Source organism: Mytilus edulis, chromosome 14 (assembly GCF_963676685.1).
Source record: "Mytilus edulis chromosome 14, xbMytEdul2.2, whole genome shotgun sequence".
Classification (NCBI taxonomy): Eukaryota; Metazoa; Mollusca; class Bivalvia; order Mytilida; family Mytilidae; genus Mytilus; species Mytilus edulis.
This window is the reverse complement of record NC_092357.1, coordinates 5,927,032-6,056,237: the sequence shown is the minus strand read 5'-3', so window position 1 is coordinate 6,056,237 and position 129,206 is coordinate 5,927,032. Positions and strand designations below refer to the sequence as shown.

The 129,206-nt window shown below is 32.5% G+C and overlaps 4 protein-coding genes and 2 long non-coding RNA genes across 9 annotated transcripts; 2 read left to right on the top strand and 4 right to left on the bottom strand.

The window, feature by feature from the left end:
• Positions 1–9,067: 9,067 nt before the first annotated feature.
• Positions 9,068–56,464, bottom strand: LOC139503907 (cys-loop ligand-gated ion channel-like). Of its 3 annotated transcripts, XR_011659220.1 has the most exons (10): positions 44,804–44,938; positions 43,781–43,945; positions 22,847–22,975; positions 21,655–21,849; positions 19,931–20,188; positions 18,439–18,594; positions 15,336–15,509; positions 14,620–14,667; positions 9,661–10,096; positions 9,068–9,465 (listed from the first exon to the last, which is right to left on the bottom strand). XR_011659220.1 is itself a non-coding variant. In XM_071293917.1 (9 exons), exons 1-8 carry the CDS (start codon positions 55,456–55,458, stop codon positions 12,852–12,854), a joined length of 1,296 nt encoding a protein of 431 aa, XP_071150018.1. In that variant the 5' UTR covers positions 55,459–56,464; the 3' UTR covers positions 9,874–10,096; positions 12,818–12,851. The 3 variants fall into 3 exon arrangements, 1 of the variants encoding a protein (XP_071150018.1); XR_011659219.1 differs by lacking the exons at positions 43,781–43,945; positions 44,804–44,938 and adding an exon at positions 55,144–56,461; XM_071293917.1 differs by lacking the exons at positions 9,068–9,465; positions 43,781–43,945; positions 44,804–44,938 and adding exons at positions 12,818–12,872; positions 55,144–56,464 and having other exon boundaries at positions 9,874–10,096.
• A 10,973-nt stretch (positions 56,465–67,437) lies between these two features.
• LOC139503905 (uncharacterized) lies at positions 67,438–108,840 on the top strand. 2 transcript variants are annotated; one of them, XM_071293913.1, is made up of 22 exons: positions 67,438–67,784; positions 70,177–70,385; positions 73,511–73,600; positions 77,547–77,682; positions 83,754–83,862; positions 84,674–84,752; positions 85,553–85,630; positions 87,881–88,038; positions 89,037–89,074; positions 89,741–89,846; positions 91,242–91,406; positions 94,940–95,081; positions 96,522–96,635; positions 97,587–97,638; positions 97,949–98,098; positions 98,962–99,078; positions 99,458–99,586; positions 101,273–102,025; positions 102,686–102,792; positions 105,532–105,641; positions 106,603–107,393; positions 108,590–108,777. In XM_071293913.1, the coding sequence occupies exons 1-22, from the start codon at positions 67,673–67,675 to the stop codon at positions 108,631–108,633; spliced, it is 3,789 nt and encodes a 1,262-aa protein (XP_071150014.1). In that variant the 5' UTR covers positions 67,438–67,672; the 3' UTR covers positions 108,634–108,777. The 2 variants fall into 2 exon arrangements, with proteins under 2 accessions (XP_071150014.1, XP_071150015.1); XM_071293914.1 differs by lacking the exon at positions 99,458–99,586 and having other exon boundaries at positions 67,440–67,784; positions 108,590–108,840.
• On the bottom strand, positions 77,341–80,119 carry LOC139503906 (uncharacterized). Its single transcript, XM_071293915.1, has one exon. It carries the CDS (start codon positions 79,989–79,991, stop codon positions 79,128–79,130), a length of 864 nt encoding a protein of 287 aa, XP_071150016.1. The 5' UTR covers positions 79,992–80,119; the 3' UTR covers positions 77,341–79,127.
• Positions 108,841–110,313: 1,473 nt separating the features above from the next.
• On the bottom strand, positions 110,314–118,781 carry LOC139503904 (perlucin-like). Its single transcript, XM_071293912.1, has 5 exons — positions 118,642–118,781; positions 117,667–117,773; positions 116,447–116,534; positions 115,754–115,970; positions 110,314–110,428 (listed from the first exon to the last, which is right to left on the bottom strand). The coding sequence occupies exons 1-5, from the start codon at positions 118,679–118,681 to the stop codon at positions 110,401–110,403; spliced, it is 480 nt and encodes a 159-aa protein (XP_071150013.1). The 5' UTR covers positions 118,682–118,781; the 3' UTR covers positions 110,314–110,400.
• A 2,212-nt stretch (positions 118,782–120,993) lies between these two features.
• On the top strand, positions 120,994–124,160 carry LOC139503903 (uncharacterized). Its single transcript, XR_011659218.1, has 2 exons — positions 120,994–121,097; positions 123,306–124,160. It is a non-coding gene; the product is annotated as an uncharacterized lncRNA (long non-coding RNA).
• Positions 124,161–124,832: 672 nt separating this feature from the next.
• LOC139503902 (uncharacterized) lies at positions 124,833–128,414 on the bottom strand. Its single transcript, XR_011659217.1, has 2 exons — positions 126,047–128,414; positions 124,833–125,974 (listed from the first exon to the last, which is right to left on the bottom strand). It is a non-coding gene; the product is annotated as an uncharacterized lncRNA (long non-coding RNA).
• Between the last annotated feature and the right edge of the window lie 792 nt (positions 128,415–129,206).

Genomic DNA, 129,206 nt, shown 5'->3' with positions numbered 1-129,206 from the left:
TATTTATACTTTTTCCTGCAGGGGCTTCGACAGTGTCAACAATGTATTACTAGTAGTTTGTGATTAGGTCTAGTTGATGCGGAATCGCTAGTGGTCGGTAACTGATATTTGGTATGCAGCTGTACATGTATAAGCATTTGCATATCTAATTTTCATGGAGATTATTTGGCCCCACCCCTGAGTCATGTCATAGTTTATTGAGTTTGAAACTTTTTCTTTTTTTGTGACATACATAAGTTTGTGATTTAGGCCAGTTTAAGATGATTCACTAATGTTAAGTCAATGATAGTTGTGATGTATGAGCATTTGCATGGCGATTATATAACCACTACATCTTCTTTATGGGTCATTGACTTTGAAACCTTTACATAGTTTACAAGTTAATATTTGTGTTAAGGTTTGTTCAAATGGAAGACTAATGAGATTTTAATGGTATTTGGTATATGTGTTACATATAAAAAAGAAGCCATTGTATGACTGAAAATGAGATATAGTATTGGTACATATCATTTCTATGTAGATTGTTTAGCTCTGTACCTGAAGTCAGGGCTCGCTGACTTTGAATATTTGCCTAACTAACATATCAAAGTATTGCTATTGTAATTTCAAATAAAGGCAACAGTAGTATACCGCTGTTCAAAACTCGTAAATCCATGGACAAAAAACAAAATCGGGGTAACAAATTAAAACTTCCTTAAGGGAAACGCATTAAATATTAGAGGGGAACAACGCCACAACATTAAAATGTAACACACACAGAAACGGACTAAGCATTAGACAAAATCCTATGAGAATAACAAATATAACATCAAAACCAAATACATGAATTTGGGATAGATAAGAACCGTGACACGTCTTATAGTAATGAGAATTCAACATTTGCATAATCAAATTAACAAATAAGAGAGACATCTCAGTTTGTTAAGTATGTTTCGGGATTATTTTGATACAGATAATTTTTTTGTTGACATTGTACATACCTGCAGTATGGCAATCTAATTAAAAACCGATCTCTTATCGCTCCTGTTTCTGATATGTCGCGTGGGAGATCTAACGAAACCGGCTTTGAGGTCACATGTGAGTGAACTAAAAGTTATGAATTTATAAAGATATGCAAATGAGTTCACGACCTATTAATAAGCCAATCAAAAAAGTTTATGAATTATTTTGACTGACGATTTCGTCGTAAATAAAATGAGTTACATCCCTTTGCCTTACGTTAACCTTCCAAGATCGTGGAAGACTCAATTTCATTGGTCGAAAAAGACACACCTACGAGGTCACTCACATGTGACATCAAAGCGGGTTTCGTTAAATCTCCCACGCGACATATCAGAAACAGGAGCGATGAGAGATCGGTTTTTAATTAGATTGGCAGTATGGTGATGTCGGCTGCCATGTAATTTTTCTAGTCTTGCGAACTAAGTAATTGTCAGCAAAATTTAGTCACACATAATGCAACCAGGCCATTTGAGACTTGCTCCATTTTTGTCTCTCCTGAGACTTTTGTCACAGGAAGAGAGACACATGAATAGTGAACCAGCGGCGGTGGCTTAAATTAATATTTACTTTAAAAATTAATATTTCAGAAGGTAGAAGCCTAGATGGTTCATACTTTGTATGAATAGATGCCTTATGTTATGAAGTTTCCGTCTGTTATGTGTCCATTGTCTTAGACTTTGACCTCATCCACTGCTTGAAAGAAAAAATTGTGTATGCGTGTGTGTGTGTACGTTGGAAGGTCCTGTCTGTCAGATAAATTTGACATATAGCCCTCAATTCATGGACCAGTTAGAATGATTAAGTTTTCATGGTCAAGTCCATATTTCAGATAACACAAAATAGGAAACTAAAAACTGAGCAACACGAATGCCACCAAAACATGGGGGTGCTCTTTGGTGCCCCAGAGGGTAAGCCGACCATGCTCCACAGCAATAGTTCTGATTTATTTGGTGTAATGATTATGAGGTGTACATATTTTACCAGCAGGTGTCATCTGTCATTGACATCTTTTTCATGGTTCATTGGACAATGTTTAATTTTTGTGGTTTGTCTATTAAGCAGATATTATAAGCAATTAGCAGGCGCGTAGCTACGTTTACGTCAAAACGCCCGGGCGTACACTTGAATTTTGATTAAAAAAAAAAAAATCTAAAGAAAATAAAAAGAACTTGTTAGAAGCACGTCAGCTTTATAATTCTATCTTCATTAGCTTGTCATTGCGAAAATTTACTTTTCAGCTGAATGGTATCATATATCATATTTGTTCATTTTCTGTCAAGTCTGAATCTATACTGCGAGTTCTGTAATGACTTCTCTTTTGTTTAAAGCAATTCTTTATCTGCTGCGATCCTATTTCGTCGGCGGCGTCAATATTTAGGTACAGTAAATGTATGTTATCAAATTTAAAAAATAAAATAAATTACAATAACTTTGCCGAGTCTCTGTGAAATTTTACGGAGGTTGAACTGAAACTGTTTATGGTCAAAAGAGTAAATTGACTGAGATCGGCGTAATATTAAAATTATATGCAGTTCAGTTTACCTTCTTTTACTGACAAAATTAACAGGTACTAATAGTTATAGGCTGGGGTCACAGTCACATTTTTTACACAACAATTTCTTTGTCAAAAATTCATCTACTAGTAATTAAATGATTTTACAAATTTTGTCTGGAGCAAAGTTTTAAAAGTAAATTTGTTTATTCATTTTTCGGTATTATACTGGGACTGTATAGGCGAGTGACTTATTTCAAAAAGACGCTTAGTTAACGACTTTAATGCACCCACCTAACACACGGCTGTATTATATATCATTCGAAAGCTAATAATCTGTACTTTCTGTTTTGCCCGGTCGTAAAAAAATCGTACTGTGCATTTTCTGTTAAATCAAGGTCAAAGGTCATGAATAAACATTCCAATTTTTGCGATTACTAAACAAAAAGCCATTTTCTAATTCTTGTACCATAGTATTTTTCAAAAGATCATATGAATTGTATGGAACATGATACATTATTTCCAAATCAAACAAAAAAATAGAAGTTAGATGTGCAATATTTCCTGAAAATTGAAATTTATCGCAAATCTTAAAAAAATGAAAAATTGTTCCAAAAGCAAAATATATCTTAGGGAATCGATATTTGTATGCTGAAAAAATAGCTAAATTTATGTCTTAGGTCAGGGAATATTTGTTTTGAATTTTAAGATGCAATTATTAATTATTGTTCATAGAACAGCCTTCTATTGAAGTGTTTGCAGTTGCCCAAAAATCGGCCATCTGCAAATAGCGATCTGTTTGTTATTCTATGTTAAGATAGCACATCGCTTATTGTCAATATCAGGGAGGAGAATGATTTTTCATAATAAAAATAGGGGTATTTAAAGTTCGAAAAGAATATATACGAGCTATTAATTGAGGTAAAAATGTATTTTTTACGAAGACAAACGTATTAACTTTTTGTAATCATGTTTAAATGCAAACATGACTTTGCGACTAAATCGTAGGTAACATTGAAAAAAGTAGCCTTGCTTAGAAACACTTGGTTATCTAAAGCGGGATGTAAACGAACAAAATATAATGCTGCTGCTTCTTATTTAGTCTAAAATCGTGTTAGTAATATTAAGTGTGTTTAGAAGTTTAATCGCTTTAATTATTTGAATAAAAGATGCTTTGAGTATTTTCAACATAAACTTTTAAAATACAAATGCAGGTCATTGTGTATGTAAAACACTATAAGCAGTTGTGAAATAACAAAATGAAAAACTTGAATATCCTGACCTCATAAGATCATTCGCTGTTTTAGGCAGTGATCGTTTTCAAGGTGTGCTGTATTTTGTGATCTGTTGTTCTTAGACTTTAATTTCCTTTTGTTCATGGTTTTAATTAAGTTTATCTGATTCATTGTTTAAGATGTTGATTGTCCTTTTGGTATTAATTTACTTTAAAGACATTAACTTGCAGTAATGAAAATCGGCAAAAGAATCGCCTCAAAGTAAAGTGAATAAGAATAACGCAATAAAACAAATAAAATATCCTCGAAAATAACTTAATTTGCTCACGGGGATGTATATATAGAACAAAATCGTTATTATGATACAATTAGCTACAATGATCTACAATTCTAAAACCTTTGACTACTTGAATAGTGACGAAATATATCAGAGGGACATCAAACTCATAATTGAAAACGAACTGACAAAACGGCAGTATACAAAACACAACATATAAAACTACAGATTGAGTAACAAAAAAAACCCAAAAATATTAGGGGTGAATTCAGGGACTCCCAAAGGGTAAGCAGATCATGTTCCACATGTGACACCTGTCTTGTGGCTCATTTAATTCCTAACTCGGTGCCAAGCCTTAGTGGGTAGGTGTTATTCAAGGCAGATATGACGGTATTTTGGTAACGTCGATTGGAACTTATCAGTCGTCATCTGACGAAACAAATGTTTTATAATTGTCAACCAACTCGTAGTGGTGTCCATAAAATTTTCAAAGGGATGATTCCAACTTTGCATCTGAACTCTGGTTTAAAACCATGTTCAAACCACCACTTTTCTTCAAATGTCCTGTACAAAGTCAGGCATATGGCAGTTGGTATCGAATAATCTGTGTCTTTGTATGTTGGCGTTTGTTTTTGTAGCAGTTCAGTGTTTCTGTTATATCGTTGTGTTCCTCTTGTATATATATAGTTGATGCGTTTTCCTCGGTTTTGGTTTGTGACCCAGATTTGTTTCAGTTTCTAGTAAATCGATTGATGACTATTGAATAGCGGTATACTATAGTTGCCTTTATTTAACATCTTCATTGTGAGCAGTTACGCACTATCACGAAAATAAATCGTGAACATACATGCAAGCTCTGGAAAATTGTATCAACTTGGAGAAATATACTCCACAAGAAGATGCCGCGAAATCGCGTTACAATTGGGCAAGTGTTTAGATAAATAGTTTCATTTAATTTCGCGGGCAGTACGTCGACTGAGCATGCAAAGACAAATTAAGGAAATACAAAACCCTACATTTATACGACATATCATAAATATTTCCGACTTGTTATTGTCTCAGAGGAGTTGATGCTCAATGAAATCGGTCTCCTCCTTTAGTAGCTGAGATATGCAGGCGTTGCTATAATGTTGCTACATAGACTAATTTATAATCTGGTAGTAAGGAGTGTTTTTATTGGTTGATTTATGCTCATCTCTATTGTCGTTAATCTTGTTCTCAACCAACCCTCATCGTCGTTTTCAAGATACGTGATAGAGTAAACTATATTTGTTGAGTCTTTTATATTCAATTTCAATTGAAATTATGAGTCCAACATTGTCACAAATTTGGCACTATTCAGTGAGATGACATCATCTATATAGTTGAAAGTGAAGTTTCAAGATAATGGTGCTTCTTTCCAGTCGTCATCAGAAACACTTGCAAGAATTCATCCTCGTATGAAAAATGGACTAGTCATTCAAGCTATTCAGGAAGTCTAGTTGTAACTAGAATCGTTGCGTATTAATGGATTTTTTTCTTCAAAATTATTCTTATTTGCTGAATTAATGCATTGAAACAATGAACAACGCAATTTAATCAATCAAGGAGTAAAGTTTTATAATTTGTTTCCTGGTTTTTTAATTCTTTGAAATTTCAATTTTCATCAATTAATTTTCTATTTATTTTTGTCTAGATTGTCAATTTCTTTTTTTATGGTCCACATTAAATAAATAAAAGTGGGTTTCAATACATCAATATTTATAATGAAGCTTCAATTCAAACAATTAGAAAAGTCGAAAGATGATCATTTCAGTCGGGTAGTTTCAATGCAGATTGCAATCTCTTAGTTTCGCCCCCCTTTATTTCAAGCAATTATAGTATGATTCGTGCACATATCTTTTTACTTTCAATTTTTCAGATTCTTAAGAATTTGTTTATTAAATCTTATTTTGACCACATACAATGTTTAAATTGCAAGAAATGCTTAAAAGCTGTTTTTCGCAGATGGCGGTATTTGGGGCAACTGTATGAGTTGTTTTGATTTGCTGTTTGATTAGAAGTAAGCATAATTTTAGGAAATTTATGATGTCAAAAACTTCTTTGATAGTCATTACAGGGTTTTACTTAGTTTAAAGTGATTAGCAGTTGCATCAGAAAGAAAAAAATGTGTTTTTGCACATTTTATTGACTTTTACTCGAATTTCAGGAAACATGTGCTGTCTATCAAAAACACGCTTTAAATATATAAAAATGCATTTGATTAATGACTGTTAATTTCTCTGCTAAAAGTTTAAATTGTTTGCATATGTGAATTAAGTATATAAAAGTCATATTATGCAAACAAGCTTAAATCTTAGACAATATGCCCTTATTCGTCCTTGGCCTTTGATCTTGACTTGACGAAAATTGCACCGTACGATTTTTTTACGACCGGGCAAAACAGATAGTACAGATTTGTAGCTTTCAAATGATATATAATTAAGCCGTGTGTTAGGTAGGTGCATTAAAAATTTAATTTCATGGTTAAAGTCACTCGCCTAGTATGGCTTTTAAAATTATAAATGCATAAACTTTCACAGACTGTCATGAAACTTGGACCAAAACTAATATTCCAGATCAAGAAAAAGTATCTAAAGAAAATGTTTGATTTTTTAAAATCCTGTAATGGACTGATAAATGGATTCACTTTTCCGAGGAATATACCATTTAGATTCTAAAGTATGGTGCTACTTATGCGTTTTAATGACAGGAATGGTATCAATTCTCGATAACTCTTTAGATTCCGGGGGCTTCGCTCCCTAGCTCTAACCCACTACAGCACATGTTTGACATAGACTCGTTATTGAATCCTTGGATTCCTCACCAATGTTCGGGCGTACACTTAAAAATGACCTTGCTACGCCACTGATTAGTCAACTATATTTGGTATATGGAACGATTGTAGGGTGAACTGTCTGTCTGGCAGAGTTCATTAGACCCTGATCAATTTTCATGGTTCAGTGATCAATGATAAGTTTTCGTACTTTTGTCAGTTTATCGCATACTATTAGATATAGTACCACTATATTCGGTGTATGGAATGATTGTAGGTGTATCATGTTTGTCTGACATGGTTAATTTCATCTGACTGGCATCATCTTCATTGACCATTCATAAAACATTCATATTATAGACTTTAACATGAAATCTATCATAAGTAAAACCTTTAATCTGGTATCTAGGATGAGTTCATATATGATGAGACGCTCACCCACTTTTAAAAAACCCTATCATCTAGAAAAAAAATCGCTTACAGACATAAGTTGATAATAACTGATTCTCGAACAGTATTTTTCAGTCATTGAATTTAGAAAGAGACATAAATGGTTGTGATGTAACACACGTTTTTCTCTCACCGGTTTTTTTTCTTCAATATCCTTTTAAAAAGAATACTGAAAAAAATGGCGCACAATACTTGGTTTTAATTGAATGATGTATGTATAACCACGTGACCATCACTGTAATAAACATGACAATTTCATAGATCCTTCATAGTCATCTTACTTGTTAACGACACATTGGGTACTTAATATTAACACATATTGTAGAAAATTATATTATCTAGATATATAGATGAGTAAATTATTCATGGACGTAGGGAGCATTGAAAAAGTGATAGGCTGTGTTATTGAACCAATGGGAATATAATTTAATTATGAAGAATTGACCTCGTTTTTGCTCAATCAATTAGCAAATATTTTAGAAATAGTTCCACGCTAGAATTAATTCCTGCGGTAGATTTATTTCGTCCCATTTTAATGTTAAACAATTGAACAAACGACTTTCTTACTTCAGCAAGTTTTTTGTTTGGAACTATAACCCACTGGCATGGAAATTAATTGTTCATGATGAATTAATTTCTAACTTATATAAACTCTAGCTATCGTTGTCGGTGTCTCGGTCACGTTTATCCTACATCTTTTCTTATTCATATTGAGGCTACACAATTTGAAATTCATTTCTTTGACTCTTTCAAACATGTCCCTATCACATTATCTAGGATGTAAAACTCTATACGTTTTGAACCAGTTAGGTTTTTCTTTAAAGCAGAGTGCCTAAACACCCATTTTGCACTCAATGTCTTCAGTTCACTTTCATATAATTTAGAAGAAGATTCACTTGAAACAATATAAAACCTGACAATGAAACCATGAACAAACAAGATAAATAAAGGCAACAGTAGCATACCGGTGTTCCTAATTCATCAGTCAGTTAAGAAAAAAACAAGTCCGGGATACAAACTAATGTTTTGGGACCCTTTATAGCTAGCTGTTCGGTGTGATCTTATGCTACGTGTTGAAGACCGTACCTTGACCTATAATGGTTTACTTTTATAAATTGTGACTTGGATGGAGCGTTGTCTCATTGGCACTCATATCACATCTTCCTATATTTATATAGAGATTAATACATGGCCTTTTCCATATCAGCCTGGGTATCATCCCAAGACCCCCATATCAGCCCGAGACGGAGTCGAGGTGCTGAGATTTATCGAACATCACTGCCTCCATATACATTTATTGTTACATTTCCTATAGAGGCATTTTGAAATATTGAAAGTTTGGAAGAGTTTTATGATCATTATTACTCCATGTTTGTTGTACTATAAAATGATTCAGTGGCATTTGTTAGCAAGTACTAAACTATCCCCACAAAAGTTCCCGTAAATTCCGACGTCGTCATAAAAAATATCTGACGTCATAATGGAAAAGCAAACAACCGATACCAGGAACCTCGGAAGTAACTTGCACGAGGGGCACTATTATGGATTTTGTGGACGAGATGCCCCTGATATCGGTTATCAGTCCGGGTGGGAAATTAGGGTACTTCCGCTCATTACACATATGCAAAAGCTATCATATCAATGCTAAGTAGATGATAAATAATTATAAACTATAAGAGTGAAACAATTGAAGTACAACAAAAACCAATGCAAGGGCTGTATAGGTATAAAAACTTCCATCGTAGAAACAACAAAACCAAATACCAACTTACATAAAAACGAACTATTTGATAACAACTGTTAGAAGAAACAAAATAAAGAATAAGATTGAATTTATTAGATCTTTTGACGCATAAAAGACCAAATCAGAAACTGATAACACTTATCTCTGAAATGGTCCATTACATTAACAATAAATTGACAACAATAATGTTTGTTTTTACAATAGTAAATACGATAAAAATTGTTTTTAGATTCTCTTCTACCACTTTAAGATTCGATTATATTTAAAAAAAAAAAAATCTTTATCCAATTTTGTTGAACTCGTGCCAACTTTTTAAATTATAATTAACATGTTTAAAAAGAAGTTAGTTGGACATTATTATCAAATCAATATATAAAATATTGAAATCAAGGAATACTTGTTTTGAGTTTAATTTGTATATATAACTGGTTTTAATTTGACTCTGGATTTGGTATACTGATCTGGTTTTAACTGGATTCGGTATATTGGTGATGATGATGTGTGGGTGTTTAGAGTCCGACTATCCTGTCTGGATATCGCGGACTGTATCTACCTATTCTATAGACTGGAGTCTGTCGGTCTTTTTGCCTTCATTTTACTCCGACTGCGTTGGTCTTGCTGGTACGGAGTATCAGGACGTGCTGCTTGTATGGCTGATTGTATTGCCTCTTTGGATTGTTCGGTATATTGGTCTTGTTTTAACAGGAACTGGTTTATATATCTGATATTAACTGGACACGGTATGAAGATCTTGTTTTAACTGGATTTGATATGTTGATCTGGTTTTAACTGGAATCGGTATATAAATCTGCTTTTAACTGGAAACGGTATATATATCAAGGTTTGACTGGTATATGGATAAGAAATTAACCTCAAATATTGACTTCACATTTGTTGAAAAGCTTGACAATCATTTATTGGCTGTTGGTGATAATTTGGTTTAAGTCATCCAGAAATGCATTGTCCTCAATTCGATTGGACGACTAATTTGAAGTAGGTCCTCCTCTATTTCTTGGTTCATTGCATCCTCTGAGTTAATAATATTGTGTACAAACAACATCGCCATCGCCATTCAAAATTTGGAGTTAAATAGAAGCCCTTCCTGAAAAAATAGACAGACTTATGATTTGGATGATTATCAATTTTTTAACATTAAAGCGTGGAATATTTGCTTTTTATTGTACGGCAAAAATTACTGAAGATTTTGAAAATTGAGGAAGACTGACTCATTAGAAAAAGGGGCAAAGTTGTGTTGAGATACATTTACAGATAAAAGTATCAAGCGTTTTTTTTTATATAATGTTCAATGCAAATAAAAGAATACTGTCTTGATCAATATAAAACAAAGATAAGACAAATTATGAAAAGCGTATTGTATTATGAAACCAGTAGTAATAATCTAAAAAAAAAGATGCTATCATATTTAAAAAAAATGCAGACAGCTCATATCAAAAGAAAACAAAATATGAAAGAATACACTAACCCTTAATCATTAAACAGTAAACTTAAAAATATTTCGAACACTTAAATAAAATAAAATAACACTATTGTGACTCTAATGCTCCTAAAAACCAGGTGCTCCGCAGGGCGCAGCTTTATACGACCCCAGTGGTTGAACCCTGAACAGTTGGGGCAAATTTGGTCACAATAATCAAGCTTGATTCTGTGTGAATTTGGATTGTGATCAAATTTTTGACATAATATAGTTTTTTGTCACAAAATTAATGTGGTCAAAGATCTAACAAATCTATTGCACAATACTGTGCAACTGAAGATTTCTTCTTGAAACTTTTCAAAATTCGAAATTTTTGTGGTATTGAACCTTCTGACAAAGTTTCATGAAGATCTATTCACTTAAACTAAAGTTATTATCCGGAAACCAATGTGTCGTCGGACAACGACGACGCAGACGACGACATCATACCATTATACGATCCCAATTTTTTTTTTGGGGTCGTATAAAAATTGCAGACAGCTCATACCAAAAGAGAAAAAAAAATTTGAAAAAAACACACTAACCCTTAAACATTAAACAGTAAACTAAAACATATTTTGAACACTTAAATAAAAAAAAAACCACAAGTGTGACTCTAATGCTCCGAAGAGTAAGCACTAATGAAAACCGTTGTTTTCCACATGACGAATAAATCAAAAAGTTATTCAATTGAGTTATTATCAACATTATACAGGGGAAAGTGAACGCACTTGTTATCCTTTGTCATGTTTGACCCAAACAGTTTGTAAAAGTTAAGCTTGTAAACTGCCAACGCCATGTCAAAAACAGAAGGACCAAAAGACAAACAGCGGTGTACAAGAATAACATAGAAAACTAAGGACTTGGGCACACGAACCGCATTAAAACCGGGGATAATCTCAGAAAACTAAAGACTTAGGCACACGAACCGCATTAAAACCGGGGATAATCTCAGAAAACTAAAGACTTAGGCACACGAACCGCATTAAAACCGGGGATAATCTCAGAAACTAAAAACTTAGGCACACGAACCGCATTAAAACCGGGGATAATCTCAGAAAACTAAAGACTTAGGCACACGAACCGCATTAAAACCGGGGATAATTGAAAACTAAAGACTTAGGCACACGAACCGCATTAAAACCGGGGATAATCTCAGAAACTAAAAACTTAGGCACACGAACCGCATTAAAACCGGAGGCACACGAACCGTATTAAAACCGGGGATAATCTCAGAAAACTAAAGACTTAGGCACACGAACCGCATTAACACCGGGGATAATCTCAGAAAACTAAAGACTAAGGCACACGAACCGCATTACAACCGGGGATAATATCAGGATAGAAAACTAAAGACTTAGGCACACGAACCGCATTAAAACCGGGGATAATCTCAGAAAACTAAAGACTTAGGCACACGAACCGCATTACAACCGGGGGTAATATCAGGATAGAAAACTAAAGACTTAGGCACACGAACCGCATTAAAACCGGAGATAATCTCAGGATAGAAAACTAAAGACTTAGGCACACGAACCGCATTAAAACCGGGGATAATCTCAGAAAACGAAAGACTTAGGTACACGAACCATATTAAAACAGGGGATAATCTCAGGTGCTTTGGAAGGGTTAGTAGATCATGTTCTACATTTTGGCACATGTTGCATTGCTTATCATTTGAGAACAAATTTACTTTAATAAATGTTTACAAATTTGACAGAGCATTGACTTAGTTAAACGATATTTACGTATAATCTACACAATAACGGGTTTTATTCTTAGTAACACAACGGGTGTCACTTGTTAGTAAGAATGTCTGACCGTCAGGTTACTTTCGACGTGGTTTGCTTTTATCTTTAAAAGTGTGTGGAGCTCTTCCACTGTTTAGTAATTCGTGTTGGTGTTCATCCTTCTTTAACCTGATTGATTTTGCTGCCTGAGATATGTCTAAGCCAGTACACATTGGGCCCATAAAGTATTCTATAGGACGACAGAAAACATATTAAAATTCCCTTCCAATCGTATGTAGCTGCGTTATTAACATTCCATGCAACAAAATCGTTCCCTCTACAACTTGGGTTGTAAATTATGTTTTTAGAAAGTTGAATACCATCAGAGAGCCACTGGGTTTCATATTCAGTTAAGGTAAAAGTTAATATATAGTAAATGAAGAAAACTAAAACAATTCTATATGATAAATGTGAACAACATAGACGATAAAGTGTAATACAGAATAAAACCATTCATAAAAAATGAAATCCCATTACATTCCTGTGTATGCAACGACATTGAAAAGAAATAGTCAAAAAGAGTTCGACTGACTTATAAAAAATACTTAGAAATTATTACCAATTTACCAAAGGAACAACTCATTTTATTTTGTTTATACAAAGCCCTTCAATATCTGCAAAATTAAGTGTAAAATTATTTAAATATGTTTATGTTAATGTCGTAAATATAAAGTGTTTCCCTGATCCAATAACATGAAAGTTACGTTGAACCTAAAATCTAAGAACATGTTTTTAGGACCCGTGACTGATATTTTATATAATCCTCAGGAATCCTGAGGAATAACATACATGATCAGAAAGTTATCTAAAGTCCATTGTTCAGTCTTCAGTGTTAAAAAATAATTAACAAATAGCTCCATTGTAAGCCCAGAAAATTGCAGTTAACCCCAGTATTGTCGTATACTAATAAAATTGTGCGAAACATTTTGTAATTGAAGCAATGTCACGTGTTCGTGCTTGTTTGTGTTATATATTTTGATAGGCGTGGTTAGTGTAATCAACTGTTGAACTTGCATTACTTTCAGTGAATTGAACATTCAATTGTGCAATCAATTGTGCGATTTGAAGCATTTCACGTGTTCGTTCTTGTTTCTGCTACATACCTTGCTATGATTGAAACAGTGTCACGTGATGTGTTCGTTACCATTATATACCTTAGTATGTATGTTTACGTTTGATGCATGTGACGTACTTGCATTACTAAGAGCATTCATGAGGAAGCTTTCTCCTGACGGTGGATCTTCCTTTATAGGATACAATAAATATATTTAGATTTACAATAGTCAGTTATACCCCAACCCTTTTCACGAATCTGACCTATTTACGAAGTTTATAATAACATTAGTAACACAACAGGTGCCACATGTGGAGCAGGATTTGCTACCCGTCCGGCGCACCTGATATCTCGACCAAATCGTGGTGGGTTTCGTGTTGCTTAGTATTTAGTTTTTTATGTTGTGTTTTGTGTACTATAATATGCTGTGGTACGTTTCGTCCCTGAGGGTATCATTGATGAGTGTTATGTAGACGAAACGCGAGTCTGGCGTATTAAATTATAAAATAAAAAAGAAGATGTGGTATGATTGCCAATGAGACAACTATCCACAAAAGACAAAAATGACACAGACATTAAATTATACGCCTGGTACCTTTGATAACTATAAAAGCATGATTAGCTTCAATCTTATAGGTTTCTTAATAAAAGTCTTTGCTTTTTTTATTTTTTATAAAAAAAAGAGAAATTACTTGACATATTTTTTTCGATTAAAATACAATAACAAAAACCTGGCTTGTTTTTTTTTTTTAATTTTTTATGTTTCATGCATTTATAATGGAAATAAGGCAACACATTTCGTATTTGACTTGTTTTCGGTCTATAATGATGATCTATCCATTTAGGAAAACAAATACCTATCTGGTCCCATTTATCGTTTAAAAATAAACAAACCAAGATAACACATAAAAGGAATCACCTCTAATAAATATCCACGTAAATCATTTAAAGATTTTCTTATCCCAGTCATAGATTACCTTAGCCGTATTTGGCACAACTTTTTGGAATTTTGGATCCTCAATGCTCTTCAACTTCGTACTTGTTTGGCTTTATAAATATTTTGATATGAGCGTCACTGCTGAGTCTTATGTAGACGAAACGCGCGTCTGGCGTACTAAATTATAATCCTGGTACCTTTGATAACTGTTATTACCTCTCATGAATATCCAAACGCATTCAAATTGTCACGATTTGGGAATAGGAATACATTAGATAGAACAAGAGAAAATATGTTTAACTTATGCATATGTAAGGTCGCTTTTCTGGACGCCAATATTGTGTATGAATAAATGTTTTACCATACTAACCCTGTAATCCCTATCTTTTTGTACCATAGTGCGCCGCTTTCGCCATGGCTAAAATGCAATAAAACAATATTTCAATAACACTTTTTAAAATGCTAATTACTTTTCTGTTATTGAGATTGGGTCTCTTTGCAAATTTTCCTTCTTGTATTTAAAAAAAAATCATAAATTGTCGATTTAAAAAATTCAGGGGTCGCACTTTATACTTGTTTTCTGTCATGGTTATAAATTAGAGCTTGATTCCAGTGTCGGTTAAGTTTGAATTTGAAACGGTTTTACATTCTAATGCATAAGAATAAGAAAATGTGGTATGTTGTCAATATCATAAACTGTCTACCATAAACCAAGTAGCATAGATATTATCAAGGATTGATGTTTGCCATATATGCTTTTCATTTGTTTGTCATAAATTAGAACGTATTTTTTATGGTTTAATAGGTTTTAAATGTTTCTTGTTGGGCATTTTGTTTATAGCTGACTGTACAGTTATGGGTATTGCTCATCGTTTTACAATGCAATTTATGTGACAGGTTTCATAGACTTTTCTCTCATTAAAACATATGGAAATTGCTGAATATATAAGAGACTATTTTTTTATTATGAAAATTATACAAGAAAAGAAGTATTGTTATGTTAAAATACACATAATGAGCTGTGTAAATTCCTTAAACATGTTAAATATACCTATCTTGCTTTGACTAAATTCCTTAAATACTTACAAATAAATATATCATAATTAAAAATCCAATATTATAAATAAAGTATATCACAGCCAGGATTGACAGAACGTAAATTTCAACAATGTCACGTGAGGCATCTGGTAATGTGGTTACTATAGCATGCCAACAGCACACTACTGTCAACATTATCATAGCTGCCAACAAATATTTATCCTATAAATCAAACAAAAATACGACAATCAGCAATTATTTTATAGAAAATCTGACTGGAAAATGAATATAAAAACTGACAAATCATTAAATAGCCTTAAAAAATATTTGATTAATGAAATTTTCACATATTTACATACATTGTATATTGTTAAAAAAACATATGTTGATTATCAATAAACTATGAGTTTGCTGTCAAATTTGGTATTATTCATTGGGTCTTTCCACTTTTCTGTGGAAAGACCTATTGTTTTTCTTCTGATTATTTTTCTCCCGCCTAATTTTGTTCATGCGATAAATATTTGTTTCGCAATATGTTGCATAGATATTTGGTATATGATATCGAACAGTTTATGCGCTTTTGAGATTTACCCTGCGTAACCAAATACTTTTTTTTGTAGAAGTTATCTCCCCAAACACTGTTTTTCTTGTGTCCACGACTCCTTCGCAACCGTAAAAGATTACGACAAATTTATTTTATAAAACTGCTTGTTTTATCCTTCGCATGATTTGTCCAATTTCGACCGAAGCAATATGAACGCTCCATATGAGAGTTATTTCCCCTTTTGTATTTGAAATTTTGAAATGTATTTTAAACTGGAATACCATAAGTAATAGAGACCTAGGATCTTTTGATTTGAGGTCCTTGGTCCAAAAAAATGAAAATTAGGTCAAGGTCAAAGGTCAAGGTCATATTCTAATTTTTGAATTAGGCTTATTTCCACTTATTTCCAGAAACTGTAGAAGATATCGACAAATTATTTTGACTAAATTGTTAGTTGCGACATGTCGTAACTTAATAATTTAAGTTGAAAGGGTGCGTAGACAATGAATGGGAGTTTTTGCCCCTATCATATCTAAAATTATGTGTAAAGTGATATAACTTATTAACTATACATATTAGAGACCTAGAGTCTTTTGATTTGAGATCCTCAGTTTGTGACCTTTGAAATTGAGGTCAAGGTCATAGGTTAATTTGACGTTCTAGATTTTGACCTTTGCTTTAAATTCATATCTATACATCATAAATCCATATGAACTGACATTTTAGACTGATTTTTAATATTTTAATATCAAAATAGATATTAACTGGTGGAAAGACCTTCAATTGTTCTCTGAACAATTGGTTTTCAATTAAGTCTTTCCACTTTTCTGTGGAAAGACCTATTGTTTTTCTTCTGATTATTTTTTTTTTCTTCCGCAAATTTTTTTTCTTGCGATAAACATTTGTTTCGCAATATGTCGCTTAGATATTTGGTATATGATATCGAACAGTAATATGCGCTTTTGAAATTTACCCTGCATAACCGAATACTTTTCTTTGTAGGAGTTATCTCCCCAAACACTGTTTTCCTTGTGATCACAACTCCTTCTCAACCGTAAAAGATTACGACAAATTTATTTTATAAAATTGCTCGTTATATCCTTCGCATGATTTGTCCAATTTCGACCGAAGCAATATGAACGCTCCATATGAGAGTTATTTCCCTTTTTGTATTTGAAATGTATTTTAAACTGGAACACCATAAGTGATAGAGACCTAGGATCTTTTGATTTGAGGTCCTTGGTCCAAAAAAATTAAAATTAGGTCAAGGTCAAAGGTCAAGGTCATATTCTAATTTTTGAATTTGTCTTATTTTCACTCATTTTCATTAACCTTATAAGATATCGACAAATTATTTTGTATAAATTGTTAGTTGCGACATGTTGTAACTAAATAATTTTAGTTGAAAGGGTGTGTAAACAATGAATGGGAGTTTTAGCCCCTATCATATCTTAAATTATGTTTAAAGTGATATCACTTATTAACCATACATATTAGAGACTAGGGTCTTTTGATTTGAAATCCTCAGTTTGTGACCTTGAAATTGAGGTCAAGGTCATAGGTTAATTTGACGTTCTAGATTTTGACCTTTGCTTTAAATTCATATCAATAGATCATAAAGCCGTATGAACTGACATTTTAGACTGATTTTTTATATTTTAATATCAAAATAGATATAAACTGATGGAAAGGCCTTCAATTGTTCTCTGAACAATTGGTTTTTAATTTTTTTTTTTCTTCCGCCAAATTTTGTTCTTGCGATAAACATTTGTTTCGCAATATGTCGCTTAGATATTTGGTATATGATATCCAACAGTTTATGCGCTTTTGAAATTTACCCTGTGTAACCTAATACTTTTCTTTGTTGGAGTTATCTCCCCAAACACTGTTTTCCTTGTGTCCACAACTCCTTCGCAACCGTAAAAGATTACGACAAATTTATTTTATAAAATTGGTCGTTATATCCTTCGCATGATTTGTCCAATTTTGACTGAAGCAATATGAACGCTCCATATGAGAGTTATTTCCCTTTTTGTATTTGAAATTTTAATAATACGGATTTAGTTATATATTCGGTGACATCTTACCGGTGGCATCTTCCCTCACCTATTTTGCTAAGCGGTATGTAAGTTTATATACAACAAGTGAAACTGTGAGCAAATGCTCACTAATAATACCCATCCGAAATATTTCGATAAACAGGAAGTTGTTAAGAAGTGAATCTGAAAACGCACCACAAGGTATAGCTGACTTATACATGTTATATAAACACTGAAACAAAATTTAGTTACTGCGAAAAATGTGACGAAAATATTCATAGGACGTACAGACAGACTGACCAATGGATGGATGGACTGATGGAATGACGGACAGAGGTAAAACAGTATACCCCAACCTGTTTTAAAGCGGAGGTATAAAAACTGGATTACATAATGACATATATAATTTGATATAAACTCAGTTAACCATAGCTTGGAAATTAAAATTTTCATGTTTAAATCTCCCATTTGTGTGTGAGCGCATCTCATTTCAAACGATAAAGGAAAATAAGGAACTCAAATGAAAACAGGTTGTGTATGGCCCAATCGTTATTCAGATTTCACTTACCATATACGTCAAATAAGATATTCTAGGTAAACTGTTGTTTACAACTGATTTGAACGCTACTGCGGTCAGTATAAGAGTAAACGAAAGCTGCAGCCGATTTTCTGGCTTTTCTTTTTCCACTGAGAATGTTGCGAAGGATAAGGTACATATCAGGAACTGAAAGAAAATTAGTAACAAACATATCTTCAAAGTAGATAAAAAAAAGAGGAAAGTCAATAGGACTGACAAAATCAAACGTTAGACATTATCAAGCAACGGAACAAATGGAAAATAACTGTTATATGTCTTATTTGGCACAGGGATTTTCCGTAGAAAATGTTGGGTTAACCTTGGTTTTATAGCTAGCATAACCTCACGCTTGTATGACAAAACGTAAAATAACAAAAAAATATCGAACTCTAAGGAAAATTCAAAAGTGAATGCCCTTATCAATTGGCCGTTTCAGAATCTAAAGCATCATGGGTAATTTCATTGTTCGTACCCCAAAGTGAAAATAACGTTACGTCATTGGTTGAATTTCCATTGTTTGTAACGTTTTAAACCAATCAAAACGCTTTGGTGTACGCTTTTGAAAATATTACCCGTGATGCATTAGATTATGAAACGGCCAATTGTCAGTTGTTTATAGTTTCTTCATATTAAAAGACATTGGGCAAGCAACCCAAACAGATATAATATGACAAAATTAAACTGTAAATCTTAAAAAAAAAAAAAAAAAAAATTCACTACATATATCTTCATTATTTTGGCCCAAGCTTTTCTAAATAATATATTCTATCCATTCTTTCGCTAAAACAAATTATTATCATCTCAAAATTTTAACTGATGTACCCATATTTTGACTATTTTATTTGTTGTGTCTGTTTATTTAACGCATCAATGTAAAAATATCGGAAATTGATGAGACTGTCATTAAAGTGAGAGGGTTAGCGCTATAGAACCAGGTTTAATCCACCATTTTCTACATTTGAAAATGCCTGTACCAAGTCAGGAATATGACATGTCTTGTCCATTCGTTTTTGATGCGTTTTGTTATTTGATTTTGCCATGTGATTATGGACTTTCCCAATTGATCTTCCTCTAGGTTCAGTATTTTTGTGATTTTACTTTTTTAAGGTTCCATAATAAAACAAATGCATTCTTAATAGATTTAGAACGGTTGCTAAAAAACTTCGAGTTACGAATAGATGTGGTGTTTACTGTCGTGTTTTTTCTGTTTATGAAAAAAATAACAAAAAATGTGAAGCACACCGAAAAACCCACGTAGTGAGTTATTTTAAAGTTTGCACCACATAATTTATGTTATTTCGAATAGGAAGAAAAAATATGACAGTCATTCCTTAGAACTTAAATTCCATTTTAAACCGAAGTAAATCATGAAAAAACGTATGAAAATTATGTCTATGAGATTATAGACAAAACGCTGTCTGCAAATCAGAATTCACGCAACATCCCAAAATTAAATTATTTAGAATAAGACAAGAATACTTACCGTTACCATAAATATATTCCACACAAAATAACCCGGTCTTCGAGCGGCTCTACATTTAACTGATAGAGCAGATCGTCTTATACTATTGTCCGCCTGATCTATCACTATATCTTTCCGAGAACACTCAGTGTGCATGTATAAAAACCACTCTTGTTCATCAACAAACGATTGTCTATTGACCACGTGGTGGTCAGTTTCATCTTCTATTAATTCAACTTCGTACGACGGTAACTCGGACACTACCGTCACAGTCAGATCCTTGAAAATAAAAAAAAACATTAATTGACATTTATTTTCGTGGGTACCAATTGTCGTGGTATGAGGAAAACTTACATATTCGTGGATATTTAATTTCGTGGTTTTGGCAAAGTCTACACTCATTCCTTTACAAAATTTGTATTTCGTTGAACATTTGAATTCGTGGTTCTCCTGTACCCACGAATTCCACGAAAATTGGTATCCAACGAATATTAATGAATTCACAGTATCATTTCATAACTGCCCTTGATCGAACATTTTCAAATAGAGATAACTCGAACACTACCGGTACAGTCAGAACCTTGAGGTGAAAAAATAGATGTTGGATAGTAATAAATTTATAGAAGAAAATTATGTTTTCATAAAGATACAAGTATTGAAAGACATTTTTTTTAGCATTTGCTATCGATGGGATTGATACATAGTTAAATTCTACCTAGCTATAAGAAAAAGCAAACTTTTTTTTACAAATATTCTTTATGTAGACGAAACGAGCGTATTCCTATACCATTTTACCTTGTCCAAACAATCCCTGATTTTTTTTAAATTCTTATGTAGTGAAGAATTTTGTATTTCTCCAAGGAGTAGGTTCAGTAAGAACCTTTGTTGGCCCCAAAATATAGCAGTTTTACAAAAGTATGAAAAGTAATCTTTAAGCTATTTAGTGGAAAGTATAATGCTTCTGCTACATAAATATGGGCTGTTTTTGACAATACAATGCACATATATCGGGTACTAGCATCATTTAGTCATGCTAAATAACTGAAATCGTCACAATTTGAGCATTTAAGTTAAATTTTAGACTGTTTCCGTCTAAAATGAAAGTGGCCGCAGTCGTTTTATTTCATAATATTGAAATGTAAGTTGTATTTGGTGATAATACATAACATATATAAAGGTTGAGGATGAACACGAATGCGTCCACTTTCATTTTTGCCAAAAAAAACATCTGAAAAGTGACGTGTTTTGGCATATTTGATAGATTTTTCATATTAAAGCTTTAATCGGAGCCTTTTTATTGATTAAATCAGTTAAAATCTTTTACATAAACTAATTAAATCAATTTAAAAAGACACTTTAGTGTTTAAAAAGTGTCAAAAATCTTTCGTTCGAAGAAACTAAAATTTGAGGCCAAAATTGGCCCTTACCGGACCTACTCCTTTGTAGGCAACAGAATATTACCGATACATTAAAACTAATTTTGAAAGAACCTTGCATCTTTGAAGAACTTAAACATAACATAAAATATATATAAGATAAAAGACACATATCAACATCAAATTCTAGCGATTTGCATCTTTCTTTTTAAATTCATATGCTAACAGAAAATAAATTGACTTCTAGCTTATATATTAGGTGTGGAAACCGGAAGCAATCGTCATTGCTATTGGCATTCATTTCCCCTTGATGTCAACAGTTCTTGGTTGTCAAATGCTCATGTTTCGAATTAAAATAAAACTGCATACCTGCACATCAAAAGGAAAGTCGTCCAATTCCAGATTTTCCATGAATGTTCCCTTTATGACCCTTTTCTCTGATATATATGCGTCCCCTTTATCATTATACAGTATACGGTACCGCATCTGTTCTTTAGGGTCGCCGTATGAATTTTCTATATACAATTTCGGATTCCAGATCTTTGAGAAATCTACATTTTCTGCCTAAAAATATGAATAACTAATATAATATCAATTTAATTAGGATTTTCTAAGATTTCTGCCTCAAGAATGAGGAGACACAAATTTTGCAAAGCTCATCTGGTGCAGTAAAACCTGTACTTTACATGTGATCATTATCAAATTAATATTTGTAAGATTATGTCCCTTTAGGGGATATACTTGATGATTTTTCTGAATTGTTGAAAGAGGTTCGGTTACCAAATTACGATTTACCATAAGCACATTGATACCATATGACTGTTGTTGTCCATTCGTTTGATGTGTTTGTCCTTTGATTTTTTTATGGACTTTCCGATTTGACTTTCCTCGGTGTTCAGTATTTTTGTGATTTTACCTTTTTTTTCAAATCCCTATCAAGAAAACCAGAGACGATTTTCCTAAAAATGTTTGTTTTTGTCTCATGTTGGGTTTGTACCAGTACTAATGTGCTTCTATATATATATTCTTATTTGTGTTGGTTTTCACTAGACTACCAAATAAAAGAAAAGATAAACTCGGCAATTTTTTTATTCTCTCAAATATTCAAAGTTTCAGCTCTTTCCACAATTTTGATGATTATGAACAGGCCCATGAGAAATGTTCCAATGTTTTAACCACCCCTTACCCAAAACTCTTATAAGTATTTTTACCGTTATTTTGGGTAGAAATGTATTCGTGCCTTGAATAAAATGTAGATCGTTTATTTATAGCATGTACTGTATTTACCACAAAGGACATGGCAATGGACATGGACTATAAAGTAGCAAATAAGCAGATTTATCTTACCATTTGTATGCTTTATTTATTTGCAATGTGACTTATTCTTCCTATTCTTAAAATGTAATTATATACAAGTAAAACAAAATTTGCTTGAATTTCTAGTAACTACTTTTAGCAATGTCAATTTCCCTTTTTTAAAAGTGGACAAATCGTTATGTATACAGCATTACTAAATACTTTATGTAAACCAAAATACAACTTAATCTTTAAACATACTTACCGACTTGTTTTGACCGTCTAATGTAGGTTCCCGCCATTTTGCTTTTACGATAACGTCTGCCGTAAATTGCTCCTTTAAAGTATCAATCTCACCAACTTTGAAAAATTGTACACAGATCTGTACTTTTGCCTGTAATGGGTTATTAGTCATTTTAATGAAATACCACATAAAGTGATTGTTGCAGACAACTTTTTTTGTAATGGCTTTGAGTGAACTCATTTTGCTCCTTTCGGAATACTCTAACTTTTTCATGAGCCGATGATATTTTATCAAATTTGTAATGCAAAATAATATAACAAGTTATGAATTGTCATTAATACACAGCAGAATATCCTACACAGCGGGCACTTCGTTGCATAATATCAATATTGGTTTATTACTTCAATAGATAAAACAAAATATATTCCGAACAAAGTTTTGTCACTGGTAAAGATCATTATGTGCCATACGCTCTATCTTATTTAGAGAACAAAGTTTCGATGTCTTTGTAAGTAAACAGTTTTAACAAAAATAATCCATTTGTCCATTACGATTAAATATATATCTGTTTCCTCTACATCCCAATTAACACTGACATTTCAGCCGGATTATGGACCGTTGTGCAATAAAAAAGCATGAATGTAATATCCATTAGATAGACATTCTTCTAGACATTATTTCCATATCGCTCTAAAATATTAAAAGCTTTAATATGGTATGGGTAAACATAGTGTGCAATGTAGCAACACGAAAACAATCCGCCAATTAAAAAAGTCCCAAAAGGGCAACTTCAATGGTGGCAAACTATACATGGGAGACAACCCATTATAAATATTCTATTATCATAGTCATGATTCTTATGCAAAAACGAATATCCGAGCTGCATTAAATACCACACACATGTCATAAACATCAAATGCTTTTACCAGTCTTATCATCGTAATGGAAAAGTAACACGTTCTGAAAAGTCACATGCAATTTGTATAGTTTTATTGTAGGTTGATGACTGACATGTCTATAGTAAACACATTTCAACCCACAATATTTTAAAATCCCGTTTTTTAGAACATCTCGATCCATATTAGGGTCAGGGCGGATTCAGCCATTTTAAAAAAGCGGGTTCCCAACACAGGATACCAGGGGGGATCAACTATATGTTCCAATTCAAATGCATTGATCGGCCAAAAAGAGGGTTGGCACCCCCTGGATCCGCCACCGAGGGTTCAATTTGTACTAGGATTGTTTGATAAACCGCTTATCTCGAAAAGAGAGCTAACTATTTTCACAGGTATTTTTCATTTGTTTAATATAAAGTATGCAAAGTACTAGCTTCTCCTTTACTAGTGACTTTTCTTTTAAACTGAAACGGTAATTTTAAACATAACCAATAAATAAGACTGAACAATAGATACATAGATAATTGTCGGTCTTTCAATCATTTTTCGTATGTGTCCAGTTCGGAGAAATAAGACACAAGAGTAGTTTGCCTGATTGTCAAATCTCCCAATTTAGAATAACAAATCCAAGAGAAACAACCACGGTAATAGCATGAACTTGAAAACGAGTAAGACTTGATTGAAAAAGGGGAAGGACATCGACCTCGCTAGCCTATCCTGTTGTGCGGAGTAGAGTAGACGAAATTTTAGTTTTGTTTGTGAATTTGTCTAACAGTCCACAAAGATAAGATCATTACATATTTAATAAACAATTTAATTTCTGGAAATACTGTGAACAAAACTGGAAGGTAAATGTCTGAACATGACTAAATTTTCCCCCCAAAAAAATATTGAGAAATAATTTTTAAACTCAATCACAATATTTAGGTATCTTCTCATACTATAAAAATTATGTGAAAATTGATGATATGAATTATTCAGACTAAAAAACTAGAGAAGATACCAAAACGATTATGGATGGTGAAAACGAAAATCATAAGTTGTAAAATCTTGATTACCATGACCATAAACATAAAAAGATCTGTCGACAATCAACAATCAAAAACCATTACAATGGAACCTAAACCTAGCGATTCATCACCACAGAATCCAACCAATAGAAGTTCATCGACTGTATTATAAGACGTTTAGGTATATTAGGAAAACTTTACAGTTTATCTGGTGCGAGAAAATTGGTACCGTTAATTTTATTACTACCACTGGGTCGATGCCTCTGCTGGTGGACTATTAGTCCCCGAGGGTATCTCCAGTCCAATAGCCAGTACTTCGGTACTGGCATGAACACACGGATTTTTTGTTTTTTGCTGTTACAAAATATTAGAAATTATTATAAATTAAGGAATGTATCTCCCTCATGAAAGCTCTGATTCCTTTCACGGATTTGGCTATACTTTTTGGACCTTTTGGATTATAGCTCTTCATCTTTTATATAAGCCTTGGATTTCAAATATTTGGCCACGGGCATCACTGAAGAGACATGTATTGTCGAAATGCGCATCTGGTGCAAGAAAATTGGTACCGTTAATTTTATTACAGGAAATGATTTGAAAATATTAGCTTGATGCTGCCAGTTGCTTTTGTAGACTTAATTTTTCTGTTCGTCATCTTTTGTTGTTATTGTGTTGTACAAACAAGACATTCTAAAAAAAATGAGGAAACATTTCTGCATTCCTAATATTAATCTTCATTTGTTTTTATTTTTATTTTTATTTTGTAGTGTATAGTTTATATTGAAAGATCATCTCTATTTTTTCGGGATAAATCCTCTTTTTTTGTTAATTTATCTTTTTTAACTCTTTACATATCCTGGGTGCACCGGAAGTCAATCGCAACATTTGCATTGTAAATTTATAAGGCACATTAATTTGTATATAATCGGAAACAAAGTCAGGGATATAAACTAATGAAATGTATCCTCCGTATAAATGATTGCCTCTGTTCCCCAAGTTTTCAACATTTTTCTTTTCGACTTGTGCGTTTTGATAGTCCCTTAGGTGTTTTCCAACAACATTGTATCACTAAATGACATTTTGCTTACTAATACTATTTTATATAAATATTTATTTGGTATCACTTTCATACAATTAATAAAAAACAATTTCATCCAAAAAATGTTACAATGATTGCATTGATTATATAACTATCTATTAGGTATCACCTTCATATAATTAATAAAAACAATTTTATCAAAAAAATAATGCAATGATTGCATTGATTACATAAATATCTATCATGTTTCACCTTCATATAATTAATAAACCAATTTTATCAAACAAAACGTTACATTAATTGAATTGATTACATAAATACGTATTAGGTATCACCTTCATACAATTAATATAAACAATTTTATCAAAAAAATATTACAATGATTACATTGATTTATGCTATTGGACAAACATTCCACAACATATAACAAACACCGAACATTGTTTTATTACATAAGTAAATAATATCCCTATAGCTAACTGTATAATTAAGTACGAACGATCTATAATCCCCCTGACTACATAACTATGATGAAAAGGTTTGGAAATGTCAGTTATTTCCCAGGTGATTGAATACGAAATGACGAACATTTGCATATTCTTCAATGTTAAATGCTCATGGGTACTTTATTTGGACAGATATGCACCATAAATATGATAAGCCATCATAAATGTGTTTTATTGTAGAGATATTTGAAGTCGATGAATACGAAAGGTTGAAAGACACTTGTTCTCTAAAACAAAAAAAATATTCGGTCTCTTTGACACATTGATAATTTCCATTCTCAATTTTGAATGAACAAAACCACCAAAATGTGTTTTTAGAATTATAGAAATCTTTGTAAAATTTAAATGATTGTATAATTCGAAGCTTGGATAAAAAAAATCATTGCAAATGAGAGAGTCTCTAGCTTTCAGAAAAAATAAAGTAAAAAGTAAAAAAAAACAAAACTACCTAACTCCGAGAAAAACTCAAAAAGGAAAGTCCGTAATAAAATGGCAATATCAAACGCTCAAACACATCAAACGTAGGGATAACAACTTTTATATTCCTCACTTGGTACAGGCATTTTCTTATGTAGAAAATGGGGGATAAAACCTGGTTTTATAGCTAGCTTAACCTCTCATGTGGAAGAGAATATGTGAAGTCTAGACTTCTGAAAAATTAGAAAAGTATGTATAAAAAGCATGTTCGTTATAGTGGTTATATAGCGTAGGCAAAATGTAACCTTTTTCCACATTGGTTGGATTTTATGAACTCGTTATAAAATCACCTTTGCTCGGAGCTAAGCTGCTCAGATTCCTCATGTTGACCTTATCATTATCATATATTTCTGATAGTTTCCACCACCTATCCACATATTTTTGAACTCGAAAAAGTTAGCTATTCAATCGAAACTTCCTATCACAATGTATTTAGGAAGTGTCCCCTCCCCCGTGCAACAAACTATGGCTATCGAAGAAAACACGTAATTTGGTATGCGTAGGTCTTGTAGGCTTGTAAAAGGTATCTCTAATTACAAATCTAAGTATAACAGGTATGATTTTTTTCTCTTTGTTACAAGCATAAGTCACTGCTTTGATAATCAATTTTTAAAAAGCGACCGTTTTAACAATAAATTGATTGATTATTTATGTAACAAAAAACTTTGCGTTAACCTTCTGTTAATTTATCATTGTCTTTATTATTAACACATGTAGATTTTTTTTATCACTTAGTGAACACTAAAATCGACTACTGCAACATTTTGTAGTTTATGAATGATGTTCATTTATTAATACTACCCTGTGATTCGACGTTACATATTTATTTCTTGTGCATAAATCTAGCTGATGAAATGCATGTGCGAACATTAAAAATCTTATTCAAAGGATACTCCTAAAATAGAGAAAAAGGTCAATGCTTTATTATATTCAACAGTTGGTTATTGATATATAAAGGCAACAGTAGTATACCGCTGTTAAAAATTCATAAATCGATTAGAAATCAGGGTTACAAACTAAAACTGAGGTCAACGCATCAAAAAATATAAGAGATCTGCGACACAACAGAAACACAATATAAAAATGTAACACACACAGAAACGAAAATTAATTATCCAAAAACACCTACAAATCAGCAGTTGCCATGTAATTTTATTTTAACATATTAATTTCCGCGTTTTTCTTGCAAAAATAAATATCTCTTGATATCATGAACTAAGTTGTTAAAAACAGTATATCGTGTCTGTATGCCTGTATGTGTGTTCAAATCAGCATTTATGAATATTGGGGTTACTGTAATTAATCAATCTACGAATACCATATTGCAACGATTCTAGGATACTAGGGAGAGTATAATGCAACCAATATAAATGTAATCAGTATACGAAACAACCAATATAAATGTACTAGTAATCAGTATACGAAACAACCAATATAAATGTAATCAGTATACGAAACAACCAATATAAATGAAATCAGTATACGAAAAAGGTTACAGCTAATTTCCTAATGCATGTAGAACAAAACTTTGGTTAGCTTGCTTGCTTTGTTTGTATATTGTACAATCATTAGGATAACACCCAATTAAATTCAAATATGAGATATACAGGTTAAGCTATGCCTATATAACTTGTCTAAAGATGTCAATCTTATTTAAAAGGTTTATCTAAACAATTATAAAAACAAAGCAAGCAAGACAAACAAAGTTTTACTTTGCAAGCATCTTTGTTTGGTTTGCAATTTTAATCATTCTACAACAACTTCTACTTATTCTTCTTCTACTTATACAACTAATAACGAGAGGAATTTGTATAAGTGACTTGGCACTTGTTTTCCAATCAATGTGTTTCATTGATGTTTCATATTTATGTATCTGTGTCTAAATAAAATATTGGTTACACTAATGGTAACGTTTATGTTAAACCTATGTTATTCAATATTTCCTCGTTTTTGTAACAAACGTAGTACACAAAACATTTATTGTTATCACGATATTAAGGGATGAAATCTATAAAACTCTTACGTTAACAATGTTGTAACATTATAAGTGAGCTTGGAGTGGGGGGGGGGGGGGGGGGGGGTGTAACGAAACCAATGAAATTTCAACAGAATATGAAATAGGTTACGGAAATCTGATATATTTGGCATTATTCTACTACTACTACTACCTCTTGTCATGAATCATAACAAACCTTTCTAAAATCATCCGTTTATATATTTTATGAGGAATCTAAGGTTTCGACTCCCTCGAACATAGTTGACCTCATATTAATTAGGCCAATTTTGATGACTTTTTTTTATCATATAACTCGTTTACTTTTCCGATTCTTTTACATATTTGACTTTCAATGAGGTTTAAACCAGACAGACGTTTCTGAGGCAGAAAACTTATAACGTCGTGTTTTCATTTAATTATGTGTTTTCATTTAATTATACTTTTGCTTCCTCTAATAATAAAGATAACCAAGCTAACCACAATGTTATATTTATTGAAGTATAAAAAAATGCATATAACCTTTTTATATGCAGTAGACACATATAATAGACATGCTAAATAAAGAGAAAAGTTTGCAATCTTAATGTAAAAACCAAAATCAAAGTAGTTTTACACCAATTACAATGGCTAGGCAGTCTAATGACATAACAAAAATGTATAAATAATTTATCAAAAGGCTGATGTTTGAGAATAATTTCCACTTCTATATACAATTCTAGTGCCAGTAAAAACATTTTGCGTAAGAACTCTTTTCGCTCAATTAAAACTTCTTATAATTAAAATAAAACGAACTCAAAACATTTTATGCGAAAAAAGATTTAATGTTGCATGTGTACTTCTTTAATCAATTATATTTAAAAAGGTATATATGACGTCAGAACTATAGACAGAGGAGTAAAATAACACATATATCATTCTTACGTATTTAATATGTTAATTAACAACTCACAACCTCTTCTTTTAATACAAAGAACATATTGAAAGAAACCCAGCATACTATTAAACACTTTGTTTTGATTACAAGCGAACATGAATGGATTGTTTATGTATGCTTTCATTACTGTAATGCGTTGTGTTTATTTCTTGAATCGATGCCCTTCTTAAATTGCTTTCATTTTTATGGGATTATATATATACCATATTTTTAGCATCAATTATTTTTTATCAAATTATATTATATATTTGATACAGTTGTTTGAAGAATATCTAAACCAAACCAAACCTTACATATATAAAGGTTAATACGGAACCAGTTGATAATTAAAGTAGTTTTTATGGGATAATCATGATTATATACATACCATTTTTAAAGCATCAATTATTTTTTATCACATTATATTATATATTTGATGCATTTGTTGATGAATATCTAAACCAAACCATACGTATATAAAGATTATAACAAAACCATTTGATTATAAAGTAATTCAAATCCGAGAACGTTTCCATCGTAATTATATCTAGTCAGAAACTAGTTCAATGAATAACATTGTCATTATTACATGTATAATGACGTGAAACCAATAAAAACAGTCCTTTTGGTAAACAATGACAACTGTACTAAAAATGATATGACTGCTTTATTGAATCTGGATTTTAAAAGTAAATTACTATTTTTATCTAAAGATCCATTAACTGACACAATTTTATTTTCTGAAGCTGAAAGGTATAATGGGATTCAACTTCTTTTGAAAGGAATTCATTGGTGTAAAAATTGGACCGATTCACTCACAAACAAATAAAAGTCCGAAAAAGCAAACATAAAGGGAAACCTATACCAATATTTAAAAAAAAACCCAAAGAAAACATATGTTGTCAACAATTTCACTTATTTTTAACACCTTATAACCAAATATCTTAATCTTACAATACAGAGGGATGTTTACTGGAATTAAACGTCATCAGCTTTATACATGGTCAAAATGTTAAAGAAGCTAAGTGGTCAAATCGTTCAAAAAATAAAATCAACATTGCTCTCCATAATGATAATAATTGTCGAACATCAACTTTGCCAGATGAAGTTGTAGCCTCAGTTAAAATATATAAACATAGTTTTCATAACTGAAATAGTTTTGCAAGTGAATGAATTGCAGATGAAATAGTTGTAATTTCTGGAAATAAAACCTTCAACACAGATCAACTGACTTTTAAACATAACAAAGATATTCCATTATGATAATAAATCAAATTTAGCTTATGATTTTTATGACAGGTATATTAGCAATGTAAACAACAAATGTTTTACTCTCAATATCCGTTATATTATCTAGAAATTACAGAAACTATTTTTAATTATATTTTTATGTATATCAATCATTGGAAAATCGAGTTCATTGTATAATAAGACAATCTTCCAATTTCAAATATGAATGAAAGAATGGCATGCACATTACAAAAAACAACATAGCAATTAGTATTGGGTCAGGTACGTGGAGCATAATTTTCCATTGAATCCACCATTTTCTACATTTGAAAATGCCTGTACCAAGTCAGGATTATGACAGTTCTTGTCCATTCGTTTTTTATGTGTTTTGTCACTTGATTTTGCCATGTGATTATGGACTTTCCGATTAGATTTTCCTCTGAGTTCAGTATTTTTGTGATTTTACTTTTTCCTCCAAGCCTCCCTTATGCTATAGTAGTTTCTTGATGATAACCATTCACTATCTGTCTTTCATAGACTGTTAACGTTTTTTCTTCTTCTATTTTTGTAATGAGTTGAAAATAGTGTAGAATTCTTTTGAATAATATCTCGTGGGTATTGATATAAATCATCAAGTAAGGTTTAATGAATGATCAACGAAAATAGACTTCAAATGAAACGTTAAAACCATTACACTTCTAGACATTGATCATTATATTTGTACCTTCATGTAACGGTTTATTCATGTATCAGAAACCAGGCTACCTCAAAGCATATGATGATGAAATGGACTGAAATAATTAGGTTTTGTATGTCCTCAACTTGACCTAATTGATAATTATTGTTGTATATATGTATGAAATATATTTGTATATAACACAACAGACTGCCGTTATCATCATTATATCTAGTATATTATATATACAAATGCGTTAACAAGCAATTTGCCTTGCACGTGATACGCGCGATGTTCATCAATAAATGCTACAGCTATCAAGTATCATTCTGAATCTTTATGGTGTAATCCACCATCAACAATGCGTTAGAGCTTTTGATTTTGCCATAATTAGGGACTTTCCCTATTCCTCGGTATTTTTGAGATTTTACTTTTTTCTTTTAAAAATGACATGAGACTAAAACGTAAAACTTTATCATTGTCTTTATAATCAAATGTCATTCATTGTCTTTTAAATTATCGATTGTTGCTTGGTCAGCATCCGATGATGAAATTTAAGAAATTGTCGTCCGCTTGCCATGGGATTTAAACAAATCTAATCCGTGAATTAACCCTCGAAATCTTTCATTTTTACGAAAAGTACTTGTAAAACATTTCGCGTAGTTTTTCATACAAATTTCTACGTATGGTGCATACATTAATGTTTGTCACCCACAAGTTTTGGCCAAAGTTCTGACCTCATTGTCACCCAAATGCTGTGGCCCAAGTTTCTATCGCGTTGTCACCCACAACTGTGGTCAAAGTTCTTACTATGGAGTATGTGAGGACAAGAACCACTAAATACCTGATGACTTCAGCTGTTTTATTTTTATCTAGATAAACAATAACGTCATAGAAAATGGCATATTGCCTAACATATGACTATTGTTTAGTAAGTCAAAGTTAATGCCAACATGCCCATACATCTTATATATTCACTTAATGTATTTATTGAGTCATATATTGAGGTATCTGTTTCATCATTGTGCAATGTTGTGTTTGTTGGTTTTTTTTTGTTTACATATATATTTGTGCGTGTTAAAAACTATTGCATCAACTGATTATTTCAATTATGATAACCAACCTGACTTGAATCTCGGATACAAAAATTTGTCATGCATGTTTCTGAGTTGAAATTTCAGTCCTTTATTTTTCACTCAATTCTGTCCATCCTTTTATATTAGTTCATCTTGACCTCTTTTACATAAATTGTCATCCGTCTTTTTCTTTGTTAATAAACTCATCTGCCTTTTTTATACTTCATCCTAGCCTCCCCCATATAAATCAAATGGTAGCTACCTAAATGTTAGTAAGATGATAACACAAAGTTGGCTGCTGTACCCGAATTTTTGACATTTTTACCTATTTTGTTTGTTTGTGTTGCTCACACATTGCTTTCAATATAATATTGTAGCAGCAACATAAAAACGAACAATAAAAATCAGTTGAAAAATGCTGAACTCATCAGATGGATACAAATTGAAATACATCTAACAAAAACACAGAGTGAAAATGGCCGGGTACATGTACATCCCAACAACAAAAAGACTCTAAGCACATATCTGAGAGTACTCAGTTACTGACAGCTAGGTCAAAGCCACTAACAACTTATAAAACAATTCATGCATCTTTGACTTAATTATCTGTCAGTACAAACCTCCAATGGATTTAATGTAAAGACGTCCGGAAAAAAACATGATCTGTGCAATGCAATACAGGTATCGACAGATGGTAGATCCAGGAATGTGCATTATTAAGTATATATCAATACTATCTAAAATTGAGAATGGAAATGGGGAATGTGTCAAAGAGACAACAACCCGACCAAATAAAAAACAACAACAGCAGAGGATCACCAACAGGTCTTCAATGTAGCGAGAAATTCCCGCACCCGGAGGCGTCCTTCAGCTGGCCCCTAAACAAATATATACTAGTCCAGTGATAATGAACGCCATACTAATTTCCAAATTGTACACAAGAAACTAAAATTAAAATAATACAAGACTAACAAAGGCCAGAGGCTCCTGACTTGGGACAGGCGCAAAAATGCGGCGGGGTTAAACATGTTTGTGAGATCTCAACCCTCCCCCTATACCTCTAACCAATGTAGTAAAGTAAACGCATAACAATACGCACATTAAAATTTAGTTTTCTTTTAATTTACTTGCATGCATTCTAATTATGATATGGATTTGGCTGAATGTGTCAATATTGAACACTTATCTCTGTAGAACAATTTTTCATTAGATCGACTTTTTAAACTTCACAGTATTTGTAATACTCAAAGAAGTCTCAAACTGGTAAGATGATATTAATTCACAACAATGTTGATGGTTATCAACTGTGTTCGTATGAGTTAGACACACACAGATACGAGAAAACAAATTCTAAGAGTAGTGCAAAAGAAAATAGGCGACGACATTAACTTTGAACAATCTATCTCTATGAAATTTCAACTATCAAATACTTGTATACTATTGATCATTATTGAAATATCTTCTGCTTTGACACATTTAGATATAGATCTACTTGACTCGATAATCATGATTGATCTTAGATCAAGGTAAATGTGAATGAATTTATTAATGAACACCTATATTTTATTTTAAATAACTGAATTAATTGTTAAATTTTGGGTTTTCCTAGCAGTAACTTTAGTTCATACTCCAAAAGCAGTTATCGATGCATATTTAATATGAGGGCTTATAAAAAATTCAAGGATTACCAATTTTGTTCACCAGATGCTAGTTTTGTCTATAAAAATCGTTCGAAAGAAGAATGAAATTGAAGAGCATTGAGAGTCCGAAATTCCGTAAAGCTTTCATCACTGGGTCGATGCCTCTGCTGGTGGACTATTAGTCCCCGAGGGTATCACCAGCCCAGTAGCCAGTACTTCGGTACTGGCATGAAAATACGGATTTTTTTTGTGTTATTAAAATTTGCTGTTACAAAATGATAGAAATTATTATAAATTAAGGAATGTATCTCCCTCATGCAAAGCTCTGATTCCTTTCACGGATTTGGCTATACTTTTTGGACCTTTTGGATTATAGCTCTTCATCTTTTATATAAGCTTTGGATTTCAAATATTTTGGCCACGAGCATCACTGAAGAGACATGTATTGTCGAAATGCGCATCTGGTGCAAGAAAATTGATACCGTTAATTTTATTTCAAGAGAAATAAGATACCTAACGTAAACATTTTTAGTTCCTTGAGGCTTCCTAAAGGTTAAAACTGGCACCAGGATAGTTATTTTACTTTAATGTCCGAACTGCTTGATGAAGACATTTTCATTCGAACCTCTCTCATATAAGAGTAGTTATAATTGACATATTTCCGTTATATATCTATTTTTCAATAAGTGTGCATGTAGTTGTATCTTATAAAAAGGCTCTGGAAAATTACAAATCTAACTTATTTAGATCGATCATGCTTTTTCATAAAAATCGACTATAGAATGTACTAACGTTTTTGAAAATTAATCTTGAAAAAAGAAAAGAGCACTCTTAAATATTACAGGCATTATAAAACAAATTATAATTGATTATTACTAACATAAATTACTGAATGGATATAAAAAGTACAAACCAATTGCACTATCATATTCATCAGTAATTTATAATGATGTCTGCAATGTTTCAAATTACACTTCAAAAGAACAAGCGTGAAACAAGAATTATATCTAAAATGCAAAGGATGATAACAAGGAAGGGCAATACTTTTCTGAATATAAGTATCTCAATATGTAGATATACAGAGCATGATGAAGACCTATTCTATTTCACTTCTCATAAAAAGACACATATATATATATATATATATATATATATATATATATATATATGATAATACTAGACGACCTACTACTCTAGAACGTTGGCTTCGTGATGGTCTTTTATTTGTTCTGATTTTGTGGTTTTTACTGCTTTAAATCTGATTATTGCGCACAATTGGATACTGTGTACGACGTTGAATTTTAAAACCTACTAAGTTTAGCCTATATGCTAGTAAATCGATTGTAGGATGTGTGATTCATATCAGTCGGGTTATATCATATACAAAAGAAAATGTGTCTCTTATGATAAAAAGGGTTGAAATATAGATGATAGACCAAAATTCATGAATAACAGTTAGAGAGTGATAACTTCTCCGGGTAGGTCTTTTTAATTACATGCACGGTACTATTTTTTTCTGTAACTGATGCACGTTTCGAGAATAAATGCCCCTTCAGTGATGCTCGATGCCAAAATATTTGCAAATCACAAAGCTTAATAAAATGATGCAGCGCTATAATCCCAAAAGGTGCAGAGGGTATAGCCAAAGCCTGGCAAGGGTATAGAGCTATACATGAGTGAGATACATTCCTCAATTGTAAATAATTTCTAGCATTTTATAACAGCAAAATTAAAAAACGAAAAAATCCGTATTTGCACGCCAGTACCGAAGTACTGGGTACTGGACTGGTGATACCATCGGGGACTAACAGTCTACAATCAGGTGCATCAACTCAGTAGAACCGTGTCTATCGATGAAACTAACTTTGCCGAAAAAGAAGGTTTCCTTATAATTATTATCCTTGACACTTTGCAAAAAATATTTTTTAACACTTATAAGTCAATGAGGATACTTTGGGCATACTTGAAACTTACTTTTATCAACACGAACGATTGTGTATATCAAATGCATTATATCAATAATATATCAAACTTACGAGCTACGTGATTTGTGGTCATGATATTCGGCAATAAATTTTGCTGTTTTCTTCAAAAATATGCAAATTTACATCTCCTGTCAAAATTAACACTCAGAAAATTCTAATTTCCGTAGCATAACTTTGAATGACGTCATATAGCTACTATCTTGATGGTTCTAATGATTGATATGATAGCTATAATGAAAACCGACTTATTACTAAATCAACAGGGGGGTATGCTCTTCTGAGCTATCGTGGTTTATGTGGCTTATTCTTCAGATTAATGAAGATAACCACATTTTGCTATAATAGAAACGTTGGTATCAACTTTAATAACATACAACCGAGTACATCAATACAAATTTTTATAAAGATATGTATGCAATGTCAAGAATGTTATTTTGAACAGCAGCATATCTTATTAACTGATTAATAGCCACTGTCAAGTATAAAAGGTTTCTGAATGTCATGTTTGATGTTTCATCAATTTTTATTTTTATTGTTTGAAAGTATTACAATCTATATCTGTAGATGTTTGATTCAATTTCAGTTAGTCATATTTCAGTTATAAGTTTAATAGGCAACTTTTCTTAGAAAAACAGAGTGAATAAAGTGCGACTAATATACTTTTGATTATGCATAATGAATAGTCGATATTTCATGAAGAGTGAAACATAGAGGCATGGCCCATTCAGTTTCCTATTATTTATAAATAGTAAATGCCCCTTTAGTATCATCCACATCCTTAAATACATATAGAAAGATGTATTTTTGTTTTACTTCTAATACTGACCTCATCAAGCGAGACCTCGTCGGAGAGTGGATGAAATATAAAATTCCATTATTCATTTTATCTCTAGGATGTATTAACTGTGTACTATGTGTTTTTGTGGAGACATTGAAATAAAGTAAAATAATAAGTAAACGTATTTTTACGGGTACAACACATCCCTAATCAAATGCCAATATCAAAAGCTCTAACACATGAAACAAATGGATAAAAAACTGTCAAATTTCTGACTTTGTACAGTCATGTTTTTTATGTAGAAAATGGTGGATTAAACCTGGTTTTATAGCTAGCTAAACTTTTCACTTGTATGACAGTTGCATTAGGTTCCATTATATATATGCACGATCATGAATGCATGTGCGTGCATTTTATTGATTATTTGACGCGTATGTGAATGAACACGTAACGTTGCTGAACTTATTTATGACGTCATTGTCTAATATTTTCAATATCAAATCATGTTGAAAATCAAACAAATATTAGGCAGTAAGAGCAAATGAAAAATGTAAAAATTGGCGCTAACTTTGTATATCTGTCTAACTTTTATCTTTATCTCGTATACTGTAAACGAACTTATTTTCGCGGATACTTTATTTCGCGTTTTACCAATTCTAGTCCATTTCGCGCCTTTTAAAATTCGCGATTTTCTTTTTTACTTGATGTAGATTAATAACGATTTACTTATTCGCGACGATTTATATTCGCGTTATTTTTCTCCTCGCGAAAGTTGCGAAAATAAATCGCTCGCGAAAATAATTGGTTTACAGTATGTGGTAGAAATGAACACAAAGAGTTAATATTCTTTTAACAAAAAGTTTTACTGAATTTGTCCTGTATGCCGACTTAAAAGGTTATCGTAAAAGATGCCTATATGGTAATATAACGGACAATACAAATGCAGTGACTTCATGTATGTAAATATTGATTGGCGATGCCCATGGAAAGTTAATTATGATTTTTATCAGTATTTCTAATTAATTAAATTTGCTATAGTTTTCAAATTGGTATGCGACATATTCTTAAGAGAATCAATTTGCCGTATACTAAATCGTTAGACTGATAAATTTGCAATTATATGAATAGTGCTTTTATTGCATTTACAATGGTCGTATCTGATCACGGTATATAAGGAAAGTTTTGTTATAAAGGTCGTTCTTGCAGGAGACTATTATCGCTATCAATGCCTCTGGGGTTTAAGTAATAAAACTTTTCTCTGTGCTTGGAGCACAAAAATGATGCTCGAAACATGAAATCCAGTATTTTGATTGGTTGGTTGTGGAGTATGAGTACAAAAAAAGTGTTATGACTTCAAGGCCTTATTTTCGATCTGGTTGAAGTTCATGCCATTTCCCTTGAATCGTTACTCCATTTGTACATTGAAAATGGATTGACTAGCTATATATATATATATTAATGTTGTCTATTTTCTTGAACACTATCGAATATAATCATGAAAGGCATGATTTTTTATCTTATGTACAAATTGTGTCCTCATCTATTAAACTGACTGAAATAAAAGACAAGATATGAGCAGAAATTTTAATTTGTTTACATTATCATTCACTGGGACTTTTTAGAGTTTCTTCCCGGGTTAATAATAATGGTAGGAGTGTGACTTTACGTTATTACTTATCTATACATTCATTTACAACCACATATATACTTTCGGCATCGTGATATTGACTACTGGTCGATATATTTAGCAATAATTCTTTATCTAAAGTAAACTTATAAGCGTTATCAATAAAGTGTTTTTTTCAGTGTCTATAAAAAAAGGACACCAATGAGAATGTACTTTATATGTCACTACTGGTGGGCGTTTTGTCCCTGATGGTATCACCAGTATATATATATATAAATGTTGTCTATTTTCTTGAAAACTAGCGAATATAATAATAAATTTATGAAAGGCATGAACTTTTTTTTACCTTATGAACAAATTGTGTCCTCATCGATTGACCTGGCTGACATCAAAGCCCAATTAAGAACAGATATTTTATTCAATTAAATTTCACATTCACTAGTCCTTGAATTTTTGAAATAGTTCGTCATTATGGTAAAAGTATTGTACTTTATCAATAGGGGAATACTTTATTTAAGTTTCAAATCAATGTTAAAATGTTGGCCTTACGTAATTACTTATAATTTCATTCTTGTGCTGTTACACTATTGTTTCAGATAAGGATGAAGGTTGGTACCAAGCAAAAAGTTTTAACATGCTGCATTTGTTTGCACCTGTCCTATAAAGGATTCTGAGGTTCAGCTGATGTCGTTTGTTGATGTGGTTCATAAGAATGTTGGTCTTCCCGTTTGAATGGTTTTACACTAGTCATTTTCTAGGTCCTATATAGTTTGCTGTTCGGTATGATCCAATGCTCAGTTTTTAGGACCGTACTTTGACCTGTAATGGTTTACTTTTACGAATCGAAATCGTGACATGGTTTGAGTGTTGTCTCATTGGCATTATTACCACATCTTTTTATATCTAGTAACTACCAAATAAATACTTTATATAATAATACTTTTATTTAATAAATTACTGGTCGACATGTAAAATAACAATCGTTTTATCTTAGGAATACCTATCGTCGAGATCAGCATTGCTTTTAGTGATCATGATTAATAGTTTTTACATAGTAAGACACCAGTAGTACGGGAATGGGTAATGTTCTTTAAGCTTAAAACATACATATCGATGAACTGCTGCTGCGTGCATTCATACATTGCTTGTGGCAAAACATCACTTTAAGTGATGTTAGGGCACTGAATACTTCTTACTTATATAAGCTTGTCAACAATATCATCTCAATTATAAAAACATGTTCATGACATAAAATTGGCCTAATGCCATTACATTATTTCTCACGAAACCAGTATTTGATTTAAATGTTATAAACGTGGTTCTCATATTTTGATTTACATATAGCAGAAAACACCATCTTTGTATTATCGGACATATTTCAAACTAGATGCCCAATGATGATTGCGGCTAACTTTGTTTCCAATAAGCGCTGTGATTTCAGTGGCGGATCCAGCCATTTTAAAAAGGGGGGGGTTCTAATTACACGTCCCCATTCAAATGCATTGATCGTGCAACAAAAGGGGGGTTCCAACCCCCGGAACCTCCTCTCTGGATCCGCGCCTGGATTTAGTGGAGAAGACTATGTTTCCAATAAGGGCTGTGATTTAGTGGAGAAGACTTTGTTTCCAATAAGGGCTGTGATTTAGTGGAGAAGACTTTGTTTCCAATAAGGGCTGTGATTTAGTGGAGAAGACTTTGTTTCCAATAAGCGCTGTGATTTAGTGGAGAAGACTTTGTTTCCAATAAGCGCTGTGATTTAGTGGAGAAGACTTTGTTTCCAATAAGCGCTGTGATTTAGTGGAGAAGACTTTGTTTCCAATAAGCGCTGTGATTTAGTGGAGAAGACTTTGTTTCCAATAAGCGCTGTGATTTAGTGGAGAAGACTTTGTTTCCAATAAGCGCTGTGATTTAGTGGAGAAGACTTTGTTTCCAATAAGCGCTGTGATTTAGTGGAGAAGACTTTGTTTCCAATAAGCGCTGTGATTTAGTGGAGAAGACTTTGTTTCCAATAAGCGCTGTGATTTAGTGGAGAAGACTATGTTTCCAATTAGCGCTGTGATTGAGTGGAGAAGACTATGTTTCCAATAAGCGCTGTGATTTAGTGGAGAAGACTATGTTTTTAATAAGCGCTGTGATTTAGTGGAGAAGACTATGTTTTTAATAAGCGCTGTGATTTAGTGGAGAAGACTATGTTTCCAATAAGCGCTGTGATTTAGTGGAGAAGACTATGTTTTTAATAAGCGCTGTGATTTAGTGGAGAAGACTATGTTTTTAATAAGCGCTGTGATTTAGTGGAGAAGACTTTGTTTCCAATAAGCGCTGTGATTTAGTGGAGAAGACTATGTTTTTAATAAGCGCTGTGATTTAGTGGAGAAGACTATGTTTTTAATAAGCGCTGTGATTTAGTGGAGAAGACTATGTTTTCAATAAGCGCTGTGATTTAGTGGAGAAGACTATGTTTTCAATGTTAACTGACGACAAATGATAAAAGTCACATTATGACAAAATAAAAAACGCGCCAAATATCCACTTTATAAGTAAAGTAATTATCAAAAGAAGGAAAATTTTAAACTGAAGCAAAATTTATAAAACGGTAATACAAACTCATTAAATATTTCAGGTCTTTGATTTGAAGCACCATTTACATGATGATATGGCGTATGACCGACGTAAGAATTCAGATTGTTGTACTGACTTTTGTGAAACACTAGTTAATTCAAGGGCGATGGAAAGAATGAAACGACAAAACAATACAGAGGTTCTACAAAGAACATTGCTCGGATGAGTTCTGAAGTTTTTTAAAAGGAAAACTTAAAAGAGCTATCTCCGAAAAACTACTTAATAATGGCTTACTAAAACAATGATCATATGTTCAAAAGAATGTTTGATTACTTTCATGTTTGAATTATGTTTGTATATATACATAGACAAAACAAAGTGAACAGCTTTTCATCATTCGATTATCATATATTGGCGTTTGGTTAAAAAATGATTGATTCCTCAAACGATTATGTCTTATGAAAGTTAACCTTATCTTTTTGCCTTAATTAGTCCAATTTTCCAATTCTTTGTGCATAGAGTTGACTTTCAATTTAGGGTGATAACTCTGAAATGAGCACTTTTATTTTCAACAAGAATGCACCGAAATTTCGTACTTAAACTACGAACTACCTACATAGAATTATCATCAGATTCTGTAAAAGTCAAATAATGAAGTTATGAGTATTAAAGGTTATTAAAAGAGGGACGAAAGATACCAAAGGAACAGTCAAACTCATCAATCTAAAATAAACTGACAACGCCATGGCTTAAAATGAAAAAAGACAAACAGACAAATAATAGTACAGTTTACGTTTACAGGACAAAACGATAACGTTGCATTGATTTCAGGTAAATGAATGTAATAAATCCCTCTAAATTAGACAGCTAACTACTTAAAAAAGGTTACCATATTTTGTTCTCCAAAACACAAATAACCTTTTCAACATGTTTTTCGATGTACTGTTTCAAAGCATAATTTGAAAAGGAAAATTTAAACACAAACTCTCGTGATAGGGTAAAATACAAACAACATTATTTGATATGAATAAATATGAGATGTGCAGTATATGTTTGTTTGTTTGTTCTAATAAAACACTTTTCGGTGTTTGGTTTAGAACAAAGGAAAGCACAACCAACTTTGACAGGATAACTATAAAATTTTGTAAATAAAAAGCGAAATATAACACATATCGTCGAGCGACTTCGAACTCACATCCTCAATGTTGACGTACTAGTGATCATAGATATAAAAAGATGTGGAATTAGTGACAATGAGACAACTCTTCAACCTAGTCACAATTTGTTACAGTTAACCTTTAAAGGGCAAAATACGGTCTCCAACACGGATCCTTGGATTACACCGAACTGCAAGCTACAAAAGGCCCCAAAAGGACTAGCGGAAAAAAGTTTAATCAGAAAAACACACGGTCCAATCTATATAAAAAAAAACGAGAACACTTTTGAACTACATCAACAAACGACCACTGAACATCAGGTTCATGATTTAGGACAGGTGCAAACAAATGCAACAGGTTTAACCGTTTAAATTGGCACCATCTGTCTCTCTTACCTGAAATGATAGTGTAACATCACACCAAAGAAAGACACGCTATCAAATGGCTTAACTAAATCAAAAGACATATTAACACAAAAAAGTGGACAAACATTGAAAGAATAAATTTGTTATACGATCCAATGTAAATACAAAATCAATAGAATAAGGGGTTAGAGTTTAAAAGATATCAGACAGACGTAAAATAAAATAGTGTACACAGGTAAATGAAAATAATTGTGTTCTAATGTATACAATATTGGAATATGAAATATGTTTTACAAAATAAAAAAAATAACTGTTCATATCTAGATGAACTTCGAATTCCACTCATTCACCATAGACTCCTTATAGGTAAAAGTTAATGCAATATTAACACAAGGACAAGAAACATTGATATGGTACACAAGTGTTTCTTGTTTTCTAAATTTCTAGTTTAATGTGTCATCTTTTTTTTAAAGTATTCACCCAAAACGTTACCAAGTAACGAGTATTTTATATTTATTGACGGATGCACAAGTTCTTCTATAAAGACGATAGAAAGTCAAAACATATTTTAAAGTACATAATCCTTTACTTTTTGTCTTTTCTTAGTTTCTACTTTTAAATTTATGCATTTTGAAATTCTTATTCAAATTTTTGAAACTTGCAAAAACAACCTTTGTTTTGTCATTCTACTAAAACTCTCAGATCTGTAATTTAAAGTTGAATTGAAAAAAATAAACAAGTGTAATCTATTAAAATAAAACTGAGAATGGAAATAGGGAATATGTCAAAGAAACAGTAACATGACCAAATAGCAGATAACAGCCGAAGTTCAACAATGGGTCTTCAACGCAGCGAGAAGAAGTCTGCACACTGAGATGGTCCTCAGCTGGCTCCTAAATAAAATTGTGTTTACTTATTCACTGAAAATTGACGTCACATTAAACTTCAAAACATATATTTGAAATAAAATTAAAAAAAAACACTCAAAACTAACTAAGGCCAGAGGGTCCTGACTCGGGACTTGCCTTTTTTCTCCTTTTTATATGAAGCTCTAATCTCTTGTGGTGGTCTATATGTGGTAGCTCCACAATATCAGATTCACTGTTCCCCATCCTAATGGTAGGTAACCTTTACATGTCAAGAATAGTTTCCAGCAATCTGGCCTTTCATTTTCTATAGAAACCTGAAAGCTATGTTGATTCTTTTTAATTAAATTTGCGTGTAAATGAATATTTGAATCTTGAGTGCTTTTAAAACATTTAAAATTGAAGCTTGGTATGGTGGTCAAGTAGTTAACAGATATTAAATAAATAAGTTTTGAATGAAAAGAAAGTTGAAGGGTTACTATGAACTAAAGTAACACCTCATCTTTTACTATAATTATAATGCATTCAACATTAAACTTTACCAAATATTAAGAATGTACTAAGGTGAGGTTTAGGAATTTTTGTAAAATATTTGGACTCCTTGTGTTTTTTCCAAAAATATAGGGTGGAATTTTTTGCTCCAAAACACCCACATTTTTGTTGCATAAGACTTCAATAATTCATAAAAGGTTGCTTCCCAAAAGACATACAGATTCTTTTTTTCATATGATTTGAGACCCAAGTAATGACAATGTTAACATAAGGTAAAAGTCCGAGTCAGCCTTTTCCCGCCATTTCTAAAAAAGTCATATACCTCGAAAATGATATATCAATAGTTTTAGCTTATTGTGTTCCCTTACTAATGCTCGTCCGACTTATAGTTTCAATTTCAAATACTTTTTTAATTCACCAAAGTATATTCTTAAGATATCTTTTAAATTTCAACAAAATGTCATACAAAACTGTACCAAAACTCCGCAGAATCATTTTGATTTTTTATAATTTTATTTACACTAGCTAAATATTTCCAGAAGACAGTTTTGTTAAAGAATTTTCAACCGAAAACAAAATATCTGATCAAACTGAAAGTAAACAGCCACTCATCAAGGTCACGCGACATTTGTAATCAAAACGAGACCTAAATCACCATGAAAACAATCTCTGAAAGAAAACATAACCTACCTTGTTTGCCCCAAAGTCTCGGTTAGATAGAAGCTTGTTATTTATAGATTTTTGACTGTGTTGTCAGTTTAGCTAGTTAGCTTATGGAATGTACATCACATTAGACGTTAACGTAATTCACCAAGAACACACCAAGGACACATATAATTAAATGCAAACACACTCGTCTATGTATGATTTTAATGCCTTGCACATATGACACTGCGATCTGATGTGTAATTAGGCAATAATATGATAAGAAGGATTCCTATAGATTGAACAATAATTAGGACTCTTTCATCACATATTAAACACATATCAATTACTAAATATATCACCATATAATATAAAAAAAGAAAATGTGGTATAATTGCTAATGAGACAACTCTCCACTAGAGACCAAAATGACGCAGAAATTAATATCTATAGGTCACCGTTTGAAAATAGCCATGTTTAAAAAAGTTGCTACCTTTCACATCATTTGGTCTCGTTTAAAGGTTTGAAGGAGAAAGAAAAACGTTTTTTTTTTTATAATTCATAAAAATATCAATCTTATAACTAGATACCCTTAACGTACGTTTCGTCTTCATGAAGCCTCATGGCTCATCAGAGATGCAAATAGTCATGTTTAAAAACAGCTGCTAACTTTTACGTCATTTGGTCTCGCTTAAAGGCTTGAAGCAGAAAGAAAAGTAGAATTCTTTTTTTTCTAATTCATAAAAATAACAAGCTTAAAATGTGGTACGCTTAACATACGTTTCCGTTTCGTCTTCATAAAGCCTCACCAGTGACGCAAAACTAAAACTAATTGGAAATTCTATAAATTGCTCTGATTCTTGTTTGATTATAAGCTGCAGTTTATTTATTTACATGTCCTTTTTTCTTTATATAGATCTTACGTGACAATGAATTTTGGGGGATTATGGGCATCCAAGGTGGTGCACGTAATCAGTATCTTTAAATCAATCTCTTCCTATGACGTCATCAAAATCCTGATGGATGAGAGCAATAAACTCGTTAGTGCAAATCATTAAATCATAAAGTATAATGGCGTCAACGAAAATTGAAAAGACTCCAAATTTATAAAGTACTGAACATATATATTATGTAATAATGAACTAAAATGAAATTAATGAGAATGAAGGAGACTAATTTTAATAAGAGCGGAACGTTCTAATGAGATAGAGATAAATTGAAATGAAAAAAAAACACTGTATAAAACAGATACAGGGTAAATTAAGGGTGAGAGAGAGAGAGAGAGAGAGAGAGAGAGAGAGAGAGAGAGAGAGAGAGAGAGAGAGAGAGAGAGAGAGAGAGAGAGAGAGAGAGAGATCTTTTCATCAATTGTAAATATTGTGGCACATTTGGATTTTGAGAAATTTATCAACATTCGGTTTTATTTCAATCTATAAACAAATCGAAAAGTACTGGCGGGAATAAGAAAAAGCGGTATAACGTTAAAACAAATGGAATAATTTCCCATGCTTATTTAATCGTTAAAATGACTTTTCGCAGTGAAAGAGGGTCTTCCAAAATACTGTTTACTCGCGTAGTGGTAATAATCATATGTGGATTCCTTCAGACTCTTGTCAAAAAGCCACAGCAAAGCCATTTAATTTCACAGTCCGATGTATTTATGATGTTCTTTCCATTTATAATCCAAACTGTTCTGAATGGGTTCCATTAATATATCCCCAAAACTATTTTTCAACTAATTCCGTATTGCAAATCTTACTCAGACTGTGTAAAACGTCACCAGTGTCTGAGCAGAAAGTTGAGGAACCAGGGGTATGTCAAAGACTCTCTGGTGAACCAGGGGTATATCAAAGACTCTCTGGTGAACCAGGGGTATGTCAAAGACTCTCTGGTGAACCAGGGGTATGTCAAAGACTCTCTGGTGAACCAGGGGTATTTCAAATACTCTCTGGTGAACCAGGGGTATGTCAAAGACTCTCTGGTTCTAAAAAAAAATGCCTTTGATGGTTTTGCTATATTTGAACTTTCTGACTCGATGTTAGGTTGGAACTCATTGTGTTTCAAATAATTCGTAAATTATCGTTATTAAGAATTATTTGAAATACTAAGGATTTTCTTTTCCCAGGCATATATAAGCTTAGCCGTGTTTGGTACAACTTTTGGGAATGCTGTTCAACTTTGTACTTTTTTGGCTTTCTTATTATTTTGATCTGAGTGTCACTGATGAGTCTTATGTAGACGAAACGCGCGTCGCCTTATTAAATTACAAGCCTGGTACCTTTGATAACTATCAAGACATCGATTTATTATGAAGCAGGCGCGTAGCTGCCTTTACGCAAAAAATCATTTGCTTGCACATGTTTTTCACAAAAAAAAAAAAAAAAATCCTGAAATTGAATTTCGGATAGTCTTTAGTCTTTCCGGATTATTGTGTCTGGCGGTGTCTGTACTTGCAACTACAATCACGACACAAAGTTTAACCCCGGTAGAAATAAAAATAAAAATGAAGAAGCTAGATTTTTATTTTAGCAAGAAGGCAGCGGATAACGAAAGCCAAAACGTTTTATCTAATTTGCCCAGCAAAGATGTAAATGAGCCATGTACATCGTTTTCACAAGACGTTACTGCAAAGAAAATAACATTGTTTGACCCCCCCTTATCCTGATATGTCTAGCCTAACAAATGATGAGTTGTCAAAACATGAAACAAAAGTCAACCTACTGCAGCAAAAATGGGAGCCAAACTCGTATGGAAACTACTCTTTCCCATCTAGGTAACTAGAATATGAAAAAAACAATATTACTTTTATATGTTATGATATAAATACCCCACCCCTTCCTGACTTTCTGTAGTAACTTAGTCGGCTTCGGATATACATGTATATACAAAGAATTTACATTGGTGAGATCATTTGCCTTGGCAAAAAATAGATATTTGGACTTTGGATATTAACTAGTCTATACTTTAGTTTAAGTCTTACATGCAGTATTAACATTTAATTATACAGGCTCAATAAAATCACCTTGAAAACATCTTAGATTTATTTCCCTTACTTATAAGTCAAGACTTAAAAGTAGCCGTTCGATTTCGTATTCCCATTGTCATTTCGTCCAAAAGACTTTTGATTCACCTAGGGTATCTGTGTTACAAATGACCTTCTACCGTTGTCGTAGAAACCTCTCATTTGATTTTAAAATGACCCTCGTGAGAAACAACACGGGTGTCTTGCAAGAAGCAGGACCTGCTTACCTTCGGAGCACCGGAGGTCGCCACATTTTTTCGGGGTCCGTGTTTTTCATCTGTAGTTAGTTTTCAATGTTGAAAGTTTTTGCTTGTCATTTTGTGTTTTATCTGTTCCCGGATTTCCAAATTACGAAACCCACTAGGATGTTACTATCGTTTCTTGAAATATGGTATAGTAAGAAACAGATAGGGTATTTATCATTTTCATCATAAAATGGTCCAAAAATATATGCTTGCACTTAATTTCAACTCAGCTACGCCCCTGAAAGTGGATGGTTATGACTTCTGACATGTCTGTTTAGCCTACTAATAGGCAAAGTTTGATTTATGATATTTGCAATCTGTAGTATGCAGCCAATTATATTTAACAAAAGCTGTTTTGCCAATTCGCCGTTTCAGAAACTAATGCATCCTGGGTAATATTTTCAAAAGTGTACACCACAACGTCTTGATTGGTTAAAAATGTCATAACCAATGGAAATTTAACCAATGACTTGGCGTTATTTTCATTTTTGGGTACAAACAATGAAATTACCCATGATTCTTTAGATTCTGAAACGGCTAATTATTTCTTAAAGTTTTTCATAATAATGTCTCTTTATTTGTTAAGGATTTTCCAATTTGTACAAGTTGAAAATTAATGGATCAAAGGTTCAATATAAAAAAGAAGATGTTTGTGGGGAGAGTTTTCTAATTGTCAATAACACCACATCGGTGTGATTGACTATGAGAAAACTTTCCACAATAGACCAAATGACACAAAAATTAACAACAATAGATCAGTGTATGGCCTTCAACAATGTCCAAAGCCCATACCGCATAGTCAGCTTTAAACGGCCCGAAATGACAATGTAAAACAACTCAAACGGGAAAACTATCGGCGTAATTTATGCACAAAAAAGAACGGAAAACAAATATGTAACACTAAACAAACAACAACCATTGAATTACAGGCTCCTGACTTGGGACAGGCACAAACATACAGAATGTGGCGGTGTTAAACATGTTAGCGGTACCCAACCCTCCCCTAACCTGGGACAATGGTCTATTTTTAATTTTTGTTTTTAAAAGCAAACGGCGCATAATACATGGAATGCTAGGTAATAAATTCACCTATATTGTACAAGCTAATTAGGATTCAACAGTTCATATCTTGCAAAGTGAAATCTTTTCATAGAGTTCTGAAACATGATTAGTAGTATTTTTGTCATAAGCTTTGCTATACACTTGTGATGTGTAATATCACCATTGTTTTCCCCTAATAGTCTTTGCTAAATTAACACTTCTCTTCTCAAAGCAGTGTGCAGAATTTATCTTTGTTTCAAATACAGATATACTTAGCATGAGTAAAAAATGATCTTGTCAAAAAACAAATGTTTAGAACGTCTTTATAACAAAGTATGTTTCAATTTTGTAAGCATATTGGTTGTCTTTCTACATGATATAAGACTTACAAAAAATGAAATAACAAAAATACCGAACTCCGGAGAAAATTCTTAACGGCAAAATCAATAGCTCAAACACATTACATATATCTCTAACAATTTCTTTTATTGAACTAAAGTATTATCAGATGAACTACAGCTTAGCACTACCTGCAAAATATATAGTATTCTATTTCTGATTTATCTTTTTTAATCTAGAGTTGTAAAGATAAGAAAGCACACCAGGTTTGTTTTTGTAATTCCCCAGTATATCATGTAAACAAAAGAAAATTTGATTTTAGCTAAGAGATAAAAATGTCCACAGAAACAGAGAAGTTTTACACATCTTATTATGGCGATGTTTGTCTTCAAATGACAAAGGCAATGTAAATAATAAGTACATTTGTAGATGAGATGACTAACGCCCTGGTAAAAGGGATACTTCAAAAATAACATTGTTATATCACAAACAGTTGTTTTGTTAATAGGATTTTTATAAACATAGTAAATGTGGATGTACAAATTACAGTACCTATAATTTAAAAAGTAGTTGAACGTCCACCGGTTACTAAGATGATGTAATTGTACATGTTTAAATCATATACTGTACATAAAATTGAAAATGGAGATGGGGAATTAGAGAAAGAAACCACAACCTACCAAAGATAAAAAAAACAGGCGAAGGCCACAATTGGGTCTTCAACACAGCGAGACAAATCATGCATCCGGAGACGTGCTTCAGCTTGCCCTTTTCACAATGTGTACTAGTTCAGGGACAATGAGAATATTTGCTATTGCACAATACTGTGCAATTGAAAATTTCTTGCTATTGCGAAATACTGTGCAATCGAAAATTTCTTGCTATTGTTCAATACTGTGCAATTGAAGATTTCTTGCTATTGCTGAATACTGTGCAATTGAAAATTTCTTGCTATTGCACAATACTTAATATAATAATTTTGGATCCTGATTTGAACCAACTTGAAAACTGGGCCCATAATCAAATATCTAAGTACATGTTTAGATTCAGCATATCAAAAAAGCCCAAGAATAATTCAATTTTTGTTAAAATCAAACTTAGTTTAATTTTGGACCCTTTGGACTTTAATGTAGACCAATTTGAAAACGGGACCAAAAATTAAGAATCTACATACACATGATGAAATCAAACAAAGTTTAATTTTGTACCCCGATTTGGACCAACTTGAAAACTGGGCCAATAATCAAAATCTAAGTACATTCTTAGATTCAGCATATCAAAGAACCCCAAGGATTCATTTTTTGTTAAAATCAAACTTAGTTTAATTTTGGACCCTTTGGACCTTAATGTAGACCAATTTGAAAACGGGACAAAAAATTCAGAATCTACATACACAGTTAGATTCGGCATATCAAAGAACCCCAATTATTCAATTTTTTTATGAAATCAAACAAAGTTCAATTTTGGACCCTTTGCGCCCCTTATTCCTAAACTGTTGGGACCAAATTTCCCAAAATCAAACCCAACCTTCCTTTAATGGTCATAAACCTTGTGTTTAAATTTCATAGATTTCTATTTACTTATACTAAAGTTATGGTACGAAAACCAAGAATAATGCTTATTATGGCCCCTTTTGATTCCTATTTCATAAACTGTTGGGACCTCAACTCCCAAAATCAATCCCAACCTTCCTTTTGTGGTCATAAACCTTGTGTCAATATTTCATATTCACTTTTACTAAAGTTAGAGTGCAAAAACTAAAAGTATTCGGACGACGACGACGACGACGCAGACGACGACGCCAACGTGATACCAATATACGACCAAAACATTTTCATTTTTTGCGGTCGTATAAAAAGCGCTTTAAATTATAAACTATTATTCAAACTAATCTTCAAATATTTTGAAATGAATAAAAACTTAAAACAGCATAAACATAAACAGTATTTTTTTCTTACATTCATTTTTTTTTTCAAAGTACAAATCATAAGAAAGTACTAACAATCTGAAGTTTGACATACAAGTAAGAAGTTTAGCTAGCTATAAAACCAGGTTAAATCAACCCTTTTCACCATAAGGAAAAACAGAAACCAGGTAAGGAATATGCCAGTTCTTTTTCATTCGTTTGACGTGTTTAAGCAATTGATTTTGTTATGTAAAAGGGTTTTCCGTTTTAAGTTGTCATTGGAAATAGGCATTTTTGCCATTGCACTTATTTTTGATACACAAAAAAGATAGATATGCGTATATTTCATTGTCTGGTCATGGAGAATAATTCTTAGCGATAAGTATCACAATATGCATCTCAATCTATAATACCCTAGAAAAGATAATAGACAAGTGCTTATTCAGCATGCTAAATTATAAATATGCATTTTGTGAAATGAAGTTAATTTATTATCAAGACACTACCATAGACCTACCACCATCAATTAATTGTTGAAACAGACACTCCAACGATCTGCCATCAGCAAGTAATTAACAAAACAATATAATACAAACAACTTTCAAGAGTAGCGGTTCGCCCAAGAATTGCAGATTGGATTTTGAAAAACTTACCCTAGTACATAGTTATCAAAGGTACCAGAATTACAATTTAATACGCTAGACGCGCGCTTCGTCTATCTAAGACTCATCGGTGACGCTCAGATCAAAAAGTATCTTAGTTAGTTATTAACAAAGGTAAAGACAAATGTTACCAGTAAAAACTAGCTGAGAAAAGCACGTGTAATACTGATATAGCAGATGTCAGAACAGCAAAATGATCTAAAACTATGTCAGTCATTTCGTGAAATGATCTGGAGAACAATGCTATGCAAACTTCATAACAAGGCAGAAAAATCGAAATTTGTTTTGTCATCTTACTAATCGATAACATTCAATACTCCGCAATAATATAAATGAACTTTGTATTATAAAATGAACTTTCCATTACATTATTTTTATTAAGATTATAATCGTTCACTAACATGTCTACAAGTTGTTTGAGCACGAATAAAAATGCTTGATTGCAAAAATAAACAACAGAATGACCACTTAATTTATCAATCAGTAGATATCATAAAGTATATTTTGAGAAAATCATGAGCTTGTGCAAAATATTGACAGGAATTTTCATAAGTGTAGATATATAAATAAACATTATGTTATTAATCAACATAAGAGTTAATACCGATAAAGGTTGCACTTTGTAAATACAGCTGTTTCTGACAACACGCCTCTTTTGGGGAGAAATTGAATATTCATAGAAAATTAATTTTGTTTACATACTGGTTCCCAGTTATGCTCTCTGTGTTCCATATCGCAGAGACAGAACTTGGGAATGTTACCAGTAAATAAACACGTGCATATTGTTTACAATGAAATCTGTGGTAACCTTTCATTCGAGGTAGGGGTAGTTAAGAAAATTAGTGTAAGTTTAAACTCTGAGAAGTTCAGGGCATATAAACGTTAAAAATATGCCGCACAGCCCTATTTTTTGACCTTTGAAAAAAATTGTGGAGCAAATGAACTTTCAATTCTAGGATAAGATTTTTTTCAAAACTTCATAGTAAAAGTGGAACAGTTTTAGCCGTAAAAGGAGTTCCTATGAGAAATTGCATTGTCAATATTTACAGAAATGCAACCTAAAGACAATTATATTTAAAGACCTTACAACAGTGTTTAATTTGGTAATAAATAAAATCATCAAAATATGCTTAGTACAAATTGCGCCGACTTTTAGTTTAGTTAAATTATTGTTGTGAATCTTAATTGCTAGCTGAACCTTATACGGACACTTTGCTTGATAAAAAAGAAAGGCGACAAATACTAAGGTTTCAAACTCTAAGTTAAACAAAATAAACTGACAATGACATGGCAAACAAAAACGACTAACAACAGTAACCAGAACACAAATATAAAGACTGAGCAACACTAACCCTACCAAAATATACAGGTTATCGCAGATGCTTCGAAAGGGTACGCAAATTATAGTCCTACATAATATGTCTAATTACATAAAATATTGACTCTGAAACAATCCGTTAATGAAATTTATTCATCAGCAATTACTCATATCTTGTTAACTTTGAAAAGGAACCCGTGGGAATCACAGCGTTCTCCATACCTGTATCTAATAAAAGAGCCTATATATTTTTGTATCCTTATCATATAGTTCTACCATCAATAGTCATATTATGTTAATCTTTTTTCAGTAAGATAAATGAGCCGTTGTGTAGTGGTTAGTGCATCGGACTACTAACACAAGGGTTCCTGGTTTGAATCACGATCCAGGAAGAAAATTTCAGGGATGGAATTTCCGGCTCTCTCATGACACTATTTGTGAGTATGGTCTTAAGAAACGATGATAGTCCGTCATTGTAATTCAGAATCTAAATCAGCAGTATGCAATTTATAAAATGCACAAAAAAATCGCAACTGTTTAGTTAGTATATTGAGCAAAATTGAGCGCCCCAGGTATGAAAAAACACACTGTTTCATTAGGACATAATGTTCTGCTCGCGTTATCATATGTATATGTTCAGTGAGCTGTGAAATAGTTCTGCTCGCGTTATCATATGTATATGTTCAGTGAGCTGTGAAATATAGGTCAAAACTTTTATTTGGTATTGTAAATAGTAATCTTCATAGTGTGTACATAGTTTTAAGTTGATGTGAAAACACACACTACCCTCAACCAAACTTTATTTTGATAACCTTCCCGAAAGCAGAATGATATAGAGGGATGAATGGATAAATGGATGAATGGATTAATGGATGGACGGAGTCACTGACACATAGACCGACAAACATATGCATAAAAACCTACTATTTTCGTAGATGGGCCATACTAAATTGAGCAGAAACATGCAAAGAACTGTCATCAAAATCAAATTATCAAAATAGCAAATAGAACCATTCAGATATCAAAAAATCACCAATGACTGTGAAACGTACATATAACGGTAGCGGGGTGAAACTAAACTTTTTTTTTTAAAGATTTCTCTGCAATTTTGCTATATACTTTTGTTCATACTAAGGTTAAATATACCCCCTCACTGTCACTCTCCTGCATAAATTGCTAAAGGTAGCTTCGTTAGATTTAGAATAAACTTTTGGAATTTTTTGTAACTAATTGTCTACGACTTTATTTGGTTGTCGAACTACTTTATTGAGAACAGTACTAGTTGATCTTATGTAGATGAAACCCACTTTGACGCAGCAAGTTCTAAACCTTGTATTCTTGATAAAAAAATATTTATATGTGTTTTCATCAGTTTATCTATAGATATCATTTCTATATGCCTGTTTATAAGTGTATTATATATCATTTAGCTTTTGGTTTTGTTCCTTTTTTATTTGTTGTACTAATTGACTCTCTTTGTTTGGAGTTTGTTGAAAAATTCTGTATATAGTTATCAGTTATATAGGTACCAGGATTATAATTTAGTACGCCAGACGCGCGTTTCGTTTATTATTGACGTTTTATCAGGGGACATAGTGTATACATTTTTATCAATAAGGTTAAAAACAATTAACGGCGGAATAATTTCATCAAGTCAATTTCTTGGCAAACTGCTGATTATCAAGGATCAAAAAACTTTTCGCAGTGCTCTGAGCACAAAAATCATGCTTAAAACAAGAAATCCAGCATTTTAATTGGTTTATTTTAGAGCATGAGTACAAAAAACTGACCCGAAAATTTATCTCTTCAAGGCCTGATCTACGTTAACTTTCAAATACAATTTTTGACTCACCTTTATGGGATGCCGCCGATTTTTGGATGATCTCCTTCTATGTTGTTTAGGGTATGTCCCACCTCTTGATGTGACGTCAGTAACGCTAACACTTCGATTCTTACTTCCGGTGAAAACTTCTGTACACCGTCTGCTATTTTCACTTTCATTGTTATATCCGGTACTTTTATTGTTCATAAAGCTGTAAGCAATACTTGTCATCTTAAAAACAAGACCTTCACCAAAGGTTAACATAATACGCAACAGCCTCTTGAAAATCCCAAGAGATGCATTTCCGTTCTCTTCATCAATCCGTAATTTCAGAAAACATTTCATCAAAATAGTACCGATTCAGATCCGTGTTTCTTAAAATTCAAAATAGAAAGATTTTAACGCATTATATTTTATGCGACCTTTGATGTGATGATTTTATTGAAGAAAACGTGCATGAATATAAGTTTTCTTCCACTTACGCTAACAGTAACACATGTACATAATAAAAAAACTACGTTATGCATTTCATCACTTCATACTGCATGAATTTTTGGCAATCAAACATCAATCAAAACGGAAATTATAAATTCAAAACAAGCTTCTCTCTTGTGAATAAGTACAATGGTTCGCTTTGTTCTGTAGACAAAAACAATACTCCTATGTAGAAAATAGTGCTATTCAAATAAACACAATTAAATTATAAAAATTTCACTTGTTATTTTTTATTGGAATATTTTAAAAATTTAATAATTACATGAAAAGCTATTTTCACATTTGTATAATAAAAATAAATCGGTAACAGTTTTCCAATATGCTATTATTTGAATCTCTTCAAATCCCGCGAGATGATAGATAAATCTGACAACTGAAGAAGTCGGCAATAAATATGATCAGTTCCAATTACGAACGATTTGATAAATTTTTATATATATCCAATTCAACATATATTGGTATGACAATTATAATCTCCTTGTTCTAATTCTTATTTATGATGCAATGACATGTAATGGTTAACATATAGTTCTATAAGTAAGTCTTACGAATTCCCTGCTTATTACATCTATAGTGTAAACCTTCATGGTAAGATAGCTATTTGTCTAGATTGTTTAGTGTAAATAATATTATCAAGAAGATGTTTTTCCTTTCACTTTTCGTTTGTTGATATAGCCAGCTACTAAAATAGATTGTACACATTTCACCTTTATCTACATCAGTAAAACATTCGAATCATCGGCAGTTTATTATGATTGAAATATCATTTGTTGTGTATTAATTACAAAAATTCTTTTCTTTGAACTTTGCACCTGAGGATAAGTATGATTGTGTGCGTCGACAATCAATTATTTGATGAGTTAATTATCAACCTTCTGGCGCCTCACAAACAAAAGGTTTTATATAGATCATAACGAAACATGAGATCAAAACAGAAAAAAAAGTTTATAGTCGCGATCGTCTGCGTTAACGACTACGAGTTAATTGCCATCGCGCGTGCCTATAACGTGCTACGTGTCGTCTCGTGCGTAGCATTACATCTATTTTATAATATATTTGACGAATCGTTAAATGATAACGGGTTATCGGTTATGATTATGACGTCCACCCAACATCACCAGACAAACAATCACATCATATGAATGTCAATATACGTTTATTATTAAATGCGTAACCGATTTATCTCTTCTATTATCATGTTGTATAACATCAAGGATCATTCAGTGATACGTTAAGCAAATCGATTAGTGATATAATGATTGAATAGGGTTATCAGTTATGTTTATAAACATCCACCCAACATCACCAGACACACCATGGGAAGGTCAATATACGTTTATTGTATTCATAACCGATTTATCTGTAAATAAACTCATCATAGATACCAGGACTAAATTTAGTATACGCCAGACGCGCGTTTCGTCTACAAAAGACTCATCAGTGACGCTCTAATCTAAAAAAGTTAATAAGGCAAAATACAGAGCGAAGTTGAAGAGCATTTAGGACCAAAATTCATTACAGTTTTGCCAAATACAGCTAAGGTAATTTATACCTGAGGTAGAAAAGCCTTAGTATTTCAAAAAATTTAAAAATATGTAAACAGTAAATTTATAAATATAACCATATCAATGACAATTTATGTCAGCACAAAAAGTGCTGACTACTGGGCTTGTGATACCCTCGGGGAAATAAATCTCCACCAGCAGTGGCATCGAACCAGTGGTTGTAAATAAACTCCTCATAGATACCAGGACTAAATTTAGTATACGCCAGACGAGTGTTTCGTCTACAAAAGACTCATCAGTGACGCTTGAATCTAAAAAAGTTAAAAAGTAAGTATATGGCTGAACTCTGAAGAAAATACACAATTCTTTTATCATGTTGTATTACTCAAAGATCTATCAGGGATACTTATAGCATATCGATGAGCAGGCGCGGATCCAGCCATTTTAAAAGGGGGTTCCCAACCCAGAGTGAAAGGGGGGGGGGGGGGGTTCCAACTATATGCTCCCATTCAAATGCATTGATCGGCCAAAAAAAAGGGGATTCCAACCCCCGGACCCCCCCCCCCCCTCTGGATCCGCCACTGTTGATGAGTATATGATGAATATATGATTTAATAATGGTATCAATGTTGATTAAAGACATACACCCAACATCATTAGACAAACAATCACATAACATCAAGGTCAACATACGTGTATTTTATTCGTAACCGAATTATCTGTTTGACTAGCTGTATAAATAAAGGCAACAGTAGTATACCGCTGTTCAAAACTCATAAATCCATGGACAAAAAACAAAATCAGGGTAACAAACTAAAACCGAGGGAAACGCATTAAATATAAGAGGAGAACAACAACACAACACTAAAATGTAACACACACAGAAACGGACCAAGCATCAGACAAAATCCCACGAGAATAACAAATATAACATCAAAACCAAATACATGAATTTGGGATAGACAAGTACCGTGACACGTCTTATCGAAATGTGAAATTACACTCACAAATAAGAGAAAACAAACGTCGCAACGTTAAAATGTAACACACACAGAAACGAACAATAATGTAACAATGGCCATATTCCTGACTTGGTACAGGACATTTTTAAAGGAAAAAATGGTGGGTTGAACCTGGTTTTGTGGCATGCCAAACCTCGATGTATTGTATGACTCAATGATTAATCAGTGATAGTTATATCAAATCGTAAAACAATAACACGATTGAATAGGGTTATCAATGTTGATCATAGGCATTCACCCAACATCACCTGAAACACAAACACCTCGCGTGAAGGTCAATGTATGTTTATTGTATTGTTAATTGATTTCCTGCTGTATAACATCAAAGATCATTAGGGATCTGAGTCAGGTATACTTATAGAAAAGTGTTGATTTATTACATGATTGAATAGGGTTATCAATTATGATTTTAGACATTATCCCAACATCCATTTATAGTTTTAACCGATTTATCTGTACAGTAAGTATATGGGTCATTTTCCAAAAATGTCGAATTTTGAAATTGAAAAATTTGTTAAAAGTTATTTATTCAAACAACCCTCTACATAAGCAAATCAAAACAAACAATATTTTAAGAACAACATATTAAATGATGCAATATTAATGATGTCATACAAGAATATTTTGAAACATTTTTTGATCGGTTGTACAATATTTTGTCTCTCCTGTTACCATTTTCAAAACAAACTTTGGGCTATTAAGAAAAGGTTTAGATCAAATGTTAAGCTTGTTTTACGTAGCCAATTAGATCGCTTTCAAGAGAATAAACTTCTATATATATTCATTCTGCAAAATAATAGATTATTTGCCAATTTTCCAGGTTGTACTGAAAAATACCTCAAAAATTGGTTTTCAAAGGTTGTAAAAATTACCACCAGAAATGCAAGTCTAAGATAGCAATTTATATTGTTCGGCATTGTTTCACCCTTTCAAATAAACCCAACATCAGGTAGATCCCCCTATAAGTTAGTTTATTTTTCTCTTTATTTCATTGATAACAGGAACGTACGTTTCTGATATATAACTATATAAAAGTCTATCCTGTTACCTTTTTGTCTATTCTGTTACCGATATCAATATTGATCCTGCAAATGCTTAATTGGGAAGATTAAGACGTTATAACCTTAAGATGAGTTCAAACAACGAAATATTTCATTCGTTTTGCACATATATGTTAAGATAAAAAAAATTAACGACGTTTTTGTCTACGAATGTCTATCCTGTTACTGTAACCATAGCAACCATAGCAACAGGATAGACATAACAGGATAGAAAAATTTCTTCGTTTTTGATTGCTGTTGTGAAATTATTACTCCCTTTGGTAAAGTGATTATGGTTTTCTATTGTGAATTTGGTTTCCTACACGTTATTGAACTTTTTACAACTTCAAGCATACTGTTGGTGTAATTAATAAAAATTGTAGGTAACAGCATAGACATGAAAAAAAAGTACACTCCATTTATTTTCACTAAATGTCTTGAAATTTCGTTTCTTTACACTGTTGTTCAGGCAACGTGACGTTTTAAATGTAAAGATTACTTTGCACTTTTGAAATAAACACTGACCGATTCAATATTCATAGGGGGAACAATATCACGGCTGATTTAAGTAGTTGTAACAGGATGGACATGAACCTCCCGTACGCTGATTGAATTTAGTTTGTAGATAATATATTACATACAATAATAAAGAAGCTACGATTGGTTGTTAGAGTAATATTAAACATTCTTAAAAAGTCCCTTTTGTAGATATAAAGGCGATCAGAAAATCGGGAAAACAATCGTTTGAAATGTGTTGTTTTTCTGACACTGTACGCACACAAATACCCCCAAAATCGGACTTAAATACAGTTTAATCTTATCAAAACAAATGTAAGATGTGATTATTATTATTGTTCTGAATCATAAATCCGACACGCTTTCATTTAAACCATTGCAACTGAAATTCCCATTAGAAATTTAAAAAAAACCTGGGTGTACTGAAAATACCCATATAGTTAAACTCTGGATAGAAGAGACCAAATAAATTATGGATTGAATATTTAGCAAATAAAAGTGGTCTGGAAAGAGGGGCTTTATTTCTGTGTTCTTTAATTCCTTATGGCATTGTTCTCCATTCTATATTTTTCGTCCATAAATATGTTTTCAGAATATTTACGCACCCAGTTACATATTTGCTTCAGTTGACAGCTCATTGTTCTTCCTCGTGGAAACCCCAGAACCCCATACCGTGTTGAAAGACTAGCAGTTATGTCCAGTGCTAAGAAAACAAAAATTTCAAAACCACGAAGAGGTTTTATATTGAAACAAGTTTTACTGATAGGTTGTCAGTCAGAATTAGAATTTTACAGGATTAATCGTGTCGTCCCCCCAAGGCATATATCACTTGAAAGGTTTTCGATTGAATATAAGGTATCTAATTCATTTTCTCTCACCGCTTAATTATGAAAGCAATATTAAATACAATCTTTCTTATTTCAAACATCAATTTGACAATTAGGGTCTTAAAAAGCGTAATGTGTGAGAATTGAACACAATTGTATGGCAGCCATCTTGAAAATAGACGCCATATTGAAATTTCGAAGTGGGTCTACAGCTTATATCTTTTGGAGCACCCAGAACTACTAGCATGCGAAATGTTGTGCTGTTATCACAAATCCCATAATTTTGCCACCAACCTACAGGACTGTATATACCAAAGAGATGCGTATCGTCATTTTATGGTTGAGATGTGTTTTTGTTAAGACTGTTTATAATATTTGCAATGTTTAAATCCAATTGACTTGAAAGTCATTTGATTCTATAACTTCAGAAATTGCATGTAACAATTATTGTAACAGTATAGCAAATAACCTCATCATAGATACCAGGACTAAATTTTATATATACGTCAGACTCGCGTTTCGTCTAAAAAAAAAGACTCATCAGTGGCGCTCGAATCCAAAAAAGTTTTAAAAAAATAGAAAAAAAAAAAAGAAAAAAAAAGCCAACCCACATTGTATTAATAAACGGCAATTATATTTGGATGCTACGATGTTTATATTAACGTAACCAGTGTTCAATATTTACTTGTAAGAGAACTAAACAATGATAAGCACTGCCGATATTTGTTACAACTAGGTAAACTTAATAATCTTATCTGTCAAAAAACAGGAATTTGATTTTGAGATATCCAATATATTTGTATCTTGTTTACACAACTATAAAAAACATTTAACTTATTTTTATCATTTTTGTTTATATTTAGTTCAAACTACATCAATTATAAAATAACAAAAATATATGTGTCAATACTTTACTGAAACCCAATACAGAAATATAATGATGATGTATGACAAATGATGGATTGAATAGTATTTTTACAACCCTCACTTCTTACGTTGCCTTGTTAATGCATCCTCCTCTTTTCAAAGTCCTAGGTCCGCATTTTGAAGTAAACGCTATTATCGGTTGGATGAAAAAAAAACTGGAATTGCAATTTGAAAATTTAAAATGAGGCTAGTCCATAGTAAAAAGTAAAATCGCAAAAATACAGAACTCCGAGGAAAATTCAAAACGGAAAGTCCCTAATCAGAATCAAAAGTTCAAACACATCAAACGAATGGACAACAACTGTCATATTGCCATCCACAAAGTCAAAGCAAAACCGGACTGGAATCGGTTGCTTAGGAATGGTAAACAATATGTGTGTGAGTTGCATGTTGCGGTTGTTCGTATCATTTAATGAAAAGCGAATAAAATAAATGAATAGTCAGATAACATTTGCTTTATATGTTTGAGCAAAAATATGTCATGTCAGATCATCATTCTCTTTCCCCGCTGTGCTATATCTATATACATTTTGAACCGCAATTCAAATATCATTTCTCTTACATTGTATAGCCCTGGTCTCTGGAAATTAGATTATGTAGATAATTAAAAAGAAAAAAAAAGAAAAAAAAAGTAATTATCATTTTTACGCGTCAGAATTGCTTTTTTTGGGATTTAGCTTCACCAGGAGGGCCCAAACCTAAAGTAGAAAGCCAAGAAGTATATAAGACCTAGTATATGACCAATGCTATATTATGGGTAACTCAATGAAATGCTAGTTCCTTTTAATCCGTCTCTCATAATTCTTTTTAGAATGGCATCAATAATCTTAACAAGTTTTACATTTATAATGTGAAATGTGGTTACTGTATTATTGATGGTGAGACGTTGATAAATTATCATATTGTAATGTTTTGTATTGTAAGTAATATTTTTGAACAGACATACTTAGAAACTTTTCCCTTTTCCTCACAAACCTATAAATTGTACCAATTAACGAATTCTCGAATGTTATGACTCTTAATAACATTAATTTAAACATAAATAACACAAGCATCACAAATGTTGATCAAACGTATTCAGCTAACATGCATCCTTCTGTCTTTAAGTGCGATAAATCTAAACATTAAGCAATTTATAGCTAAAACTATCCCATTTAACAACTGCGTTTATCATTATCGCAGAGTTAAACTTAAATGAACTTTTAACTTTTTCTATTTCTAATATTCAAGGTCATAATTTATGTTTTCTAATATTCAAGGTCATAATTTCGGTTAAATTTTCAGAAACACGTTTGGTTAATTTCTGTTGTAAGAATCTGGGACAAATATTTAAAGTTATATAGATTCTTCAGGATCATTAAAACATAGAACATATATATTCTATGTTAAAAATGTGAAGACTTGTTCGCACTGTCCATTTTGAAACTGAGTAACGAATCTCCGTAACTAAGCTATAAATTTAAAGCGCTTAAAAAAATTCACACAAGTCTATTTCTATTTTCATACCTATTTTGATTTATGAAACTTATTTTAACCATATATCATAAGGCAATGCCAGAGAGCACCAGACATGACTTTTCAACAAACAAAATAATGTGGTCAAAATATATTTCACCCTTTCAGTATAAAATTATTTTGAAAGATTACAATCGCACGCACTAGTCTGTAATATTGAAATGTCTATGGTATTTTTAGTTCCGATAAATGTATCATGGCCGATAAAATATTCATGAAATACTATACACGACTGGTGAATATAATAACTTTTTATACGTCCTCCGGCACTTATTTTTCCATGAACCCTCGGAACATGACAACTAAAATACTTATATCGTGAAATAACTGATAAATGACTATTTAATTATGCATGAACAGTGATACAGAACTGTATTAACATGGTATATTGTTTTTATATTTTGGATAATTTAATAAAGTATAAAGGACTAAGGTCATTTAGTTTAGTTTAGTCTGGCTATATATATATGTTAAATTGAACTTTTGATTTTCAAATGATTATATTGTAAAAGAAAGGCAAAAGCTATCAGAGGAACTTCCAAACACATCAGTAAAAAGTAATATGACACCGCCAATGTTAAAAAAACAAAACAAAAAACAAGCAGACAAACATTACAACTGTACACCAAACACTCCGGAAGAATAAAAAGATACTGCTCCACATGTAGCACCTGCTGTCGATACATTTATTTTCGTGGGTACCAATTTTTGTGAATTAAGGAAAAATAGCATATTCGTAGATACATACATCTAATTTCGTGGTTTTGCTGAAGTCTGCATAAAAAAATATAGAAAATGTGTCATCCGTTTAACATTTAATCTCGTGGTTCACCTGTACCAACAAAATGCACGAAAATTGGTATCCAACGAAAAATAATGAATCCACAGTAGTAGGCTAAAAGGGAAAAACGGGCACTAGCATTAAAAATTGGAGATAATTATTTGATTTTCTGTTAAATCTCGATTCAGTTTATTCAGAAAATGTTTACATAGTTAGCAGAAACATCCGTTATACTGCAAACTTTTCAATGAAATGTTTTGGACGCAAAACAAACATTTGGTAGTTTATTTGAAGTATTGAAATTACGAAAACCATCAATCAAATAATCAAATTATCAGAGGATCAGTTGAGACTCTTCCAAAACGGAAATTGGTGAACATAGATTTTAACTACTAAATCTAGAAAGATATAGTTTGAAGATGATTGAAACGGAAGCTTAATACCTTGTTTTTACTACGGGACAAGAAAAAGGATAAAGCATGTTTAGCCGTGTATATTTGAAATCTTTAGACTACAGTTCCTGTACAAGATAATATAAAGTAAAAAATAATACATTATAAGAACTTGAGGATGGTATCATGTGTCCTCATTTGCAGTCAGCAATAGGTGCATATAGTTTATCAAGGGAGAAGACGACTACAAAATAACTGAAAAATTACGAAAATGCAAAAAAAGGTAAACGTTATCTCAATCAGGAAACTAACGATTGAAGAATCCCTTAGGTGCTTTAGTTCCTGCCCCATCTGTTCTGTTCTGTTCTGTTCTGGTTTAGAAAATCCCTCCTTCAAAGGAGCACTCCGCACAATGACGAATAAATGTTTATATATATATATATATATATACCTAAAAAGACATACTAGGTACGCCTCGTGAGATGAGGGTTGGTTACTGTCAAAGACCCTTACGCTTGCTTGGCTGAAGGTTTTTATTTATACGAGTTCGTAGTCCATGTAGAGCAAAGCAAAGCTTCCTCGTTATGTATTCTACATCGTGTTAGCTGTGCTCATTTCAAGTTAACATGTATGGTCACAATCGAAGAACAGTGGAACAGAATGTGTGTGCAAAAAGAGGGACATAAACGTTGTCACCTTAAATCTATTATAAGACCTTGGTTTCAGAATTAGTAACTTGAAAATACTTTCCACTTGATTATTTAAATAATTAGTTATTAAAAATTGTAATAACTACAAGTCATTTATTCAATACTTTACTTTCGAACTCCTTACAGTATGAAGAAAAACGGTTGTCTTGCTTAGAATACTGTTGTAAATATGCGAATAAATATGACGTTATTCGTGGTTACCTCTTTTATTGTTTTACTGACACTGACACGGATTTGTTATAACATGAGCAACACAACGGGTGCCACATGTGGAGCAGGATCTGCTTACCCTTCCAGAGCACCTGAGATCACCCCTAGTTTTTGGTGATGTTCGTGTTGCTTATTCTTTAGTTTTCAATGTTGTGTCATGTGTACTATTGTTTTTTTGTCCTTTTAATTTTTAGCCATGGCTTTGTCAGTTTGTTTTTGATTTATGAGTTGACTGTCCCTTTGGTATCTTTCGTCCGTCTGATTTGACAACTGTTTTCTATCGTTTGATGTGTTTAAGCTTGTGAATTTCCTTTGGGTAAGGGACTTTCAGATTTGAATTTTCTTTGGAGTTCGGTAAAGTTTTATTATGTTATTATTTATCATAATCGAATTACTTGTTTTCATTGTAAGGTTGGACGACATGAGGTTGAACCAGGATTTTGTTATAAAAGGGGCGTTCTTGTCCTTAATGGTAGTTATATTGCTGATCACAGCTAAGAGAATTTCATTTGACTAAGTTATGCAATAAAAAAAAATGGGTTTTTCTATCGATGGGGATCGAATGTTCTATACGCTTCTTGGATCCACAACTTGCGTAGTGTATAGGACCGTTATTGATTATGATACCACCCATTTAAAAAAAAGTTCAAAGGAACATCTTCCAAAAAAGTACGGGCAATAAACTCTCGTGTAAGTCTCGTGTAAGTTTATTTCGGTATTATGAATATCGACGATACGATCCATTGGCGGATCCAGGTGAGGGTACCGGGGGTTGAATCCCCCACGATACATTGGCGGATCCAGGGGGAGGGTTCCGGGGGTTGAATCCCCCACGATACATTGGCGGATCCAAGGGGAGGGTTCCGGGGGTTGAATCCCCCACGATCCATTGGCGGATCCAGGGGAGGGTTCCGGGGGTTGAATCCCCCACGATACATTGGCGGATCCAGGGGGAGGGTTCCGGGGGTTGAATCCCCCAGGATACATTGGCGGATCCAGGGGAGGGTACCGGGGGTTGAATCCCCCACGATACATTGGCGAATCCAGGGGGAGGGTTCCGGGGGTTGAATCCCCCACGATACATTGGCGGATCCAGGGGGAGGGTTCCGGGGGTTGAATCCCCCACGATCCATTGGCGGATCCAGGGGAGGGTTCCGGGGTTGAATCCCCCACGATACATTGGCGGATCCAGGGGGAGGGTTCCGGGGGTTGAATCCCCCATGATACATTGGCGGATCCAGGGGAGGGTACCGGGGGTTGAATCCCCCACGATACATTGGCGGATCCAGGGGGAGGGTTCCGGGGGTTGAATCCCCCACGATCCATTGGCGGATCCAGGGGAGGGTTCCGGGGGTTGAATCCCCCACGATACATTGGCGGATCCAGGGGGAGGGTTCCGGGGGTTGGAACCCCCTTTTTTTGGACGATCAATTGCATTTGAATGGGGACATATAATTGGAACTCCCCCCTTTGTCCTGGGCTTAGAACCCCCCCCCCCTTTTAAAATGGCTGGATCCGCCCCTGCGATCAACTGCAGCTTCTTATTAAGAATCAAATGTTGACGTTCAAATGATCTTCAAAAGAAAAAAGTTGGTATTTAAAGCATCGTTGCGCAAATATATCAACTATTTAAAAATTTTAATAGTGTAGTAGCAATCCGTCTTAACAGACCAAATAGTGTAATTTCTTAAAAGAGTAAATGAAAGCATAGAACATCATTAATAACTACTTCGTATTTCTACACTGCAATTGTATTCAACTTTATTAATATAAAATAAGGAGATATGTATAAATGCCAATGATAAAACTAGCCACCAGAGACCAAGGGGTGGTGATGTATATAACTGCAGGTCACTGTACGCCTTCAACAATGAGGAAAATTATAAAAATATAGTCAGTTACCTACAAGGCATTGGAATGACAATTGTTAAAATCTATTTTTGAAAAAAAACTATATACAATTGTATACTTTTGCTTTCGAAATTGAAGATATATTTCACAGTAATAAACAATCTATTTTATCAATGCAATCGAAATATGTATTTGTTATATTGATAGTAACGTGTTTCCATCCATGAAAATTAGTTCCGTATTTTCATAAAATGCTGATTTATTTCTTTTATTTCAAATAATTTGTAAAAGTCGAACAATTTAAATTAGACTACGGTAACGGTCTACAATGTTGTAATTTATAATAGATTAAGAATAATGAAAATATCTCATATTTAATAACCCATTCAGTCGAACGTTAAAGAGAAAAAATAAACTTTTTTGAAATTTAACAAAAGAAGTAATAAGGTAACAAAGTCATTGTTTAATTGTTTTACAATATATGTTATTTAATCACGCCAATATCGACGACCTATTTAAAACAAAAACGGTGTGTAATTTTAACTAGGTGTTAGACGTAAATGAATTAACAAAAATGTAAAGAATAGTTCTTATTCCTTGTTAACCGTTTTAAAGTATACTTTGTATATATATTATAGTTTTCAATAATGGGATTTGACAAGTAAACAAAGCAATTTTGATGGCCGCAGAATGAGTTTTTGTTGCAGTGTAGCTTTTGGATAAATAACGTGTTGATGTTTCGATGTATTGGTGCTTTTCGCCTTAAAAATGACACTTCTCAACTTTTTGCCGATTACTTTACTCTTTTCTTGTCTTATTTTGGATTTTTCTGCAGTTAATTGTCTACATATGCCAGATTCATACAAATCTAACCATCAAGGTACAGTTATTTTTTGTACTTGTAGTTAATTTGAAAAAAAACAGTTGATTTATATATGTCACTCTATGTTTTTTTTTTTTTAAATATACGTACATTGTATTGCACAATTAGTGTTTAAAAGTAGAAGAAACGCACAAACGGACATCAGCAATTGTGGGTTACAAATGCACAATCCATCAGTTGGATTGGAAATCTTAATGACTAGAGAGTGTACCACTATCTGCATGTTAAAGATCCCCTCCCCGTAACAATCTTTCAATTCTCGTGAGTGGCCGACCTGTCCCAGGACTAAGTTCTGACCTATCTCAAACGTTCTGCCCTCGAATCTTTTCAACCACCTCTTACATATTCAAAGTATTGTTTAAGGTGTTCTCGTCTCGAACATGCATAAACTATTTTCCACTGAGCCTTTTTAACAAACAACATTCAGTTAATCGTAATATATGCGTAAACATTAAAACACTACCATGAGTGCGTATGAATTACTTTTCTGAACTCGAATAAATAATGATCCCTCTACCCGTCAATGTCCTTAATAGGTTAAGTGATCGTACTGAAGGGAATATCACGACTGGATTATTCAATGTACATCTTACTTATTTGACTTCCAAGAGAGGGGGGGTTCGCACAGTACTAAAAAATTGAGAACAGGAAAATGCACAATTTCATTGTCTAACGTAAATTATAAGGTTACAACAGCGCAATTATTCGTAATGCATTTTCCATAGTGTACCACTAGTGTTCCGTATTTTTTTTTCTCGAAGACTACACAAACTAGCGGAAAACGGGTGGCAGTTCATGTTACTAGAAATGCCAGTGTTGCATTACAACAACAAAAAATATAGAGTCATGCGGCTCAAATTGCCTTAAACTGCAGTTGAAAAAAATCGTCTACTTTTTTCGCTTAATGAAAAAGGCATATTTTTAATGGCTCCGACGTGCAGAAATTGAAGATATTTTCTATACTTCGTAAAATGTGAATATGATTTTCGGCAATTTTTAAACCTAATTGGATAAGCTTTCGATTAAATGTAATTCCAATCCTGTACCAAACAATCAGAAGCCGTATAGGATTCTATTCTGAGTACCATCTTGGGGTAAAACACGTGAACACTTGCCGGTTAAATGTAAACAAATAATTGCGCTCTTGTAACCATAATGCCTTCAAAACAGTCTAGGGTTATCTTTCTTATTCCTTATTCTCTATTCGGTATGTGTCTGACGCACTTTTCTCTCTCCCCATTTTTTAGCTCACCTAGCCCAAAGGGCCAAGTGAGCTTTTCTCATCACTTGGCGTCCAGCGTCCGTCATCGTCCGTCGTTAACTTTTACAAAAATCTCCTCTGAAAGTACTGGGCCAAATTTAACCACAGTCATCATTGGTGTATCTAGTTTAAAGAATGTGTCCGGTAACCTGGCCAACCAACAAAGGCGGCTGCCATGGCTAAAAATAGAACATAGGGATAAAATGTAGACTTTGGCTTATAACTCTGAAACCGAAGCATTTAGAGCAAATCTAACATGGGGTGAAATTGTTTATCAAGTGAAGATCTATCTGCCCTTAAATTTTCAGACTAATCGGACATTTAGTTGGTGCACAAGAATTGGCATTTTTAAGGAAATTTTACCGTTTTGGGTTATTATCTTAAATATTATCATAGAGGGAGATAAACTGTAAACAGCAATAATGTTCAGCAAAGTAAGATCTACAAATAGGTCGACAATAATGGTAAGTTGAAGCCTTAAGGTGTTATTGCCCTTTATAATCTTTTTACAATTTTTTCCCTAAATTTTTGTAATCTTTTACAAAAATCTTCTCCTCTGAAACTAATAGGCCAAATTTAACCAAACTTGGCCACACTTATCATTGAGGTTTCTTGTTTTACTAATGTTTGAGGGGACCCAGCCAACCAACCAAGATGACCGCCATGGCTAAAAATAGATTTGGCTTATAACTCTTAAACCGAAGCATTTAGAGCAAATCTGAAAGGATTTAAATGTTTATCAAGTCAAGATCTGTAGGCCCTTTAATTTTCAGACTAATCGGACCAGCGGTTGTTGGGTTGCTGCCCATGAATTGGCAATTTTAAGAAAGTTTTGCCGTTTTTTGGTTATTATCTTGAATATTATTCTAGAAAGAGATAAATTGTTTAGGCTAGGGCAATAATGTTCAGCAAATCAAGATTCACGCATTGCTTTATTAAGTATCATTTTAAAATCCAAATCAAATATATAATTCATTTTAACGAGGCGTAGAATTATAACTTTTTTCAATGCCTAAAATTGAGAATTGAAATTGAATTGTTTACATGTCCCTTTGGGATTTTAGGTATCATCACTGCAATCACTTGTACTTATTTAAATGTCGGAGATGATTTTTCTTTCTTTTTCAGCTTATGTATCCTTTTCATTTTTTTCTGATGCTTCTATACGAGCAAAACGATCAACCGTTCCTAGTCTACCACTCAAACTGTCACCTAGATTCGTATTCAAGGATGAACTGGTAAATCTTGATCTCGTCACAAACACAAAGCTGTTAGCACTGCCACCTATCCATAGAAACATTAATGGGAAGATCATAAAAGACGCAGGAATAACTAAAGTACGTTTTCACTTTTTCAATTGCTCACTTAGTATGCATTACGATACTATAAGAGCAGAGGCCGCAGTGCTCGAGTGGTTTGAGAAATTGATTCATTTTCGATTCTGGTTGATATATAAAAAAAAAGAAGATGTGGTATGATTGCCCATGAGACAACTGTCCACAAGAGACCAAAATGACACAAACATTAACAACTATAGGTCAACGTGCGGCCTTCAACAATAAGCAAAGCCTATACCACATAGTCAGCTATAAAAGGCCCCGAAATGACAATGTAAAACAATTCAAACGAGAAAACTAACGGCCTTATTTGTGTAAAAACAATTAACGGAAAACAAATATGTAACACATAAACAAACGACAACCACTGAATTACAGGCTCCTGACTTGGGACAGGCACTTACATACATAAAGTAAATTAATGGCGGTGATAGTTGCATCAATGGCAATTATACCACGTGTTCTATTGATATACACTGCTTATATGTCGGTGGCTCGATTATGTCACCATTTGTTTTGTATAGGATTATGTACCAGTTCTATTTTAAAAATTGTCTATACTAATGAGGTTGTAATAAATGGACATAATTTTTACCAACAACTACTTCCGCATGCTACTTTTCAGGCTATGGAATATTTTGAAAACACGGAAATAAAGTATGATTGCCAATGAGACCAATAATCCACGATATTTCAAATGAAAAAAACACTTATAGGCCACCAAATGGCCTTCAACAATGAACAATTGCATACCGTATATTTGGCTAGTAAAGGCCCCTATAGGAGACATATGAAACAATTTAAAGTATAAATCTAACGACTAAATGTATAAAATTAACATAAATTACTATAACCAAATATGATACACATGAACCAACAAAAACCACTGAATAAACGGAACCTGCCATGAAACAAGAATGTGGCTTGGTTAAACATGTTTGTGAGTGCTTAATTAACCTCTTACCTGCAACAGTGTTTTTAGAGCACGGAACATACGTTTTTTAAAGAAAAAAATGAACAGATGTCTCCAAAGAATCATTTTACAAATTTTATTACCTTTTCTAAAATTATAAATAAAAGTTTTGTCTTAGATGTTTATTCCGTATAAATTTTAGAAAATACTAATCAAATAGTTTGAAATTGCATTCTATTTAAAATTTCTCGGTTTCCTGTTTTCGGAGACTTGATAAAAATCTTAGATTTTTACTAAAAATGGGGTTTTATTTGTTATAACACTTGTCTATTTCCGTAAACAAATCATCATTGTTATCACTCTGTGGAATCATTGTCCGGTTTCCTATTCCTTTAAACGGAGATTTCATGATACACTATTAGGTTTTGTCTTTGATTAGTACTTCCTGGTCATGTTTTGTCAGTTTCCTTATAGAATCATGTTTGTGATGTTTCTACCTCTACTGCAATAAAAGATGCTGCTTCATCAGTAACATTAATATCACAGTATTCCAGTTTTCATTGATGTATTTATATGAATCAACTAGAGGTATTATGTCTTTTGGTTTGTGCGTCCGTTCGTTCGTCCGTCCAGCCGTCCTTTTTCCATCTGTCGCGCTCCAGCTTAAATTAAATTTTGACGAAGTTGAAATCCCATTAACTTGTCACTAAATACACATGTTCCCTATGATATAATCGTTCTAATTTAATGCCAAAGTAGAGTTTTGACCCCAATTTCACAGTCCACTGAACATCGAAAATGATAGTGCGAGTGGTGCATCTGTGTAATATGGACACTTATATATATAAAACGATGATCTTAACCATATATCATAAAGTATTAACACTTTTAACTCAGACTTTTAGTAAGACACTTGTGAATCTGTTATTCAGTGGTTGTCGTTTGTTGCTGTGTTCCTTATTTTATGTCGTTTGTTGCTGTGTTCCTTATTTTATGTCGTTTGTTGCTGTGTTCCTTATTTTGAACCAGGGGCGGATCCAGCCATTTTAAAAAGGGGGGTTCCTAACCCAGGACAAAAGGGGGGGGGGGGTTCCAATTACATGTCCCCATTCAAATGCATTGATCGTCCCAAAAAAAGGGGGGTTCCAACTTCCCGGAACCCCCCTCTGGATCCGCGCCTGCGAACATAATGGGGACTTTCCTTTTTGAATTTTCCTTGGAGTTCAATATTTTTGTGATTTTTCTTTTCAGTTCGAGGCCTGGTATAACTGCCTATTAGGTATTGGCTTTGGTCATTGTACAGTGAGCTATAGTTGTTAATTTCTGTGGCATTTGGTCTCTTGTGGAGAGTTGTCTCTTTGGCAATCATACCACATCTTCTTCTCATGTTTAATAATGCAATTTTATTGATATTTAAGCCTTTTCTACATAGATTGACTGAACAATAAGCCGCCAGTCACTTATTAAAAATGCACGCATTTCCAGGGATGAATACGAAAGCAATATTTTTTTTTTACAAAATTAACTGTTGACACAGATATGTGTCTAGCCTTTATGTCATTTTGATTTTATAATCATGCAAACTTTGAATCAAAATGAGGCAACTTGCAAAACACACAGCTTCATTGAACAATGACAAAAGCGACAGGAACAACTTATCACCATGGACATGAGATTATTCATACTAAGCAGACAACACTTTGCTCTCATTCTAAAGACTGTGATATGCTTGGGGAAACGTAGCAAATACAACATACTTGCATGGAATAAGTCTGCTTGACTTTCAAATGTCTATGTAAAGTTATTTTGGCTCACGCATGCATGGACAAAGTCTGTTGTGTTAGTCCGCGCGTATGGACTAAGTTAACGTTAGTTGCATGCATGGAATAAGCTTAATTCGCAAGTTTTCATGTTTGCATAATATGAAAAGGTTTAGGCATACTATCAAATGTTTGCAATTTATTTCTTAAGGTGGGTTATAATGCACATTATGTCGTAAAATCTGAATAAAAAAGAAAAAAAAATGATGCGTGTAGTAACATGAAATTAAAAAACAATCTAACATCATGGAAATTAAGTGGAAAGAAGAAATGTAGTTTTTCTAAACTTGATGTTGATTTCCAGTCTTTTTTAATATCTTGTTAACAGCAAGTATTCTAGCATGTTTTATTTACTGTCTTAAAGTTGCATTTTTTTAATTGTGTTCTTGTAGTTACAAGCAACTGAAAGATATTATCAAGATCTGAACAGAGGCGCATCATTTCATGTCGAATGCCGGGATCCATGTATCGATTATTTTATGGTAAGATTAGTCCAATTGTTAGGGACCTACCATTTGATATTAAGGGGATGGGCGCGCTATGATGAAACAATTTGCCCTGCATTTGTATTTTAATTGTAATCTCTGTCCTGATTTGTATTTTAATTGTCATCTCTGTCCTGTATTTGTATTTTAATTGTAATATGTGTCCTGTATTTGTATTTTAATTGTAATCTGTGTCCTGTATTTGTATTTTAATTGTAATATGTGGTTCCTGTATTTGCATTTTAATTGTAATCTGTGTCCTGTATTTGTATTTTAATTGTAATCTGTCCCGTATTTGTATTTTAATTGTTATCTCTTTCCTGTATTTGTATTTTAGTTGTAATCTGTGTCCTGTATTTGTATTTTAATTGTAATCTCTGTCCTGTATTTGTATTTTAATTGTTATCTCTGTCCTGTATTTGTATTTTAGTTGTAATCTCTGTCCTGTATTTGTATTTTAATTGTAATCTCTGTCCTGTATTTGTATTTTAATTGTAATCTGTGTCCTGTATTTGTATTTTAATTGTAATCTCTGTCCTGCCTTTGTATTTTAAATGTAATCTCTGTCCTGTATTTGTATTTTAATTGTAATATCTGTCCCGTATTTGTATTTTAATTGTAATCTCTGTCCTGTATTTGTATTTGAATTGTTATCTCTGTCCTGTATTTGTATTTAAGTTGTTATCTCTGTCTTGTATTTGTATTTTAATTGTTATCTCTGACCTGTATTTGTTTTAATTGTAATATCTGTCCCGTATTTGTATTTTAATTGTAATCTCTGTCCTGTATTTGTATTTTAATTGTTATCTCTGTCCCGTATTTGTATTTTAATTGTTATCTCTGTCCTGTATTTGTATTTTAATTGTAATCTCTGTCCTGTATTTGTACTTTAATTGTAGTCTCTGTCCTGTATTTGTATTCTAATTGTAATCTGTCCTGTATGTGTATTGTAATTGTAATATCTGTCCCGTATTTGTATTTTAATTGTAAGCTCTGTCCTGTATTTGTATTTTAATTGTAATTTCTGTCCTGTATTTGTATTTGAATTGTTATCTCTGTCCTGTATTTGTATTTAAGTTGTTATCTCTGTCTTGTATTTGTATTTTAATTGTTATCTCTGACCTGTATTTGTTTAATTGTAATATCTGTCCCGTATTTGTATTTTAATTGTAATTTCTGTCCTGTATTTGTATTTGAATTGTTATCTCTGTCCTGTATTTGTATTTGAGTTGTTATCTCTGTCTTGTATTTGTATTTTAATTGTTATCTCTGACCTGTATTTGTTTTAATTGTAATATCTGTCCCGTATTTGTATTTTAATTGTAATCTCTGTCCTGTATTTGTATTTTAATTGTAATCTGTCCTTTATTTGTATTTTAATTGTTATCTATGTCCTGTATTTGTATTTTAATTGTTATCTCTGTCCCGTATTTGTATTTTAATTGTAATCTCTGTCCCGTATTTGTATTTTAATTGTAATCTCTGTCCTGTATTTGTATTTTAATTGTAATTGTAATCTCCGTCCTGTATTTGTATTTTAATTGTAATCTCTGTCCTGTATTTGTCTTTTAATTGTAATCTCTGTCCTGTATTTGTCTTTTAATTTTAATCTCTGTCTTGTATTTGTATTTTATTTTAATTGTAATCTCTGTCCTGTATTTGTATTTTAATTGTAATCTTTGTCCTGTATTTGTATTTTAATTGTAATCTTTGTCCTGTATTTGTATTTTAATTGTAATCTTTGTCCTGTATTTGTATTTTAATTGTAATCTCTGTCCTGTATTTGTATTTTAATTGTAATCTTTGTCCTGTAATTGTATTTTAATTGTAATCTTTGTCCTGTATTTGTATTTTAATTGTAATCTCTGTACTTTATTTGTATTTTAATTGAAATCTTTGTCCTGTATTTGTATTTTAATTGTAATCTTTGTCCTGTATTTGTATTTTAATTGTAATCTTTGTCCTGTATTTGTATTTTAATTGAAATCTTTGTCCTGTATTTGTATTTTAATTGTAATCTTTGTCCTGTATTTGTATTTTAATTGTAATCTCTGTCCTGTATTTGTATTTTAATTGTAATCTCTGTCCTGTATTTGTATTTTAATTGTAATCTTTGTCCTGCATTTGTATTTTAATTGTAATCTCTGTCCTGTATTTGTCTTTTAATTGTAATGTCCTGTATTTGTATTTTAATTGTAATCTCTGTCCTGTATTTGTCTTTTAATTGTAATCTTTGTCCTGCATTTGTATTTTAATTGTAATCTCTGTCCTGTATTTGTCTTTTAATTGTAATGTCCTGTATTTGTATTTTAATCTCTGTCCTGTATTTGTATTTTAATTGTAATCTCTGTCCTGTATTTGTATTTTAATTGTAATCTCTGTCCTGTATTTGTATTTTAATTGTAATGTCTGTCCTGTATTTGTATTTTTCACTCTATTTGATCCTGCCTTTTATTAGTTTATCCTGACATTTTTTTTTAAAACATATTTGCCGAGTTGTCTATCCTGATTTTTTTCGTTCAAAACTCCCGACCTGCCTTTTTTTCAAAAGATCAGCCTAGAACCACCCCCTCCCCTTCCCCCCTCTGAAAATCAAACGGTATCTACCTTGAATATAAAGGTTAAACCTTTACTTACTTTGACGTATGAACCCAAAAAATCCCTTCGTCTTTCGCCCTTTCTATATATAATTGACCCGACCTTGGTTTATGAAAAGCAATGTATTTAAACTTTTACTATTATTTAAAGGGAATTATCTATGTTTAAATATAAGGGTAAACCCTCCATTTTCTTTGACGTATGCACTCAAGAAATCTCTTTCTGTTTCGCCCTTTCTAAGGATACTTGAGCCGACCCTAGTTTTTGAACTACTATGGATTTTTAAACTTTTACTATTATCTTAAGGGAATCATGCACAATGCATAATGACATATCATATTATTTGTTGACGGAGAGATAGTGATAAACTGAATAGTAAGATATTGATGTTTATCTAGTATGTAAAACAGGAAGTGAAGATAATCAGATAATTGTACCTGTGAGTTACCCAAGGTCAATATCTGTTAGAAAAAACTATTGGGAAATTTATAAAAAAGCACCATGCTGTTCGAATGTTTAAAATAGTTAAAACGAAAACATATTCGGAGATTATTATATAACATTCATATAAAAGTCGATTTTAAGTACCTGTAATGAAATGTTGTCCCGGATTTTGAAATGTATATGTTTGCTTTCGTAATATATTTAAATCTAAGTTGAAAAAAGGTTATAAAACTGAAAGATATCGAACGTATGCATTTCCGGATTTAACGATAGCAAGGACACTTTAAATCATATATTTTTTTGGTAAACTGAAGACCTATAAATGTTTGAAAGGGCTTGTTCTCATTAGAAACCAAAGTAGATAGAAAAAAAAATGCCCTTTCGAGATAGCTTAATCGACTCTGAATCATTTTGAGTGTTATCCTTAGCAATCCATAAACTTTACCATTGCGCATGCTTTATCCAGTGGTATCCGTTTTGTATCTGGAGCTCTCAATAACAGACAGGAAGTATAAATAATAAGATAATTATACCTGTTAGTTATCAGAAGTCAATATCACTTAGTAAAAACTACAGGGAAATTTCTCAAATTATGCATAATCCTGTTTGCTTAAAATATTAAATACAAAATTCAACGGTAAACATTGAATTGAATTTAACAAAAACTTAAAAGGAATATTGACACAAACACTCTATTTTGTTTTCTTTTATCTCAATTATATTTTAAACTTAAACACCATATTTACAAAACAGCATAATAAAAAATTTATAAAACATATATGGAATATTGACACAAGCACAATGTTGTATGTTTTGTTTTTTAAATATGTATTTGACTTGAACAGCATATTTACAAAACAGCATATAAAATATAAATATAAAGAATCTCATTTGTTTTCAGACTGGATCATTCACGCTGAGAGAAGAGACATATTTCGTATCTCCAATAAATACCATGAATAATACCACGAATAGAATCATTCACCAGATTACTAAACCAGATCCGTTAATGTCCTTTAATGATTTTATTGTACAAGGTATGTGCAGATAACTTTCCCTAAGATCATCAAAACCTTGTCACAAAAATACAGAACAAATATCTAGAAAGGAATATCTTATATCTTTATGATTAGGGCAGTATGTGGTACGGGTTTTACTCATTGTTACCTGGTTACATATAGTTGTTCATTTCTGTGTCATTTGGTCTCTTTTGGTCTCAATAGCATTCATACCACATCTTCCTGGTGACCCTTATGAAAAAGGGCAAATAAGCTAGAAAGAAGCACTATGTTGTTCTGTGGCAGCCTATCAATCTTATGACGTTGTTGTAAAATTGTTCACTTTACGTCATGTCTAGGAAGTACGATAGTTATATAATTATGGGACCATTAAATGTCTTTTCCTCATTGGTTGAAAGCATAAGGATTATTATATATTCACAACGAGAAAAAAATCATGAGATTTGGAACAGCTAACGTGTATTATAAATACTTATGTATCTATTCAATATCAATGCCGTTGGTTTATAACATCATGTCTTTGTTTTTTTGTGGCTACACCACATTTATCATAGGCAATCACACCTCATGGACGATTCTTGTTTTTCTTCCAACAACATTTCGTTGTAATTTTAAAAAGTTGATAAATTTAACATCTCTTCTACTAAAAGAAGTTAGAAACTGCCATAGCAGTCGATACATTTAGCACGAACACAAGGAGCAGCTAAATATCTTTCGCTAATAAAAGAAAATTAATAACTGAAATATCAAACCAACAGACATGACATTCACCCTCGGCCGTTGTCCTCGATGAGTATCATATCTCTGGGGTTAAAAATTATTGCATCAACCTCATCAAAATTTAACAATGGTATAATGTCCTGACAATGTACATGATGTAGAAAAAAACGTGACTGAGAGTAATATGACAATCGTTCGTTTTGTTTGCTATTCTTCTTGTTTTCTCTATAGTGTCATATACATTACTTAATCCCACTTATATAACACGCATATTGGGAATCGTAAACAATATCAATGTAACAAACAAACAATTATGAACCATTGAAATGTGTAAGATCTATTGTCATACGGATGAACATTAGATATATCTCGAGCTAAAAAACAATAAAATGTTTTGTAACATGAAAAATGTAAAATTAGGAAGAGCGTGAACATCTACAACTAATTCACGTTGTAACATCTAAAGTCGACTTAGAGACTACTAGGTTGACATATCAAATAAACACTTTTCCATTGTAATAAATAGTATTCCATATTTGTGATATCACGCTTATCAAACGTATAATCAAAGTCTCATTTCATTCATATCATAAGCATATCATGATCGAACATTAAGCAACGATTTACAATTATTGTTCTCAACAACAGTCTATGGTAAATATCTTGCAATATATGAAACTTAAGGCTGTGCAATATTTTTTCTGAATTGTAAAGTTTACCTCACCCGAACAAGAAAGTTGTCTTCAATATGTGTCGATGTTTAAATTAAGGAATACTAGTTGAGCTTCACTTTTGCCTTTTGTTGATGAACAGCCGATTTTCAAAATGTCATTTTCTCCAATGCATACACTACATGGAGCAATAAAGTTAAGCTGCAATGTTTTCTGGCACAATAACACATCTCCTTTCATAGATAAAACATGTATAGCATGATTGTTACAGTCAGTAATGACTATATGACCTTGAGAGGTCGTAGCTATTCCTTCAGGGTTAAATTTGTTCCATCCACCGTTCACATCTGGATTTCCTATATAACTCCATTTCACTGAGCCGTCATTATCAAGAACAGTAACTCTTCCAGAGTTATCGGCAGTGATAATGTCAGACACACAAATATCACCGTTAATATTCGTTGTTATACGGTACGGACACGTAAATAACCTGCGTTTGTCTTTGTCGTATTCAAAAGTAAATTTCACTTTTCTGTCCATACCAAGTTTTCTAATTCCTCTGCGAGATGTTTCTGTTATTGGAAAGGTTGGGGCATTTTCCTGGAATCCTACTAAAATATCGTTTTCTTTAGTGATATGAATTCCTAATGGAAGAAATGGTGATATATTTGACAACGCTTTTAATTGTCCTTTAGGAGTTAACATTTTAAGAATATTACTACTGTAAATAGACAATAAATATCCCTCATCATTAACCAGTTTCGCTATGTCGTACACTTTAACACCGGTCAATTCTTGAATTAAATCTATATTTTCATTGACTTTCACTTTTTGAAGTATTTTTTCTTGAGGATTATGGATCCAAAGAATATCCTCATTTTCTACTATTCCAACAACAGCAGGAAGTTCGGTAGTGACTACTTTAATGACGTCCATAGTGAAAGCAAGTTTTGTTCCTTTTTTGTCTATATTTTACATTATCCAACTGTTATATCCATAATCTACTGTAATATATATATATATATACGACTCCGTTATCTAAGTTGCACTTGATGTAATATATGGGTTTTAAATTTTTGAATTTAAATTTAAATTTAACGACAAGCTTAACATGACCTTGTACCGTGTTCGATCCCGCTATATACTGAGCAACAGGACGTATAAAACATTGATTTAAAATAGTTTTCATTTCCGAGATTCATCAAAACTGAAACTGATTAACATAATAAACAGAAACCAAATGGTAAAATAAAAATATCTAGAGTATTCATCAAATTTGTTATAATTATATACATGTATTATATTAATTATCTATCATTATGTCGTTATGACTTACTGAATCAGCTATTAATAATAATAGTCATATTCAGACTAGAAATTTGAAACGCCGATTTTATTTGTACAATATCATATCTCCACGATCAATAACAGGAAAAGATAGATAATAAGGAAATGTATCAGCTTTATTTCTGAGAAATTTATCTTTTAATCTTTATTATCCAGTTCAGTATTGATGCCATTTATACAACGTCCAGCGGTAAATATGTCATGCATAATCAGGATTTAAACATGATGGTAGAATACGATATTGGTATTCTGTGTCATTGTACCAATAAACTCATCATAGATACCAGGACTAAATTTTGTATAAACGCTAGACGCGCGTTTCGTCTACAAAAGACTCATCAGTGACGCTCGAATCCCAAAAAAGTTAAAAATGCCGAACAAAGTACGAAGTTGAAGAGCATTGAGGACCAAAATTCCAATAGTACTTTTACTTCAATTTCTCTTCTTCTAATTGTACCTGAACTTTCCTCTACTGAATGTACATATACACGTGCATTTCAATTTTCGGTCATTTTATAACAAATTGTTCAGGAAATTGACGCTGAATAAATTTCAGGTTTCGTTTGTCTGATCTCACTTTGGATGAATGTGATCAATCAATCAATCAATTAATTAATTCATCTGTCAATCAGGTAACTAATTAATCAATCGATCAAGTAATTAATTAATTTAACAAATCAATGAATCAGCTATTTTATCAATTAGTCAATAAGTCAATCATTTCATAATCATTCAACAACTGAATCATTATTATTTCTCCCGCCTTCACAAATGCAATGTGGATTATATCTTCATCGCATACGATAGTATAAACATGGCACTTAGTATACAATGTTTATTTATAGCAACCAATTGATCTTACAATGGTAAATCTTTGATTTACAACATGCAATAATTTATATTTATTTTCACCACTACACCATTGTTGGTTGACATGCAAAGAATTTTAATGACCCATAAATAAGTTATGCAACGTTTCTTTTAAAAGTGGATTTTGAAAAGAATTTAAACAGGTAATCATATCTGTTGTGGTATACTAATTTTAAATGTATAAATGAAATGATTGAGGATTAAATAGATCGTCAAAAGTTAAAAAAGATTAAAAGTGAATGATAAACATGTGTAACAAAGGGTGTTTGGTCTACTTTAATCATTTATTATTAATAAACGAATGCGTTGATTATATATGAAAACCTTGAACGAGTCTATGTCGAGAGTGCACGTATGTGATTACGTTGCAAATTAGAAAGTTGGAAAACCATAGGGTAAAAAATCGCATAGAAAACCACAGGGTAATATAACATAGAAAACCATAGGGTAAAAATCACATAGAAAACCATAGCGTTAAATTAACATAGAAAACCATAGGGTAAAAATCACATAGAAAACCATAGGGTAAAAATCACATAGAAAACCATAGGGTAAAAATCACATAGATAACCATAGGGTAAAAATCACATAGATAACCATAAGGTAAAAATCACATAGAAAACCATAGGGTAAAAGCACATAGATAACCATAGGGTAAAAATCACATAGAAAACCATAGGGTAAAAATCACATAGAAAACCATAGGGTAAAAATGACATAGAAAACCATAGGGTAAAAATCACGTAGAAAACCATAGTGTTAAATTAACATAGAAAACCATATGGTAAAAATCACATAGAAAACCATAGGGTAAAAATCACATAGAAAACCATAGGGTAAAAATCACATAGAAAACCATAGGGTAGAAATCACATAGATAACCATAGGGTAAAAATCACATAGATAACCATAAGGTAAAAATCACATAGAAAACCATAGGGTAAAATCACATAGAAAACCATAGGGTAAAAATCACATAGAAACCCATAGGGTAAAAATCACATAGAAAACCATAGGGTAAAAATCACATAGATAACCATAAGGTAAAAATCACATAGAAAACCATAGGGTAAAAATCACATAGAAAACCATAAGTTAAAAATCACATAGAAAACCATAGGGTAAAAATCACATAGAAAACCATAGGGTAAAAATCACATAGATAACCATAGGGTAAAATTCACATAGAAAACCATAGTGTTAAATTCACATAGAAAACCATAGTGTTAAATTCACATAGAAATCCATAGGGTTAAATTCACATAGAAAACCATAGGGTTAAATTCACATAGAAAACGATAGGGTTAAATTCACATAGAAAACCATAGTGTTAAATTCACATAGAAAACCATAGTGTTAAATTTACATAGAAAACCATAGGGTAAAAAAATCACATAGAAAACCATAGGGTTAAATTTACATAGAAAACCATAGGGTTAAATTCACATAGAAAACCATAGGGTAAAAATCACATAGAAAACCATAGGGTAAAAATCACATAGAAAACCATAGGGTAAAAATCACATAGAAAACCATAGGGTAAAAATCACATAGAAAACCATAGGGTAAAAATCACATAGAAAACCATAAGGAAAAATATAAAAAAAAAACATAGGGTAAAAAGCCAAAAAGAAAACCATAGGGTAAAAATCACATAGAAAACCATAGGGAAAAATATAAAAAAAACATAGGGTAAAAAGCCAAAAAGAAAACCATAGGGTAGAAATCACATGGAAAACGGTAGGGTGAAAATCAAATAGAAAACTATAGGGTAAGAAATAAAAAAGAAAACCATAGGGTAAAAATCACACAGAAAAGCATTTACGGAAATAAATAAAATATCCAAATCTTTGATAATATGAAATAGGGTTGCTGTTCCCACATTTCCTTTTATACATATTGAAATGAATTGCATATTAATAAGTTAATGTGCCTTTTTATTGAATTAAAATGCACGAACATATCGAAAAGAGAAGCATCGCGAAATATAAACTTAGATGTAATTGAAATTGAAGCAATGTTCTGCTTAATCTAATCAAAATTAGTTCTTGTACTTGCGCCTCGTTGTTAATATGACGCTCGCGACAAATCAAGGAGCAAGTGCGAAGAACTTCTTATACTTAGATTGTGTTCTGCTTCAAAATCTACAACAATCGCAAGAGATATCTTAACATTGCCGCTTGTCAAAAACAATCAATAATAGATGGTCGTTATGATTTTTTGAAAATACAGATAACAGGTATTGGCAATAATAAAACATCTTCTTTTGTATATATTCCTACTATGTAAGATCTCGCCACAAACACACATTTAAAACACGAATATAGTGTACAGGATAACAACAGTCGTACATTGTTTGGTAATCGAAGGTTTATTATACTGGACTTAAGAAACGATCAATTTTAAGATTAAACTTCATATCAATTCCTCAGATTCGTGTTACCTGACATATTCTTACAAGCAGCTTTCCATTCATTATAGGTAATGTTTCTTACAATAGTCAAACAGACAGTAACCAAAGGTTCAAAAGACAAACATTTAGATATGCCATAGAAATATTTCTAGTCATAGATTATTCAGTTTTTAAATTGTAAGTATTTATGAGAGTATATAAAAAGTACGTTTGCTATATATTTGTTAAAAATATCATTAACAGACATTATTTTTTTCTATGTGACCTAAATGTACCTTTATTCATACGGTTATATGAATGATAATTGAAACGGTAAAATGAGTCGGAGAGACAACTCGACCAAAGAGCAAAAAAAAAAAAAAAAACCAAGGCAAACAATAGTTCCTCAATAGTTCCTCTACACAGCGCGAAATTCACGCTCCCGGATGCAGGCTGCAGCTGGCCCATAAACTACAAATTATATGTATAGTTGTTCCATCATTGCTCATGGTATTTTGAGCATGAAAACTGTTTTTGTTTTTCTGCATTCAGCAGTTTCTTCGTGGTCTTGTATATTAATAGATCACATCTGAAATCATCTAAGTTAAGAATAGATATTAGAATAAAACTGTGGAACTATTAGGGATATTGTTATGTGCTTTTTTCCCCCTTTTTCCTTCTTATTTTGTTTTATTGGATGTTAGTGATAGATCTTTGATAGATTACTCTATATAAACCGTAAATGCATGTCACACCGAAATATCGGCTACACGGGATTGAATCATATGACATTCGACAGGCATATCTAAAATACCCCCCAAAAGATTAAAGATTAATACATATATAAACTTATCATAGATACCAGGATTGAAATTTAGTATTAACGCCAACCGCGCGGTTCGTCTACAAAAGACTCATCAGTGAATTAAAAAAAAAATGTAAAAAAGGCCAAATAAAGTACATTATATTGTTGAATTGTAAAACTTTTTATCATGGTTTTCTTTTTCAGTTGGATGGACGAGAGTGAACAGAATAAAACAATTGCTATGGATAGAATTAACACATATTATGCATTCATGATTAATGGGGTAAGATAATAAACTAACATGATTGGGCAGCAACCATTTTGTCTGAAAGTCTGACTGACTACCCACGAGAGAAGTCGCTTTAAAACCAAACGGGTCTTAGCTTTATTATCAAGCGAGACATTGTTTTTAAACTAAACGATACTTAGATTTATAGTTTTGGGACCTTATTGGTTTGTTTGATAGTGAGATGCAACGAATTGCATAAGTTGTTTACTAGATATAAACATCAAATACAAAAACTAATGAAATAACTGATTCTTGGAGTGAAAATAGAAAAGAATTTATAACAATTAGGCAATCATCAGTTGTGGACAGACTGACAACATTATGGCAATAACAGGCACATAACTGTCCAAACCATTATATATACAAGACATGATTTAGAATCACTTACCTTACCGAAAAAAAATTAGGCTAAATACATTTATGGTAACCGCTGAAGGCCCTACGATTGTTTTTAGCTTTCGTGGTTAGCTGTTTCATTACCACATTATATCACATCTCCTCATTTTTTTTTTATTGTTTATGTATCATATATCTAAAATTGAGAATGGAAACGGGGAATGTGTCAAAGAGACAACAACCCGACCATAGAAAAAACAACAGCAGAAGGTCACTAACAGGTCTTCAATGTAGCGAGACATTCCCGCACACGGAGGCGTCCTTCAGCTGGCCCCCTAAACAAATATATACTAGTTCAGTGATAATGAACGCCCTACTAATTTCCGAAATCTACATTTTTTTAATTAACCTGATCTTTTAATGGGTGTCATATTTGAATATTTTTTTTTCTATTTCAGGTAGACATACGGTATAACAATTTACCAAACGCACCCTTTTCAATAGGTTTGACATATATTGGTATCTATATCTCCGAGGTAAGTACAACAAAATCAACTAGATACATATTATTTCACTTCTTTTGATATAATATTTTTTGTTAAATCCAATGATATTTTTGAAAATTTAGGTCACACATCTTAGAACGCATTATATATAAAAAAGAAGATGTGGTATGATTGCCAATGAGACAACTATCCACAAAAGACCAAAATGACACAGACATTAATAACTATAGGTAACCGTACGGCCTTCAACAATGAGCAAAGCCAATACCGCATAGTCAGCTATAAAAGGCCCCGATAAGACAATGTAAAACAATTCAAACGAGAAAACTAATGGACTTATTTTTGTAAATAAAAATGAACGAAAAACAAATATGTAACGTGCAAACAAATGACAACCACTGAATTACAGGCTCCTGATTTGGGACAGGCACATACATAAATAATGTGGCGGGGTTAAACATGTTAACGGGATCCCTACCCTCTCCCTAACCTGGGACAGTGGTATAACAGTACAACATAAGAACGAACTATAACAATCAGTTGAAAAAGGCTTAACTCATCAGATGGACAAAAATACAAGTGGACGTGGCCCGGTACTTATACATCCCGACACAAAAAGACACAATGAACAGATATGAGAGTACTCGCAGTTATCTGACAGCTAGTTCAAAGCCACTAACAACTAATAAAAAAAATCATGCAACTAATTATGTTCTTTTTCAACTTCTGCGTTTATTTCGCTCATCGGTATTGATATTTTCCCCCTCTCTTTGTGAGTATACACAATACACACAAAGGATGACAAGAATTAAAGATGACAAACATTTCAACAGAACACGTCAACCAACACGTCAAAACTAAACTCTGCTTGAAAATAATATGCGCATACACGAAGACAGCAACACCAAACAGCACATGGTCCAACTTTGTATTAAATGTCTTGAGTTTCAAACAGTTTAACGCGAGAACAAACCTCCCCTTTTGCCTTTACAATATTTTTTAAATGTTTCATAAAATAAATCTTAATTAGCAGTGGCGGATCCAGCCATTTTAAAAGGGGGGGGTCCCTAACCCAGAGTAAAGGGGGGGGGGGGGGTTCCAACTATATGCTCCCATTCAAATGCATTGATCGGCCAAAAAAAGGGGGAGGTTCCAACCCCCGGAACCCCCCCCCCCCCCCCCCCCCCCTTCCTGGATCCGTCACTGCTTAATTAGTTATCTATATTTTACTTTACTTTAAACATATTTTATTTCAAAAAATCATGTACATGGCATACACATATAAATACAGTGATAACATATTACAAAAGGATTCGGAAACAAGGTTTCCCTTATATTAATCCGTCTCCCTGTAGAAAAAAGATAAAGGGAAATAACTGCAAATAAAAAAGTAGATTTTTTTTTCATCAGATCTTTCCTATATATATATGTACCGGCGGCGGAGTGTGTTTACAGGACTTTGTCAAGACTGTCTCACCCAATTACGATCTTTGTCATGCACGAACGACGCTATTAGCCAAAACGCTTCGAATCTACCAAAAATTGTTGCACTTGTTTAAACACGAGTACATTTTCCTCTTGATTGAGGTTATTGCAGCCAAATAGTAGTGTTTCTATATTGTATGGGAAGGGAATTTTTCTATCGTACGTTTTCGGACAAGGGAGTAATTATTACACTCGAGGAGAAAATGCTTACTGCTCTCGATTCTACCACAGGTACAGCTTTTACTTTCTACAAGATTTCTCTTAAATAAATGTTCGTTCAGATTGCTACAATCCATCCGAAGTCTGGCATGAAGTATTTGTCCTTTCCTGTCTCCATAAAAATAATAATTTGGCATTTTTCTTACATTTTGATTAAGGTAACCTTTAAGTGTTAACTTAGATGGACTTAGTCTGATATCGTCCGGAATAGCATTCCAGGATCGAATAACTGAGGGGAGAAAAGATTTCTGGTAAAATGCAGTTCTACACTTTATATGTTGCGTGTCATTCGTTCGTCGTGTGTCATAATTATGAATATTGAACAATTGTTGAGGGATAATGTCGCTTAAATAATCAGGGGTCTTATTGTGAAACATTTCATGAAATTTTATAATTTTGTGTTTTTTACGTCTTTCTGATAGTAACTCCCATCCTGTTTCGTCGTATAATTTATTTATGGACGATAACTTAGTACCACCAGTAACTATCCTAGCCGCTTCAAGTTGCATATTTTCTAGTTTGTCACTTAAATAGTCTGGAATGTTGTCCCAAATGATATCTGTATATTTTAACAAGACACAAAGTGATTCATACTGGACAGAAAACAGAAAGATAACCCAGCCTTCAGGTGAAACTAGAATAGACCCTGATACAATTTTAGCAATATTCAGCAACTGGGTTCAACAGAATTCACAGTCATTTTCAAATCCAGATCATACCATGTTGTTTACAAAGTAAGTCAATTTAGTAAAGAAACTCATTGAATATTAGTTTTTTTGTCTTGATCAGCATGCATGAAACATCGGTATTAACAGGTGTAAATGAACTGCATGCCAACACGGACTATATTAAAAAGAAGATGTGGTATGATTGCCAATGAGACAACTTTCCACAAGAGACCAACATAACACAGAAATAAACAACTATAGAACAATGTACAGCCTTCAACAATGAGGAAAGCCCAAACCTCATAATCAGCTATAAAAGGCCCCGAATTGTTTATGTTTATCCTCATTTTTTTCTTCGGATGATGTATGTTTGAACACAAATAACAAAATATTATCTATAAAAAAATGAACACTGAAGTCAATGAAGAGAAGCCTAACAATTTTTAGGGGAAAAAAAGATTGATGTAAGGGACAAAGCAGTTGATAACAGGCGTACTGTATCAGTGGTAAACGCAAATATATTAGTATTTCTTGAAAGGGATAAATTTTCTAAGCATTTTTTTATGCGTCTTCGAAACATCAAAATAACTTTTGGAGATTGGCGAATCGGCCTTTTTAAAAACATAATACAAGAATACAGACCTCCAAGATCAAATTAAAAAAGGGGCAGTTCAAAAACCATGACACCATCAAAGGCTCAACAATATAAAACAACAGAACGAATGGAAAACAACTGTCATATTCCTGACTTGGTACAGGCATTACTTACAATCTCTTTGTATCAAGTACAAAACGATTCAAATAAAAGATAAAAGTATTATATAAGAGATGTTAGACTAAGAAAACAATTTCACTAAAAGTGTTACAAAAAGATCAACATTATAAAAGATAAAAAGCTTCTTTTAGTCTATATTTTCTAAGTCAGACTGTATGACAAGAAATATCATCATGTCGTAGGTATTTTATATAATAATGTTGTTACTGTACTAAAAATAGTGTAAATAATTTCATGAAATCAGATGCTTTAAAAATTAATATTAACGTTTTGATTAAACACTTATTAGGTATCAACTTGTGCGAGGTGGGTCAACTAGTGCCAATGGTAAGTATTTTTAGTGTTTCAAAAAATATCTGTGCTATATTGATAGTTTTCCGAAGTCAGAAAATTACTTGATAGACTCTACGTTTTCTTGAATAAAAGGCAATCGAAATCAGCACGTGTGTTTAGCACTTCGAAATATTTACAACAGATAAAAAAGATTGTAATAAAAAATGTACTACACCTTCAAATTTATCTGACATGCATTTTTTACAATTCATATAAAAAGAAAATTCCAAAAATACCAAACTCCGAATAAAATTAAAAACGGAGAGTTCATAATCAAATGAGAAAATCAAAATTTCAAACACATCAACGAATTGATAACAACTGTCATATTCATAACGATAATATGTTAAAACGTACATTACGAAATAAGAATATATAATGTTATCTTTCGACTCTTGAAATGTGTTTCTTTATATTAACTGCAAGTAAAGTGTAGCTTGATGCATTGTGTTGGTTGTACATAAAACCAATCTTTTATGTGTGACAATGCCTTATTGCAATTACAGGCGTTGCCTATCTTGGTGCAATGTGTTTCCCATTAAGTAAGTCTCTCGTGTGTGACAATGTCTTATTTCAATTACAGGAGTTGCCTATCTTGGTGCAATGTGTTCTCCATTAGGTCAGTCTCTCGTGTGTGACAATGTATTATTTTAATTACAGGAGTTGCCTATCTCGGTGCAATGTGTTCCCCATTAAGTCAGTCTCTCGTGCGCGACAATTTCAACTTCATATCACAAACTGTAGCAGCTCATGAATTAGGACATAGGTAAGTTTTGATGCAAATAATACTGTAAATTACTGAATTTCGCGGATACTATATTTCGCGTATTGGTCGTTTCAGCCGACTTCGCGGAATTTATATTCGTGGTATTGTAATTTTCTTGATGTATTTATACTAGGGAGTCACAAGTGCTACATATTCCCGACAATTAAAATTCGAAATATGTTTCTACTCGCGAAAATAGATCGTTTGCAAAAATAAATACAAAATAATACGGACCAGTGATGTTATTGCCTTTGATGTTTAACTAGTATCACATGTACATATTTGTAGTTTCAATTCCTTAGGGAAAGGGATAAGAGATAAAGGCAACAGTAGAATACTGCTGTTCAAAAGTCAAAATTCGATTGAGAGAAAACGAATACGGGTAACAAACTAAAACCTAGGGAAACACATATCCTATGAGAGATAAACAACGAAACAACAGAAACACTAAAGTGCAACAAAAAACCAAAACGACAAGTTTCTCAATAGTTACACATACATGTTGTTTCAATTTCTTAGAATTTGTTTTTATCATACTCGGAGATCCTATCCTTACGACACTTTTCTCATAAAGTTTCCATTTTTCCATACACTTTGAATGCACATCTCGGTGAAATAGGCCCTTTGTTTCGTCGCTAACGCCAACTTTACACTTGCGCTTTACACTTTGTACGCTTTATAACCGGATAAACTTACATATACCTGACTTGTTACACAGACATTGCGTTAAGTAGAAAATGGGGTATAAAATCTGAGCATTGAAAATAAAAGCTTACTCATTTTTGAAAGTGAAAATTATTCGAAAGTCTTATTATTACATAGGAAAATTAACGAAAAGGTAATACAAAACAAATCTTGTTTTAATTTGCGAAACAATTTATGTATATCAATTAAGGTGGTACTTAACACTACAGGGAGATAACTCTATAAAATCAGCTAAACGTTTTAATTACGTTGTGTTGTTAATGGAATATTAAGCTTCTCAATGATCAAAATTAGTGTTTGTCAAACTGCTATATAACCAGTGTAATTTTTCTGATAAATTGGTTGGTTCAAATTTTTAGAAATTTTTATATTTTTGTCAAAGGGTCAAAGTAAGTATTTTGTAAAAATATTATGAAAATTAAACGAGCCAAATAAATTTTAGTCAAGGTGTTGGGTACCACCTTAAAACAAATGATACCATTCAGAGGTAGCCGAAGTGTCCGATTATATACATTTTTTTTTCAAATATTCCTCACTTCAACTGTCTTTTAATGACATCTGTCTGTGTATCCATTTTTCATCTGATGACTTGTATTCAAATTTAACGAACTTTTGTTTCCAATGCCCACTTTATAACTTGTTTGATAAAATACATCTTTGTCATATAAATTTACAAAATTTCATATTTAGTCTTGGTGCTATTCATGATGGGGATCAAAATGTGTGCAATAAAAGTGCTGCCTTCATAATGTCCGCTACCGGAAGTGCTAAGCTTGGGGATACAGCCAGACATCCATGGATTTTCTCATCTTGCTCTGTTACAGAGATTCAAACAGTGATGGATAAACTCAATAGGTAAGTTGTATGAAATCACGTGATCGAAGGTAGACATAACATACTTCACAGCATTAGTATACTACCTGAATATAATGATTATTGCATTTATAGGATGTTTGTATGCAAGGCTTCTAAGCAATTGCACTCTATAAATAAATGACTTTTCAAAACAATGCATGTACAATCGTCTCTGTATCTGTGCTACAGTTTTGATTAAAGGTGTGATGCATATGTATACGTAAAAGTAGTATACAGGTTAATCAATAGCTTTCATTTGCATAGTGTCTGTACGACGCCAAAACTAAGCTAAATCATTTTCTAGTCATAGTTCTCCAAATAATTAATTAATATTGAAGTTTAAACAATTACATTTTGCTTTGCATACTAGACAAAGATATATATATATATATATATATCTATAATACTAAAATTACGAGGTCCAATTTGTCAGCCGTCATCACGTAAAAACGACGAATCACAGAATTCAACTTTATATATAACTAATATAGTACAAAGGTGTAGATTAAAAATTACACCATTCCAGGCCCCTTTGTTTTCCACGTAATTAATATTGCCAATAATGAAGAAGTTCCGGGTCGAGTCCGCTACCGATACCAATAGTATATTCACCTGTTACCTATTACCTTATCTGTACGTTCCGCATCTGACAGGCGCACCACCAAACGTTGTATTCCGGATTAATATGCTATATACACGGGTCATAACCACAGGGTTGACACTACTAAATTGTCAAATTGTTACCTATTGTAGTATTTTAATCAGTTAGACCAGAGACATATAATACATAATGAGACGTATTATATGTCTCTGGTTAGACTTTCTAAGATAACAATACGAATACTAAAAATCTGGACTAAAAATCAGGCGTATACGTGTAGGTACAGTTTTCAATTTGTTAGTGAGCATGACGTAAAACAGCGAAGCAAATAATTCAACTTTACTTATAACTTATATAGGACAATGCTGTTGATAAAAAAATACTCCATTCCAGGACCTTTTGTTTCCAAATAATTAATATTACCAATAATTGATAAGTTCCAGTTCGACGGGTTCAAACAGAAAGACTTGAAAGCAGAGAAAAACTGTGTATCTTATAATCGGCATGACTTTAACAGATGACAATACTAATACTAAAATAAGGCTTGCGCATAGTTATATACTTTAATTCAATCACGGACCCGTGATATCACGGGTGTGTTCTAGTATAACATATATATATATATGTTACAGTGCATTTGTATAATCAGGGATTATGTAGAATCCCTAAAATTTTCAGGGATTATGTATAATCACTGGTTAGTTTAGGGATTATATATAATCACTAAAACTTTCAGGGATTATGTATAATCACTAGAAAAAACGTCAGGGATTATACAGAATAACTGAAATGATACTAAAATATATAACATATTGAAATATCTTAAAAGTTAACCTTAATATATCATAATAATAACCTTAATATTGTAGGCATAATTTATTAATATGAAAGACACAAAAATATTGAAATGTTATACACAAAATAATTAAATGATAAGCACAATATAATTAAATGATAAGCAAAATATATAAAGAATAATTGATGTTTTGTTTTTAATACTGCCTTTATCAGTAATAATATCAAGCGAGCCCTTTCTGATATTGACTGTATTAGTATTAATAATATCAAGCTAGCCCACACGGGCGGGTTCATGAAGTAAATATGAAAATATTAAATTGCATAATGATTATTCTTTTTATCGTATTGTTTAGCAATTGTTTTTATGTTGAGAATTTGAATAAAATGAAATTGTCATTAAAACTATTTTTATGCCTACAGTCGTTTTGATAAATGTTAATGTTACGTATAATATTTTAATATTAAACATTTTATTTACAAACTAAATTTGGATGGCATCGACTATTACACATTTGCCCTGATTTTCTACAGGCATATCTATCAAATTCACATCTGTTTTTACCACAATATCAACATTTAAAAAAAACCTTGTCCTCCACATCAAATCAGATTTTACGGCACGTCTCAAAGAAATAGAGTTTACAGCACAAACATCTGAAGGTACAAATTGTACCAATGAAGGAAAATCAGCAACCTCAAACTGATTTCGTGTATTTAAGATCCAAGCAGGATTCCATGCTATATAGCAAGGCGATATCCTTCTTCAGTCTTTACGTGAATATTGACCATTAGTTTTTTTGGGATCTCCCTTTCCTGGAACCAAGGATTTGTTTAGTAAGACTATAGCTTGAAGCTTTTAATTATTGATAATCCCTGAAATCATATTAGGGAACTTGGAGAATAATAGTTAAAATTATCAGTGGTTATATAAAATAACTGGTCATTTTCAGGGAATCTATATAATCACTAATGATTTCAGTGATTCTACATAATCCCTGAAAAAATCAGGGATTCTACATAAACCCTGATTATACAAATTCACTGTAACATATATATATTCCTCACGAGAGCAGTCATTATACTTTAGTTTCCATTATATTCTATATCTTTGAACGGAGATGGTATACAAGTAGTATTTTCAATATCCCCCTTTCTCTACTTGTTCAATTGAATAAAATTAATTAACTTTCTATTCATTGCAATCATACCACACAATAAGAATCTTCAATTCCGTATTTTACATATCTTTTGAATGCATACAGTCATTACGAATTAATAACACAAAACAACAAACATCCTATGAAAGTAGATGCTTCATTTGCGGATGTTGAAAATTTATTTCCAGTTATGCGCTTACCCCAAGATTGAACAGTTGATAGTATTAAACGTTAAATGTAAAATCGAGGAATCTATATAAAGTTAATGCAAAATATAGTTGGTATTAATGCTCAAAGTTAAGACCTACTGGCCATGATGTGTATGAGATAATTATCGACTTAACATTGATTTCTCGAATAATCGTTAGAATGGTAAATGGGAATAGCCTCAACATTTTCTGATGTAGTATAGGATGTTTTTTTTTAAATTATATATACATTGCATTCTGTTCTTTATTCCGAACTTTTTCAAAATATAATAAAAACTAAAGTTTAGACTGTAAATGTAAATTCATGCAGAATAGACAAGTTGATTTTGTATAAAGTATTTAACTTCTATTCTATATTGTTATCCACAAAGGAACAGTAAATAATCTAGACAAACAATGACGGTTACTTGTTTACAAACCACCAAATATTTAAATCAATATTGCCTTACATCGTGCAAATGTATATGTTTATTTGTTTATTTATGACACCCATATACGTTTCAAATACCCAAATACATTCATCAAGTTTTATGCTAATCTATTTTGGTTAAATGTAAAACAGAACGTATACACTTGGTTTATATACTGTTAGCTAGGTGTTTATAATTGAATCATAGATGTAAGATTCAATCTTCTTTATGTAAGATAATAAGATACAGACAATTATATTACATCTTCTGAATTTTCCAATCAGTTATGTTATAGTATGATAATTAAACTGAAAATGTGCCGGTCGAATAACCATTTTACCACTTTTCTATATTTTAGTCAAGGACCAAATTGTTTGCTATCCACCACTTCTACGACAGTTGTAGATATCTACCAGTACATGTCAGACCCTATAGGACAAGATTTTACCATAGATAAACAATGTCAACTCATATTTGGGCCAACGTCATATGCTAGCAGGGTACTATTTACTATCAAAATTATCTATACAGTAACAACGAATAAATGTTTTTCTACATTTGAAAATGTCTGTACCAAGTCAGGAATACTGTAAACCAACTTATTTTCGCGAGCGATTTATTTTATATGTTAAACTTGGATCTTTCCGTATTAAACTTCATCAGGTAAATTAGAAAAAATCGCGAAATCAAATAGTCGCGAAGTGGACTAGAAAGGGTTAACGCGATATTAAGTATCCGCGAAAATAAGTTGGTTTACAGTATGACAGTTGTTGGCCTTTAGTTTTTGATGTGTTTTGTCATTTGATTGGCGATTTAAAAGTATGACCCTTTAAATATATATGTATTGGAGAACTGTACACGTCTATCTTTAGAAATACCTTAGCTGTATTTATTAAAAAAACTTTGTAATTTTTATTCTCCGACGCCTTTCAAATGCGTAATTTAGTTAGCTTTTACTTTTCTTTTATTTGAGTGTCACTTTATAATCTTTCGAAGACAAAAAGCGCGTCTGGTGTGCAAATATTTAAGTATGGTATAGATAATTAGATATTTAAGTATGGTATAGACAATTAGATGTTTAATTGTGGTATAGATAATTAGATGTTTTCAAGAATTATTATCATGCAGAACATAAAACTAACAAACGCCCGACTAAGGGGCGAAAGCACCATTGCTAAAAACTTAAAAAGACAAATAGATTAAAAACAGTACACAAAACACATAGCAATTAACCAGTTACCACTCCTCAATGATGCAAGCTTTAAATTAACACATCAAAAGCACGTTTGATATACATATTAGGTGGTCTGAATGGGTAGGCATATCTTGCTACACATGCGGTAACTATCGAGCATGGTGAATACACATGCGGTGTTAAGTATCACTCGATGTTGTAACAATCGAGGAAACTAGGAGGGGAAATTGATGATCGTGACGGTAATACTTACAAAGTGATGACTTGAACTATACCATAAAAACCTTGCTTTAACAACTGCATTCTAAGCAGCAAAATTCGATTGAAGATATCTTTGTAGGAAAATCCTGGGATATCAGTTCAACTAAGAGAGATCTGTTTTAACTTGACAAATCTTCAAATAACGGAGATCGGATTTGAATGTTATCAAATTGTCAATTATATGTGTTATATAAAAAAAGAAGATGCGGCATGATCTCTAATAAGACAACTCTCCAAAAGAGACCAAATGACACAGAAATAAACAACTATAGGTCACCGTACGGTCTTCAACAATGAGCAAAGCCCATACCGCATAGTCAGCTATAAAAGGTCCCGAAATAATTTGTTTGCTCCGAATGGATTACCCATAGTATTATGTTAACATTGAAAACTGATATTACCTTATTTTTTTATTAGAAAGAAATTAGACAACGTTAAACACTTCAGAAATAAACTTATATCATACATAAACATTTATTTTCAGGCTATATACAATAACAATTTCGCCAATGTTTGTACCGGACTATGGTGCTCAACAGGAGGAACCAGTCTATCTCTAGTTATACCGGCCGATGGAACAACGTGCGGAAATAACATGGTAATTCTAATAAAAGAGGGGACCTCGGTGGTCGAGTGGTCTTAGTAGTTACTTCTGTAATCCTAGCCAGTCAACACTGGGTTTGTGCGTTCGGACCCCGCTCATGCGCATGTACTCGACTCAAGTCTTAATTGACTAGGATTGTCAGTTTTCCTATCGAAGGTCGGTTGTTTTCTCCGGACACTCCTGGTTCCTCCACCAATAAAAACTGACCGCGACGAAATAGCCTACATGCGGTACTTAAAAGTGGTGTTAAAGCACCAAAAATCAAAATATAATAAAAGAGGGACAGTGAAACTCTTAGATCAAAAATAAACTGACAACGCCATGGCTAAAGATAAAAAGACAAACAGACAAATAATAGTACAGAAGATCCAACATAGAAAATTAAAGACTAAGCAACACGAACCCCACCATGATAAAGTGTGTAGCTAGAAAAACTATACCTGATAAATAATTGTTGATAACTACTCATAGTTTATGTTGATATTGATTATTTCCTGTAATCTGCACTTGATATCTCAATACATGTTGTTATGATTTTGAGATCATCCCCGTTTTTTTTGTAGGTTTTATGTTGCTCAGTCTTATATATTTATTGGAAACGCATTGATGTGTTGATTTGTTAGTGACCCGGATTTTGTTTTCCCTTTTTCGATTCATGACTATTGAACAGCGTTATACTACTGTTGCCTTTATTCATATAATATCCTGTATACAATTGGTCGTTTAAGGTTTTTGTATTTTTGCAATGTCTTGCCATTTACTTATGAATTTTTAATATCCCTTTTGTATTTTCGCCTATCTTTGAGATTAGAATTAACAGATCTTGTATGGTCAAATACTATTAAAAAATAACGACATAAAACAAAACACACATATACACACACAAACATACATACATATATCAGGATTTATAAATTATTGCAATCATGTTTTTCTATTTGACAGTGGTGTGCTGGTTATTCTTGTGTAAATTATCTACCAGCTCCATCTACTATTGGTAAGCTAATCGTTTAAAGTGTTTAATTTAGGGTAGTCTTCCATAAAAAGTTTTGTAACACCGTCTCCACAATTTTAAATGAAATAACAATCAAACGTTCCGAAAATACATTTTATTTAAATAAAGTCAATCATTTGATGTGTTTAATAAGTTGATTCAATTTGCGATTTACAATTATATATATATTGCCTTTTAAATAACATTATTAAAAATCTGGTTTTGAAAAAAAAATTATGAATGAGTCTTTCAGAATGCATAATACAAATTTTAAATCCGAATATAATGAATTGCTTTCCATGAAACATTGTAGATAGTTGTATGTTTGGTGATACCCCGTTTACTCCAATCAATGGGGAATCATGTAACTCCTATATTCATAGTCAACCATGGCAGTGCTATGTAGATAATGTTTTCAACACATGCTGTCAATCCTGTCTTAACCATAGAACCAATGATACTGGTAAGCTTTCGTTTCCCACGATTCAGTAGTTTAAGTTATCATTCATGATAAGGGATGTAGAGTAAAATAACAAAACTACCGAACTCCGTTTACAATTGAAAACGGAAAGTCCTTTATCAAATGGCAAAATTTATTTGAGTTCGGTAATTTTGATTTTTTTTTAACATTACAGAAAGGCATTAAAACTCAATAATTATTTCCTGTATTTATCTTTCCAGTAAGTATATTAATCCCTACAGTTTGACTAAAACGATGCAAAGTCAAAGTATCAAAGTACACTCTCAATTATTTGTATACTTTTTTTGACAAAATACAAACAACAAAGAAGAATACTGATATTGAAACATCCGGTTGAATTTATATAGGTGACATTAGGTTACCAAAGTTGAATCTCGTTAATCGTTAAAAAAGGTACCAAAACAAACCTGGCGGATGTGAATAAACCCCAAAAGTACCGAAAACGATTGAGTCAACCGGATAATAGTCTATTGTTATGCGTGCATCTTCTGCCTTGCTAATCAACTCAAAATGTCTCGCAGGTTTTACCGACCAGGTGCCATTTTTTTTAAATAGTGAACGTTTCACGCATGTAATTTCAATAGCATCAGTAGTTCTGTATAACTAATTGAAAGAAATTGAAATAACAGCAATGAAAATAGAAACTGAAGCACAGTTCACAGACACCAGATTGTTTAAATATAAATGGTTCCATAGGCTAATATACAGATACTTTATTCAAATGGTTTATTATTCTTAATGAAAAATAATATGTTTCTTATAAGTGGTTATAATACCAATAGCACTAAATATATATTTTTATTGTTTTGTATTTTTTTAATTCATTTAAAATATTTACTTTTTAGCCTGCATTTTTGGTGATATTGGTGACTGTTCAACACTAAGTCAAAGGGACTGCTATACTACTGCCTTAGAACACCAATGCTGTAGATTTTGCCAACAACATAAAACAAACATCCCTGGTAAATAATTTTCATTGTTGCATTTTAAATTGATACATCAATTTTATTAAGAGCTGATATTAGAGCTATTTATTAAAAAAATATATAGCTTTTTGCAGTTAAAGCAAAAAAATTAATAAAGAAGAATAGCAACCAATTGAATTGAAAGACATTAACGCGTTATGAAATTGAATCAACCTGATACTGTTATCTAAGGATGAAATGGTACAGAAAAACATTGTGGTAAAACAACGAAATCATACTAAAACAAAAACGTGTGTTCCAACGGCGCAATCGAACAAATTCCCGTATTTTTAAAATCTTGAAATACAATTTACGCAGTACTTGTTATGTGCAGCCCTCTTTGGAAATTATCTTTCATGTATTTGCTCAATTGTAGATTGTAGATTCGGAGACAAAACTTCAGGTTGTATGGGAACGTTATGTCCATATTATGTTAATCCTGAATGGTGTTGTCAGACATGTCACAATCATTTGTTTCCTACGACTGTTGCAACAACAAATATAGGTTGGTTCAATGTCATTGGTTATTCACAAACCATCGACTTCTTCAATGTATGCGGTTGTACAAATACCATTTATGCACCAACAATGGGGTCATTTCTTAATATTTGAAAAATGCAATATGCTTAGACTATCATTTTGCTTTTCAAACCATTATTGTTATACATATATTCAGTACATGCTTTTTCATGACAGCAATTCAATCAGAAAGAAATAAAGTGTTGTGGTGCATTGCAAATGATCCTCAATGCTCTTCAACTTTGTACTTGTTTGGCTTTATAAATATTTTGATATGAGCGTCACTGATGAGTCTTATGTAGACGAAACGCGCGTCTGGCGTACTAAATTATAATGCTGGTACCTTTGATAACTATTTAAACCACTCGGTCGATGCCACTGCTGGTGGACGTTTCGTCCCCGAGGGTATCACCACCCCAGTAGTCAACACTTCGGTGTCGACATGAATATCAATAATGTGGTCATTTGTATAAATTTCCTGTTTACAAAACTTTGAATTTTCGAAAACTAAGGATTTTCTTATCCCAGGCATAGATTACCTTAGCTGTATTTGTCACAACTTTTTGGAATTTTGGATCCTCAATGCTCTTCAACTTTGTACTTGTTTGGCTTTAAAAATATTTTTATATGAGCGTCATTGATGAGTCTTATGTAGACGAAACGCCCGTCGGGCGTACTAAATTATAATCCTGGTACCTTAAATAACTATACTATCTAAAGAACCCATATTAAAACTTGTGAACAAATATGTATCGTTCAAATGGTGCTCCTTATGTTTATTAGAGAGCTCTGTATGCATTAAATGTTTATAATTGCTCTTACAACGACAGAATAGAAGTACGATTCAAAAATCCATGTCGTGTTTAAACCATGCGTCACATTTATTTATTCCCCTCTCAAATCAGTAAAATATGTTTTAGGCTCTTCATAAAATTGCTAATTTTTTGCTAAACAACATTTATTTTACGGTTGGTCTAAACTATTTATACATATACTTCACATTTTCATTAGTTGTGGTAGAACATGAAGCATTGGTTATCATTACAAATATTTGCAATCAAATGTCATTTTATCATTTAATAATGTCTGGATGTTAAATGTTAAAGGCATTTCGTAAATGCATTTAAAACCCAGTTATCAAGTTTTGAGACTATAATAACCAACAAAAGACGTATCTAGTAACATGAACTACACAAATGTATAGTGCATAGTAAACCGAATCCGGAAAAGGTATCCAATCTTGACATGCAATTGTCAACAATAGTCAGCTGTTTATACGCTTTTCTAGTTTTCTCTAGTTCTTAATCTTCTTTTGTCTATAAAAGATGTCAATTTACTAAACAGGAAATATCTGTAAAAACACAAAATTATAAAAAATAAAATGAAAAAACCCATATAATAAAAATATAAATTAAGACAACCACTGAAGAGAACCTGATAGGTGAGATTATGTGTTATTAGGAATACAAGAAATTAAAAGCTATTCAAAATGTTTAATATGCATTTATATTTCAAATTATTTTGACATTCATCATGCCATCATTATTTTAATTTTACTTGCGTACATATTAAAATTAAAAAAAAAAAAAAGAAAGAAAGAAATCTCATTGAATACTTTTTTGTTTGACAGCAAAAAACATAGTTTTATATATGCGTTATACTATCTTTTAAGCTTGTTTATATGGAGACCTATGGCAAGGCTGTATGGAAAACCTTTGTCCATATTATGTTAATCCTCAAGGTTGTTGTCACACATGTAGACAATATAATGCAAATCGTAATGTGACTACTACAACACCAACACCAACATCGACAACTACAACTCCGACAACAACAACTTCTACAACTACAACTCAGAGGACTACAACACCAACAACTACAACTTCAACAACAACTTCGACAACAGCATCAACAACTTCGACCACAACAACTCCGACGACAACACAGACGACTTCAACTACAACCACAACAACACCGTTAAATCCGACGACTACACTGACAACTACAACTCCGACTACAACTTCTACAACTACAACTCAGAGGACTACAACACCGACAACTACAACTTCAACGAAAACAACACCGATAACTACACCTCCGACAACAACACCGACAAGTGCAATAACTTCTACTACAACTTCGACTACAAAAACACCAACGACAACAACTGCTTCGACAACAATACAGAAAACTACAGCTCTAGCAACAACAACACCGACGACTACAACTTCGACAACTTATTCAACTACTACGACAACAACACCGTCAACTACATCTCCGACGACAACAACATCGACAACTACGACTTCTACTTCAGAACCAACTATCAAAAATACAACTTTTTCTTCATTTACTGAAGCCACAACGAAATCTACTACAACTTCAGAAAGCCTTTCACCTGCTTCTCTAGAATCCGATACTAAAGGTAAACACAGAGAATACTCTACATATCTTTTTCTAATATTTAACAGATATTAAATATTCTGTTAATGTCGGACAAGTTTCCATTTTTTTGTATGCGCCTAGACACTGATTAGCAAATCTTGGAACAGTAATGTACCGATTACAAGTAAAATAATATTTTTGGTGCAGTCTTGGTTTATCTTCCTCTTTTAAAATCTGTTTCATATCAGTCTTGGTGTATTTAAAAGACATCTAATTATAAAAACACCTGAATTATATGTAAGCATTATCAATTTATTCATGAGGCTTTTTTTATTTGATTAAAAACTCATGCTGCCACATATGTAAATGGTTATTAAATTTTACTGAAATCATCACTTTTCGGAGAAGCATATGTAGTTCATGTAATTTGATGTTTTAAAACTAAATTTCTATTCCAATATTTTCTAATTTATCATTCATGAAATTCAAAAGAAGTTTAGATCACGTATAAGCACTTCTGTAAATATTCTCTTATTGTAGAATAAAATCTGTCATTAGAAATTACTATGCTATTTTAAATAACAAACTAGTGTAACGTGAAAGTTATGGTCTATATTTTGCTTTAACGGTTAAGATTAAATTAATTAACTACCTTGTTAATGTTAAATAGTATAATTACCCTTATCTATATATTTTGTAGACAAATGGATGATACCGGTTATTTCGGTTCTGGGTGGAATTTGTCTTTTACTGTGCATCATTGTTCTGATATTATTTCAATATAGACGCAGAAATGGTAGACAAAAGGTAGGAATTATAAATTAGAAATGAACATCACTCTGATTTGTCTTCGATTAACGTGACCAAAGTTTAACTTATTAAATGCATTGAACGAAATATGTTTATAAATTATATTTTGAAATATTGGATATTTATTTATCGGCTGCTAAGGGTCCGAAGAAACTACAAAGGTACTATATTAAGGTGTCCTCCTTAAGAAAATAAAGTATAAAGGGAGAAATATTTTTAAATGTTGCTTTATTTGCAAGAATATCAGACAAACGTAAATTGAACGACCCTAAAATTGTACATGATACACTATCCAAAGTGCAAATAAAACCATTAGGGAAAGGATTTCGGCTTGATATAGTATTAAAAATTAATAAATCAGATATTTCGATTTAAACCACTATAAAAGCAAATTAGTAAACGTTTTGGTCATGAGTAAATAGTTTGATGCCTTTAACCGTTTTAACTCTCTCTATTTTCAATATGAATGTTTTGGTTTTGTTCAATACATAGTTGTCTTGGGATATGTGCAATGTTTATAGTCTTTAGCTAAAGTGCAAAAAAAGGAGAGGAAATGAACAAAATGCCAAATAACAATTTATGTTTGTTCAATAAAGTGTTATACTGGGACGTAATTGGAATTTCGCGTAAAATAGCAAATAGTGAGAAACTTCTATGAGTGGCCAGCTACTCAATTTGCTGGTAACCGCTGAAGTAATTCTAGTAGCCATTCCTTTTGGTATATTTTGGCATTCCTAAAAATTAAAGAGCTTGCTTGCAAATTATTATTAGACGAAGGATTTTAAAGCCAAATACATTTCTCTAACGGAAACATATCTGAGTTATCTAATCATAATGCAAACAAGAATGTTTAATCGTAAACTTTCAATACATGTAATACTATGTCAGATATCAATTAATGAACAATATTAAAAATTTTCAATTTGTCATTGATCGTCATATTACTTGCATAACCACTTCATTAAGTACATAACTATTTAACAATAGTTCATAACTAATGAATGTTTCGCTATTATTTGTATGAAATTAAAAATAAACACTGAAAACTGAAGTCTAACCGATTCGAGTCTAAAGTGATATTAAAAAGTAAAATCACAAAAATACTGAACTTGAAGGAAAATCAATTCGGAAAGTCCATAATCACATGGCAAAATCAAATAACAAAACGCATCAAAAACGAATGGACAAGAACTGTCATATTCCTGACCTGGTACAGGCAATTTCAAATGTAGAAAATGGGCTTGCATGTTTAACGAGTTATACATTAAATGTTAACTGGTGACTTAATATATGAATATGAGTAACCTGTTACAAATCAATAATCAGTTGAAATTAAAAGGTTACAAAGAAAACTCACTTCCCTATTTTATTGTTGCTTTTAATTTGTTTCTGTCATTTCCAAAGCATAAGTATATTTTGGTAAGTAAAATCACTAACATCTTCGCTGCCGTTTATATTTTAAAATACTTGTAACACGTCTGTTTGGTTTTCAATGTTCAAATGTTATAATGCTAAGTGATCAATATACATTTGTACATTAAAACAGCTCATGTTCATTCGTTACCCAAAGTGAGACTCATAGAAACCTTTCTATTTTATGTAGAAGCATGTGATACTGAGTTTCGGTTCTATGTTTTGATCTTAAATGATTGTTGTTGTTGCATGCCTAATGTTTTATAATATTCACTCTAATACGATCTTTTTCGTTTGAATGCAATAAAATATTGAAAACAACACGTTTAATAATTTCTTGCGTCCGAAGCGCTTTTCTGGATTTACCTTCATTAGGAACGCTCAAAGCCAAAAAATGAAAATACGAAGATAGATAAGTACCGAAAATCGTTGAAGAGCTATATGTCAAAAATATCTAAAATAAATAGCCAAATTCATTTAAAGCCAACTTTGCCTGAGGGAGTTGAAACCTTAGTTTCATAATAATTTCAAAATTGATTAACGAACAATTTAAGTAACGTTCGTTAAATCATGTCAGTACCGAAGCACTGACTACTGAGCTGATGATACTTTCGGGGACTGATAGTCCACCAACAGAGATATCGACCCAGTGATGTAAAATATTGACAACAATAACTGATTTGGGATATTAAATATTTGTAAAGATCTGTAAACTAATTGTATAATCATCGAAACACCAACGAAGCGTCATTAAGGTACAGTGCTTATGATTCTATTTGAGTGTTAAGAAGTTATGTTATATCAGTTAATGTGATTGATCTATTAAAGGGGAAAGAACTTTGTTAATAGGGCCAATTTTGATAAATGTTAGAATAATACAATACAAAGTGTAACTGAAAAGAGTAAATGTTTCGACCAAACTAGCATTGACGGAGAAGTAAAGCAAGTAGATGTTGAGGTTATATCAATATCAATAATTCGATGAATAATTTACAATACTGTAGACAACAAATAAACACGAAAATATTTGCTAAAGAAAAAGCATTGCGCAACACGACAAATGTTTACTTCAGGAAGTAACTTGGAGTCGTTAAAAATTCTACTAACAGCTTACTTTCTTTACATCTGGTTGATTTTTTTTAATATAAAAATTATTATAAAATCATTAATTTGCTTTTATTTCTGACACCCCATTACAGGACTTTCCATCGAGTCCATATAAACATTTATAACACGTAGACAATGTCATGGTCATCGCAATTTATATGATTTATTTAAGAAATCGTAGATCATATGTTCAATGCGTTTGTATGTTTTTTGTAGGAGCAACCAGAAAGACAAGCCATTCTACGAGAGAGTCCCGTTTGGCAAGCTATTGAACCCGATAAACAGATATTTAATAACAAAGGATTTCAACAAGAGGACAATCACAAGTAAGAATTGAAATGTTCTCTCTTAAGGCATTGTAGTTTATATTTTACTTCAACTATCTTTTGAATATTTTTTTTTCTTTCAAACAAATATGTTTGCAAAAATATCGATTATAAAGCGAGTCACTGTCTTCCTAAAAATTTTGTAACCTTTTGCAATCATTTCATTTTTTGCAAATCAACAGCTTGTCGTTTTGGAATATCAATGTTTATTTTGGTAAACGTTGCAAATGTGTAAGGGACGACATCAAAAGATCGATGTAGGATAAAAAAAACGTAAATCAAATAGTTTGGGGGTGGGGGGTCAACATGGCTGCGAGTTTTGTTAATCAAAAATCGATTTTACATATATCTATATAGGTAAATCAATTTTTCACAAATTAAGTTAAGAGGGGGTGGGGGGGGGGGGGGGTCAGTAAAAAAAACTATGTGAATTAAGTTTTGTATCCTACATTGAACTTTTGATGTCGTCCCTAACTGTAGGAATAGCCACGAAGACTTAAAGAAAATACCAAATCAAACATCATTCCACATAACACATTAAAAAAATAATGGTTGATTGATACTAAGGCCACCAAAGCTTGGTTTGAAATGAAGTCTTGCAAAAGTGTCAACTATACCTGATTAAATATTAAAAAAAAAGTTAACTTGTCATTCCTATCAAATACGTTGGTGAGTCATATTCGACACAACAAAACAAATATAAAAACATGAAAACATATCCAACAGTATGTGATCAAATAATCATGCAAGATAAATATGAAGTGTTCAAGCATCACATATTAGAAGCTTCTTATATTTTATCACATTATAAAAAGTAATTATGTTTTGCGTATATTTTTATAAACAGGGCATTTTTCAACATATGTGTGTGTATAGTAATAAAAAAGATCAAAATTAAACAGGATCATTTATTGTGGTATATTTTGCCATTATTTACTAACTTCACCCATTTTATCTGCAGTGTTGTACAGAAAGGGACATTCATCTCATACAATGTAAACCCACCTGGGTATCCCGATTATAATAGACCAGTTTCTGCTGCAGACGTGACCCTTACTGAAACCATTATAAACAAACCTGTCGGTCAGATCAGTAAGACGTATGGATTGTCAGAAGAAAATGAAAATAGGTCGAGTAGCATTATTGAGGACCGACAAATGCAGAGGAATGGTGCATTGATCAGCGAAACAACAACATCAGTACCAAGACGTTCGGAGTCAGATAGGACCGTACGAATTCAGACTTCGACACCTCGATATGAAAAGAAAGACAGTCCTCGAAAAATTATCGAAAAAGCTAGGGAGACTAGCTTGAGAAGGCATGCAAGTGATAGTATTATAGAAGGTTCGATGCTCGATCGGAGACTGCATTTAAGAGACAGATGGTTACGAGAACAGCAAATGAGGAACTTAAAACAGCAACAATACATCCGGGCCACTGACGTTTCTCCACGCAGGGGGAAACAAAATATACAACATGTAAGAGGTCATGCATTTCAAGCTGTGAACAAGAGTGAAAGTCCTCGTGCGTATTATACGACAGGGGAAGAATATTTACTTGTCACACCGAGACCGCAAGCACATATATCTCCTCGGTTACAAAGTACTCCAAGGTCACCGCGTCATAATAAACCTATGACATCTGATGCCCATGGCACAGTTTCTGGGAAACCAGTTGTTGTTTACACTGAAGGTGGGGAACCAGTTATGCTTTATCCAAATCAACACTCTCTCAATAGAAAACGGAAGAAAGGTTTGTATAATGCTTAGCCATATCTGATTAGATTAAAGCCAGCAAGTTTCAATTGCATGTAAATTTCTGATAAGAGTATAACCCGCACGCTTCAATACACCTTGATGGTGAACTTGAAATGGCGATTGTCATCTGATGAATTGTAGAATAAACTCAACAAACATACCAATCTCGCCGGTTAGCTTAAAAAGAGAAAGTTCATAAAGACTGACACATTATACGCTAACAAACAACCGAACGAGTTTTTTTGGAAAGTTGTCTAATTGGTAATCATATCACATCTCATTTAATATTTTTTATTGGATGATTACGGAATCAAGTATTTTCCATAAACGAAAAATAAAAATTGGCTTCATGTATATAAAACATTCAAAACATAAAACAATTAAAAAGGAAGTGAGAGTATAACAGGCTACTATCTAACCGAAAATACACAGGAACGGTAACCGCTGTTGCCATTTTATTCCCAAACATTAAATGATACACGTGTAATTCAACTTGTTTAAAAGTCATGTCTGTCATAAGAATTTATTAACTATCAATGTCAATGTTGAACATGATACATCTTAACCTTTTTAAAATATCAAAGTGTCTTCATTACGTAACGTTTGCGTCTATGTTATGTACTAACATGGAACGTGAATATATTATTTTCATTGTTTAGCTATAAAATTGAGAAAGAAAATGGGGAATGTGTCAAAGAGACAACAACCCGACCATAGAGTAGACAAGAGCCGAAGGCCACCAATGTGTCTTTAATGTAGCGAGAAATTTCCGCACCCGTAGGCGTCCTTCAGCTGGCCCCTTAAAAATATGTGAACTAGTACAGTGATAATGGACGTCATACTAAACTCCGAATTATACACAAAAACTAAAATTAAACATCATACAAGACTAACAAAGGCCAGAGGATCCTGACTTGGGATAGGCGCAAACTTGCGGCGGGGTTAAACATGTTTATGAGATCTCAACTCCCCCTATACCTCTAGCCAATGTAGAAAAGTAAACGCATAACAATACGTACATTGCAATTCAGTTCAAAAGAAGTCCGAGGCTGATGTCAGAAGAAGTAACAAAAGAAAATAAATAAAATGACAATCATACATAAATAAATAATACATATATATATTTGTATTGTTATACAAAAATGATTTGCTCTTTGTTTCTGCTTGGTATATATTCTTTCATTTTTTCAGATCGGGTTCGCATCAACCGTGCTGGATATTTTACAGACTTGTGATTTGTATATTAAATAACCTTTTTATCTACTATATAGTGTGGTAGTATAATGAACAACCATTTTTTGTATAAACTTTTTGTGATGTTCACCAAAATACCATAAGCTTTTCTTGAATAAATATAATAAAGGGTATATATTTTTTAACACAATCGTTTTATGTTCGAACATGATAACAGAAAATTTAATAAAAAACTAATGCACAAAGAGCATCTTTTCACGCTAGAAATATATCAACAGATAAGTACTTATAACAATCAATATTAACGATGCATCATAATAATGAATCTACTTACAAATCCCTAACCTAAAAAGACTTTTTATACGTTCAGGTATTTCACATCCAATTTTTTATGGAAATATTCTTTATAAAGCACAAAGTTGTCAGTATTCACCTCATAAACTTACAAAACCTTTGAATAGACTTATTAAGAAGGGATATAATTACGATACTGTTGTCAAGTCATTAAAGATTGCATATTATGGCGTTAATATTGAGTCACTGATAAGGTCTTTGCGTCGGAACTAAACACATTTATTCTAAAAACAGTTGTTGGCACGACACGGGTTATGTTCTTCTCATATATGTTATGATGGTATGATACTAAACCCCTTACGGGAAGGATTGTGCCTGATGTTCATATGATGAAACCATAATCTTTCAGTCAGTTTAATTGAAGTCTGGAGCTGGCATGTCAGTTAACTGCTAGTAGTCTGTTGTTATTTATGTATTATTGTCATTTTGTTTATTTTCTTTGGTTACATCTTCTGACATCAGACTCGGACTTCTCTTGAACTGAATTTTAATGTGCGTATTGTTATGCTTTTACTTTTCTACACTGGTTAGAGGTATAGGGGGAGGGTTGAGATCTCACAAACATGTTTAACCCCGCCGCATTTTTTGCGCCTGTCCCAAGTCAGGAGCCTCTGGCCTTTGTTAGTCTTGTATTATTTAAATTTTAGGTTCTTGTATACAATTTGGAAATTAGTATGGCGTTCATTATCACTGAACTAGTATATATTTGTTTAGGGGCCAGCTGAAGGACGCCTCCGGGTGCGGGAATTTCTCGCTACATTGAAGACCTGTTGGTGACCTTCTGCTGTTGTGTTTTTTTATTTTGGTCGGGTTGTTGTCTCTTTGACACATTCCCCATTTCCATTCTCAATTTTATATAACTATAAATGTTAACTCAACTGATTCAATTTTATGGTAATAAATGCAGTTCCGTAACTAAACTATTATTTCAAACGATTTGAAGCTTTTGAGTCAATGCTTCAGCGCGGGTTATACATTATAGTTCATCGGCAAAAATGGCAACGAAAAAGTGATTTCAGCATTTACAAATGCAAAACACGATTGAGTGATTGCTCATGCTTGATTGCGTTCCTTTTAAATCAGATGGGCGTGTCTGTTGTCTTACTCGCTAATTGAAGCTTCGCCATTGGGCTGTGTATCATATTTTTGAATGTTATTTGATCAAACTCAATGCAGCTTCATTGATATGTAGTTTGTGTCATGTGGATGTGATATCAGTTTTGATAATATCAAAATAATTATCGTTATTATGGACAAAAAATCCCACCAACTCCAAATTGATTTAGATTTACCAGAATTATGAACTGACATGCGTATATGTACAGGAAGTGTTCGAACATGATGGGTATTAAAAAGAAGTATACACAACTACTGTGACCTTTTTAATCAATTTCAATTGTCAGTCAGTCTTAGTGGTCCGTGATTTTAGTTGTTGTAATTCATGTTGTGTCAAATCATCCGACTAAACCTCCATCAATATCTCTGAAAAAAATTAAAATGTAATTATTCAATATTTCAAAACTTTCACATATCTACAAGAGCAGCTAGATCAATGTAAGGCTGAAGAGTCACGTGACTTTGGTAAGCGTGATGCATCAATCAAATCTCGTTCATTAAGTTGATTTATCTTATAAATGAGATAAACCGTCATATTTCAGTACAAAATATACCAACGAAATCAGAGTAGTAGATTCTACCGTTAGAACTTTTCATCTTCTGTTTAGTCTTTAGTTATCGTAAATTTCAATGATCTATCCAAATTCATAAGTCTAAGAAAAACATGCAACTCAATAACAAAACGATAACACTGTTCAAAATATTAACACTATAAAACACAGGGTGACCGCGAGTGCTCCTAAGCGATTGACGATAATGTCGTAAAAAATGGTTCATTCTTCAAAACCAATACCATTCGTACGAAAACCTGAACAGTAATAAGAGTTTCACAGACCTTCATCATATTTAAAAAAAAAAGACAGACAGGGAATAAATTAAGCCTTCTCCCATATGACAGGAATTGCAAGGTTTTTCATAAACTCCCTATAGATACCAGGATTACGCCAGATGCACGTTTCGTGTACAAAAGAGTTACCAGTTACGCCCGCATTGAGAAAAATAAAGTACAAAGTTGAAGAGCATAGAGGACCACCAATTCCTTCATATTTTAAATATGTCTTTTATTAATTTTCCTTTTTGTATATCGAATGCATGGCCTACCGTCTTATGTATTTACTCATATTATAGTTTAACTTGCACCAAAGATAAAAAAAAATACATATATAATATAATCAAGTGGGTTAATTTATAATGTTAAGGATTTTCTTATCCCAGACATAGATAACCTTATCCGTATTTGACACAACCTTTTGGAATTTTGGTCCTCAATGCTCTTAAACTATGTACTTTTTTGGCTTTATTACTATTTTGATATAAGAGTCACAAATCAGTCTTGTGTAGACGAAACACGCGTCTGGCGTATTAAATTAGAATCATGAAACCTTTGACAACTATTTATACCCGGATTTATTTTCAATTTTGCGTTTGACAATAAAAGAGGGACGAATAAAGGCAACAGTAGTATACCGCTGTTCAAAACTCATAAATCCTTGGACAAAAAACAAAATCGGGGTAACAAACTAAAACCGAGGGAAACGCATCAAATATAAAAGGAGAACAACGACATAACACCAAAATGTAACACACACAGACAAAATCCCACGAGAATAACAAATATAACATATATATATAACATCAAAACCAAATACATGAATTTGGGATAGACAAGTACCGTGACACGTCTTATCGCAATGTGAATTTACACTAAAAAATAAGAGAAAACAAACGACACAACGTTATAATGTAATACACACAGAAACGAACTATAATATAACAATGGCCATATTCCTGACTTGGTACAGGGCATTTTTAAAGGAAAAAATGGTGGGTTGAACCTGGTTTTGTGGCACGCACTTTTATGGCCATGTGAAATATAACATCAAAATGACAACACAGGACTACAATATAAATAAATTGGAGAGCACCATTGACAAAGAATCACACGAACAACAGCCAACAAAAGGCAACAAGTTCAAAATTTTAATACGCCAGAAGTGTATTTTGTCCACACAAGACCTACGTGTGACGCCCAGATACAAAAGTTTGAAAGCCGAAACGAGTACAAAGCTGAACAGCATCGAGGATCAAAAAGGTTGTGCCAAAAACGGCAAGGGTTTTCTGTAGTTACCAGAAAATCCCTATAATTTAGAATAATTTATACTCCCGCAAACAGTAAATTTTATAAAATGAATATTCAAAAGATGTACATGATCAAACTGAAGTATTAACTAATTACAGGAAACAACTGAATACATTTACATAACCAGACATTTTAAACACAAAAGTAGACACATCCGAATAAGTTTTAACCTCTACGCCAAGTGACGTCCTATTTGAAACTGAAAAATGACGAAAAAATGACGTCATTTGAATTTGTAAAACAGATCATCAAAAAATGAAAAATGACGTCACATAAGAATGAATAAGATAGAATTAGGATTGATTTAAGATTATATATTTGAACTAAATACTGATATTGCATTTAATAACAAAGCACATTTTAATACTTATTAATATCAAACTAAGGTAGCAATTAACTATATTATAAAACTATGTCCGGTTTGTTTGAATTTAACTTCAAACGTAAGATACCAAAGGGACAGTCAATCTCATAAATCTAAAATAAACTGACAACGCCATGGCTAAAAATGAAAAAGACAAACAAACGACAGCACACACGACACAACATAGAAAACTAAAGAATAAACAACACGAACCCTACCAAAAAACTATGGGTGATCTCAGGTGCTCCGGAAGGGTAAGCAGATCCTGCTCCACATGTGGCACCCGTCGTGTTGCTTATGTGATAACTAAGCCGGTAAATAGTCTAATTCGGTAGGTCACATTCATGAAAGGGAAGGGGATTGTAGCTACGACGTAAGGAACATGTCCGATATCATTTGTCAAACGGTTATTCCATAACAGTCAAACAACTCGTGATGGCGTCCGTAAAATTTACGAAGGGATGATTTCAACTTCACCATTTGGAACTCTTGGTTTAATAGCTTCATTGAGAGCAGCAACCCTCTATCAAGAAAATCATGATAGGAAATGCAAGCACGGGAATATCGTATCAATTGGGAGATATATACCCCGTATGCAGGTGCTGCTGGAATGTTGCTACTTAGAAATGGAAAGTTCACAACTGGAAAGCTGAAATCATCTCTTTTGTCATAAAGTTTTGTTTTCAACCGACCCTCATTGTCAATTTCTAGATGTAAGTCCAGATATGAGGCCGACTTAACTGTAGTATCCTTTATCTCTAGCTCGATTGGATAGATGCGTTCCACATAGTCACCAAATTTTGAATTATTTAGTGAAAGAACATCATCTATATAGCGAAAAGTAGAGTTAAAGGATATTGCTAACTTCTTATCTTTCTTCCTAAGAAGTTCCTGCATGAAGTCAGCCTCGTAATAATAAAAAAACAAGTCGGCAAGTAAATTTCGTTAAAAAATGGTTAACTCTTTTAACAATACCATTCGTACGGATACCAAAACGGTCATAGTAGTTACACAGACCTCCATCATATTAAAAAAAAACAGACTGGACATTAAAACTAGAGGCTCTAAAGAGCCTGTGTCGCTCACCTTGGTATATGTGAATATTAAACAAAAGAAACAGATGGATTCATGACAAAATTGTGTTTTGGTGATGATGATGTGTTTGTAAATCTTACTTTACTGAACATTCTTGCTGCTTACAATTATCTCTATCTATAATGAACTTGACCCAATGAAAATTGTTAAAAATTGACTATAAAAGACATTAACTCCTTATGGGGTCAATTGACCATTTCAGTCATGTAAGCCTTCTTCCATTAGACAGGAAGTGCGAGGTTTTACATAAACTCCTCATAGATATTAGGATTACAATTTTGTACGCCAGACGCGCGTTTCGTGTAAAAAAGACTCACTACACAGGCAAATTTCCCTCACATCAATTTCACGTGAATTTAAATTCATGTGAATCTCACGTGAAATTCACATCAATTTCACCTCAAACGAGCTTATACGTGAAACTCACGTGAAAACGATTTTTGTGAGTTTCACGTGGTTCTCATGTGAAACTCATGTGAATTTCACATGAAAATCACGTAAAATTTTTCATGTGAAATTCACATGAATTTTTAAAATAGAGTAATTCAAATAACATTTAAATTTTCAAATTTAATTAAAATCATGAAAAATATCAATTTTTTTTTTGTAAATTTCACGTGAAATTCATGTGAAAAATTTCACATCAGAATCATGTGAATCTCAATTCACGTGAGTTTCATGTATAAGCTCGATTGAGGTGAATCTCACGTGAAATTTTTCATGTGAATTTCACGTGAGATTGATGTGAAATTCATGTGAGCTAATTTTGCCTGTGTATAAACGCTTGCATCGGGCGAAAAAAGGATCCTAAATTCCGTCATATTTTAAACATAATTGGTTATCAAAGGTACCAGGATTATAATTTAGTACACCAGACGTGCGTTTAAATGTTTAATTTTCCTTTTTGTATGTCGAACTATTGCACGGGTCTTGTGTATTAACTCATATTATAGTCTAACTCATGAAATTCATACATCAAAGATCAAACGTTTTACAAAAATTGATATTTTTAATCAAGGGGGTTTATTTATAATGTTATTATAATGAGTGTCTATAGGTATGCAACCTTTCCATGTAGTTTACATTTCATATGCAAAATTACGAAATATGGAAAATGACCAATCATTTAAAGTTACAAGACATTTTAGAGTTTGTCAGCAGATATTTTTTCAGAAATTTTTAGAGCTTTTAGATTTTTTTTTCATATTCAAACCTTTATTCCACAAATTTCTCTTTATTTGATCAAACAATATCAAATTTTATGATTTTGAAGGCACATTTTCACAATAATGATTACCTATAGCAAAGTGTGTCATACAGTAATGCAGAATATCAATTTGCCATTAGTCAGGTTAATATAATTGTTTAAATATGTGAGCTTTCATATTGACTACTGTAGAACTCGTCGCAAGTTTCTAATCTGCAAAAAGTCAATGTGCGACCAAACTGTGAGAGTAACATCCAGCGTTAGGTTTTACAAAAGAGGGACGAAAGATTCCAGAGGGACAGTCTAACTCATTGATCGAAAATAAACTGAAAACGCCATGGCTAAAAAATAAAAAAAACTGACAACGCCATGGCTAAAAAATAAAAAGACAAACAGACAAATAATAGTACACAAGACACAACATAGAAAACTTAAAACTAAGCAATACGAACCCCACCAAAAACTGGGGGTGATCTCAGGTGCTAAATGCGCTGATTGAATATGTTTGTACTGTTATTAATAAGAAAATATGAACGCTTTAAATATGATGTGTTGCGTTTGTATTGGCACTCAGTATTATAAGTTATATAGTGTGTTAGTAACCTAATACGATACGGGGTCAGTATAAATTCAATATGGGATGAGACACAGCTCGAACTCAAGACGGAATTTACTGACCCCGTATAAATCGTATCATGTCCCTAGCACACTATGTAACGAATCTATCTTTATTTGTTGTATTCGTCGTAATTCCACTACTACTCATGAAAGCCCCGCCTTCCGACTAACCTAATATGGAATGTATACGGTCTTCATGCGGGCGCTTTAAACCTATCATATTCCTGGAAATGTATAGGAGGTAAGATCAAATATTCAAAAACTCACTCTGTCTGACAAATATAATACTCCTTCCATTCGCAGTCTCCATCTGCCCATTTGCCTTTATGGGTCCAGTTATTTAGAACACAGTCCTCCCCACTGTTGGCATTATTCGGGTCCCCTGGGATCCAGTTATTATATGATGTAATTCCTGTTTGGCTAGTTGTCCACAGAAAGGTACCCTCTTGTTCCAAATCACTGAGTCCGAGCCAGTATTTTCGTCCTTCAATAAAACACATTAATACAATTAGTGGGAAGGGCAGAATTTTTTACGATTTTAAGTGCCCATAGCAAAAAATTGTCCTTCTTTGGGATTTATTCCTAACATGTCTATGCTAATTAACACAAATGCTTTCTCCATGAGTTAATAAAATAATTCACATTCATTTGAATGTCAAACACATCAGATTCGATTAGTGTGTACTATATTTATTTCAGTATAATAGTAAATAATTACAATTATCTTTTAAAAGTGATGATTCTTATAATACTTTTCTGTTTTAAATTCCTTTATTCCTAAAGGAACAGTGGCAAATATATAAACAACGCCAGATAATGTCAACGAATCTAGTCAAAATACTAGATAACCTGCTATCACGATGGCATATACAATAGTGTATGTGCTCCCAACTGCCATTCAAAACAACTGTTTTTGTTATCTTGTATAATATTAAATAAATTAGACAAAACACCCCTTACCCGTTTTTAGAGTTTCTGAGATTAAATAATCATCAATAGGTTTATTTATTGGTTCTGCTAAATATCCTTCAAATGACCTGCATATTTCCTACAATATACAAAAGACTAAGGTATCACCATAAAAATACTTTTTAGAAATGCATATATGTGAGTTTATATTAGTTTTGATAACAATCATATTAGCTTCTAGTATGCCAGTAATCATATAAGCTTTGATAACAATCATATAAGCTTTGATAACAATCGTTACATTACTAATACAAGTTTATGGTTCAGCTAGCTATAAAACCAGTTTAATCAACCATTCACTGCATAAGGAAATCCATGTACAAAGTCATGAGTATATGACAGTTGTTTTCTTTCGTTTGATCTTTTGATTTTGCCTTTTGTTAAGGGCTGTCCGTTTTGAATATTTCTTAGAGTTCGGTATTTTTGTTATTTAATTTTTTTACGTTGCAACTACTTGGTTTGAATTGAACCAATACTATTGCTGTTCTTATGCTTTCCATCCACGTTAAGTTACCCTTCTAATTAGTGTATCAGCACTGATATAGTTACAATGATGACTTTCGAATACAATAATTGGTCGTTGGATCAAAACTACGGTTGAAATCTTGTCAGAAAAAATGGCCATAAACGATTTTGGCCACATTAAGGTTCATGTGGATCCTTTGGCTAAAATGGTTGCATTTAGGGCATGCCATGCCTTAAAACTTTTCCAGATGCACAGGTTTGTCTGTACTCAGAGTAAATTTTGAGACGAAAATGCAGCCATTTTAGCCATAGGGTCCACATGAACCTGAAATCTTGTGTTTTGTTTTTTCGTAATTTTTAACTCACGTATAAAAGAAAAACCATATTACAATATCATAAGCTCATATTGTTATAGCTTGAAAGCATCCTCCAATCGAACGAGCCACATGAACATGGTCGCCTGTCGATAAAATATGTTATGTAAATATCTTTTAATGAGCAGTAAAGTCAACACTGAGGTTGTGTTGTGAGTTCGAACCCGGTTGTGCGGGTGCACTTGACTCCAATCTAAATTGACTAGAATTGTCAGTTTTTCTATAGAAGGTTGGTGATTTTCTCCGCGCACTCCGGCTTCCTCCACCAATAAAAATGGGCTTAATAGGGACGTAAAAACACAAAAAATCTTATCAAATTAATGAGCAGTAACCTGACAGTTCCCCTCTAGCCAACCCATTTACAATATATACCTCAGCCTCGGCCCAAGTCACTTGATTATGTGAGAATAGAAAACACCATCCACTTAGACTGCTAGTCTTCTTCCATCCAGGGGCACAGCAAGTTATTACCGTTACACCTGTATATGTAAACAATTAGATTATTAGAATCAGCACAAGACCCCTAGGAAATTGAAACCCCATTATTTTTGACGCTATGTAATTTTGAATGGGACATATGGTTTGAACTTCCCCCTCCAACCCCCATCCTTAATCCTGGGTTGGAACCCCCTTTTAATAAATTGGTTGATCCGCCCCCAGAAATTCTATTTTATTTGAACATTGCAGAAAATCATGTATTTTCTGTGCTATCACTGACGTTTTTGGTGAATGTAATCTACTCGAACGTACATCGAGTTGTGATGCATAGCATCTCGTTCAGATCAGCCTATTGATCAACCTTAAGTCAGGACCTTCGTCTGGGGTTGTTTTTTGTTTATTATCTTAGTGTTTTGTCGAATATTATATTGACGGAAATAATTTGGTAATTGATGAGTTATTCTTAACGTGTCTCGACTCGGGCTTATTAAATGTTGTTCATAAAGTGTTTTTCCATCTGTTTTAACCTTGTTGTTGTTATTCTTGTGTCTAATGTTTTTGCTTTTGTTTTTTCCTACTTTAAACATGCTAAACCTAGGGTAAAAAAAAGAGGCGGAAGGTATCAAAGTGAAACTGGCAAAACCGTCGTAAAAAAAGAAAAACGACGAAGACATACAACAGTTTACAAAATATGTATTATAAATTAAAGATTGCGTTATACGAACCCCACCGATAAACCGGCCAGGATTTATTCTATAAAAATTCACTACTGTCTATTGTCGAAGACCGTGGCATATTTTAAAGTTACCTTTACATGTGTATCCTACATTTTCTCCTTTATCCGCAATATTTGTTTTTTGTTTTTTTTGTTGGTTTTTTTTTTAAATATTATCATATTTACACACTTACATATTGAAATCAAAAGAAATTTCATAACAAACGACGCCATTTCTAACACTTGAAGAAATTAAGTTTGTCAATCTAAACTCTGGTACGAAGTAACTCCTTGTCGTTTATTAATAACTGATAAGATATATATATATGTCTTTAAAGGTTATTCCAGAAACACGTGCCACGTACAGTTATTGGAAGTCATGTTACTACCAATGTGATTGTACCGTTTTTAGTGACTGATAAGTCCCATAAGTTATTATCCTCCATGATACGGTATCCCTCTTGTACACATTTGTTTGTCTGAGGTTATGAATAAATCTTAAATTTGGTATCCCCATGATTTCAGTGATTCTTGTATTGTAAATTGTTTGCCTATAATCAATACGATTTGCTTGGTGTGCTGAAGGCCCATTGGTTTCCCACGATGCTCTGATTTCCCGGGTACATAGACACAAAATAATGGCTAGGTAGAAAATACACAGAATAAAGCTCCGTTATACATGATAAGTTTATGTAGATTGACTAAAATTGAAACTCTTTTATCAAAGTTGAACTTAGACATCTTATGTTACTTTTAGTGTTTATACTATATAACATTTTATGTATTTTATTCCCAAAATATCGAGTAAGGAAGAAACAAAATGCTTGGAAATTAAAGTTATGTCGAGAATAGCTTTCACAATGGTAGTATTCTGCAATGGCTTAAAATGCCCTTAGCTGTTCGTATGATATAATAATTAAAAAAAACAATAGTAAACGCTTAGAAGCGACAAATATCCAAAATTGTTTACAGTAAAGAGTTATTACACCTCGGACTATACGCCCTCAGGAAAATAATCTTCCTTTGGGTTGATAATTTTGGATATTTACATTTTCTATATATATACAGGTGAAAATTGTATGTTATTATTCCATTTTTGTTACTTGCGTCAATCAAAAGAAAATCAAAGCTTTATCAATTCAGCTGTTATACATGAAAAAAGAGACAAAAAGAGACACAAAAGGTAACAACTTCAGGTCACCGTACGGCCTTCAACAATGAACAAAGCCCATACCGCATAGTCAGCTATAAAATGACAAATGAAAAACAATTCAATCGCAAAAACTAACAGCCTCATTTATGTACAAAACAACTAACTAAAAACAAATATGTTATGCATCAACAAACGACAACTACTGAACTACAGGCTCCTGACTTGGGACAGGTACGTACATTCAGAATGTGGCGGGGTTAAACATGTTAGCGGAATCACAACCCTCATCTAACCTGGGACGGTAGTGTTGTAACAGTACAACATAAAAACTAACTATAACTTTTTTTTAAATTTTGAGTGTTATATGCTTTCATAAAATGGTGTATATCACTGTTAACATAAAAGGACAACAGAAAACAATGGAATGGTACCAGTAAGAAACATCGTGAATGATACAACATTTTGTCATTTGGTAAAATGACCGTTTGTTAAGAGAACAATGCCCTAGATGTCTGTTGCATATTTGTGTCGTTGGTTGTCTGTCTCCTTGTCATATCCGATGCCAACATTGTTTTGGAATTATATCGATTTACACCAAGTTTCGTGTTTTGCCCTTAGTATCGTTTGTCTGGCGGTGAGTCAGGTTTGCAAATGTCTTTTCAATTTCAAACACTAAATGAATTTGATCGTGGTTTAAAACATGTATGAAAACGCTGTACTTAAATGTTTTTTTTAAGTGTATATTTGGATCCCATACATATATCTCACGTTATATGTTCTATTTGGACATTTTGATTTGCTTGAATATAAGTTTATGCACTAAAGATAGTTAAGGCGAATTTTGAAAGTGACCAAAAGTAGAGAAAACCGCCTGTCCCTATGAAATAGTTATCAAAGGTACCAGGATTATAATTTAGTACGCCAGACGCTCGTTTCGTCTTCATAAGACTCATCAGTGACGCTCATATCAAAATATTTATATAGCCGAACAAGTACAAAGTTGAAGAGCATTGAGGTTCCAAAATTCCAAAAAAGTTGTGCCAAATACGGCTACGGTAATCTATGTTAAACAGAATGTGAATGTACACCCAATTTTATAGTAAATTATATAGAACACAAGAATAACTGGGAATAAAATCATGTTGTTTCTTTCTTTAAAATGTTCTAACAAGGCATAATTGTGGAGGCATGGCAGTCTCTAAAAAAAACCGAGCCGTGATGTAGTGGTAAGCGCATCGGATAACTAATAGAAAGGTTCCTAAATCAAATATGCACCTTTTGAAATGACCCAAAAACCGTTTAACGGATAACAATTAACCTGCTTGGTTATATTTTGCATTTAGAACTATTTATAAATTGGTTTGTTATTAAAATTTTAAATCGCGAAGTTTAACGAATACTTGCGTCATTGATTTTAAGAAGAATATTAAAAGTTTAAAACCTTGGATAGATATCAATAAATAAATCTATAGTGGTCATGCCAGGTGATCATGTCGGGTACGTATTTCAGAATTGTTAATTAAGCTTATATATTTTTAAGTATCTAATGTCACACTTACGAATTTGTACATGCAAATGGTGGTGTAAACTCTCTCTAAATCACGAAAATTCTCTATACAACTTATTAAATAAGATGTGTATATCTGATATCAATGAAACACATAGCGAATTTGTTTTGGGCTCATTTTATCATCGATATGCATATAGCCTTGTATCATTCAAAACAATCTATGTAAAATGTAAAATACAGGCAAATCAGACCGTTGTTTTTCCCGTTTGAATGGATATACACTAGCAATTTTAGGGGCCCTTTTTAGCTTGCTGTTCGGTGTGAGCCTAGACTCCGTGTTGAAGGCCGTACCTTGACCTATAATGGTTTACGTTTACAAATTGTGACTTGGATGGAGAGTTTTCTCATTGGCACTCACACCACATCTTCTGATATCTATTGGATGGAGAGTTTTCTCATTGGCACTCATACCACATCTTCTGATATCTATTGGATGGAGAGTTTTCTCATTGGCACTCATACCACATCTTCTGATATCTATAGGATGGAGAGTTTTCTCATTGGCACTCATACCACATCTTCTGATATCTATAGGATGGAGGGTTGTCTCATTGGCACTCACACCACATCTTCTGATATCTATTGGATGGAGAGTTTTCTCATTGGCACTCATACCACATCTTCTGATATCTATAGGATGGAGAGTTTTCTCATTGGCACTCATACCACATCTTCTGATATCTATAGGATGGAGAGTTTTCTCATTGGCACTCATACCACATCTTCTGATATCTACGGGATGGAGAGTTTTCTCATTGGCACTCATACCACATCTTCCTATATCTATTGGATGGAGAGTTTTCTCATTGGCACTCATACCACATCTTCCTATATCTATTGGATGGAGAGTTTTCTCATTGGCACTCATACCACATCTTCTGATATCTATTGGATGGAGAGTTTTCTCATTGGCACTCATACCACATCTTCTGATATCTATAGGATGGAGAGTTTTCTCATTGGCACTCATACCACAACTTCTGATATCTATAGGATGGAGAGTTTTCTCATTGGCACTCATACCACATCTACTGATAGAGAGATGTCCGGAGTATCTTATATTTTAGTTAAGTATGTCTTAGATAAAATTTGTTTTATAGTAAAAGGGAGATAATACAATTTGATCCATCTCCGATCGTTCTACTAGTAATCAACTCTTAACCGACTTTGGGTGATTGTTTGATTGTCGGCTTCTTAACGTCCAGTGACAAATACTTCATGCATAGCCAGGACGAGAACAAATTAACAGTACATTCAATAGGTCAGTATTGTAATAGACACCGTCCGGGATGTAGGTCAGTGAAATTTTGACTGCCACAGCAAAAGGAATGTACATATTGGATCGGGACAGAAATTTAGCCTTGCAACAGACCACCTAAGGACCCTTCAAAGAGTATTTTAAAGGGTTCTTAGCGTGCAAAGAGCCTAGCACACTTCGGATTTAACGTCGCCTCGCCTTTAAGAGGATGTTACTGTCTGTGGGAGGAAGGCCAATTGTGGCCATATTTCTATTTACCAGTCACCCTTGTGAACCTAAACCGAATTTGAGAGATTTCTTATACAGTCAGTTAGTCAGTAAGATCATACATGTACTTCAGCATGTTAGTACTAATTAACCACGTACATGTAGTTGTGTATTCCAATGCTCTCTAATTGCATACATGTTTTATCTGCACATTCTTTATGATCAATAGTATGTGCAAATCTATTAGGTGATATATGCTTAAGTATTTGCTTTTGGTGTACTTTGTGTATATATCTGAAGATCTCAGAATCATTGCATCTGATTTTAAGTTTGTATTTAAATTGTGCAGTTACACCACTGTCCCATGATAAACATATTAACCTAAATCAAGAACCTGCAATTTCGGACATTTAGTGGTTATCTTTGATGCTGTATATTACTATTATATTTGTTTTTTGTTTGTTGTTTAGTATCAGGCCGTTAATTGTTTTCGTTTTAATTGTTTACATGCGTCATATCTTGCCTTTTACAGTTTGCAATGCGGTATTACTGATTGATGTGAGAAGTCAGGGTTAACAATGTTTATTCAAGTCAGCATTTGGGGTTTTCCCTTAAATATTCATGCTAAAAAAGGAAAAAATTAAAAGTGTATTTGTACTTTATATTTCAGCTCCCGATTTTTCAGTGAGTGGCGTCCAAATTCCAGTACAAAAGCTAAAAAAATTAAACAAGATCAAATTACAATTGAAGCAAACCATTCTATCCGACGGAGATGAAGTCAGAGGAGGTTGCATTCTTCCGAATGGATACTTGGTTTTTACAGACTACTCGGAAACCCGACAGTGTCTGGCTGTTTATAAGAAAGATGGAACATTTCTGTATGATATTCCATTATCACCAGTGTCAGCTTTCGGTATTGTCTCGTTCATAAAAAGCACCGTCGTTGTTTCTGGTGGCCATACCAAAACTATTTCAGTAATTGATGTCAATAATAAGAAAATACTGGCCTCAATTCAAACTGATTGTGGTTGCTATGGTATTACAAAACATAAAGGACAGACCTTATTCTGTGGTGAAAACACTGGACTTCTTAAGTATGATGTAGACAGAAAAACAATTTCTTTATTCATTAGTGATAAAACAGTATCAACGTATTCAAACATAATTTCAAATGGGGACAAAATATGTTATACAAACCCCCACATTGTCACCCTCCTTGATTCGCAGGGAAAGAAACTATTCCAAGTCCGGGATGATAATTTGATCCAATCTCCACGAGGGATAGCTATGGATGAATTCATGAACATATATCTGGTCGGTTTAGATTCTCATAACCTTGTTGTTATAAGCCCGGATGGAAAAGACAAACTGGAGTTACTATGCAGGAAGGATTGTGGTCTAAAGTTTCCCGCAGCAGTTTATTATGATAGTGGACAATTGCTCATATGTCAAGGATTTGGTTGGGCATTTCTATATGTAGTTAAATGATGTAAAAAAAAAATCCCAATAAATAGCTACTTCAGCTCTTCTTTTTGTGTTTAAATTTACCATCAATTATGTGGGATCTATTGTTGGTTACGTAAACGCATATTTGCTTAACGTCCAGTGGCAAATGTTTCAAATTTAAAAATAACAATTATAATGGAAATTGATTTAATGAATTTATGTGTTTTTATTAGTTATATATATTTCACTGTAAATTGACACAAAGGCAGTTTTTATATTTGGCACATGTGAAATACAACCCGTTAGCACAAATGAAATACGGATTTTCTTCCAAAATTGAGGAAACTTCGCACATGGGCTATATAGTTGACATTGACAGTCATACAACTTCTTCTATTTTTATAACAAAAGTCAAACTATAATTGTTATGTTAAAACTATATACCAAATATCAAATCATTATCTTTAAGAATGACAATAAAAACTGCGGATAACTATAAAATTGAGAATGAAAATGGGGAAAATTGAGACAACAACCCGACCATAGAGCTGTTTATTTTTGTGAATTTTCCAGACCAGAACAAAATTGGAACTTGATCTGTAACTTGTCAGGATAAAACAATACACCAAATATCTAATCCCATATCTTCAAGCATGAAGAAAGAAAATGTAGAAAACTGATTTGCTGGACTGAAAGACAGACGGACAGAGTGCACATAAAGTTGGTAGAGGACTATCAAATAAAACACCAATGTGGTTTCCATTTTAATATTTCTTTCACAATATACACACATTTAATATATTAAGCTTATCTCAAGACTTAGTGCAAGCACATATATGTACACATTCATAACTAAAAACAAACATAACAAATATCGTTATTCAAAAAACATCATTCATATGAAAGTCTCCACTGTGAAAGACTACGACTAAAAATTCTAAAAAAAAATTACAACAAATAATTCATAAGTACTGTAAATTCAGAAATTATTGCTTGCATTTATTATTGCGATTTTGTCATTTTAAACTTAAATGCGATTTTTTTTTTACGATTTTGAGAAAAATCCTGTGTAATTCATATAAAATATTTCAAAATGCGAATTTAAATTATTGGGTTTACAATTCAGTCACATTTTTCGCAATAATAAAAAGTTCACAATAATTTCTAAATTTACAGTAATCTTTACTCCAAATGATCACATTTAAAAAACCTGATAATAACATACCTAATTTTTACTCAAAATGAGCTTTTTTTTATAAAAAGAACCTCAGATATTTTATTTTTATTTCAATAGTATTATAAGCACAAGTATTGTATAAAATTGTTTTTTTTAGCAAAGTATGTGAATCGTGGAGAAATGTTACAATTCTGGACCAAGGAAAAACACATTTTTTGTACAGACTTACATATTTGTGTGAAAACATGCATATTTGTAATAATTTGTAAACGATCTGCAATATACTTTTAATATGCAAATATAAGGTACCTACTAATTATTTTACCATGTCTGTCTATGTGAACAGAACCTTTTATTTAAATACTATTTTGGTAATTTCATATATCACAATATGTCATTATCGTCATTATTTGAAAATAAGGTAATTTTAACATTGCTATTTGACATAATCAAAATTTGGGGATCTGACTCTTGACTGGAAAACTTGTGACACTTGAATTTTGATGTCATACAACAGTGCCATTTCTTTTTGGTGTCTGACATTTTCTATTGTGACTTCTAAGGAAACCTTTATGATGTCCAGTAATGGCGGAAAAATTGGATAATGTATATATACATGTATGATCATTACAACTGTACAAAAAAAATCAAGAGATAGGGTAAAAAGATTCTCACTTAGAGAATGAAACACAGGGAATAAAATAACAATACCCAACCTTATCTGTTTATGTTTAACGCCTTACTCCCCCTACCTTATCTGCATATGTTTAATGCCTTACTCCCCCTACCTTATCTGCATATGTTTAATGCCTTACTCCCCCTACTATTCTTTTCCCATCACAAACATCCACATTTACTGTACAAAAAATCAAAAGCTTACAAGATTTGGTAGAAAAAAGTTATCTAGATTTTAACTTAGAAAATGAAAAAGAGAGAAGAAAGGATAAAAACGACAACCAAATAATACCCAAACTTTTCTGCATGTTTAATGCCTTACTCCCTCTACTATTCTTTCTTTCTCTCTCCGTCCCAAACATTCACTGTACACATACACACAGCCATTAGATGGCTCATGCAAAAATTAACAGACCGATCCCAACTTTTAAAGCTAGGATTAAAATGAATATAAAGATAACACATTAATACTACATTAAATTTGTGACTAATTTACATATTTACTAATAATGAAATGGGTTAATACATGTATAAAACACTGTTAGAACATGAAACTAAACATACATTTACAATTTCTGAACAAAAGGGACATACCTCAGTCAAAAAGGAAGTAAATGCAGGACATATTTTTATCCTAAATATGTATATATCTAAATATCTAAAATGAATGTGTCAAGTTATTGAATAGTTTTGACAGATTGTAGCATGATGTTTTGTGGTTTGAATTATTCTACATCCCATTTTGTTCTAAATATAACGAATGTTGCGTAAAGCCGTTAAACAATCACCATTGTTTTGACTATGAACTGTTTTTGTTTCTGCAATGTTAATTGTGAAGAGCAAATTAATAAACCAAATATTTTGACCTTGATAGTACAAGCCCATTAAACACATATTTTTCACTCATGAAAATTAGCAGGAAAAAAAAGATTTCATTATGAGACACATATTATATATACACAAAAAATGTCAAATTGCCATGGAATTCATACAACAGATTTATTTCTCTCGTTTCATCTCAAACACAATAGAAAAATTAATATGTACTGCAACCTGACAAATAATGTGAACCTAAATTAGGTTAATTGAATTAAAATTTATTTACAAAGTTATTGCACACATTTAAAAGCAATATTTACATAAACACACAGTACATGTGCTTTTCTTAATCTCCCTAGTAAATATTCATCAGATGGCTCAACTAAGTAAATAAGTATATCAGTTTTGACAGTCATAAACCCAACTAATGTGGATACCAATTTTCATTGAACAATTGTGTATTTGTTGATATTTGATTTTTTAGTTTTGCCCAAGTCTGCATACAAGCCAATAGAAAATTTGAGCTGAGTCGGATATATTATGCAAGTGCATGTAAACATGTTCCAGTATAAGACTGTGATTTATTTTGGAACTTTTTCAAAAGGTGGTACCTAACACTACAGGGAGATAACTCTGTAAAGTCAGCTAAACGTTTTAATTACGTTGTGTTATAAAAGGAATATTAAGCTTCTCAATGATCAAAAGTGGTGTTTGTCAAACTGGCATATAACCAGTGTAATTTTTCTGACAAAACGGTTGGTTCAAAATTTTTTGAATTTTTATATTTTTGTTGAAGGGTCAAAGTAAATACATTGACAAAATTTTATGAAAATTAAACGAGCCAAATTAATTTTAGTGAAAGTGTTTGGTACCACCTTAAATACAAAATACAATGAATTAAAAGATAATCCCTGTCTTTTCGTTGATTTTTTTTTTCTCAAATCAGAAATAGGTTGAGGTATTGATGATGTTTTGCATAATGTCGATTTCTATCCGACGTAGCTCATTTGTATTTTGATGAACAATTGAACTTGGGTAAAACAATACCTAAGAAATCCACAAAAAATAATATCCCACAAATCAATAACAAAAATTCTGAACTCAAAATCAATACCTATTCAGATTGTGCCTTTACAGTACAATTTGTAGATCATTACCCTGCCTATAACACAATTATGATCTAACTTATATTTTAATTGTATAATTAAATTTTGTCTTTTTAAAAAATAAATAAAAAGAGATGAAAGGTTAAAGCTCTAGAGATGGCAACCCAATAGTAAGAACAACAACATTTGACATAATGCATAAAATCATCAGATTTAAATGTATCATTTCGAATATAATCAAAACATCTGTTAAATCAATGCCAAATTAATTTCTTATGTTTTCTCCCTAAGTTAATTTTACATTCCCCGTTAACAAAAATAAAAAGCTGTAAAATATGCAAATTTAAATGTCATGATATGTTAAATCTTTTTCTAAATACACACATATAATTAGTTACCTCATTTGACCCAGATTTGACCCCTTAGGCCTGTCAGTTTATAATACATTGTAATAATGGGTAACCGGAAATTCTAACTTAACAGTAAATCAGACAAACAACTCTGCTACTAGAAATCGATAATTAAAGAAAAAATGCCATAAGATTTGTTCATTTCCATGGGTGTGGCAAATGAGGGTCTGGATTGGGTTTATATAGACTAAACAATAACAAGAGGCTCTCAAGAGCCTGAATCGCTCACCTGAATTTTTTTGTTTAATCTCATATCAATGATTATTTTGGCTTTTCAATTTATTTAAATGTTCTTTGAATCGTCCTATTTTCTTCAAAAGCAAAAAAAAAATCATTTTCTCCTATGTTCTATTTTAGCCATAGGAGCTATGTTTCTTGACATACAAGGAAATGAAATATAAAATTTATACAAGATACTCTGAAACTCTAAAACTCATTTAGCCTAAGTTTGGCTGAAATTGATACAGCAGTTTCAAAGGAGAAGATTTTTTAAAGTAAGTCAACATGATGAACAAATTGTGATAAAAGTCTTTAAAGGGCAATAACTCCTTAAGAGGTCAATTTACAATTTTGGTCAAATTGACTTATTTGTAGATCTTACTTTGCTTAACATTTTTGCTATTAACAGTTTATCTGTATCTATAATAATATTCAAGATAATGACCAAAAACTAAAATTACCAATTAAGTGGCAGCAACCCAACAATGGTTTGTTTGATTCATCTGAAAATTTCAGGGCTGATAGATCTTGACCTAATGAACATTTTTACCCCATGTCAGATTTGCTCTAAATGCTTTCGTTTTTGAGATATAAGCCAAAAACTGCATTTGACCCCTATGTTCTATTTTAAGTAACGGCGGCCATGTTTTTTGACGGATCAAAAATCGAAGCACACATTATGTGCAGGATAATCTAAGGAACAATCATGCTAAGTTTCA

What these genes read in the sequence shown, in the direction of transcription:
- LOC139503907 (XM_071293917.1), bottom strand. Translation starts at nt 55,458, where the DNA reads ATGAAATGTTTTCTGAAATTACGGATTGATGAAGAGAACGGAAATGCA. An exon ending in TAGACGGTCAAAACAAGTCG is followed by an intron (nt 21,850 to 22,846) that starts GTAAGTATGTTT and finishes TCATATTTTTAG; the next exon opens with GCAGAAAATGTAGATTTCTC. An exon ending in ACTTTCCTTTTGATGTGCAG is followed by an intron (nt 20,189 to 21,654) that starts GTATGCAGTTTT and finishes TTTATTTTCAAG; the next exon opens with GATCTGACTGTGACGGTAGT.
- LOC139503906 (XM_071293915.1), bottom strand. Translation starts at nt 79,991, where the DNA reads ATGGACGTCATTAAAGTAGTCACTACCGAACTTCCTGCTGTTGTTGGA.
- LOC139503905 (XM_071293913.1), top strand. Translation starts at nt 67,673, where the DNA reads ATGACACTTCTCAACTTTTTGCCGATTACTTTACTCTTTTCTTGTCTT. An exon ending in CATGTATCGATTATTTTATG is followed by an intron (nt 73,601 to 77,546) that starts GTAAGATTAGTC and finishes ATTTGTTTTCAG; the next exon opens with ACTGGATCATTCACGCTGAG. An exon ending in CAATAGAAAACGGAAGAAAG is followed by an intron (nt 107,394 to 108,589) that starts GTTTGTATAATG and finishes TCATTTTTTCAG; the next exon opens with ATCGGGTTCGCATCAACCGT.
- LOC139503904 (XM_071293912.1), bottom strand. Translation starts at nt 118,681, where the DNA reads ATGGCGTCGTTTGTTATGAAATTTCTTTTGATTTCAATAT. An exon ending in ATTTCTTTTGATTTCAATAT is followed by an intron (nt 117,774 to 118,641) that starts GTAAGTGTGTAA and finishes TTACATATACAG; the next exon opens with GTGTAACGGTAATAACTTGC. An exon ending in TGACTTGGGCCGAGGCTGAG is followed by an intron (nt 116,535 to 117,666) that starts GTATATATTGTA and finishes TGTATATTGTAG; the next exon opens with GAAATATGCAGGTCATTTGA.